This window comes from Camelus bactrianus, chromosome 1, assembly GCF_048773025.1.
Source record: "Camelus bactrianus isolate YW-2024 breed Bactrian camel chromosome 1, ASM4877302v1, whole genome shotgun sequence".
NCBI lineage: Eukaryota > Metazoa > Chordata > Mammalia > Artiodactyla > Camelidae > Camelus > Camelus bactrianus.
The window spans coordinates 44,229,893-44,374,071 of record NC_133539.1 but is presented as its reverse complement, the minus strand read 5'-3'; the positions used below and the strand labels follow the sequence as shown (position 1 = coordinate 44,374,071).

Genomic DNA, 144,179 nt, shown 5'->3' with positions numbered 1-144,179 from the left:
GTATTTTATATTGTCTCTTGGTCTGCCCCAGATAACCTAGTGCATGGGACCACATCTGTCCTTGACAGTTTCTACTTCTCTTTAGATTTCAGGCTAGTTGATTGCCCTGTGAACTCAGCTCTCTGATAGGTTCAGGAAAAGATATGGATTTGTAAATCACCAAGCTCTTTTCTCGTTGCTGAGATGGGAGCAGAACCATTTCCTATTTTCTACATCCTTTAAAAAAAAAAAAAACTGGAACTCTTAGTTACTGATTTTTAATTATCAACTATTTTACCTTTGTTCCTTGACTTAACAACTTTAAGCAGTAACTAGAAATATTGAGTAAATGAATCTATTTACATTATATTTTACCCCTTCTAACTGGAATAAATCTCTCTAGTTATTCTGATGATTGTCATTACCTTAAACAACCTTTAAGTTTCTATTTCTTAATTTATAAATTGTAGACAAATTCTACTTCTCAGTATGAATGTTGGAAATTGAGAGCACTTTTACTCTCCCATGAATTATAGGTTTATAATATTCTTTTTTTAGATTGAGGTATAATTGACATATAACATTGTGGTGGTTTTAGATGTACAGCATACTGATTTTTTAATGTGTAAATATTGCAAAATGATCACCATAATAATTTTAGTTAACATCCATACCCACACATAGTTATATTTTTTTCTTGTGATGAGAACTATATGATCTACTGCTAGTAATTTTCAAATATACAACAGAGTATTGTTTATTCACCATGCTTCACATTACATCCACAGGACTTTTTTTATCTTATAACTGGAAGTTTGTACCTTATGATCACTTCACCCATTTTGCCCACCCTTTACTCTCCACCTCTGGCAACCATCAGTCTGTGTTCTGTATCTGAGTCCCTCTTTTTTTTTTAGGTTCCGCATATAAATGAGGTCATATAGTATTTGCTTTTCTCTATCTGACTTCCTTCACTTAGCATAATGCCCTCAAAGTCCACCCATGTTACAGCAAATGGCAGGATTTCCTTCTTTTTATGGCTGAATAATATTCCCTTGTATATACATAGCACACTTCTTTATCTATTCATCCATTGATGGACCCTTATTTTTTTCATGTCTTGGCTATTGGAAATAATGCTGCAATGAACATGGGGAGGGAGTGCAATATCTTTTTGAGAGAGTGACTTTTTCTCCTTCAAAAAAATACCCAGAAGTAGAATTGCTGGATCATATGGTAGTTCTACTTGTAAACTTTTGAAGAATCTCCTTACTATTTTCCATATAATGGCTGCACCAATTTCCATGTACATCATTTTAATGTTCTAATTTTTGGTTTTCATGAGTAGTTATTTTTATATTTAAAAAAACTTAGCATGCATTGAATCTACAGAATTATGAAAGGTGAAAAATATTAGATTTATTCTTTATTTCTGCTTGCTCCTCCAAAATATTGATAGTTTATTTTAAATTTGCAAGCATTTCAATAGTTACACTCAATTTGTCCATATTTTTTTAAAGATAGTTCCTAAATATGTAACCCAGTGCATTGATCTTATGATACTAATTTGTTAATACCACTGAACCAAGAAATAATACTATACCCAATCTGTGCACACCTGATTTTGTGCACAACAATAAAGATGAGCGTAGAGGCCAGTTGCTTTTCAGACCACCGAGTGGAAGTTTCACCTGAGTGTCTATTTTCACACATCCGTGTCAGTCTGAATTGCAATTAAGGGGGAAAACTACCCATCTGTATATGAAACACTAAGCATTTGAAGAGTACTCAAGAAGTTGAAATGTACAACGCTTATGCCTTTTCCCTGCATAGCCAGCTAGTGCTGAAAATAGCTATTGATTGATGCAGCTCTTCTGCTCGTATTTTTTGGAAATATGTATAAATCAGACCATTCTAGTAGGAATGACACTGCATATACAACATTAGTTTCCTGTGTCACAAAGTATCTGATATTTGTACGCTAGTTTTATTTTGCTTTGGGTTGTAAGTTACTTTAATTCAGTTTTGTGATTTATATGAATCTAGCTTTAGTTCTTACAGCTATCTGAACATAATAAAGGCACACAATTCCCCAGACAGTGCCTCTACATTCACTCATTGTAGACTTGATTGGAAATCTTTTAGAAGAGATTCAATCCAAAGTGTTAAAATTCTTAAGACATAAATGGTATATTCTATACCTAAAATTCAAAGTCCAAAAGAAATTGCAATATCTAAACTGACACTGAAAATTGAGCGGCCTTGGTGAAACAGGGATTGCTACCAGCTTCATAACTAGTGAGTGGATACACATTCTGGGGGTTTAGTTCACCATCCCAAAATGATGATCCAGGAAGTCATCCTCACACATTGACATACCACTGAAGGTAGTGTGCAAGGATATAAGATACACTTGAACGGATGGTCTTGAGAATCCGATGTCCCTTTAGGTTTGCGTTGCTGCTGTGAAGAGTATTTTCTAAAATTCTAACAATGAATATAGATTGCTTTTGGAATTATGTTAAATAAGTGAATAGAAAAGTACATAAATTAGTTACATTTATAATATTGAATCTGATTTTAAATATTTTCTCCATAGGTCACTTTTAGTCCTGCTGTCCTTTTTTTTCCTTCTATTTTGAACCATCTCCCAATTCATATGTCTTATAAAGGTACACCAAAATTGCCTCTTCTAAGAAATGTTAACTTCGATTTGAGGTAAGATATAGATTGGGAAAGCAAATTAATTATAATAGTTTTGACCATGCCCTTTCTCATAGGTTCACATAAGGGGATCAATTACATTAAAGAAACAATTGTAAAATACCATATTCCCTCCGCTTATGCTTGTGTTTTCCTTTATTAACCGTTGTGAAGAATTCCATTAGTTCCTTCTTTCATAGTATTTTCTTTCCATATGATTTTTCCTTGTACTGACATTGTATTTTTTTTTTTTCTTCTTTCCTCAGAGAACTATTTTTGTGCCTTTCTGGTTATGCGGCTTGGGTTACACAATCCCACTTCAAGAACTGCTTGACCCCTCACTGTATGAGTTGGTGTGGTTTTTTCTGGCTCTTCTTTTGTACCTTCGGCTCTCCAAAGCGGCTATTTTCTGTTACTTGATTTATGAGTTAAGTTTCTCAGCCTGTATCAGAAACTCAGCTTCAATCTCTAGTTGACTTCCACTGCTTTTTCTTTCGGCTCTTCCCCCTTTGCTTATATTAATGTCTTCCTTTTCCATTCCCTTTTTTCCCCTCATAGTGAGACTTCACACAAAGACATGTGCTCAAAAATAAACACGCTTGGTCTCACTTGCTCTGTGAGAGCTGTCTTCCTCCTGCTGTTTCTCGCTGTACCTCTTGTTTATTTCCAGCTACTTTACATTGTGCCTCTCATCTCTCCTCATCACAGCAGAAAATCCATTTTCTTTATTTTTTACTTGTACTCTTAAGACCTCTCTTGTTTCCTTTGTCTTTTAGAGCCTCCAAAGATTCCCCTGCAGGTGATACGAACTGAGAAATTAATTTTGTTTTTATTTACCCCTTGAGGCAACGGAACAGGTCACACTTTGCTCAGCTTTATTAAGGAATGTTCTGGGGAAGCTTGAATAGCTATATTCTTTTCATCACAAAGGTTATACCCATTTTCAATTTTGGAAGAAGAACTGAGAGTTAGCTTAAATAAGTGTTAAGAACACTGACTTTAGGCCCAGACCTCATTTGGACTCCTAATTCTACCACTCAGAAATTTTGGTTCCTAGGGAAATTTATCTTTTCTCAGCCTGCATTTTTTTTTTTCATTTATAACAATATTAGTACATATGATAACTTGTAGTGTGTGTGTGTGTGTGTGTGTGTGTGTGTGTGTGTGAATTAAATGGTATTTATCAACTTTCCTGAATGCTTGGTACATTAACAATAACTAAATGTTCTAATTAGTAATTATTACTTTTGATACGTAATTGCTCTTGTATCATAGACTCTTCCAGGCTAAGCATCACATTAAGATGATGTCCTAGGCCTCATATTGAGAATTATTTGGGAAAATTTTGTAAGTGTTAGTCTCTTTCCTCATTCTGTGCAAAGTTACCCATAAAGTAGATACTTACCTTTCCCTTGCCATAGCTCTATTTTATAATTCTCTTACCTAGACCAAGTCTGCAAACTGTGTGATAATTTAACCATATCTATTCATTTATCCCAGTTTAACTAGTTCACAATCTCTCCTGTGTCCACTGTGTTATTTTTAAAAAGAAACCACAATTTCTGATTTTGACCTATTAAGTTGAATCTTATCAATACTGAGCTGGTTCTTTTCTCACTGATAAAATTTTTTATTTGACTTTTGTTGTTTTTTAATTTAAATCTTTCATTAAGCCCCTATGCAATTGAATTATTTGAATAGCAACTTCAGATTTATTTAAACTGAATATTTATGACCCAAGACATTGTTTCTTTCTGAGAGGATGTGCTAATATTTATAAAAACAACCCTGGTAACTTCTTTTACAAGAGTCTTTGGGCACCTTTTCTCCCCTCAACAGGGGTTGATATTGTTCACTTTATTCTGTTCCTATTTGCAGACCTCTGCCCCTATGGCTTTTTTTTTTTTTTTTTTTTTTTTTTGCTATCTTTTTAAAAAAATTTTTTTTAATTGAAATGTAGTCAGTTACAATGTGTCAGTTTCTGGTGTACAGCACAATGTTTCAGCCATGCATATACATAACATATAGTCTTTTACATATTCTTTTTCATTAAAAGTTATTACAAGATATTGAATATAGTTCCCTGTGCTATACAGAAGAAATTTGTTTTTTAATCTATTTTTTACATAGTGGCTAATATTTGCAAATCTCAAACTCCCGAATTTATTCCTTCCCACACCTTTTCCCCTGGTTACCATAAGAGTGTTTACTGTGTCTGCTAATCTGTTTCTGTTTTGTAGATGAATTCATTAGTGTTCTCTTTTTTCTTTTTTTAGATTTCACATATAAGTGATATCATACAGTAGTTTTCCTTCTCTTTCTGGCTTATTTCACTTAGAATGATGATCTCTAGGTCCATCCATGTTACTGCTAATGGTGTTATTTTATTCTTTTTTATGGCTGAGTAGTATTCCATTGTATAAATGTACCACAACTTCTTTATCCAGTCATCTGTGGATGGACATTTAGGTTGTTTCCATGTCTTGGCTATTGTAAATAATGCTGCTACGAACATTGGGATGCATATATCTTTTTGAGTTAAGGTTTGCTCTGGATATATGCCCAGAAGTGGGATTGCTGGATCATATGATAAGTCTATTTTTAGTCTTTTGAGGAATCTCCAGACTGTTTTCCATAACAGCTGCACCAAACTACATTCCCACCTGGAGTATAGGAGGGTTCCCTTTTCACCACACCCTCTCCAGCATTTATTGTTTGTGGCCTTTTGAATGATGGCCATTCTGACTAGTGTGAGGTGACACTTCATGATAATTTTGATTTATATTTCTCTGATAACCAGGCAGAAACAACCTTTGCTTCGCAGTTCCCTGTGGCCTTTTAAGAGAAACCTGGCAAAAGGAGCATCTTTTTCTTTTCTTTTTCTTTCTTCTTACTCTGTAATTTTTTTTTCCTCTACTTCCCATTTTTTTCCCATTCTCCATTATTTTGACTTTTTTCCTTTTTCAATTATAGATAAAGAGTGATCTTTTCCCTACCCTTTATTCAGATGAGCAGGGAAATTTTGGACTCCACCTATCTTGTATACCATTGCTCTCCTCCTGATGTTCTTCTGGAAGCTTTCTTTCTATCAGGTTTTATCATGACTTACGCCTCCATCATGATTTAACTGTGATGCCTTGCACTGCTGTCCCCCACTTCCCTCCTCATCACCACTTGTCCTTCTTGGCTTTTCTCAGGATCTGCCCCCTCTGACAGAGGATGCTGCTTAGGATGCAGTTTTTTTTTTTTTTTTTAAGATACTTTGTGTGAAAGGTTATCCCACTCCCCAAAGTGACATTCATGAAAGCTCTCTTACAGAGATTTTATAACTTGATTTTAACTTTTATATAGTTATACTTTCCAGCCTTGTGCTTTAATTAACTTTAAAAAAAATAGAGAGCATATTCCACCTGACCTGGACATTTCAGATCATTGTTTACTACTTTTCTTTAAGGTAAAGTAAAACATTGAGATCCTTTTCTGGTATGAGCAGGTTTAATGCTTCTAGAACTTGGATTATGCTTCCACCAAGGGTAGTTCAAAGACACAGTAATAATTCAAATAGTTTATTTTTATTTATATATATTATGCTATGTTTAATATTAGGAACAGAATAGCTGGCTTCTTGTCTTGACTCGAGTGTAAGAATATTTTAAAAAAGGATAGTCTTAGATTTTCATGACTTAAAAATCTTATTTAAAAACACCTTTATAAGAGTTACAGGTTTAAGCAACACCAGCAAAGCTTTTCAACTCAGTAGCCCAGGTTTCCTAGAACACTTGTGCCTATTAGTTTCACGCAGAGCCAGCATTGTACTGGAGACACTCTCCATAGTCTTTCTTCTCTTTGATTTAAAGGCTGATCATATTCTTTGGTAAGGTTTTCTCAAAACACTGTGCACAGAGTCCCTAAGGATGTGGCTTATAACAAAGTTTTCTGGTTTGACGTCCCCCCCACACACACAGGGCTGATAGTTGAGAATCCATTCACAGGACAGCATGGGAAAGCACAAGCCTTTCAAAAAGTCACAAAGTACTTTTGCAATGTGGCAAATTGCAATCCACAGGAGAGGATGGCAACCAAAGGAGAATCTCTCCTTTGCAAGATTTAGGAGGGAAGCCAAGGGCTTTAAGATGCAGAATCATTTTTTTTTTCCTTCCTTCACAGTAAAGAAACTATAATGAGTGTTTCCACAGTCATTGCTGAGACATGGTTGAAAGAACCAGATTGGCAGATTTAAAGGGTAGTTTACCTCCAAAAATCCTGGTAAGATATTTTCCCTGGGTTTTTCACCTCACTGCTTTTACTAAGTGCCAGATGTGGAGTCTCTATGGTAACAACCAGATGATACAGTCTGGCTGTGAGAGAAAGGGTGTGCATTTCTCTGCATGCAAGTGAGCATTAAACTGTTTAACGATAAGCTCCTGGAAGACCCCAAGCAAATAAGGTGAAGCCAAGCAAGTGCTTTAGTGGAACAAAGTTGGGGTTTCCTGATTACTGAAGGAGGAAGCAACTATAAAAGGAAGAGAGGATGAAAAAGATAGATGACTGTTGCAAGTAACATTTAGCATCTAAGATGATATGTTCCCAATAAATTTTTGATGATATTGAAGAATGAAGGAGATGAATAAAACCATTCCCACCACAGCTAAAGAAGGCAGTTTGCAGAGAACACTTTGGGGAATGCATCCCACTGAAAAGAGCTTCTGAAAAGACATTAACAGATTTTCTTTCCCTACGTTTCCTATTTCACAAGTATAAGAAATAGGAATTGTAATAGAGCTAGAAGAATAGAAATGATTGATGAAATCTGTTTAATCAACTGTTTCTCCTGCTTTAAAGACTGATCATTAAGCAGTTTCAGACAGAAAGAAAGATAATTTTCTTTAATTAATATTTTGGCTCTGAATAAAGAAAGTGAGCAGTCTGCTATTGTCTAGCATGAATCGATGTATATAAAAGCAGATAAAACACAATCATGACAATAAAAGGAGAATAAACATCTTGGTAGGGTAAGAATTGAGATTTTTCTCAGTCATGACTAATGGTTTTCACTGAAGCCCAAGGAAGAGTGATTTGTAGTTAATAAGAATTACACTATAGTGATGTGTATATTTTTTATATTTTTTTACATATTTAGGCTTATCTTCAATGGTTATAAAACACTGCTCATTTCTGAGTGTGTTTAATTATTTAGAACTAAACTTAAAATTATTTTTATAAAATTGTGATTTGAAAGTGAGTAATGATTACACAATAAGATGAGAGTTACCTGAACAAAAAGAATCTAACTGACAATTTTATTCAACATATTTTGGGGGAAGATAATCTCAATTCCACTTCTTGGTGTCTGAAAAAATCTAATTTCCATTTTGACAGGCCAACCAACATGCATTATATTTCCAGAGATTTTGTGTTCGAGAGTTGGGCTAATTTATTACTGGATTATGTTTACATTTGAGGAAAAATATACCACTAGCCACAATTGCATGGGGTCCAGTTTGTAACCTGGACAATCTTGTGCCTTCCTGTTACTTTTTTTTCCTGCAAATCAACATTGAGTTATTTTCTGTTAAATATTTTTCAAATGTTTCTGTTTTAGATTTTGTTAGCCAGTAGTTGGGATCATAGCACATTTTTAAAGTCTTTTCCTGTCAATAAAGCATCTCCAACAATTCTTTAATTTTTATTCCTTTCCAGCTGTGCCTACAGACAGACTGTACTTGCAATGGTGCTTTGTGTAGAGGTGGGGCTCCATTAAATAGTTCTGGCCTTTAGTATGTGAGCAGAAGTCATGTGTGTCATTTCCAAGCCTGGTCCCCAGAACCTCTGGCACAATCCTCCACGGCCCTTCATTTCCCTTGTCTGCCAGCTGGAGGTAGAGATCTAGTCGAGAGCACCAAGTCTCTATATCTGTGGTCGGCATTTTGTTTTTTTGAAGAGGCTGGACAGTCAATTATTTCCATGTCATATTATTTTTTATAGTTGTTAAAAATACAGAAACCACTCTTTGCCCACATGCCATATGGACACAGGTTTGAGTCCAATACTGTTCCACAGGTCCTAGCCTCCTGACTCCTTCTCAGGAAGATGGTGGAGGAACTACATGACTCCATGGAGAAGCACCCTTCTCATTTCTTTCTTCAGCCCACAGGGGGCTAGGATGCAAGCATTAAGCTTCTGAGATTTGAACGTTGTTTGTTGTATCTGTTTCTCTGGCCTAATATATTCTCTTTGATCTAGTGCTTAATCCTGCTATGTTCTAACTGAAAACTGAGCTGTGGTATTTTTCCCAGTTACCTTTTGAATTTGCTGTTCAATAGACTTCAGATTTTTTTTTTAACATTTTTATTGACTTATGGTCATTTTACAATGTCGTGTCAAATAATAGCCTTCAGATATTTATCGTGCACTTTTTTTTACATTTTTTTATTGAGTTGTAGTCATTTTACAATGTTGTGTATCATGCACTTTGAATCCCATTTCCTATTGTAGTTGATCACTCTGTTTACATTTAACACTTTTAATCTTACCTTGTATCCATCCAGATTCTTAATCATTGAATACTTCCTGGTTATCCTCCTATTTGACAGCATCTTTCCAGGACTCGGGAACCGGAACTGTCCATAGCAGTAGAGAGCTGGTAGAAGGTTGTTATCAAGTAACGTGATCCTGCCATTTGTGATCACCAAGCACTTCAGTGCTTCCCCTAAGTAGCTGTATCACTCTAACCTGCAAAACGTTTGTTGGTTTCCTCTTTCAAAATGAACAACGAAGCTCTGCCAACCCAGGACCTTGCACTGAGTAAGCTAAAAGTAAACAGGCGGCTGTCATGTTAGAGGCTGGCCTCTTCAGGTACTTTAGAGAATTCAGGTGTTTGGATTAGTAAGATAGACAAGACTTTCAGTGTATTTCATGAGTGATGGCATATGACTCACAGATATAAAAAAAACTGCACTCTAAACAATACAAAAAATTTAAGATCGAAAAAGAAGTTTGGCATGAAAATCATACGGTTTTTGTTGCTGCTGTAACGAATTACCACAAATTTTGTGACTTTTAACAAGACAAATTTATTATCTCACAGTTTCCATGGGTCAGGAGTCTGGGTGTTAATTAGTTGGTTCCTCTGGTCACATCTCACAGGCTGAAATCAAACTGCTGGCTGGGGCTGCCATCCTCCTGTGAGGCCTGGGGGCCTTTTTCAAGCCCGTTGGTTGTTGGTAGGATTCAGTCCTTGTGGTTGTCGGGCTAAAGGTCCCTGTTTTCTTGCTGGCTGCCAACTCAGGATCACGGTCAGCTTCTAGAGGCCGCCCCCATCAGCAGTTCACAAAGGAGCTGCCTGGGTTTTCCTCCAGAGTTAGCAGGTGTGAGGGTTCCTGACTTCTGCTGCTGTGTCTGCTCTGCCTCTAGCTGGAGAAACTTTGCTGCTTTTAAAAAAGTGCTCGTGTCATAGAGGGGGCCCACTTGGATAATCTCAGCTAATCTCCCTATTTTAAAGTCTGTAATCTCAGTCACATCTGCAAGGTCACTCCTTTTTCTTATCAGGTAAGATAACATATTCATTGGTTCCAGGAATTAGGACGAGGAGTTTTTTTGGTGGGGAGGGGGTTGGGGGGTGGCAGGGGTGCGACACAGTATACCTACCGGAGTAGAGCTTCAGGAAAAACACGTAATTCTAAATACATTTTAAGGGCATAATTTTTGTCATTCATAAAACACTTAGGAAACTTTCTAAAACAAGATAAAAAGTACAACTGTGGCATGACATATTACAAATCAGAGATCATGATTTAGATAACAGTTCCCATCAATTGCCCTTATGTTGAAAAAATAATTTAAGACTGTTTTATTTCTTAATTTTTCATCCTGTCAGGAAAATTTTTGAAAGAGTCTGAAATGGGGAAAAAAAAAATTAATGTGTGTCCTGTCTGGTTCACCTGTATCTTTGACTCTGAGTTTGTAGATTGTGGGACACTGATCATCATGCAAATCATTCTCGTATATAGAAATGTAAATTGGTTGTGTCCAGTGAAACGCAAGTGATTATTGCCCTGTGGATAGACCCATTTTGCATCTACTTGCAATTTCATTTCAGAATTCATTATTCTCTCTTTTTAATGTGTGGTTCTTAGAATTCTCCTCTGAATTGCTTGCAACATATTACTGTTCCCACATTAATTGATGAGTTGGATAAAATCTTTGACACGTGTTTTTTCTGCATTTGTATAATGGTCAAGATTTTATTCTTAAAAAAAAAAATTAACCCTTAACAACTTTCAGAATGGAGACAACCATTCTTCCTTCGTTTCTTACCATCTACATCAAGGCTATTCTTCAGTTGGATGTTATTCACAAAGAATCTCCCATTGGGAGATTTCCCTGTTTGGTGTCAGATAGACCCCAGCTCACACCAGAAGGCTGAAATCTCTAGGTCAATGCTCTCCAGTGGAAAGATAATGGAAGTCACAAGTGTGAGCTACTTACGCAATTTTAGGTTTTCTAGTACCAACATGTAAACAAGTAAAAAGAAACAGGTGACATTAATTTTAATAACCTGCTTTCTTTAACCCAATATATACAAAATATCTTCATTTCAACAGTTAATCAGTATAATAGTTATTAATGGGTTACTTTACATTTTTATACTAATTCTTCAAAATCAAGTGTGTATTTTACACTTACAATACATCCCAGTTCAAACTACCCACATTTAATTGTTCAATAGCCACATATGGCTATTAGCCTGCATATTGGACTGTTGAACCTCTAGAGATACCTTGAATTCTATTTATTTTCAAGACAGTTCTCCTAGACCCTAAAGAATTTTTGAGGTCTCAACATACTTCTCATAAATTCCTTTTTAAAAAACTGTGATAGCCCTAATATTTTTGTTACTTACAAAAACATCTGATTGGTATTCTATTAACATAATATGAATTATTTTTATTTACACAGTGGTTTTAACTTATAAAGTGCCTTCCTACCTATTAGTTGACTAAATCTTAACCACATTAGGAATAGATTATTTTATCCTCAATTCTTACAGAGAAATTAAAGATGTCAGAGACCTCAAAGATAGTATTAGAGCTAACACCCAGAACCTAGACATTGTTATTGTTGTATATATTTGTGAAGATAAGTTACCTCCAGTGCCTAGGTAATAACCTCATAAGCTATGCTTCAGTAATAAACAAACTCCCAAATCCCAATGAATTATCACATTCAATTTTTATTTTTCATCCATTTCACAGATTAGTGTGAGGAGGGTACCTCTCATCAGGGCTCTCCTCCAAAGTTTGTGTTAGTGATCCAAACCTCTTCCATCCTGAAACAGTGCCATCAAGATATCCTTGTTTCCCATGGGAATAAGAGAACAAGGACAGGGATCACCTGCTCTGAACTGCTTCATTCTTACTGACGTCCATTGGTTTAAGAGTTAGTCACATAGTCCAACCAGGGTTCATGCCACTGGAGAATTTAGAACAAGACAGCGTATTTGGTCTGTAATAATAGCCTCAGGCACATTGAGCAATGGCCAACACAGTGATTCAGGATAACTTATCTCATTTTTGAAAAAACAAAAGATTGTGTCTCCTTTCAAATATAAAGTGTCCAAAATAAAATTTGCCGCCTTCTATTTCCTGTTTTCCGGCTCGTCCATTTTGTCTAGTGGCATAACGATTTTCTCTGATCCTTTTTCATTCTTTGTATTTTGTTGGTTTTCATATCCATTGTATTGCCACATGCTACATAATCTGACAATGTAATTTTTCACCTAACATTCTTTTTTGTTTCACTCATACAATTAGTATCCTATTTCAAATCTCATAATTCATCTGAATCATTCAATAGACTCTGACTAATATTTTCTGAATTTAGTGTCTCCCCATTCTTTACTTGAATCCTGGCTTTGCCAATGATGAATTATATAATCTTGGGCAAGTTGCTCAACTTATTTGTGCTGCAGTTTTCTTACATGTAAAACTTCAAAAATTATAGAAATATTTTAATAGAATTAATAGGAGGATTACATGAGTTAAATAAAGTACTTAGAAGAATGTTATGCTACATACTGAAATATTAACTCATTATTCCTAGTCCATCAGTGCTTCTTATATTGAAGTCTTCATTATAACCCAGCATTGTGTTATAATATAAATCTTATAAAACTCTTAGATTGGCATTTGAGGCCTTCCACAATAATATCACAAACCATTGTTAAAGGATTGATATACCAGTATCTCCATCCAAACTGAACCATTCATTATTTTTCAAACACTACTTCTGAATATCTTCTCTTATAATCATGATCTTCTACTTGGAGCAGGTTTCTCCTGAATTTCTCTCAAAAAAGTGCATCTGTTTATTCTACTCTAACAATGAAGGGTTTCCTGATCCTGCAAAGGGAGGAGGAAAGGGGTAGAGAGGTGGCAAAAGAAGAGAACATAAAAATAAATGAACAACCTTCGTCATTTTAGGGGGAAGTGTTTCATCTTCCTACACAATCCCTGCGGCTAACCTCTTGCATTAGTCAGGGTTTTCCAGAGAAACAGAGCCAATAGGATTAACTGATTGATTTAAAGGAATTGGCTCACATGATATGGAGGCTGATAAGTCACAAGATCTGTTGTTAGCAAGCTGGAGACCTAGGAGAGCCGATGTATATAATAACCCAAGTCTGAAGACCTAAACATGGGGAGAACTGATAGTGTAAGTTCCTGTTTCAAAATCATCAGGCTCAAACCCAAGAGCTGATGTTTTAGTCTAAAGTCTTAAGGGCCAGAAAAAATCAATATCCCACATCAACTTTTCAGTCAGGAGGAGTTCTTTTACTTAGACTTTTTGTTCTATTCAGGTTTACAATTTACTGGATGAGGACCCCCAAATAGGGAGAGCAAGCTACTCTACTTGTTCTGCTGATTCAAAAGTTCAACACACTCAGAAATGCCCTCATGACACACCCAGAATAATATTTCACCAGATGTCTGGGTATCCTACGGTCCTTTCAAATTGACACATAAAATAAGCTCTCATACTTCTCCACTTATTATTGCTTCCAAAGTTTTTAAAGTCATATAATTATGTCTCTAAATATTAGTGCTATATTATCATCCTGTCTGCAAATTGTTGAAGAGAAAGATCACATCTCATTTTAATTTTCTTCCCTTCAAGAACTTGTACAATGATGTGTAGCCTAGAGTTTCTCAGTAAGTACCTGACCAACAGACCTTGAACTTGATCATACGACACAGAGGGAGGTAGAACCTAACACCAATTACCAAGTGACAAAGCTTCCTAGCAGCAGCTAATTTTAATCTCATAAATAGCACCCAGTGACCCAAATCAAATAGTCAATGAGACAGCACACGTTAACCAATCCTGCTGTGGCACACAGACCAAGATTCCATACAGTCAATCAAATGCTGCAAATTTAATGTCAGGAAACAAATAGATAGCCAATGTTTACATAAAACCTATATTTTCAATAAAATTTAGGAGTTGTGGAAAGCCTGCAACAAATTCTACCCCATGTGCAGATCATCAAAAAAAAAAAAATTTTTACTCCCTACTTTCTGAAATATTTTAAAAGTAGAATTTTGTTTATATTTTAATTTTCTTGCCACAAATTTGTTAATACTCCTAATCTTCTATTACTTCTTGCAAATTAAAATCAGTAGAAATGTTTAAATGATGTCCTTTTATAACTGATAAATGTGTGGGTTTTTTCCTCATTTTATGATGTTTACAGAGATGATTTACATTTGCTTTAATTATTGATTAAATAATTATTCATTTTAACTTCTTGGAATTGCTGAAGTTTTTCCAGTTATGATACTTCCTTAAACACACACACATCTATATACACATATACAAAAAACTCTTCGTATTTTTAATTTTTAAAATAATATTTGGTAAGTATTTTAATTATTATTTTGTTAGTTATGGTTAATATTAAGCAAACAGAATATTCCTCAGAAATTATGTTGCTATCTATGACAAATTATGTATCAATCTGTAAATACTATAGCATATATATGTGTATATACACACACATATGTATCTTAGAGAGTTTGATAAACAAGTGATAAATCAATTAAGAATCTCTTCATATTAGTAGATTAAGAATTATAGTCTCTTCATAACGAACAACATAGTTCTGCCGAAAGATCGGCCTCTGTCCCTGATGAGCCGAATTGAAACTCATAGATGGGGCCTTAGGACTGAAGAAAGAGAGACATCTTTATTACTTTGCCGGGCAAAGGTGACTCATAGCAGGCTGGTGCCCTCAGAACTGCACCCATCTTGGGGATTGGGTAGGGTAATTATATAGCCATAGCTTAAACATTAAGCATCGATAATAATGAACAAAATTATTACAAAATAATTCTTCTCGTAAGTCTCAGAGAGGTGTCATGGCATCTCCAGGTACCAGTTCTATAGAAGCTAATGGTTGTCACTCTTTCGATCTCTTTATCTTGTAAGCGCCCAAAGTGTGGTCTTCTTCGTAATTCAGGCTATTTTGTAAGGTTACAGTCCGTGACCTTCTCCCTGGAGAACGACTCAGAGACCAAGTCTGATTATTGCTTTCGATTACTGGAATAAAGCAGAGACAGTAAAATTAATAGCTTTATTTTAACAATGGGCCTGGAGCTGTGAACAGCAACCGGTCAGTCAGGTTAGTTGGCCAGTTTAAGAGCAAGCATAAGAATAAGCAATCTGTTAGGCTAAATGCAGCCTTTTTATTAATTCTCCTTCAATAGTATACATTGTGAAGTTGGTGTGGAGTTTTCTTTTTTTATAGGAGTCAAGCTAAATACATGCTTGACCTTAACCAGCTTTAAAAGTCTGTCCCCCTGAGAATTAAAATACAATTAGCCAGAAAAAAATGTTAAAACAAAACAAAACAAAAAAACTACGTCATGGTCAGCTAATGTTTCTCCAGGAAACTCAGCTTGTTGTAATGATTAATATGTTTAGACTATATAAAATACACATATGCAAATGTTTAAATTATCTATATGACTTTAATTTTTCCATTTTAGAATGATTAGTACATTTTCTAACATAGGCCTGAAGATGCAAAACAAAGAAAACAAAATATGGCATTAATTTCTGTTTCAAGCTATGGTTTTATTTTCCACCAGGATTCTGCAATTTTTTTCCTTAATATCCTACTATCCAAACCAGTTTGCCATTTAGATGCTGTTATTGGATTAGAAAATACATATTTACATATCCATATATTTTAATCATCTAGTCTGAGGCTGACAATATAACCAGGAGAAGTCTTTGTGTATAGTTGTAACTCTATTATGATATGGCTTTGATTTTATAATTTCATGCTCTGATTTAGACTATTGTCTAAAATATATTTTATTTGCATTCTCAGTTTTAACTCTACTGAAGTTTTTCATAATACCAGCAGAATTCTGCACTGAAACTTCTAATGCAATTAGTATACAGAGGCTGTGAATTATTTATACAGATGACTTTTAAGTGGAGGCCAACATTAATTTGACTAGGTCACTGGCTTTGGAGAGCTGAGAGCCATGTAAATAGCTGGGAAGCCAATGGCTTTTAATTAGCAGACTGAAGCCTACAGTTTCTGAATAATATATATTTACTTCAAAAAAATAAGTTATTTATTGCTAATGAAAATGATTTTGTTTTATATCTTCATTAGTCAGTTTACATCATGTTTCATAACATGTATTTCATATAATTTTCTGATCAGTTATTGCTGAATGCCAAAACTCTGTATGTGCTGAATTATGCTAAATATGTACACACTGCTGGTTCATCTGCTGTCTTATAGATGAAAGTGAGCCTCTGCGAGAATTATCAATCAATTCAGCCTTCTTACCCCTCATCACCACATACAGTTAACAAATCTGAGCTAATTTCATAAACTCTGGATGGACTTTTCATTGACTTTTCAAGCTCCATATCCTCAAAGTAAGACTCCTTGTGTTTAACTGAGTTACGGATTCAAGTTTTAGACTATCTGAGGTCTCTGCACAGGAAGTACTTTCCGTTATAGACAATTTAGGTTGCTTCTCTGATTTCACTTCACCTTGCAAGATGGATTTAACTGTGGAATTAGATGTAATGCTTTTTGTTAAATAACACACTGATCTCTTTGTTAAAACAGCTCACCTGCTTTGGTTATTTAAATTCTCTTCTTTTTCCTGCATGTAAATGTACTCATTTGTAAGTCTCTTTTTATTTACTTTTTTGCGCATGCTGGCATTTTTATACTCTGAGTACTGTGCTCTCTCTAAACTACAAGGTGTTTTTTTTTTCCCCTGTAATTAATTGAACATATGCATTATGTAGGAGTCCCAGTTTTCATCTGGCCCAGGAAACAGTTTAGGCAACAACATGATTTGTTTCAACTTTATTAGTGGACAAAAGCCAACTCATTTCTCACACTTCATAGACTTGCTTGGCATTTTACGCAGCATTCAGTTTAAGCAAATAGAACTCTGGGTACACTTTAAAAACATCAAATCTGGTTCACTTAAGAGCCATAGTGCAGGACTTAAACGCTCTGGGAAGCTGCTCAATTTCCTACTCTTTCCCTCTGAATGGTTTCAAAACAAGTGTCCCGAAAATGTGCCACTTGGGCATGTGGGCGATTTTTAATTGAAAGTAATTAAGACCCAGCAGACTCATGAAAATCTTTTACCTCTTCTTAACCTGCCTAAAAGAATTTAGACAGAAGGCTTGGTCTAGGAAGAGAACTAGCATCAGAGATAACTACAAAGACTCCAGGCTGTGTGGTAAACTGGGGGGAGCTCGGCTGGGCCCAGAGGTCAGATTCCTCTCTGTGCCCCATTGTCTTTGCCTGGCATGGTAAACATTCATTTCTCAAATGTTTGTTCTTCCCATCTTCTTGTGAACTGTCTGTCTCCCTGTTGGTGAAGTCTCAGACCCTTATCACTTCTCCTTAGCTCAGGATGGCATATAAGCCTCAGTTGTCCGATTGCGTGTGGGTCTCATAGTCTTATGAATCCTCCATATGTACAAAATTTAATTAGTTTTTCCCCTGTTAATTCTTCCTGTGTTATTTTGATTACTAGACCAGCCAAGTAGAGTAAATAGTTTTTTTCCTCGATATTTTAGAAAAGCAGAGTGTTGATTCCCGATAACAGGCAATTAATTAATTATGGCAATTTATTTCTTTCACATTTTCTTTGCTTAACCACACTAAAACATAACTCTAAATTTGACCCTATCTTCAGGGTCTTTATATAATATATATATATCTCATTTATTTTTCCATACATCTATTTTACTGGCCAAAGGAGAGCCCTAGGTTTGGAATCTCTTTTTAACTCCCAAGTAACTCTGGGAAGCTGATCAAGCTGTATCTGATGAACTGTCCCACTGTGCCATCAGTTAAAGTCTGTGCCTGTCTGACAAGTCAGAGCAGCCTTCAGTAAACTTTCCAATATTTGTGACCACAAAGGTTAGAGAAAACCAAGTGCCTGACAAATTTAAGACATTCTTCTCACTGCATACTTTTGTAGCATAGGAATTATTAAACTTCTTTATAAATAAAGTTGTCCACCTAGTTTTAATTTTTTTCTTTCTCAAACTATAAATAGGTGCAACCCAATTCAGGTCTGTCTCATGGTGAGTTCTGCTGTTGGGTGAACACAGTTTTAATGAAATTACATTGGATTATTATGCAGATGCACGCATATCTTGATGTGTTTTGTCTTTCATTTTTAGACTGAAGTCAATTCTACTTTAGTGTCAGTACATTCTGGGGAGAAGGGGATACCCTACTGTGATTTCAGCATAATAAAGTCTGATTGAAGTGTCAATGATTCAGCTGTGTTTTGTATTACAGAGTTAAACATGGGCTTTCATTTAAACAAAAGGGTTCAGAATAGATGGGGGTGTTAGGACAATAGGGCACTGCGGAACAATTTAACTACGTGGCATACGCCATTGAAAAATAAAAAAGAATTTATTAACTTGACCCTGACCATGACTGGCGCTGTGCCTCACCCTCTCTCGCACTTCAGGAACAAGATCTTTACAAGCAGCACAACTTTTGGAACACACATTACTTTTTATTTTCTTGGATATTATTTCTAATGATGTGATATTGTTTAACCGAATTGTTTCAAACTTTTAGGAAAGGGAATACTAAATATAAAAAAAGCCTAGAGATTTTATTATTCAAGCATTTAAAATCATTTTCTTTTTGGGAGGTTAGAGGCAGGTGTGGGAAAATAGCTTCTAAATACAATGATAGCAGTCTTGATAGTGAAGTGGGATATCTTCGCAGAATATAGATAGTTTCATTCAAATTCTTATTATCACGGCTGTGGATTTAAAAATTACAATAATAAAATAATTTTGAGATTATAATAGGAATTTAGATCACATCTTTCTTTTAAAATATTGTACATATAAATATAAATTGGCAGTCAATATAGTTCATAATTAAGAGTCAAAAAGCAAGAGTATAATCTTACCTTTGCAGGTAACTAATGGGCCAAACTTAGTCAAACTCTGGCATTCTGAACCTACATCTGTTAAAATAAAGAGTTGGGCCAGGTCTCTAGTCCTCTACTTCAATGCTTCTACCCTCTTCTGATTCAAAAATCAGCACTCTAGACTTGAGTTTTCTCACTTGCAAAATCAGTAGCTGTACATTGTTGATAAGGTGATGTACATAAAACCCTAAGCAGAGTGCCAACATAGTGTCAGTGCACAGTGTATGCTAGTTGCTGCCATCATTATTATCAGAGTTGCCATTGTGGTTGTCATTGTCAGTCATCATCATCATCGTCCTCATCACCATGGTCATCATCTTCAAGTGTAAATATTATGGGTGATTGGTATTTTCTTTTTTATATTTTTGTATATATTTCAGAATTCTGTATACTTATTCTTTATTAATGTTATAATTGAGACTGAGGGAAGGGGGCAGGGCACAACCACTGAAGGAATGACACAGCCATCGAGGACAGGACAAACTGGTTACAACCAAGCTGGCGGAATATTCGACTTCCAGTAGACCTTGAGCCTCATGGTGCACCCACAGGCACCATGACAGTTCCTAGCTGACCATAAAAGTTCCAAAAGTGGGCAAAGGGCCAATTCCTGGAAATCCCTGCCCCTTCCCCAAAGTAGCTAGAATAATCCTTCTACTTATTAGCATATGAAATTACTGAGCCTATAAAAACTAACAACTCAGCACCTCGTGATCGCTTTCTCTCTTGCATTCTGAGACATCATGTACTCTGTCTATGGCATGTGTATCTATTTTTACTTTAAACTAAACACCTCCACACCTCTCAGTCTCCCTCTTGCATTCTGAGATGGCTCAAATTCTGCCATGGAGTAGATATCACTTAAGCCGCTCTCCCTTCTGAGTGAGATGGCCCCCACTCTGTCTAGGAAGTGTGTAGATGTCTCTAAATAAACTTGCTTTCACTTTGCTATGCCTTCCTCTTGAATTCTTTCCTATGCAAGGCAAGAACCTCTTCTCCAGCAACATCTTGTCACATACTTATTATAGGTTCATAGAAGAGGTATTGACTTTTGTCATCTGATTCGAAACACATAACAAAGTTGGCAGAATTCGCTAGAATGGATCAGGTTATACTCCACTTCTTTCCTTTAAAAATGTTACTCATTAGATTGTAAGTAGAGACAAGTTGTCACTAAAATTCAAGCACAACAATTTGTCTCACTTATGAAATATATCCACTAGAAAAGGGATAAGGAAGTATAGTGCATTTTTATCTTTTCTCTGCAAATTTTGACAAAATCTACTGGTACCTCTCCACGTGGCTACTTCTGTCTGTGTCAGCAAGGGCACTGCCAAGGAGGAAAACACTTTCCTCTGCCCTCTTAGGTTCAATATTTGGAGTCCTGAAAATTAAACTGACAAAAGACAGATAAATAAAAGAAAAGCCAAATTTTCATCAAGTCCTTTTATTAACATACATAGGGAAGGTCACAGACAAATGTGATTCCAGGAACTGATTAGACACTGGGGCTTATATACCTTCTTAATAGGGGAAGTAAAGGGGGAAAAAGACACTTCTGGGAAAGTGAAAGATGTTTTAACATGGGAAGAGGTGAGGAAGCAGAGAAACTTAGGGGAAAGCAACTAACTTTCAGGAAAGATAAATGGGCCTTTAAGATAATAGAAAGAGAACTTGAGAGTTTGGGGGCAATGTCTGTTTACGTGTGGGGCTGACATCTTCCTGCCAGTAGTAAGAATCAATCTCCCCTGGCTGCCAAACCCCAGGAAAGGGGGTTTATGACAATTGAGTTTTTTGGGGATAGAGGCTCTGCTTTTAAGGAAGATAAGGGAGTTCAGAAAAAAAAAAAAATCTATTCTCAAATGCCTTTAGCACAAAATAATTTTTATACCACAGTGGACTATCCCTGACCCCTGCAGCACTGTTCATTTCATGATGTGTGAGGAAAGTTTTGAAATATATTGGATGCTCCCTCTGAATAAACAACTTACTCAGATCAGTATATATATATATATTTTTTTTTTTTTTTCATTTTACTAGGTGGCATTGCTTTAAAAATATACCCAATGGATATTGTGGTTGTACCAATGGGTATTGTGGTTGTACAGAGTCTGGAAAGTTGCTGTTGGCTCATAAAGAGTGACAGAGAGAACCTGCCTATTAGTGGATCTTCAGTCCTTATCCTCTCTGGAACCTCCTTGTGTAAGTGGAATCACTCCCCAAATGTTTCATAGAGATAACAGTTGTGTGATCCTGGTGTTTGCAGATGGAAACAGTAATTTTATCTATTTCACATTTGAAGAAATTAAGATTTTTAACACTGTTCCTCACTTGATTTACACTTTTAGATCAACTTGGCGCATATCTAATAGATCTGCATTCGGTTGACGCATCAACATTTTTACATCTGTAACTCAATTTAAATCTTAAATGACCTAGTGCCACATTGAGGCATTTTCTTCCCAGCAGCTGTGCTATCAGGAAGAGATTTAAGAATTCTCTTATGTAATCAACCCATGTTCACTGCAAAAAGTAAATAGAAAATTCATATAAGCAAAAAGAAAGATGGAAAACTTTAGATAAATATATGAACAAGAGATAACACTGTTAAAAATTTTATGTTCTTCTAGACATGCAACACAAATGTATATAAATTATTTTATGAAACGAGGAGGGGACTAGTCTTCATACTGTTTTGTAATTTGCTTTTCTCCCTGAGAATTGTGTCCTGAATATTCTTCTTTTTCAAATATTGCCTTTGTCCCCTTATAAAATTGAAACATACTTTAAAAAACTGTACCCTATCCTCGGATATTCAGATTGTGTCACTATTTCAGTAATAAAAGCATTTTACTTTGACCATCCTTTTCATGTATATTTATACACATATCATGTTAGATATATATCCTATTCAGAATACATCCTTAGAAATATGTTTCAAGGTTTACAAATATTTTTAAGTAACCGCAATTTTGCAAATTATAATCTTTACTTTTAATAAGTGAGGCTTTTCTATTTGCTGTTAATGAATGTATAACTGCCCTCTGCCCTCTGTCTTTGCCCCCATGATAGTCCCATGTTCCTGCTTCCCTGATTTAAATTTCTTTGGTGTTTTTCTTTTTCCTTTATTTAGTGCTTTTAATTTATGTTTCTGACTGTCTGTTGAATTGGCAAACAATAGATCAAAGATGAAAAATAATGTAAGTGACAGTGTGATGTTGCTTAAATGCAAACGAATAATAATGCCTTTTAATTTAAAACTATAAAACTCACATAAATGATGAATGGAAAGTAACTTGGGAATAAAAATATAGGCCTATGAAACTGTGGAGAAACACAAATGTTTAAGATGATAAAGAATTCTTCTATTTTTTAGTACTCCTCTTTCTTAATCTCACATCAACTTACGAAAACCACTCAGCCTCAGTCCCACATTGGACTGCCTGTGAAGTGTACTGTATTAATATCTCCTGTTGCCTAAGGATTTATATAGGAAATACTTTCAAAATTTTATGAACAGTGAATAGAGTAAGAATGTTATTCACCATTTAGAAAAGTAACTGTACAAAAGTAACTTGTCAACCTATTTGAAATTAGTTCACTTTATGCTGATAGTTTATACAATGAAAGTTATTACTAAGAATAAAGAAAGTAGAGGTACAAGTTTGTGGAATCTCAGCTAGATTATATAAAATAATCCATGTTTCAGAGTTCAGGTGGGTGGTTGTCACAAAATGATCTGACGTATGTCACTCTTTAATAGAGCTGTTGAGAAGATTACAGAAAGATTATGTAATCAAAAGCATAGTTCTCTTGAAATGAATAACACTGTTTGATACAGAGATCATTAAACTTCTTTAATCTATTATTGGAAAAGCCTTCTTTTGTATTCCCAGGTCCACACATCTATTAATTAAAACTGGAATGGACCTGAGGCTTCTCTGATAGCACCAGGGTTCTTTGTTTCCATTGCACTTAGTACATTCCTCAGGTAAAGCCCTTTGCCACACCGGAATGTTATTGATCATTTTAAATAGCTTTCTTCTCTTCTAACTTTTGAGCAGCGTAACTCTCATTCATTCTTCTGTCCCTAGCAGCTAGCTCAGTGATTTGTACATTGAAAAATGTCCAGATCAGGTACTGCTTTGTCACCCAAAAGCTCACCTAGGTATCACCCGTTGGCCCCAGCTCAGTGATTTAGACACTTTACATATCACCCAGGTGAAGCCAATAGAGACATTGACAAACAAGCTGTTAGGCAGAGTGGGGAAGGTTTTTTCTTTGTAGATTCATTTATGTAGTATAGGAGTCATCCTGACAATTTAAAAATTGTATTTTTCCTTTTGCAGTACGTACATTCTTATAAAAACAAGGTTTCATTAAAAAAAATTTGTTTGTGAAATGAAATAACTTATAAAAACCAGAATTAGTTATGGATTCCTCAGTGTCACATGTGCATCTCGCCTTTCACAGGTTACATTTGTTTTTGTTGATGTTGATAGTGGAGTAACTCCTGATAGGCTTTGGTGGGAATACTTTTTTGAGCGTTTATGTATGAATAATATTATTATTTGTTAGCAATCATTGTTAAGTAGTAGTGAGTAAGTACGTGGCACTGACATTTTGATGGCCTCTGTTGCATTACCTCCCGTGTTTTAACAGTTCCCTGAGTAGCTGCAGTGGCTGATGAGATTACTGTCCTGCTGTGGGTATCTGCGCCTAGACAGGGGGAATGGCTGGCTCTAGCCTTCCCGTGGCATTTCTCATTCCCACTGCTCACTCTTGTTGGAAGGAATGTAGAGGAAATAAAAGATAATAAACATTGAGTAACTTAATTCTTATATTTCTAAAGATTCAAAAGTATTATTTTTACTTGAGGGTTTTATCTTTTCTATCAATAAAAATTAAAACATATTATTTTCTTTCCTTTTAACTTTAAATATGTTTTTTTAAAACCATGAATCATTATTACTATACTCGTAACTCTTCCTGGGGGTCACACCGATTGCTGAAATTACATTCTAAAAAAGATATTTTTGATATTTTAAATGATTGTTGTTGAAGTTAATTTAGCTTGAAAAGGATAAATCTGGTGACAATCTAATATACTCACAGCTTTTGTTCTTCTGTCATTCTCTCTGCATGTGCCCTGCTCTTGATTATAATTTAGAGGTAAGTTTTTGCTGTCACATAGGCTGAACTAGAATGACATTTCGTTTTCTTAAGATGTGCACACCCTGGAGATGGCTGGTTAATTATAATGTGAAAGCTGAAGCAAGAGGTGAGATCATGTGACATGAAAATCAAACACTATTATGTGCCCACAATCTCAAAGTCTCACTTGTGATTCTGGAAAGCCATGGGGACGTCTGAGAGAGACAAGAACATAGAAGTCTGCTCTACAGGGCAGGTCACCTGGCCCAGAGAAACTGTGTACTGTTAACTTCCCAAGAGTATCTTTCTATAAAAACAATTTTAACAAAGTGGTTTTTTTTTGGAATAAGAGTTGAGGAGAATAGGTCTTAGGAGGGATACAAAGAGATATAAACTGACTCTTTACTGTTTTACTCCTTAAAAAATGAATATGAAAATTTTAAGATTTAAAAGATAGTAATGTTGGATAAATATTATGGATGTTGGTCTCTATGCTTCTGAATGTATTTGAATTCATCAAATATAAATTACATTAAAATAATGTGTTAAATGGAGAAGTGCAAAGGCAATTTCTCATTCTACCATCCTAAAATTTCAAGAAGACAAAACTCTTTCAGATAACTAAAGTAATTGGGAAATGTGACCTGAAAATAAGGGTGAATAAAATTAGTGTCGATTTACTGCAGTAGGCTAGATAATAGTCTTCACAAAATTTTGAGCGTTTATATAAGTAGCAGATCTCTTTTTGTGTGAGGAAGTAGAGAAAATGAGGAAATAATTTGTATTGTGATTATCAACTCAAGCTATCACTTAAAATCTCAGTCTTAAAGATAAAGGCTTAAAATCTGACTTGATCAAGAATACAACTAAAATATCAAACATTAGCATATGTCATATTAAAAAGAACATATAAGATATTATCTCAAACTTTGAAACTATTTTGATGCTTTGCCATCTGGAAAAATGTTTACAGCTTTAATTGTCACAGCGTGAGATAGCTAAAATTGAAACAGAAAAAGTCTAAGAAAGGTTGCAAAAACAATGCAGAAAAAGAGAATAGGGTGAGATGTTGCGTGAGGATTTTTCAGTCGTGCAGGGCAAACTCTGGGAGAAGGTGTGCGGTTACTATCCAAAAAAGTGTGGCCACTTATCCAAGCCTAGCATAATTTACAAGTGGACACCCTTTGTTGCTTGTGAGAGGTTAACTTGTCCCTCACAAAACAGATAACATTTTCTAAGAGTAGGGTGACATAAAACTACAGATGGATTGAAAGAAGTTTAGAAAAAATCATTAGTCATTTATCCATGATGGCTAACTGGGAGAAATGTGGCTGTTGAGGGGAAGAAAATCATTATTTCTCTCCTATCCTACCTCCCCTCTCTTTGACCAAACTTTAGTCAGGCTCCTCTGAACTCTCTTTTCAACCGGGTTTCATCCTTGGGCCCGGCCTTTGGCCTGCCTAGTGTAGTTATAACAGAAAGCCTGCTAAGTCAGTTTAGCGAGCATCCCGCCCACCCACTGACATCTGATGACCCTGGCCTGCCTTCAGCAACAATCCTGTTAGGTCAGTTTAGCAAGAAACTCTCTACCCTTGATGTCTCTCTCCTCTTAGAATTTTCCATCCCCTGACCCCCTTGCTCTTCTGGCTGACGGAAAATCCCCAGCTGTCTGCTGTACTTGGAGTGGGGCCTGACCTGATCTCCCTTCCCTATTGTGATAATCTTGACACCTATTGTGACAGTCCTGATAAAGTTTTTCTTACTGTTTTAACAAGTGTCAGAATACATTTTTTTCTTTAATACCTGTCTATTCTTTCTTCTGCTAAAGACAGAATGCTGGGGTCAAATCCAGCATAGGAATTCTCATGATCTTTTAAACATGGTGTAGATAGGAATAAGATTAAATTTACACTTGTGTCTTGAGTGGCTCACATATGAAAGGCCCTATTTGTACTAATCACTTAGGAATATATATAATATATATATTTTATATATATATAATATATATATAAAACTTTAAAAGCTTATGGGCAAAATAAGAAAATAATGTACACACAAAACAAGAATAAAAGCACAAGGGAGCAGTCACATTGAATCACTAGTGGTAGATTTCATGAAGAACTGGAGGAATTAATAGGGTAATAAAAGGGACAGATGGAGTGGATTTCACAAAGAATAACTTTACAATGATTCAAAACGCAGAGGTTTAGGTAGTAAATTTAATTAAGGTGGTGCTGATAATATATACAAGAGAGGCCCTCCCAGCAGAAGACACTGAATGAGAAAAGTTCCTCTGTCTCAAAGAAGAGTGAATTTGAGTACAGTAGATATGGTGTAAATCTCTGCCACTTACCATATAAGCTTATTTAAAATATCTACCTCTCTGCATCTCAGTTTCCTCATTCATAATAAAAACTAGAATATTTTACAAGCCTATTTCTGTGACTAAAAAAATATGATAATGAATGCAAAGTGCTTTGTTAATTGTAAAACATTATTATGCAACTGTAAAGGATTATTACTTAATTCTCAATGCATTGGGGAGCACTGAAGAATTTTGAGATGCTAAAAAATATAATCATAATCTCATTTTAGAAATATTTACTGGGCAAAGTTACAGGGAGATAACATGAAAGCAACAAGTCTATTGCAGTGGTTCCAGGGAGAGACAAGGAGAATTAAAACACAGCGATAGGCAGTTAAGAGACAACTTGTGTTGAATTTTAGCAACTGGTTAGAAATGGGGGAAAAAAAAAAGGAGAAAACAAAGATGACTCCAGAGTTCCAACTTTGATGAGAATGGTATCATTAACAGAAGGAAAAAATCATGAGAGAAGAGTTCAGAAGAAAGACAATGAGCTTGACTTTGAAAAGATAGGTTTAAGGATTCCAGTGAGATATTCAGGCAAAAATGCCCAGCAGGAATTGAAAATAAAGCATAGCTGAGGGATCTGGGAAAGAGATAAAGATCTGGAAATCAGTTATTAGTCATTTACTAATCACTGGTTAGTATCAGTTGATACAATAGAAATGAATATAGATGGTGGTGAAAAATAATGGTGAATGAATCACACTATGGTGATGTTGATAAAATTCTAATTGGTAACATCTACTTTTGAGATTAGAAATGTCATCTATTGAGAGTGAGAGTTTATGGATTATATTGAGACCTTACAGATTATCTACTGAGAATGCCAGATCATATCGGTTAATTAAAGACCAGTTGTAATATTAGAAGACAGCTGTATGAGGCCATCTGAGTTTCTTCTGGAAATCCGTGTTCTTTTAGGAAAGTGTCCCATCCTGTCAGTTCAGACTGCTATAATAAATAGATGTGGCTTGCACAGCAGAAATTATTTCTCACAGGTCTGGAGAATGGAAAGTCCAAGATCAGCATAGTCAAGTCCTGGTGATAATTCACTTCCTGGTTAGCAGGTGGCTGTCTTCTTGCCGTGTCCTCACATGGCAGAGAACAGAGAGCTCTAGTCCCTCTTCTTATGAAGACAATAATCCCATCGTAGGGGCTCCACCATTATGACTTCATCTAACCCTAATTACCTCTCAAAGGCCATGTTTTAATCCTTTTCATCTGGGGTTAGAGTTTCAATGAGTACATTTTAGGGAGACACAAACATATCCTCATTTGTAGGGTTACCATTCAAAGAGCATAGTTCTATCGCTTCTCGGCCTTTTGGCTAAGATCATGTGCAAAGAGCATAGTTCTACAACCATAAGGGGAAAGGTCTTTCCAGGCTTGCCAACGGTGGTAGGCAGGAAAACGTTCCCTAAAAAATACCCATGTTCTTATCCCTGGAGACTAAAAATATGTTGCATTACATAATAAAAAAGATATCCATTGCACGTGTGATTAAGTTAATGATCTTGAGATGGGGAGATTATCTTGGACTAAAGGGGTTGACCCAGTGAAGTCATAAGACTCTTTATAAGAGGGAGGCAATAGAGGCAGCCAGAGAAGGAGATGATGGATGCTATGATTTTGGCTTCGAAGTAAAAGAAGGGGCCAGGAGCCAAAGAAAGCAAGCAGGCATTGGAAAAGGGACGGAAATAGATTCTCCTTTATAGCCTCTAAGAGAAATGCTGGACTCTTTAACATGTTGATTTGAGTCCAGTAGTACGATTTCAGGCTTCTGTTCTCCAGAACTTAGGAGAATAATTTTATATTATTTTAAACTCTTAAGAGAGTGGTATTTGAGGTAGTAACTATGAAACGAATATACTTATCAACATACTTGGCCCTCCTTTTCAGAGAAATTATTTCAGGCCAGCTAACCATAAATTATTTCTCTTCTTGGTGATTCAAACAAGAACAATAGTCCCACTGGTTGATATGAATACTGGAAGACATAATTGACATGTGATAGATCTCTATTTGGGTATCTACTAAAAAGGACCCATAAAACTCAAATCAAAAGAGATCATCTCTGTCATCATACAGAGAGTGTGTGCCTAAAAATAGCACAGAGCTAAACATAATCAAGAAATTGGGAAAAACAAAGCAAACAATAGATTCCTGATGTCTTTGGCTGATCAAGGATTCCACTATAACAACTTCAAAAATCCATGAGCCAATATTTTCTTTAAATAAAATTTGAGTTGAATTTATTAAGTTGACTGAAAAACCCTAGACCAATACACAGGATAAAAGACATACTATGACTCAAAATGGAAAGAGTGGAGCTGGAATTAATTGGCACAAAGCATATTAAGAAATTGTAAAATTTGCTGGCATATTGAAGCTCCTGAAATTGATATTACAGAATAGGAGAAAGAAAAATGCAGAAAACAAGTGTTAAATGGTTGAATTAAGTAGGAATGAGCTTAAAAATTGGTAGGTAGAGAAAAGTATAAGAGAGTATTAGAAATAATTGGTATGACTTCTAAAGGGAGTTGTATGATAAAGAATTATGAGAGACATCTAGAAACAGTATTATGGGCAGGCATGTGTGTGACCCCCTTGACTAACAGAACATAGGAGGAAGCTAATGAGAATAGCTCTGCATTGGAAGAATCAGTGTTGTTCAATGAAGAGAACTGGGGGAAAATGGAATTATGAAATTTAAGCAACCCATATACTTCAGAAATTTTATTTTATTTTATTATTTTTTGGGTTTGAATTTTTTACTATTTTTAAATTTTATTTTTATACAATTTTGAAAAGTTACTTTCCACTTATAGTTATTTCAAAATATTGGCTATTTTCCTTGTATTGTATAATACATCCTTGAGCCTATCTTACACCCAATAGTTTGTACCTCCCAAACCCCCTTCTCCCAACTGGTAACCACTAGTTTATTCTCTGTATCTGTGAGTCTGCTTCTTTTTTGTTATGGTCACCAGTTGTATTTTTTAGATTCTGTATATAAGTGATGCCATACAGTATCTGTCTTTTTCTGTCTGACTTATTTCACTTAGCATACTGCCCTCCAAGTCCACCCATGTTGCTGCAAATGGCAAAATTTTGTTCCTTTTTATGGCTGAGAAGTAAAGTATTCCATTTTGTGTGTGTGTGTGTGTGTGTATCACATCTTCTTTATCCATTCATCTGTTGATGGACACTAAAAGAAACCATCAACAAAAAGAAAAGACAACCTACTGAATGGGAGAAAATATTTGCAAATTATATGACTGATAAGGGATTGCTATCCAACATATATAAACAGCTCACACACGTCAACATCAATAAAACAACCCAATAAAACAATGGACAGAAGAGCTGAATAGACATTTTTCCAAAGAGAAAATGCAGATGGCCAACAGGCACATATAAAGATGCTCACTGTGATGCTCAACTTTGTTAATCATCAAAGAAATGCAAATCAAAACCACAGTGAGATATTTCCTCACACCTATCAGAATGGCTGTCATCAAAAAGAACACAAATAACAAATTTTGGCAGGAATGTGGAGAAAAGAAAACCCTTGCACACTGTTGGTGGGAATGTAAATTGGTGCAGCCATTATGAAAAGCAGTAGGAGGTTTCTCAAAAAACTAAAAACAGAACTACCACATGACCTAGCAATTCCACTCTTGGGTATATATCCAAAAAAAACCCCACAAAAACTAATTTGAAAAGATACATGAACCCCAATGTTCATAGCAACATTATTTACAACTGCCAAGACATGGAGACAACCTAAGTGCCCATGAACAGAAATTTTAGATTTGTGATTTTTAAAAATGTTTTAGTTCTCTAACCAAAATTTAAAGTGTAACTGGTAAGAGAAAATTTCACCTGAATGGAAGGATCCCATGGTACTCAACTGAGCCAGAGTTTTCTAATGCATAGGAAATTGATTCTTTTCCGAACTGGTAGTCGGTGATAGAAGAGAAGAAGTAAGAGGTAGAGGAAGGGAAGGGAAGTGGGGGGAAGAGAAGAAGGAATGGCTTTAGGAAAAGGATCAAAAGCACAGTTAGCAATAGAAGTGTAGTAAGCCAGAAAGAGAAAGAAAAGTATCATATATCACTCATATGTGGAATCAAGAAAAGACATAAATGAACTTATGTTCAAAGCAGAATCAGACTCACAGATATAGAAAACAAGCTTACAGTTACAGGAGGCAGAGAGGATAGGGAGGAATACATTGGGAATTTAGGATTTGCAGACACTAACTAGTATATATATAAAACAAATAAATGACAAGTTCATACTGTATAGCACAGGGAACTATATTCAATATCTTGTAATTGCCTATAGTTAAAAAGAATATGAAAATAAATACATATATGTATATGTATGACTGAAACATTATGCTGTACACCAGAAATTGACACAACACTGTAAACTGACTATACTTCAATTTAAAAAAGCAAAAACAAAAACAAGAAAACTCAATAGTGGTCGATTGTCTCCTGTTACTACTGCCTTCACTTTATTCCCAACCACTCTGCTCTTTTTCCAGCAGAAGCAATTTAATTTTCACAGAACATAGATTCCCTACAACAATGCTTTCGGATAATGGCATTTACTCACAGAGCACTCAGAGAACATTTGTTGAAGAAAATGATGTTTGTCTTTCAATTATTACCATTCTAATGAGCAGTGAGACGGATTAAAGGTGAGAAAAGAGGCATTCTGGATTACTCATGTGGGGATAACTAGGAGCTGAATCAAAAGTAGAGCAAAAAGTTGCTTTACTGTCTCTCTTTCTTACTCTGTAGTGGGCTCAGATGCCAGAGGATGCGGTGAATTGTGTTAGTCAAGCATAAACCCTATTCCTTCTCAAGTTTAATTCCAAAGTATAAAGTAACACTTCTCTGAATATGACTTCTCTTAAGAAGCAGAAATGTTCAACTGTGTAAGAGCAGAACTTCATCCAAGATAATCAATCCTGTATAAAGCTTTAAAAATGGCTATGAAAAGCAGTGGTACCCATGCTACTTGTGTGTAAAATATTTAAATAAGTTTGCGTGTTGTTGGGGCTGCAGATCTGAAATTTGGCAGTCCCCTGTGTTTCATGCTGAACTATTCTGAGGTTTCCTGCAACTTGAGCAGAGCAAGGAGAATGTCACCACTATCATCTGGGTTAAAGTTAAGGAAATATGCTTATAGACTGCAGCTCTGGTTGTTTTGTAAAGCCTTTAAAAAATATTACCTGCAGAAAATTGTTTTCTTATTGTAAAAAAAAAATAAAGCCCTCACCTTTCCTCCTAATGTTTTCCATTTTTCTGTCTAATGAGGATCTTAAGTTTCTAACAGCAATCTCATCTAAACGCTTCTCGCTGACTTTGCCTTTTATTAAACAGAATGCTTAGTTAGTCAGCAATGGAAGAAAAGGGCTAAGATTTCACAAGTTTGTTGACCTAAGTTTACAGAGAAATGCATGTAGAAATTTTAAAAGTAAGGAAAAAGCAGGAAAGTTGTTTGCATTTTAATACACGTACAACTAAACATTTGTCATGCTTCCTTACAAAACCTCCAACCCATCACAGCTAAAGCCCACTTCCCCCATCTTTCTGTTACCTTTTTTTTCCTCACACAAAGTTTTTGGACAAAAGTCAACCTTATTGTAATTATTCTTTCAGGTGGGCAAAATAATTGTGAAGCATTAGATGAATCACAAGTTAGGGAAAATTGTGTCAATTTTTCCAGTGGAAAAATTTTTTTTTCTCTCCCCATCCACACATATATACTACCCTACCCTCAACATCCATCATCAGTGAGGCATATTTGGTACAATCGAGGAATCAACATGGACACATTATTATCAACTGAAGTCCATAGTTTACATTAGGGTTCACTCTTGATGTTGTAAATTCTGTGGGCTTTGACAAATCCATAATGACATGTAGCCACTATAGTATCATACAGAATAATTTCATTGCCCTAAAAGTCCCTTGTGCTCCATCTATTCATTCCCCCCTCTCTCCCTCCCTCTCCCAAACCCCTGGAAACCATGATCTTTGTATTGTTTCTGTAGCTGTGCCTTTTCCAGAATGTCATTTGGTTGGAATCATACAGTTTATAGCCTTTTTACACTGGCTTCTTTCATTTAGTAATATGTCTTTAAAGTTTCTTCCATGTCTTTCATGGTTTGATAGATCATTTTTTTTACTGCACATGTATTTTTTAATTTACATATACGTACTGTTCATTGTTTCCAAGAATGTTTAGAGCTTTAGCTTTTTAAACTTACATAGTTATCAAAGGAATAAAGCCAACCACAAAATAAGAATTAATTCAAAAAAGATACATACACCCTGCTATTAACAGCAACATTATTTATAATTGCCAAGCTATGGAAGCATCCTAAGTGCACTTCAACAGTTGAATAGATAATAAAGATGCAGCATATACATATATATATATATGTAATGGAATACAACTCAGCCATAAAAAAGAAATGAGAATTATCATGTTGTCCAGTGATAAAGGACAAGCCTCAGAAGGTCATGCTTGTCTGATCTGCTCCCAGGCTAGCTGGGGCTCACAGTGTCCTCCTGGGCCATCAGTATGCAGAAATAGGAGCCCCTCCACTTCATTCACAGGCTTTTTTTTGTTTCCTCCACATGGCTGCATGTTAATGAAGAAGGTTTGCAGTGTCATCTGCTGGTGGCAAATCCTATGATATATCTACCAGCATTCAGAATGGGAGGGTTAACTTGTACTGAGTTAGGGGCCCTCTAATTAGGAGAACACAACTAAAAGCTTATCAAAATGTATTTCTTTGAGTTAAATTGTGATGTCTTGAAATGTATATATAATGGGTAACTTGCTGGGGTAAATTACCAGTCTTTTGCATTTGAGCATTAGTCATTTATTACTGTATAAAAAGATCAGTAATATTATCACAGAATCATGTATACTAATAGCTCAATTAAAAGAATAATAATTATATGTAAATTCAGGGGTGATGCATTATCAAATATATATTTATTAAAAGATTTTCCATAATTATTTTAAATTGAGAAAGAATGATATTTCTTTGTGATTCTAACAGAAATTTGCTTCAAGTAAAATATGCTTTTGATGTGACAAAGTTTATAGGAAACTTTTTTTAAAATTTAGGTATAATTGACACATAACATTAGATTAGTTTCAGGTGTACAATGTAATGTTTTGATATTTGTGTATATTATGAAATCATCACCACAATAAATCTAGTTAACATCCATTACCATACAGTTAGAATTTTTTTTCATTATCATAAGAACTTTTAAGATCAACTCTCTTAGCAGCTTTCAAATATACAGTACAGTAGTATTAACTATTGTCATCATGTTGTACACTACATCCCCATGACTTATTTATCTTATCACTGGGAGTTTATGCATTTTGACCCCCTACACTCAGTTTTGCCCAACCCCACCCCACTGCCTCTGGCAATCACTAAACTGTCCACCATAACTATGATGTAGGACACATTTTCAGCAACTTTTAAGATTACAGGCTTTCTTGTTCAAGGTATTATATCCACATATTTTATATGCAGATTTATTGCCCGTCCTCATAAGCAGCTATGTGGTCTGGAAATTCTTGGCAGTGGAAATTAAAAATAAAATAAAATATGGTTTTTTTTCCACTTCCGTATCTGATATTTTTTATACTTGCTCTCTTCTACTTTTGATTGTTTCTTTGATAGCAGATTTCAGTATAACTTTCATGTGGGTATTTTAGTTTTAGCTTTAGCTAAGACAGAGTAAAATGAATAAATAATGATCTAGCTTAGATATGGAGCATGGCTTCAACAACAGTAAGATCTATGGCTTCTTTGTCCAAATTTTGCAGTATATATTTTTAATGTAATTTTCACAAAGGCAATGTAACCTGTAAAATACTAGATATTTATTGAGTGTCTAATATATGTTAGGCAATGTGTAGACAATGAATGTATAGTTATAATAAGATGCAACCGAAAGTAGAACTTGTTCCTTTTCAGCAAAACATTCTTTCCAACATTTGAGACATTTGAGAAGCACAATATGTTTATTAGGATAAAGGATATTATTCTAAAAAGAAATGCCCTGAATAAGGAAGATCATAATGTACCAGCAATAGACTGGTACACCGGAAGTTATTGATGGAGCAGCCGCTAACAAAAGAGATAATAAAAACCATTGGAAAAGATTAGTTCAGTTGCCAAAATCAAATTGACTAGGGCTGAGAAGAAGGAAAAACCTAATAATATGTTCCATTATGGTTTAAATTCCCCTCAAAACATACCGCATGTGATTTGCAGATAAACCAAAGGAAGGAATAAAATAATTATGTGTCATTACATAAAAGAATGAAAAAGAGACTAGATTGGAAAGCCTGTTCTGCCCTAGCATCAGACCTGGTGTACACAGGAGTCTATTTAGATGGGGGATTCAGGAAATTCAAGAGAGATTTAGACCTTGATTTTATAATTTAAAACCAAAATCAAGACCAATCTGAAACTATCTCAGAATATGAGCAGAAAGTTGTTGCACATTTTTTTCTATCAGTTTGTTAGTTGGTGAACTTTTTACTACTTTCAGATGTTCAAACTTTAGATCCCATGTCTGTGCTCACAAAATATTCCTATGCCCATAAAAAAGGTAATTTCATGCCTAAATGGAAATATCTGCCTGCATTTTGCATATAGAATATTCATTTACATAAGCAAATTCATGTTTTGAGGAAACACACTTTGTGAGTTCAACTTAGGTATCAATGGATAAAAAATTTCCAGAGTATCAGGTCTGGTTGAATGACTTCAGCCAAACCTATTGTTAGTTAGCCACTCACCCTCTGTAAATAAGTTCGTTTGTCCTTTTTTTTTTTTTTTTTTGGATTCCACATATAGGTGATGTCATACAGTATTTTTCTTTCTCTTTCTGGCTTACTTCACTTAGAATGATCATCTCCAGGTCCATCCATGTGGCTGCAAATGGCATTATTTTATTCTTTTTTTATGGCTAAGTAACATTCCATTGTATAAATATACCACAGCTTCTTTATCAAGTTATCTGTCAATGGATGTTTAGGTTGTTTCCATGTCTTGGCTATTGCAAAGTACTGCTATGAATACTGGGATGCATGTATCTTTTCAAATTAGAGCTTCCTCTGGATATATGCCCAGGAGTAGGATTCCTGGATCATATGGTAAGCCTATTTTTAGTCTTTTGAGGAATCTCCATACTGTTTTCCATAATGGCTGCACCAAACTATATTCCCATCAACAGTGTAGGAGGGCTCCCTTTTCTCTGCACCTTCTTCAGCATTTATCGTTTGTGGACTTTTGAATGATGGACATTTGGACTGGTGTGAGGTGATACCTCATTGTAGTTTTGATTTTCATTTCTCAGATAATTAGTGATATAGAGCATTTATCATGTGCCTACTGAACATTTATATGTCTTCATCGTAGAATTGTTTGTTTAGGTCTTCTGCCCATTTTTGGATTGGGTTGCTTGTTTTTTTTCTTATTAAGTTGTATGAGCTGTTTATATATTCTGGAAATTAAGCCTTTGTCAGTTTAGTCTTTTGCAAATATTTTCTCCCATTCCATAGGTTGTCTTTTTGTTTTGCTTATGGTTTCCTCTGCTGTGCAAAAGCTTATAAGTTTAGTGAGGTACCATTTGTTTATCTTTGCTTTTATTTCTATTGCCTGGGTAGACTGCTCTAGGAGAACATTGCTAAGATTTATGTTAGATAATGTTTTGCCTATGTTTTCCTCTAATAGGTTTATAGTGTCTTGTCTTATGTTTAAGTCTTTAAGCCATTTTGAGTTTATTTTTGTGTATGATGTGAGGGTGTATTCTAACTTCATTGATTTACAAGCAGCTGTCCAGTTATCCCAACACCATTTGCTGAAGAGACTGTCTTTACTCCATTGTATGTTCTTGTCTGCTTTGTCAAAGATTAATTGACCAAAAATATGTGATTTTATTTCTGGGCTCTCTATTCTGTTCCATTGATCCATATGTCTGTTTTTGTACCAATATCATGCTGTTTTGTTTACTGTAGCTCTGTAGTATTGTCTGAAATCTGGGAGGGTTAATCCTCCAGCTTCATTCTTTTTCTTCAGTAATGCTTTGACAATTCTGGGTCTTTTGTGATTCCATATAAATTTTAGGATTATTTGTTCTAGTTCTGTGAAAAATGTCCTGGGTAATTTGATAGGGATTGCATTAAATCTTTAGATTGCTTTGGGTTGTCTGGCCATTTTAACAATATTAATTCTTTCAATCCAAGAACATGGGATATCTTTCCATTTATTTAAGTCATCTTTAATTTCCTTAGTCAATGTTTTGTAGTTCTCCACATATAAGTCTTTTACTTCCTTGGTCAGATTTATTCCTAAGTATTTTATTGTTTTGGATGCAATTTTAAAAGAAATTGTTTCTTTACTCTCCTTTTCTGATATTTCATTGTTAGCATAAAGAAATACAACTGATTTCTGTGTGTTAATCTTGTATCCTGCTAACTTACTGAATTCTTTTATCAGCTCCAGTAGTTTTGGTTGGAGCCTTTAGGGTTTTCTATATATAGTATCAGGTCATCCACAAATAATGAGAGTTACCTCTTCTCTTCCAATTTGGATCCTTTTTATTTCTTTTTCTTATCTAATTGTTATAGCTAAGAATTCCAATACTATATTGAATAGAAGTGATAAGAGTAGGCATCCTTGTCTTGTTCCAGATTTTAGTGGGAAGGCTTTCAACTTTTCACCATTGAGTATTATGCTGGCTGTAGGTTTGTCATAAATAGCTTTTATTATGTTGAGATATATTCCCTCCATACCCACTTTGGTTGGAGTTTTTATCATAAATGGGTGTTGAATTTTATCAACAGCTTTTTTGCACCTGTTGAGACAATCATGTGATTTTTGTCCTTTCTCTTGTTGATGTGGTCTATCATGTTGATTGATTTGCATATGTTGTGTCATCCTCGTGTCCCTGGGATGAACCTAACTTGATCATGGTGTATAGTCAACCAATATCATTAATGAACATAGATGCAAAAATCCTCAACAAAATATTAGCGAATAGAATCAACAACACATAAAAAAGATCATACACCTGTTGTGATATTGTAAACTGAAGAACATGACCTTTAGGCAAAAAACTTTCCCCAAAGGATGAGAATTCCCATTTTAGAGAGATGTGTTTACTAAACTGTTAAATACAAAGTTAAGAAAATGAGTCAGAATATTAAATCTATAAGAAATATTGGCCTTTACTTTGTCTAATCCTTTTGCTTTGCACAGACTAACTGATGCTTAGAGAACAACATTTTCCTGTATATTTCCCTTTATCATATTCTCTTTGGAAGATAAAATCTATAGGAAAGGAAGAATCTTCCCTCAACCCTCTTAAGGTCCCTGCCTGGTTCTGAAAATTAAACTGACAAAGATTAACAGGGAAAAAGCACACTGATTTATTTAATCTAAGTTTTAAGTGACACGGAGCCGTCATAGGGAAATGAAGAGAAACAGCTAGACCTCAGGGTTTTATGTGAGGTTTGATGGAGAGTACACAGTTATGGAGAAATATGGTAGATTAAGAAGTATGAGGTAATTATGGTAAAGTAGGGGAAACTCAACAAGGCCTGTTTGTTAGGAGTCTTCTCAGCATCACTTTGTCTTCAGAGATAAGGACGTTCCTTTCCTCTGAGTATAGGGAGGGTACCTCTTCCTTGAGTTTTATGGCCTGTTTCAGGGAAGAAGGGTGGGGATAGGGGAAGTCTGAGTGACTTCCTGCTTCTGTCATTTTCTCTAATTCCTTTAGCTTAAGATATTCAATATGCCTAGATGCCTTATTTTGTGGTAGCATGTCCTGAACCCTATAACATCAAAGTGAAGACTCTGTTATAATGGAAAAAGCCGTTTATCACATTACCAAGTGTTTGTTTCTGTGTGTGTGTGTGGGGGGGGGGCAAAGTACCTGAGACAAGTGAGTGATCTAAGAGATCGGAAGTTGACCACATCTCAGAATCAAGAGCTTTGAAATTATTGTTTCCTTCTTATGGAACCACAGTTTGGTCAGTTTCTGGGACAAGATCCAATTCCATCTTGATTTTGTACAAGTAAGTTCAATAATTTCAATAACAAGAACTTTGATTTTCTAATAGCCCCACCCCCCTTTTTAAGGTTTATGGTGACTAGGAAGATTATATTGGAAAGTCTCAGACAATGAACCTAAGATGAGATTTTAGCTGTGTGTGTGTGTGTGCGCGCGCGCATGCATTGTCTGTATATAATCCTATTGTAGAAATATCATTTCCTTAGACTGTAGAATATTTCTGAGTATTTCTGAAATATTATTCTGGATGGAAATTCAGATTTAGTTGGCTAGATGGTGATATATTCTTAGGTATTTCTGCTAGTTTTTGTACTTTTTTATAGAGGCCATCTTAGACTCTGTGAATATTGTTTGCTTTAAAATTTTATTTGTCTTTTCAACCATGTCCTTAATGTTGGTTTGACCATTCTTTTTGTAGTTTGCCCAATTTCAGACTTGGAAAAAATATAATAACCTATACTTTAATTCAAAAAAGTTGTGAAAATGTTCACATACTCCTACTGCCTAAGAAAATCCCTGAAATCCATTAACTAAATTATGACCTATTTACACTTACCTTCATCAGGTTACCTTGGTATTCTTGGCTAAAACTGCTTAGCTACCTAATGATTGCATCCTGTCAGTAACAAACAGATCCTTCCCTAAGAGGAGCCATCTTTGCATGCTTATTCCCCAGCAAACACCTGTCCACCTGTCCTCCATGTGACATCCAAGGGCTCATCTCAGGTGCCCTTAACAGTCACATGTAGTGAGTGAATTAATTGTTATTTTCATATCAATACTAGTTTTTCATACGTTTATAGATAAAAGTTTTATTATCCATATTACCAGCTCAAGGGACCTCAAGACATATTAGTTCCCTCCTCATTCCTAAAATAGATGTACAGAAAATTTAAAAATTTTTTTCTTGGGCGTTCTAAGAAAGTGCTGCAAAGAGTGTATCTAAATGGGCTAAGTTAGCTGGGAACCAGGCGCTCCAGCCATTCCCTTTGCAAAATGACAAACTGAAAGAATCTGGCTGTTGATCAGGTAAAGCTAGTCTGCTATGGTCCAGGCAGTGGGTGGGACTCAAGAGATCAGCTAGCCTGTGGGGATGGGCTCAGCCACCTGCGAGTTCCAAAGCACGTCAGCAATGAACCTCAGCAATAGGTCCATCCACTGCTACTTTAATGCAAAGCTTGGTTGTGTGACTTGAGGCACAGTGAGCCTTTTTTTCCCTCCATGAGTACTGGTTTCGGGAAGTAGGACACCTTTCCCAGTTCCTCTCCTCTCCTTTTGATCCACACACACGGGTTGATGCCTAGCTCAGAACATTTTCTAGTGCACTTCCCTTCATTGTGTCTTCTCCATGGAAGCCCGAGGCATCAAAGAGAAGATTGTTATAATGAAAAAAGTTGTTTAAAGGGATAAAAGCACCTGAGACCAGTGAGTGATTAAAGAGTTGGGAAGGAGGGCACTTCTCAGGACCAAGAACCCTGAAATAATTGCTCCATGTTATGGACCCACAGTATAATAAGTTTTTGTGTTAACACTGAATTTTATTTTGAAGACCTTGCAGTAGCAAGAACTATGGTTTTCCAATATAACCACCTTCTTTCTCTTTTCTTTTTAAAAAATTTATGGTGTTTAGGAAGAATACATTGATAAGTTGCAGATAATCTATTTCCTTTGTTCCCCTCTACTCTACTCTCATCTTGTCTTCTTTCTTCTTTCTTCACATTCTTGCTATATCTTTATGGTCAAGGGGAATGACCTCCTTTCTGAGCGCTTAAGTTTTCTAACCCCATATATACCCTTCCTTTTGTGGCCGATGATTAGGTTCTTATCTTGTCGAAGAAAGAATTCAGAGATGAGACACAGAGGTAAAGAAGGTAAAGTAAGGGTTTATTAAGTGATAGTACACTCTCAAGGGGAGAGCAGGCAGGCTCAGGTGAACAGCTGTGTTGAATTTCTTTGGTAAGTTGGTTACAAATGGTGTAAAATGAATGGGTGGAATATTCATTGGGGAAGGAAGGGTTTGGGGTCGTGTTCCCTGATTTTCATCCCACCTCCACCTTCTGAAAGGGAGGAGGGATTTTTGCCCTTATTTAGTCTGGATCAGAAGTGTCATGGTGTTGGTGCATGATGGGTACTTCTAATCTGCAAGGCTAATTTTATTGTAATGAAGGCATAATGAGTAAGAGGTTACATTCAGACACTGGAGATTGCTATCTTTTCCCACCTTTTTTTTGTCAGCCTCCAGGACAGTTGTCACTCCAAAATGTGTGATTTCTTAGCCCAGACCTTCCTCCTTTTCTTCCTCTGCTTAGGGACCCCTGGTGTTTCCATGATGTATAGATTCCTGCATTTGGCCCATGCCCCTCTCCTTCTTCTCCCAGTTCCTGCCATTTGGCCTGAGTCCCCCTTTCTCTGCTCATATCAAGCTATCTGCCTGCTCTAACACTTTTACCTCCTCTGTAAAATGCTCTACACTCTCTTCTTTCATGAAATACTTGATGGCTCATTAGATCCAGGCTCTAAACAACCAAATAATCTTATTCCTTTAGAAATTTCATAACTCTTCCCTAGATGACGAGAAGAACTTCCAACCTGAATACTTGTAATACAGCAAAAACAAACGAACAAACAAACAAAAACAGAAAGGAAGGGGGAAAAATTCTCATTTAAGAAATTTGACGGTTTTTCATCTTTCTACACTCAGAGACCAGATCTCTTGCTCTCTGAATTTAAATGTATGCTATCTCTTTAGGAATTTTCTTCTATTTAAAGGCTAGAATGCTGCTCTGATCTCTCACTAGTTAGTGGTACATTACTTTTCTGGCCTCTACTCTGTTCAGGCCTATTTATGAAGTTCTCTTATCTGAAGGGATCTTAGTGGTACTCTCCTTGTTACTACTCCTTTTACAATAAAAAATAATCTTTTCTTTTTTTTTTAGAAGACAGTGATCCAGTCTTTACACCAGCGGTCCTAGTTAAGACATTGCCATTGTGATGCAGAAACCTGTTACCTCTTTCACTAGTGACCAAGGACAGACAGCTTGTTAAGGGCATCTTCCTGTTGCCCTATTACTGTTTGATTAGGAAAACTTTGCACTTGTTTTGTGTTAACCTTACCTATTGCACTGTATTATTTTTAAGTGCAATTCATCAAAATAGTATGCTGTTCTCACTTCCAAATAAACTCCTCTCCCTCTTCCCCAGCCCCCCACTTGCAAAAGCAGACTCAGAAACACACATCTGTTCTGTCTGTGCTGACCTCAATGCCGTAACCACAGGGACTTCCTTCATCTGGTGACAAAAAGAAAGAAAAAGCTTCTTGAGGCCTGAATTTGCAAGCCTACACTTAAAAGGTGACATTAATGCCATCAAAAGAAAGATACTTTCTTATAGAAGGATCAGAGTGCAAGATATATCATCAGATGAAATTGGGCCCTCGAGGGCTCTTCGTAGCTCATAATTATCGATTGGAATGGCAAATGGAGTAATTTGTAGGCAGCTAGCCTGTGACACATTGTAATGAAGGAACCATATGTAGAAGTATGTGGAATTAACAGGAGCAGTGTTACTCCTCCAGTGTTTTAGATGAAAAACCCACGCAGTTTTGAAACTTCAGAGTTGCTATTTCAAAGACTCTAAGAGCATCTGTTAGGTATCGCATGATCTAATCTCTAACACAGCGCACGCAGTCAGCTTTTCAGCATGTCACACCAGTACTAAGGAGCCAGAAAATGAGCAGGCAGGTCACTTTTCACCTCATTAGCGCAGCAGGAGGGGGCTCTGGAAAACAAGATGCCAGCAGAAGCCAGGGGCTTGCTGACATCTTTTTTGAATAACAGAAAAAGGACCCAGCTGTGTACTCCTTCTAACTCTGTACTTCTGTTCTTTCCCATGTAACCCCTTCCCTTTTTTCTGACCTTTCATTGGTTTGACCTCTGGAGTGTTCATAAACCACCCCAAATTGTCTGTGGAATATATAATTTATTCCTGTTCTTCCTGATGGTAGATCTTGGTTTTAATACAATTCTATTCAATATAATATGGATACACAGTCTTTAATGTCCTTGACAAGACTGAAATTCAGGATCCTTTGGACACAAACATAGAAGATAATAGGAAAGCAGGTATCATTTCTTTCTCCGAGCTGCTTCTTGCATAGATAAAATTATTGAAGTTCACTTTCTGTTCTGAAATTTGTTTTCTATTTCTTCATCTTTCCTTTCCTTTATCAATCTTATACTCATGATAAGATCAATCTTATCCTTCATCAACCTCAATTCCTGGGTGACTACAGCCATCAGGTCCCTTCTGCCAACCCACAATGGACAAAATATATATAATTTCTTTTTTTTAAGCCATTCAAATTTGTGACTATTTGTTACACAGCATAATGTAGCTGATTCTGAATAATCAAAGAGCTAAGATGTACTGGGCAAGGGCATTATACCAGGCAGTGTGACAAGTACTTTACAATCACTATCTTGATTTCATAACAATGGTGCGTGGAAGGCCCTATTCTCATCCCCATTTCAGTGTGAGGAAACTAGGACTTACAGGTATTTAATATTTTCACACCTTGCTTGCATCATTCCAAAATCCTTTTGTATCAGTTCCTCTTCTAGCCACTGTGGCAGAAACCAATTCCAAGTGTACGTCTCACATCTTGCCTCCAGGCTTCTCCTGCTCCACTGTATGGGGCAAACCCAGCTCTGCTCTGTGCAAGCACTACCCAGACCCACGTAACCAGGGCGTGGACCAATGAAGTCTGGTGGTATTAGTGCCGGTGCATCTATTCCTGACCCACAGGCCAGGAGACAATGGGAAGTATGCCCCTGATCCCAACTTTTTCCCTGTTGCAGGTAGTTCTGAGGCGCATTTTGTAAGATTCCTCATAAGATCCTAAAGTCAGCATTCAATTTAAGAAGACATTTTTGAACTGGCTTTTTTCCATTCCCTTTTCCTCCCACTGTCCTGCATGCCTTTTCCCTCAGATCTGACAACTAGGCAAAGTAACCCGTGGCCTCAGACTCTACTCTGAGTAGAACCAAGACACTAAGTAACTAGTCCAAGGACACAAGGCTTCTGTGCAAATCTAGAATCAGTGAAGGCTAAAGGCAGAAACCACGCCCCTCATCACCATTAGGCACTGCCTTCCTATATGTTGTTACAATTTTCGGGTTTTTTTTTTTTTTTTGGTGCCATGACAAGTCCATTAAGCAACTGGCTCCTCTTTGGCACTTGGTATTTTCTCATATAATGACTTTTTTCTGTGTTCTATTAACATGTATCATTCTTCCTTTCTTTTTTTTCCGTTGAATGAACATTTATTTACTTTTTACAAAAAGTTTTCCATATTTTAACCTTTGAAGAAACAAATGTTTGTCTATATTTTAGGCTTCAAATTTCCATTTTTTATGTTCCCGATACAGCAGTATATTACGCTCTTCTAAAGGTTTCCTATCGGGACTTTTACATACGAATTTTTATAGCACTCTATCTGTAGAGATGAACATATGATAGTATAGAAAAACAAGAGTGAGAATTTGCACCATCCCCATATTTTAGAGCATGAAAGCCCGTATACGTAATTTAGAATTTTTTGATGATCATGTTAAAAGAAGTAAATTGTAATAGTCATAATTTTATATTGTTTGATCTATTATATATAATAGATCAAAAATATTATTTCAACAAATAATCAAGATAAATGATTATTATTGATTTTGACTTTTTTTATACTAAGTCTGGGAAATCAGTTGTGGCCTTTACACTTAACTACACACAGCTATTTGGTCTGGCCACATCTCAGATCCCTTGGAGCCACCCGTAGGCAGTGACCACCATGTGGGCCAGGGCAGCCAGCTCTAGAGCTTCCTATATTTGCTTGTAACTTAATAATCTTCCAGTCACAGATATTTTACCTGTTATATAGGGGGATTTTTTTTCTACCTTCCTAAATATGTTTGATCATTTGGAGAAACATTTTTCAGGTCACTTTTTCAGAACTTGATTTTCTCTGCTTCATTTATTATAATAAAAACCTGTAGTGGACTTTTTATCAAATGTATATTCAATTGTTGAACAACTTAAGGGCCAAGTCACAAGACAAATACATCAGACGATGCATATTCAGGGTTTAATCTTAGGATAGTCTGATTTGAAACATATTCCAGAAATATACTATGCTCATAAGCTGAAATCATTTATATTACTTAATGCCCTGAGCATTAACTTACTAAGACAGTCTAATATCTTGGAAGGGGTAATAATATGGCCAATAAAGTATTTATAGAACAGCTCAATTTGAGGAATTACTTTATCAATTTTTTAAATCTTTTCTGCATCATAGAGTATTTACCTATTACATGGAGATAATGTAGTACCTGCTTCATAGCAACATTGCAATAATTAATTAGCTAATACCTAGAGCCCCTTAGAACTATGCCTGGTACCTAAATAAGCCTTCAGTAAATGTTAGCTACCGTTATTATTACAATTATTGTTTTATCAGAATTTTTTTTCCTAAAGGGAAAATGACTGTGGAAATCCAACTATTTTGAGTCATACTGTAGCTGTTATTAATAGTATTACCATTTTGAATATTGAGTATTGCAGGCATAATTTGTGTAAAAAAAGACTGTATAGAAGCATATATATAAGTTCATATATACTAAAGTATAAATCATACCTTTTTTCTCTATCAGAAAAATATAAGGTGAAATGATAAGGTAGCAAAAAGTAAATAATTCACAGTTTTCGATCTTTTTCCAGTTCCCTGTAAAGGAAAACATTTTCAACATTCTGATCCCAGTTTAATTTTTATTTTAATACACTATAACTCCCCTGTCAAACTTGAATATATTTGGGTAATTTCAACTACTTACCTACCCTGGGCAGGTCTGTCAGAGAATGCTTATATTCTGGCAACTTTTCAGAAAAAAAATTCATGGCTGATCATTGAGTTGATGTTATAATGGAATTTATCTAGTTAGGTTCATAGATCACGTGTGATTTTATGTGTTCATAAATATCAGTGTGTCTTGTAAGGCAGTGGTGAATAGAGGGCAGAGGGAGTGGTATAACTGCCAAGTGTATGAACTGTAGATTATCAGCACTCACCAGAAAAGTAGTAACTTTTCTTAAAAGGCGGTAAAGACCTAGACCTTGACACATCGTTTGATAGAATAGTTCAGCGATTTGTTGGCCTCACATTTTTTTACTATTTCTGATTGCATAGTTAGTGGATAGGATAAAAGTTGGCAAGCTGGGAAAATGGAGCTTTTATGGTGTGCAGGAGACAGGATTTAATGCCACTGCAAGTAAATGGATAGTTGCTCTTGTGCAGTTTACGTACCACAAAGAAAGCAATCATTCTGACACTGGGTGGAAGATAGCTTAAACTGGGAAGTTACTCAGAGCATCCATTATTCAATATTTTGGAGGATGCATTCTTTTGTCCAAACCCATCACTCTTCTTGTAATTATTCCAAATGCTGTACAAACGTCTCCTAGAATCAACCCACTGTGAAGCATTGCGTTGAACAGATAAGAAGAGCAGAATTCCCTGGAGTTTGGAGGATTCTCCAAGGGTGCCCACTGGCTCCTCACCAAGAGTTTTAAGCTAAAAGGTTCTGAAGTAGGATTTTCTCCTTGTCAAGATTTCTCTTGTGGTAATACTTTGAGCACTTTTTCATTCCCTTCACCTCACTTTTCCCCCTAGTCCACACTGCAGGACAGTATTCACTTTTTTCTGGCTCTAAATGGGAAAGTGTTAGGTTGCAGTAAACACACCTGAGGCTGAAATAGGAAGGAGGATCTGACACTTAAAAAAGATCAAATCAAACAAACCTTACTTCCTGTAAGTCAGCTGTCAAGATTGTAAACATCATGTATGAATAAAGGTAGTATAGAGACTGTCCAAATGTGGGGTTTTCCCCCTAATTTAACAAGGATACTGAATGGCTAATATATGATTTAGTAATTTGAGCTAATAGGTCACAACAGTTTGTTGAAAGACATACTTCCTCTTTTGCCTACTCACCCCACAGTCAAGAGTAATGGTTCACTGTATATTTTTATTGTTAAGAAGAGACCTAATTATTGCTATTGACTGACAGACTGTCTTATGAGAGAATCTACACCACTTAAAAATTAATCATGTAGCCTGCATATCAGCATGTTTACTAGTTTATAATCAATTTGATTTTGCAGCAGTGCCAAGTAATAATATAAAATGTTTTTCTACAGAGGATCCAGATGTACAGAGGGCACCAAAAATGTATTGTCAGCTTGAACCAGATGTACTAAAGAAAGTCATTTGCAGAACTGGGAGTAGACTGATACCCAGGGGGTCTGACACCAACTCATATTTCTCCCCAAGAACCTTTGTTTCATTTCACAGAGTCACCCCACATTTTTTGTAAGTTAAAATAAATCAAATAAAGCATCAAATTATGTTACAGAGTAGAGTTTGAGTAGACCTCCTACCAAAAAGATAAAAAGGAAAGGAAAGGAAGGCAAAGGAAAGCAAAGCAAAGAAAAAAGAAACTAAGCAAATAGAAATAAAACATTTGGCAACTGCCCAAGCTAAATCATCTTACACCATGCACCAGAGACAGTGAACTGCTAGAGGAAGATAGGAGGGTATGAAGTTTTAATAGTCAAGAGATTTAAATACGTTATTCTCTCCATTATCTGAGATGATGGCATGTGGGAAAGAGAAGTTTATGTAATGGGTCTCACAAATGATTAAAATCTCCTTTGGCAAAATACAGTGTGACACAGGCTATGGATCTGATTACCTTTTGGTTTCTGTTTATTGTTTGTTTGGCTGATTTTGCTTCAGGACAGGATTTCACCTTGCTTTTGTTACTGGTTTCTAAATGATGGGTTGAGGATCTCAAAAATCCTATGAATAATTCCCCACATTAAATGGGTCTCTGAGGGAACCAGGGAAGACTTTTGAATATCTGAGAACAAATAAGAGCCCATTATAAAGAAGAACCGCTGTTCTTAGCCAATGAACTGAGTTCCAGGATTCTGGAAATACAGTGGAAGTTCCTCTGTTTCTGTAGCTTTGAACTACTCTAAAAAAAGGTGTGAGGCATTGGATTCTGACCCTCAAAACAATGGCATAATAATCTTCCTAGAATGAGTGTGGTGAGCTCTTTCTAATCATATGTAAAGATAAGTCTGAATTCTTTATTAATGCATTGAAACCACCAGTGAAAAAATAATTTATCTGTATTTCCCCATATGTAAAATTTTAGGAAGGAAAATTCATTTCAAACTAATTGACATTTACCTGTAACTGTTGTATCCCTGTGTGGTCAAATCCTTACATTCCTCCATTTTACTTTGGGACCTCTTAAATTAGATGACTTCTGGAAAATATTATTGTTCAATACTTGTTTTTAGCTAAAAGCTAAGAGTCTTATTTTTTAAAAGCTGATACGTCATGTACTGTATTCATAGAAAGTCAAATGTTCTGTGTAGTAGGGAAAGTGAGTAAATATACTCTAAATATGCAGAATATAATCCTGAGCTTGAGACTGTCTAGGACAAGCTACTGTAGGTTAAAAGTCAGTTCAGGGCTGGGAGCATATCATTTTTATATTGTCTCTTAAAACCATCTCAGTAGCTAGCATGTCATCGGGAATCTATATAAGGTTGCTTACTTGCAATAATAAGATCAACAATAAAACACTTCTTGTGGTGTTGGAACGTCAGACCAAGGAGCAAAGAGCAGTATTGAGTGATGTGGAGCAGACAACAGTTTAAAATATAGTCAGTGAGAATTGGAATCTGCGTCTGTGAAGTCTCGAGGCTGCTAGTGGATCTCTGCCTCTGGGTTAAGATTCAGGAGGTGAAATCCAGTCCAGAGTAGAGATGGATTTGCTAATAAGAGAAAAACAATTTTTGTCCTAAAAGTTTGAGGCTGGTTAACAAAATGGAGAGATGAAGAAGATGCCTCGTTATCACCTTCAGAGACCAAAACTCAACCTGAATTCCCGGCAAGGCTGCTGGAGGTGGAGATCACAGAGTTGAGCCAGGGAGCTCTTTATTGCTCCTTGCCATGGTTTACCCTCCGCAAGGGGGGTGTAGGGCACAAACACAGAACTGGGAGAAGAAGCCTCGCAGTACTTCTTTCTCTGTTGTCTTCAATGATGTGGAACTCTCTCCTACAGTTTAAATAATTCTTCCAAACATACAGACAATGCTTATGTCTCTGTTACAGAGTGTGATGTCAAAAGCATTTCACAATTGTGTCTGATAGAACGTAAGCCATTCTCATAAATGTCCAATATCTCAGAATTAAAAAGTATGAAAGTTTATGCTGTAAAACCAACCTTCTAACAGCTTTCAAATATGCAATACAGTGTTACGAACTATGAGTGGTGACGGACATTTAAGGATACTTATTGTGAAGATCATTTCTCAAATACAGATGACTTCTGGCTTCCAATGGTTCGACTTAAAATTTTTTGACTTTAAGATGGTAAAGAAAGCAATACACATGCAGTAGCAACCACACAATGAATTTGGAATTTTGATCTTTTCTCAGGCTAGTGAGCGAGCTGCAGCCCCCGGTAGTCACATGATTAATCATGAGAGTAAACAACCAATGTACTTATAACCGTTCTGTACCCAGACAACCGTTCAGTGTTTCACTTTCAGTACAGTAGTCAATAAATTACATGGGGTGCTCAATACTTTATTATAAAATAGGCTTTGTGTTAGATGAGTTTGCCCAACTGTAGGCTAGTGTAGGTGTGCTAAGCATGTTTAAGTTAGGCTAGGGTAAGCTGTGGTGTTTGGTAGGTTAAGTATATTATTAAATGTATTTTCAACTTATATTTTCAATTTGCAATGGGTTTTTCACGACATAACCCCATCACAAGTCAAGGAAGATCTATATATACAAATATTGAATCATTATAGTGTACACCTGAAACGAATATCATGTTCTACATCAATTATATCTCAATTAAAAAGGAAACCCAAAAGAAAACACACTACACAAACTTCTAAATGATATGGAAATCAGGTATCAATTTTCAAAGACATTTTGATGCCTATCTATGTCTGGTCTTGCTCAATGAATGAATTTAGGGTTTTTTATCTGTAAGATGGAGAACATAACTGCACTTCACAGTGTGGCTGTGAGAATTCAATGTAAATAAAGCACACCTCCCGAGCATCTGTTATAAAACAAGCACTCGATAAATACTCACTGTGAATAATCTCAAGGTACTATACATTTTATATTACCTGTAATATTCTGTTTTACAATTCACAATATATTGGTAACGACATTAAAATGAGAGTTGTGATTTATTTGGAGATCATTCTTATTTTACTAAATGATCTTTCATTGAAGACCTGAAAGGAAGCAGGCCAAATTAATAGAAAATAAGTTCATTACAAGACTAGCTTGTTGAACTGTAAAGAGCCTTTCTGAAGATTTAATTTAAGGGTTTAGCTGCCTTGCAGATGTTTAAGGCAGCTCCTTTGCAGAACAGCTGGATTTAACATCTCAAGGCTCTCGTGCACCTGGAATTCCCATCTACTCATCAATGGTGGGCTTTTCCTGCAAGGCATCTCCTGTCTTCATTTTTGTGAAACTGTTTCTGTCCCGCCAGTTTCCTCTCCCTTGTCTCTGCCAGTACTATCTCTACCCTTGTCTTGCGTCTCTCTCTCTCTCTCTAAACTCCTGCTCCTTCCTTTTCAGCCCACCCTTCCCCAGCCCCTGTCTGCCTGGGCTTCTGATGGTCATTCAGCTGCAGCAGATTTTCATAAGCTGACCATTCTGCACATCTAGCTTTTGGTGAACTGACTTTCGTAAAGTGGCAAATTGAGAAATACTTTGAAAATTTCCATGCTAAAGAGTCACAGTAGTCCTTTTTTTATTGAAGAGTGTATTTACCTGACTCAGGTAAATTTTCAACAACTTTTCTATTCACCACAGGTCTCTAATTACTATCAATCTTTTCTTATGTATACAATTCTGGAAGGTTTTTTTCCCTTTTCTTTTTAGTTCCTTGAGAAATAATTTTCTTGGGACAAGTAACAAACATGATTAGAGAGTCTGTATGCTTTCTTACAGTCTTGTGTGCGTGCGTGCATGCGTGTGCATGCGTGTGTGTGTGTTTTAACATGTATTGGGGCATTGATTCTCTCTTGGCAAAGTTAGTTTCTGCCCTTAAAAAAATCTAAAGATCACTTTTCTGACAGTAAACTACAATAAGGGGTTCTTATTCTCCACTTTTCTCTTCTTCCTTTTCTTCTCCTTCTCTGTCTCTTCTTCCTCCTCTCCCTTCCTGCTCTGAACAGAAGAACATAACCCCTCTCACTGTTCTTATTTTGTATTAGTCTAAGCTCGTGATGACCTTGATTCTCTGACACTGCCCTTAACACTGAATGATATGGAAATCAGGTATCAATTTTCAAAGACATTCTAATGCATATCTATGTCTGGTCTCACTCGATTAATGAATTTAGGGTTTTTATCTGTAGTTTATGTTAAGTAAAAGAATGTCCTTGTTCTTAGACATATGCTGAAATATTTAGAATTGAAAATGCTAAAGATTTCAGTATGTGTATATGTGTGTATGTATGTGTGTTGAGAGGCACAGCAAGACAGAAAGATGGAGAATAAATGTAGCAAGTGTTTAAAGTTGAAGAGTCATTACGTGTTGAAAAGTACCTAGAGATACTTTTGAAAATATTCCTTTATTTCATTGAATAAAATCTTTAAAATCTGAGTTATTTTTAGAGCTGCCTTTGTAGCCATCTCAATCTTTTTTTATAAACTTCTCTTTTATAAACTTTTCTCATATTTTTCAAACAGATAATATGCATTTGTTTTTTGAGAAAAAATATGGTACCATATGAAAAAAATACCTCAATCTCACCAAAGATAGCGACACAATACATTAGCAAATTTTCTTCCATCTGTTTATACACATATGTTATATGCATCATATGTATATATTATACACAGGTTTTCTTTTTAAAATAGAAAGGAGCTTGTACTGATTTGTAACCTTTTTAATTCTTCTTTTATATTGCAACATTTTTCACACATTAAATATAATTACACTACATATATTTTAATGGCCACATGATATTTTCCTGGAGGCACCATAATTCCATTAACCAAGTCTTTACTTTTGCCACTTAGGCTATTCTTAACTTGTCATAATTATAAACAATGCTACCATGAATTTCTTTGTGCTTGCCTCTTAAGGTATTCGTAATTCCTTGCAATTAATTCTTTAGATGGAACTTCCACGCTCATGTGTAAACTGAAAAAAAGGTGCAGTACTAAAACCTTATACAAGGATTTGCCATGTTTTCTTCCAGAAAGATTTTATGGGTATAACAATTTCACTGAATCTCTTTAATAGTGGGTATTATAATGGCATTAACTGCTGCTTTGTTTTTTATTACTGGTGAAATTGAATTTTTCTATATTAAATGAGAAATAATATTGATTTTCAAATTAAATTTCTATTCATTTCCATAGGCTAGTTTTCTTTCCGGATGTTTATCTTTTCAGATTGATTAGTAAGGGCTTTAAATATCTTTAAGTTGTCTTTGGTATGCCCTTTGTTTTTCTTTTCTTTTTTTTTTTTTTAATTTTATGTGTGATGATTTAAATTTTAGTGTAGTAAAATATATCAATATTTTCTCTTTGATTACATATTTTCTTTCTTCTACCAGTTTCATAAATCAGTTTTCCAAACACTTCTGAATATTTTATAGAAAAACTGAAAAAACAGTACAAGGAACACTTAAACATCTTTCACCTAGACTCTTCAATTTTAAACATTTGCTACATTTATTCTCCATCTTTCCGTCTTCCCGTGCCTCTCAACACACATACACACACACATATACACATACTGGAGTTTTTAGTATTTTCAATTCTAAATATTTCAGTATATAACTAAGAACAAGGATATTCTTTTACATATAATACCATTATTGTAGCCAAGAGTTGAACAATGATAAAGCAATATAAACGATATTTAGTTTATATTCCAATTACTTTATTTATCCCACAAATTTTCTTTATGCTTAAAATTTTTTTTTTTTTTAATTTTCTATCCATGAGATAATCAAGGGTCATATGTTACATTGGGTTGTGATATCTTTTCACTCCTTTTTGTTCTTAGACTGTAACCCCTAAGTGTGCAGTTTGGATTCAGTTCTCACTAGTTTCTGTTTACTTTTTCTCTTCGTATGTGCATTTTTCCCACTTTAAATTCTATTTTATTTGTAACGTATATAAAATATTTACATGTTTTTAAAAGTCAAAACTCTAAGTGTTTTCTTAGTGCCCTCATTCCCAGACCTATTCGTTCTCCCCTTTTTCCACTTTCCCCATTGATGGAACATTTTCAGCAGTTTCTGGTTTATCCTTCATGAATTTCTTTTTGCAAACCGGAGGGTGCAGGTGACCACACACACACACACACACTCACCTGAGCCTCACCCAAGACTAGCTAAATTGGAACTTCTGGAGAAGGGGTCCATGAATCCTCTTTTTTTTTTTTTTTAATTGTCTCAGATTATTCTCATTGGCAGCTAAGGCAGAAAAAAATTATTTTAAAGATTTTCAGATCTGCCCTTTACTATAAAGCCTGGTACCCACTGCTCCCTTCTTCGTAAGCTTCCCACAGCTTCCACTTCAGCAAATGTTCTCCCTTCTTGGCAGAATTCCATCCAGGGCAGCAGTTTTCTCATCTCTTCCGAGCCTCACAATGATGAAACTGTCAAGAAAAGTCAAGAATGTATTCAAGTCAGAACTTTCAGTTGACTGAGACAGCCATCTGCGTTGGTTGTGGGTTTCATCAGTGTGCATTTATTAAAGGAAAGAATGTTTGAATAAATGTATGAATGGGTGCAAACTGAATTAATCAACGAATAAGCAGTTTTCTTTTATGCTTTGTGAATCAATCATGCATTTTCTCCAACTCTCTAAGTAACTTTCTGTAAATGGCTGCAGTGATGTCACTTCTGCTCATTGAGTCTAATTCCCTCTCCCATAAGATCTTACAAGACATTCTGCTATTAACTGTATGACATTGGACAGTATCACTGAACGCCAAGCTTCATCTTCTAAGTGGAACATAATGATGATACCATCACAGGACTCTTCTGATTATGTATATAAAATGTATATAAAGTCCTTTACAAATCTTAAGGTGATACAAACATAAATTAGCTACTGTGATACCATTGAGCAACAAAGGTTGAAGCTGAAATGCTGCATTTACTTCTTTGTATAAAACCATAGCTGCCCGCCTTCTTTTCCTAATGCTCTGTGAATTGGTAGGTAGAGATCTAAGACCATTGATATTATTTTTTGGTTATCATTAGAATTTTCTTACTTTACATCATAATGTTCTGATTTGCAGCATTTCAATTGATTTTCTTGGAAATGATTATAATGTTTCAAGCAGAGAATTATAACTTGAAATGATGAACAGCTAATGATGTTATCTTTTTAACATCTGTTTTTATGTAAAAGTCCCCCAGTAGAAATAAAGGAGTAGAAAAAATAGCAGAAAATTAAGGATATGCACAAAAATATATTTTGATCTTTCTGTCATCAGAATCAAAATTAGTAAATGAGGTTAGGTAATAAAAGCATTAGATCAATCAACAAAAATGTTACTATGATATAAACAGTGGCTAAACAAGAGGAGAATCTGTAGGTCCTCAGACACATCACTTTTTCTTTCTTTTTTTTTTTTTTTTTTTTGCTGCTAATTCTCTTTCTCTCAACCAGCCAACCAGTAGTTCCTTTTCAGAGACGAGATCAAGGACTGAAGTTTAAGTATGAAGTCTATGCTCCCTTTTTTTGCATTTTGTTTTTCTAAACTATTCAGGGAAGCTCCTGAAAAGTCAGAGAAATTCACAGCTTATAAAAAATAAGAATTTGAAGTTTATGAAAATACCTGTAAGTAACAGCCTATGTTCACAAGCCAGAAAAAAAATAATTTTCATTAGTATGACCCTAATGTAAGTTCTACAGATGACCATGATTAGTTCAGATTCTGAGTTGAAAAAAAAAAACAAAAACAAAAACCTCAAGTCAAGGCTGACTTCATAGCCATGTGATCTGGCCTTGCAGTCAGAAGAAACTATACTTGGTTTAATTCTCTGCTGTCACTGTACTAAAATTCTTAACGTTTTTAACAAGGGACCCACAAATTATGTAGCTGGTCTTGTCCAAAATCAATTATTCAGACACCTTTTTAAGCAAGGCAAAGTGAAGATTAAGGAATCAATGCAATGCAAATGCCAGCATCAGTGAGGGATGAAAAATCTACAGAGCACCAGTAGATGCAAAACAGCCAAAAAACTCATTAGTAAGCACATAGGACCATCCCCACTCACAGATGTTTCCTCACTCCACAAATTCACAAGGTGCTGTAAAGGAGTTGCTCCCTCTTCATGACGCCTGCCGAGACGAAGGCAGCTGGCCAAAGGGACTCCAAACTTGAGAATTCCATGTTCACTTAGTTGAGATTTAAATGAGAAAGGGAGAGACAAAGAGAGAGAGAGAGTAAGAATGGCCTCACTTCCCCATAAATATTCAACAGTGATCATGGAAAAATGACATAGTTGTGTCATCACAAAAAAGCTCACTTTAAGATAAAGTAACTCTCAGGATAACAATTGGTTTCGTTGCATGAGAGTGCAGTAATAGCTAATGTGGGGAGGTCTTCCTCCCTGCGCCAGGCGTTAAGTGCTGTGTATGTATTAACTCATTTAATCCTCACAAAATCGTCTCATGTAGACACTAGTTATTATTCCCTAGTTTAGAGAAAAAGGAGGTAAGGCACAGAAAGGTGAAAGAACCTGGCAAAACCACGGTCAGTGTCAGAAGCAGGTTTCTACCCTGAGGACTGATGACAGCCAGGCTTTGAGCAGAGCCCTCTTTATCTCCTCTCTAGCAAAAGCAAGCTTTGGCTGGAAAATCATGAAACTTTTGTCTTGAGATCCAGGGAGCTAATTCAACATTTTCAAGTAATAAATATCAAACCCTTGATTTCTGGGTATTGTGTCTTTAAAAAGACTTTTTTGGGAGAAAATATCTTGTCTTGGAACAAACATGGATTTTGATTTGTTTTATTAGGCCCAGCCCAGGAAACATACTTTTCGAGATGGGGACAGTCGTCGCCTAATGGTTTTCACAGATTCCTTTTTTTCAGCTCACTAGTCTCCAGATTGAGGAAAAACATGCATGGCAAAGGTGATAATATTAGCTTAGACTTTTAGGCTGCCTTGGCCTCTCTCCTCTGCCAATAAACAGACTTTCGTCTCTGGGGCTGTCAGACGAGCAGCTTCACAGATGCTAAACTTCCTGCAAATTAAGCACACGTAGGAAAAAAAATTACAGTAACAGCAAATGCCACCCTGCTAATGGTTTCAGTAGGGACATTAGTGAATTAAATGGGTGTGGGAAACTAAATCTCTGAATTTTGCTTTTATCCACGTTTATCATTTATTTAGCTTTCATATGCACCACGGTGGACTTTTCCTTTAAATCAGCTGAGAAGATGGTTCTTTGTTTTCTTCTTGAGAATGACAGACCGTGTGGGTGTCTGGTTGGCAACTCAGAGCTGACCTCTGCCCCAGCCAACTTCTGCAATTAGGTGATGGATAATTCAGCATATTTTTATACCTGTCAAGCTGGCTTTATACCAACATCTGCCTTGACAATTCAGAGAGAGATCAGTGCATGTTTTCTCGGGTGCATGTGCAAATGGGAAATTTAAGTGGTACAGGTTAATTGTGCAACTTAGCGGCCAGGTGTAACTGGCTTCTCTATGCACCCATCACCGCCACTTCCTCTGGCTGGTGGGCTTGTTTTATTCTTTCTTTGTTCCTTGTCAGTTGATGTACAGCACCGTCTCTAATTGTAGAAATTGATTCATCTGTAGCAGGTGAGTGAGAACACCTAATAATGGGCAAAATAATTAAAATGGGGTATCTGAGGTGAAAACTGTGGCTCTGTCAGCTGTGTCTGGTAAAGCGTCTAATCGGAAATTTCTTGTTTCTTTGAAGCCTTACACTCCCTAAAAAAAAAAAAAAAAATACTGTGTTCATCTCATGTGTTTCCAATATTTGAAATAAGTCTGAAAACACCCTTGTAAGCAAAACAGTGTGATATTGAAAATCAATATATTTCTCTTTGTCCAAAATTCTTCTAGAAAGTTGCTTGAAACTAGTAGGTTCACCATTGTAAGTTGTGTCATTGAATTTTTGGTATGATATATGCTGTTTTGAGTTTTTAATGGAGGTGAAATGAAATATTAACACAGCTTGATGTGAGGTATCTGGAAGCCCAAGTGACAACATTTTAGTTCTCCTGTACCTCATTAATAATGCGTGCTCACCATTTTTATTTTGTTTTTTGTGGGAGGTTCAGTTAGATAATACTTTAGGGTTTTTTCCAGTTGTAGAATTCCATGACAAACTGGTCAGTCAATGAAGCAATGGGTAATGCGAATCACATAAAAATGCTTGTTAAAAATGTAGACTTCACGCTGCTCCTCCAGATAGTCTATTTTAAAAGGTTTATGGAATAGCCACGATATCTGCATTTTCATATGTATCCAGGAACTACTAATTCAGGTCCTCTGCAAATCTCATTTTGAGAAACATTGCCACAAAGTTATTTAAGATGCCTATGACTTTTCCTTAGTCTTTTATTGCTCCTTAGTATTGTCATAAGCAACTAAGTCTTGTGAAGCATCAAGAAATTTGAGAGCCCAGCAGTTGGCACTGGATCTAGAAACATGCCTAATAGCTGGAGGACGCTACTGAGAGGTTACAACTAGGTCTGAGTGGGCGGATGTTCACAGACAAAACTGTGTAAATGGAAGCAGCAGAAATAAAGTGCTAGGTGGGTGGGGCTAGCTCAGGGGTAGAGCGCATGCTTAGCATGCACAAGGTCCTGGGTTCAATCCCCAGTACTGCCATTTAAAAAAGTAAATAAATACAGTGCTAAAAGAATGGTACATATGGAAGTGTCACAAGAGTTTAGTGGGAGATTGGCCACTTAGGGTTTCAGATGTTGGGGAAGGCTTCCCAGAATAAGTGATACTTCATCTTTGAATGAATAGCTGGACAGAAGGGAAAATGAAACCTCAGACCAAGAAAAGGCACTAACAGATGAATAGAGTTGAGGATGCATATTGAGTATTTGTGGGGGAATGAAAGAACAATCTTGTTAGAGGTCTATGGATGCAAGGAGTAAAGACCAATTAAAAATAGAAAAAGAAAAGGAAAACTGACGTCTGCAGGTCTTCAGCACCCAAGATGCCAGCTTTCTCTATCTCTGGGATCATGTAGACAGAAGAGGTCTCCTCTGCTTTCAGTGGATTTTTATCAAACTGCTCTTTCTTTCTTTCTGTTCTTCCCTGTCACTATGATGAGGGCCAGCTCAGTCCCCACCTTACAGTACCTCATGCATACCTGTGTGGGGTGAAATGAAACACCCCATCCAGACGGCAGATTCTTGATGAATAATATAGGCATAATTCTTCATGCTCAAGTAAATTCAGAATTTCTATGTGCGTGTATGTGTGTGATGTATAATTTAACTAAGAAAGAGGACACAAATTTTGTTAGAATAACAACAGTAAAGTTCTTAAGGATTATAATGAAGAATTCCACGTTCCTGTTCTGCATATAAGGTGCATAGAAGTTGCCACTCGGTTCTAACAACAAGTTAAATGTTGAAGCATTTCATCTTGGATCCATAAAGGGAGAGGAGGATACAGGGCATACCTTTGTCCGCAAGATTTTAGAGACAGACACGCAGATACAGGGAGTAGCAGTTTATCAGACCAGAGACTCAGGAACGGAAACCACTGTGGGAACAGTACGTGGGTGGAATACCTGAACGTTAATTGATAAATTGCTGGAGACTCAGTGTGGACAACTCTTGAAGGTTAAAAACTCCAGAGACACCCAGTCATAGGGAGATCCCCACAATATTGTGAGATTTACCTCCAGGAACTCGACCAGATTCCCACGGTAAATACCGGAGAACAATCCCCATGTGCTTCCAGCAGGGGGATGGGAAAAGGCCTCTTTTTGAAATTACCCAGAGCATTCTGTTATTCTTAACAAGGTTCAACAATAAGAAAACTAATAAGAAAAAAATGGGTCAAAGACACCTCACCAAAGAAGATATTGTATGAAATTAATAAACTGAAGCCTCAGTTAGAGTCAGAAGACCAGAGGGGGAGGCTCTTAAGCCTTGCAGTGATAGCAGAGCAGAGAAGGAGGAAGAGTTCTCGTCTTTCCTGACAATGACTCAGCCAATGAAAAGCCATGGACTCTGTTCACTATAGTCCTCCCAACTTCCTGCCTATAACAGCGTTCTCTTTTTCTTGCTGTGAAGGGACTTGCGTGTGGCTTGCCACGGCTGCAGACCCTGAATTTCAATTCGCTGCTAATCTCAAGTAAATTGATCTCTGCTGGAGGGGTATCTAGCAGTCTATTTAATAGTTTCAGGTCAACAATAAACAAATGGCAAATGGGCACATGAAAAAATGTTCCCCGTCATATGTCATCAAAGAAATGCAAATTAAAAGAACAGTGAGATACAATGCACACCTAATAGAACAGCCAACATTTGGAACTCTGATAACACCAAATGCTGGCGAGCATGTGGAGTAACAGGACCTCTCATACGTTGCTGGTAGGAAAGCAAAACAGTCTAGCTACTTTGGAAGACAGTTTGACAGTTTCCTACAAAACTAAGCATACTGTTACCATATGATCCAGAAATTGTGCTCCTTTGTATTTATCCAAAGGAATTGAAAACTCATGTCCACATAAAAACCTGCACATGGGTGTTTATAGCAGCTTTTTTCATAATTGCTGAATCCTAGAAATAACCAAGATGTAGGCGAATGAATAAATAAACTGTGGTAAATCCAGATAATGGAATATTATTCAGTACTAAAAATAAATGAACTATCAAGCCATGAAAAATCATGGAGGAAATTTATATGCATATTATTAAGTAAAAGAATCCAAGAGGGCTACATACTATATGATCCCAGCGACACGATTTTCTGGAAAAGACAAAACTGTGGAGACAATAGAAAAATCTTTGTGAAAACAGAGGAGGAGTTGGGGTACGTGGGCAGAAGACAAAGGATGTTTAGGGCAGTGAAAATACTCTGTATGATATTATAATGATGGATGTACATTATACAGTTGTCTAAACCCACAGAACATACACCAAGAGAGCTGTATGTGAACTAGGCACGTTGTGTGATTGTGAAGTCAGTGAAGGTTCATCCTTTTAAAAAATGTACCCATTCTTGTGATTAATGTTGATATTGGGCGAGGCTATGCAGGTCTGGGGACATGAGATCCATGGGAAATCTCTGTACATTACTCTTTATTTTGTTATAAACCTAAAAATGCTTTAAAAATAGTAAAAAGGAAAAAAAGAACTCTGATCAAAGTTAGGCCAATAAGAGGATATACAATTTCTTATATTTAGAGTTATATGAATGATTTTTTAGAAGGAAATTAATCTATCTCAGTAACAGATGCGTTTGATATGATTTTAAAGATCCTACAAAGAGTCAGCCACTGCCTGCAGTACTCTTGTTTCATCTTCTTTCTCCCTTAAGTCAACTGTCACTGTTCTCCCCTATTCTTATCCCTTCCTTTCAGCCTCTTTTTTTTTTTTTTCTTTTTTTTTTTTTTTTTTTTTTTTTTTTTTAGAGGATCAGTGGCTAGGCTTCCAAGAAAAGTATACAGAGGCCCCTCCGGATAAAATTTCCACAGATGGTTTCACAGCTGGAGTGGTGGGTGGGGTTGAGGAACAACAGTGCAGAGTATGCCTGTTTCACAGCAAAGGCTATGTGTAAGAAAAGTACCCTGAAATGTATGTAGCTGAAGAATATTTATGCAGGAAGAAATAAGGATGCTCAATTAAATTTAATTAGCAAACATTTTATCAAATATATACTACTCACAAGGCACTGAGGCAATCACTTTGAAACCTTCCAATGGTTTTATATTTTCTTGCACTCATTCTTCTCTTCAAAATTAGTTGAAATTTTCTTCTTTACAGCATATAAAAGGAAGATAATATCTCCACTGAGAAGGGTTTTGGATCATTAACTAATTTGTGTTTATCCTGTAGGCAAAGGTGAGCCATTGAAGGATTTTGAACACAGAGGACACTGAGGCAAAAAACAAAAACAAAAACAAAAACAAGACAAAACAAAACCCACTGTGCTGAATATGTGATCTTATTGACAGGCATCCAGACTGGAAGCTCCAACCCATTGGACTGGAATTGTGAGGCTTGAGGGTTGACTGGGATTTTTAAAATGGAAAACAAGCATAGACTTGATTGGAACTAGGTGCTGAAATGATTTGTTCTTGGTGTTTGGCCACATGTCAGGCAGAAAGATATCAGACAGAATCAAGACCTGAGTGCGCAAGCAATAGGTCATTCTTTTAAAAGTATTTCCACATTATATTGGGCTCTCTGTTTTTTCTTTATCAGCTGTTATCAGAACATCTATATGCTTTCCTTTATCTCTAAAGGCCATGGTCAATATTTTCCTGTGAATATCTTTCTCCAAGTCTTTTCTACTAAACTGAAAATTCATTTCTCTTCAAGGGACTTCTTGCCCTCACAGAAGAACTTTTTTTAAAAAGGTATTTAAAATGTAAATTTTAAAATTTAAATTCTCCTTTACTTAGGATCTCTCCATCACTTGAAGTTACCCAAATTCTTTCTATCTTGTAGTCCAGGTGTCTTTAATAAGACAAGGTATTTAAACCAGTTAAATCATTCTCCAACCATGTTTATGTGAAAAATATCTTCAACTCATGTTATTATTCATCTGACAATTTTTAAGGCTCTTTCCACCAAAACTTTGCTCTTTTCTGAAACTGTGAGGATACACGAGAAATAAACATCCCCTTTAAACCAAAAATAGGACAAGAAAATTGTCACTGTGCTGGTACAGAGTTGCCCACCTTCTAGTCTCCTGTGCCTTGAAATAACAACCATTCACCCATGGGCCATAAAGCGTTGACTGATTTCTTTCCATTAGACAGTGTGACCCTGGAAGTGTTTATTTAAACAAGGGAGGAACTTAAAAAAGCAAAAAGAATGTTTAATGACTTGTTTGAAGAAGCCAAAAAAGGCACTACTCATGGGTCAAAGATAGAAAGTGCAAGATTCTTGTGCGGTGTAGGGTCAGTTAAAGAGGAGGCAACTCATATTTAAGAGTCTGTCCCACGCCAGGGTTCACTTGGTGGTTCACTTATTGGGCTGTCTCATCTAACTCTCAGGGACACCTTCAAAATACTGGTTTTTATCATGGCTTAACAGATTACCTGTTTTTCTCTGGTTTAGTGTTAGGATAAAGAAAAGAGCTAGTATTCCCCATATGTATTCTGTTCCAATACTTAAATATTTACTGTGTTCCCATATCCCCATGAATCATACACAGCCAAAATATACTTCTCTATACAGTTTTCTTATATTCTTCCTAAAAACTTCTTAAAGACTAAAGATTCTATTTTTAAAGTTATTTTGGTTAAAAGAGAAAGCAAGGCAGATGGCAACAGACAGGTGCATCTCAGACATTTATTTGTGTTCTGCGGATGCTATGTAGAAAAAGAGGTTCTATGAGAAATCTTCAATTAAAGTCTGTATTAAATAGTATTAAACAAGTGAGACTTGGAGCTATTGATGCGATAACGTGTGTTGTGAATCTTCAAGGAGACAGGGTGGAGAATTTAACAAAGTTACATAAGAGATGTCCCATATCACCCACGAAGAATCCACTGGTATACGGCACAGAGAATACTCCCATCATCGACTTTGGTGAGCGAATGTTTTCTCACGTACAAATGTACAGTAATGTATTTAGCTAATCTTTTATTGCGGGATATTTAGCTTATTTCCAAGGTTTTGGTATTTTGCATATCTCTACATGTACATTAGACATTTTAACGTGAATGTATGTGTGTTTGTGTGTGCTGTGTCTGTATGTATCTTTCCTTACTTTTCTGTAATTTCATTAATATAAATTCCTAAAAGTGATATTTCTGGGACAAAGGGCATGTATTGTTTTAATATATTGCAAAACTGCCTTCAGGAAATACTATTGCAATTTTTACTTCAACTAGGAGTATGTGATCAGCCCCTCAAATACCCATCACCTCTTCCTATTCTCTTTCTCTACAGTTTTCATAACTTTATGTAATTTGCTAATTTAAGCAATACATATTTATTAATTTATAATGTAATATATTTTATATATCACTTTATATTTAATTATACATACTTTATATATTATAATATATTATTTAATATGTACTTTATAAGAACATGTACAAGTTATTACCCCCAAAAGAAATCTGAATAGCAAATAGGTATGGAAAAGATTTCCATCTCAACAACTCTCATAGGTAAAAAAATTAAAATAATATATATTTAACAATAATATAACAATTATATATAGTGATATAGAACCTAGATTTATTATTATTGATATATCATATCTTATTATATGTTATATACATAAAGCATAATATACTCTAACTTTGATATATACTTTAAAATATAAAATATATATGCAATATATTTAATATATAAAGTATATAATTATATTTTATAATAAATATGTTATAAATTAATTTTTATATGTTCTTTTAATTTTCTTATCTATGAAAATTGGTGAGATGGAAATCTTTTCTATACTTATCTGCCACTCAGATTTCTTCCTAGGATAATAACCTATACATATTCTTATTTTTTTTATAAGAAACTCTGCCTTTGAAAAAAATGACTTGTAAGTATCTTTGTAAATTAAGGATATTTAAATTTTAAATTTTTTTTGTTGGAGTATAGTCAGTTACAGTGTGTCAATTTCTGGTATGCAGCATAGTGCCCCAGTCATGCATATATAGACATACATTTATTTTCATATTATTTTTCATTAAAGGTTATTATAAGATATTGAATAGAGTTCCCTGAGCTATATAGAAGAAACTTCTTTTTTAAAATCTATTTATACATATAATGGCTAACATTTGCAAATCTCAAACTCCCAAATGTATCCCTTCCCACCCCTTTTCCCCCGGTAACCATAAGATTGTTTACTATGTCTGCAAGTCTGATATTAGTCATATAGTCATTGTTATTGTTGCATATACTTTTCAGAGTTTATTTTTTCCCTTCTCATGCCTATCAAACATAATGTACCAACTCAGGTCAGAGCATCATTTATGTAATTCTTCAATGGGCAAAGTCTACTTTTTCATGTGACCATGAAATTTGGTTTGAGTTTACCAAAGACATATCACAGTGAACAGTATCCCAATCTACAGGCTCAAAAGGTAATCAATTCCAAATTAATTTCTGTGTTCTTATATTGCAGTCTTATTGTTGCTGGAGTGAAGCTAAACATCCTGGGTCAACACTGTAAAAACACCAAACGTTTATATAGAACTGTATGTTTTCAACACTTAGACAAACATTATCTCAGGCATCATAGCAATGATGCACATACACAGTGAATGGCCATTGATAATCCAGCTCTCATTCTCCTCTTCCATCCTTTTTTAACATGCTCATAATTTTCCATTTCTTGAAAACATATGCCCTTTCCAGTCTTTAAATCAATGTTCCCTCTGTTAGGAGTGCATGATATCTCAAACCATATAAATATGAATAGTTAATTCCTATTCTGTTTCAAATGTCACCTCGATCTAGCTCTGCCCTGATTTTCTTAAGTGATTACCCTACTTTAAATTTGTAGCACAATGTACCTCTCCATTATAATATTAGAATATTGTGACTGTTTACTCCCTTACTCCATTGTAAATTCCTTGAGTACTGAGAAATTGACCATTTGTGCCTATCATTGTATCCCAGGGACTACACACTGAGCCTAACACAGGGTAAACATTCAAAAATATTTATGGAAGAATGGATATGTGCCTTATTATTATACTAATTTTACAGATAGACATTAAGACTCATCAAAGCAAATGTCTTTCTAATTAATGATTATACAACCAGTAACTAGGGCACCTGAGATTTAAATACCTGCACAGTGGTTCTAAGTTCTATGTCTTTCTCACTTTATAGACCTCCTGATATTTTCCATTACCTGCTATTTTTTTCCAATCTTTCTTTTCTCTTTGTCAAACTTCAATATGGTCAGTTATGGAATGTAGTGAAAGGTGTCATTACTGAGAGTCCAAGGTCAAACATGAGGGAAAAATGTTGGATTAAGCCATCAATCCTTCCAAAAAGAAGCAACAAACTATTTTTTAGAATGTTTTCTATCAAACCCCCAAATCCTCAAGTTTGTTTTTTATTTGTTTATTTATTTAGCCAAGGTGTAAGAGTTGGATTAAATTTTATTAGAAATACATTTGCTTCAGTTTTTCATAATTCTCTGGAGCCAACTCTCTATGGCATAGTGGTCTCTTCCTCCCAACTTCCCTCCCTTCCTTCCTCCCTCCCTCTCTTCCTTCCTTTTTCTTTCTTTCTTTCTTGCTTTATCTCTCTCTCTCTCTCTCTCCTCTTCTTCACATCTAATAATTATTTTATGCATTACATAAACTTACTTTCTGTATCTTTCCATTTGGAAATATAGAGCCTAGCATATCATAGTTTATACTTTATTAATGCTAGAAATGTCATACTTGCAACAAACTTGACAATGTCCTATTAGGAAAATGCATATATAAAATAAACAACAAGTTTATATCGTATGGCACAGGGAACTATATTCATTATCTTTTAGTAATCTATAATGAAAAAGAATATAAAAAGGAATAAATATACGTATGTATATACATGACTGATACATTATGCTGTACACCAGAAATGGATACAACACTATAAACTGACTATACGTCAATAAAAAAATAATAAATTCAGTAGGGCTGAGAGAGATGGTAAAATAAGGACAGAAAAAAGTAGTTTACTAAGATGAAAAACAATTGGGGTAACCTGATTTAGGTATAGTATCTGACCCCAAAGTTCACGTGCCCAGCTGTACTATGGAGGCTGATATTAAAGTCTCTGACCTGGGATATGACTTTAATCAGTGGTGGCTTCATGTTGGAGGAGTTCATGATAATAGAAGCCATTTATGTGGCATCTGTCTTTTTATATCAAGCTATGGGAGCAGCAAACATGCAGGTAAGGGGAAGTAGCAAGAAATAAGAAGGATTCCATACATACAGGCTTTATTTTGGCCATTAACTTAGGAATTAGATGTTGGAAGGAATGAACTTATAACAAAGGAGACATTAGTGCATTACTTTTGGCTAACTGAGCAATAAGGGCTTGTCCTCAACAGCAAGAGAGCAGCAGACAGAGCTGGGATCCCTGAATCCAGAATGAAGGATTTCACTCATTTCTTCCCCCTTCAGTCAAACACTGAAGGAAAGGGAAAGCCCTAGGGCATTGTAAACATCCCACTGAATGTTTCATTCTTTAAAAGCTGATATTTCCTCTCATTGGAAAGCCCTGAGAAATGTCATCAGAAGCTAAGAGAAGAAAGAAGAAAGCCAATGATTTCAAAAGTTTAATAAACAGAATCCAAATAGAACCAATGCAGGGAAACTTTATTTAAATATTTATTTAGTTGTTTGTTTTACTTACTCATTTTTTAAAGAATTGAGACCAGACTGGAAATTGGAAACTTCCAAGGATCGGTGTATTGTAGATGCTACAGAAGCCTCGCTTCATTGGTCTCCACACACCCAAAGATCTGTGCTCTGGGTGGATGAAAATTATAGTAACTTTAGAGAAGTATGTTTTTCATTTTAGAAATCCATTATTAAACTACACTATCAAGAATAGCAAACAGTACTCATCATTCCAGACTTATTTTTGTCTCCTTTACTGACCTCTGTAACATTTGCCTCACTTCTGAGTGCATTTTTGTGTTCATATCAGATGTAACTATCTTTAATTTTTCCATTCGGTTTTGCTGCACAGAGAGATATAAGATACAGGACATTGTCTTGATACTGCTTCCTAACACGTACTGTCCTGGCATGACACGGCAGCTAAATCCTGTCACCCAAGATTCTTCTACCCATTTACTGTACGGTTAGTGGCATTCATATAGAAAAAGAAGATTATTAAGTGTTTATAACTTTCAGAATATGAACACACTCAAGATTTCAAGATTCAGAAAGATGAGCTGTGCTCCCAGACTCTTGAGAATACGGCGTATCTGACCATCAGAATTATGAAGTTAGTCTCTATGTTTCAACTTCATTCTATAAAGTGAGAGCAGTAAGTAAAATTTTGGTAAGTGTTACAGCTTACTATCAATGGGGTTATTGGAAATTCTCGGTAGTGTTGTGACCCACACTTCGACAAGAGAGATTAGGGGAGCACAGCGCCATTCATGGCTGTGGAGGATCTGCGTTTACATGTATTCACAGGATTATTCAGTCTCCTTAGAATGCTCCCAGCCTGCTCTCTGACACTTACCTCTCACTTTCCTTTCCCGATCGTCCTTGCTCAGGATTCTGATGATGCTGGGTTCCCTGCCACCAACATGGGACTAGAAGAGAGAAATATGTGACACTAAAGTGTCAATGACCCCGAGTGTTTGCCAGTGAGGGACTGTTTCATTTGAAGGAGTATGACAAGAGAGGGCACTGCTCTATGCTACAAGATTAGCCTAGAGTGGTAGACTTGCAGTCACACTGGCACCAGGTGGGAAAGGTCCTTCTCAGCAAGGAATTTTCTCTGCTCTGCACTAAAAGTACTACATAGTATTGATTACTATGGCTGACAGTAAGGCGGGTGCTGATACAAAGCCAGCTGCCTTATTAAGAATAAGTGTGTTTGTGTTTCAGAAATTGATTTGGCACATTGTAGATAGCAAATAAACTGATCCACTACATGTTGAAAATATGATGTCATTGAAAACACAATTTGATACACTCTTTAAAAATAATTTTTCTTCTGAGGTTTTCACTTCTGACTTCAGGTATTATGTGAATCACTAAATTTTGAAGTCAGAAGTCAGCTATAACTTCTAGAGTTCCCTTAGACCAACATGATAGTAAGCAATTTTATTTTGGCATTGCTGCGATTGATCAAGTCAACAACATAGTCTTGTTGCAAATGGGATTTACCCCTGGGTAATTAATCCCCCCAGAGCTGTTAGTCTTCATTATTGGCCAAAATAATTGCTAAACAAAGATGAGCAACCTAGGGCCTGTTGTGCCATCGAACTTTTGAGTGTTCTAAGTATACCAATGCCCCTCTCTACTTTTCATTTACTGCCTGGGAGAGGCACATTAGGGTTATATGTTGCCCAAAGTGGAATATTTAATAGTCTGCCCACCAGGCATAAGAAAAAATATTTGAAATAAATAACTCCATCAGGGGAAAGGCTGGTAAGCGGATATAGTGTATGTGGATTTATGCCTGTGGCAGCAGGAACTAAACACAATTTTTGGTATTTTTAGAGGAGCATGGCCCATTAAATGAGCTCAGCTGGTCAAAACTTCATGCCTTACCAAACTGGTGGGATTTGAATCATGTCTTAGACTCTGATTACTTTTCAATACTTAGAACTGAATACTATTCAGAGGTACTTTGCCATGAGCAACCCATAAATATGCATGCTCCCAGATGAAACTTACAGAGAAGGAATAACATCAGACAGATGATTGTGCATAAACTTCAGGGCAGACCAAGTGGGCATGAATATCTGGCTTAAACAGAACATTATCACTGTTCGACAGCTACCTAGTCAGCTGGTAAAGAGGATGCAATTGATCAGTGTCTTGCGTCCCCATTTATCCTGCTCCCCATTGATCAGGTGGAGTAGTCTTCTATATTTCATGAACCTAGGGATATAAATTATGTACCTTAAGAAACTTGGGAGTAGCAGGCAGTCTAAGGGAACAATCAGATTGAGGACATCAGTTATTCAACATAAGCAAACCTATTCCCATGACGACAGACAGTTGATTTGTTCCTCATACTGAAGACAGAGTATCCGGTGAAAGGGAAAACCAACCAGTTGTGTCAAGTATTCAGTTATCTCTGTATTCTACTGGCTCCAAACATCATTTATACTCTCATCGCATGAAAACCCCACCTCCTCGCTCAGACCTGGGAAGCAGTGTTCCTTTATGGTAGGTATCACATTGTAGGGGGGCCCACACTGTCCCACCTCTGGTCAGCCCCTCCCATGTAATGTGGACTTTGTGGAGCTGAGAGAACGCCTTCACTCAAAGCCTGAGCCTTCAAACTACGCTCCAGGTTTCGTCTGACATTTTTGCTCAAAGAGCTCTGAGTAAATTTCTAGAACATATGCATTCCCTTCACCAGCTGTGTTTTCCCAAAAATATTATGTTAGTGATGGAGAAAAACAAAGGTGAATTATTCAAGTTAATGGGGATTATAGGAAAAGGATGCAAAAATAAAAATATTTACGGAAAGGAGGGGGCAGTTTCACAGATGCAGGGAATTCGATTTATGTACTAAGAATCAGAAATGAAAGAATGCAAATAAAGCATATGCAATCATTTTAAGAAATGTTCTAAATGTCTAGGAGAACCAGTCATTTACACACAAACTCACGGAATCACCTTTATTATCATCAACAACAACTTAACTGCAAATACCCCCAAATCTGACTAGATTCAGTCATCTCCTCTATGCAAATAGGTATGAAATGAAAGATACTGTTGTGGAATTATGAAGAGAAGATATTGTAAGTAAATAAATTACAAGTAATTATTTTTGGAAACAAACAAACAAAAAATAGTGGCCCAAGACGTCTATATTTTAAACCCTGTAGTCTATGAATATGTTACTTTACATGAAAAAAAGAACTTTACAGATGTGATTAAGATTATGGATTTAAGATGGGGAGATTATTGTGGCCCAGTATAATCACATGGGTTTTCAACAGCAGAGAACTTTTCTAGGCTATGGTCAGAGATGTTAAACAGAAGGAGGGCCACGGCTAACATTAATGATGGGGAAAAGGGCTCCAAAACATGGAATGCAGCAACCTCTAGAAATGGGAGAATGCAAAAAAAGTATTCTTTCTTACAGACTCCAGAAACAAACGTGGTAAACACTTCGATGTTAGCCTCCTGAGACCTGCATCAGACTTCTAACCTACAGAAATGTAAGTCAATAAATGTGAATTGTTCGAAACCCTTAAATCTGTGACAATTTACGATGCAGCAATAGAAAATCAGTAACTTTATCAAGAAGTTATCACTCATCAGCAAAGGGGACAGTGAAAACATTTTTGGACATTCTTTGTCTTAGAAACTACTGCAAAAACCACAGGACAAAGTGCTTAATCCAATCACAGAAAGATGAATATAAATAGAGAGTAATTATAATAGCTGCCATTTGTTAAGTGTTATTTATGATGTGCCAGGCATATGATGAATGTTTCAGATACATTAGTTTATATAATATAAAAACATCCCTAAGAGGCAGTTGTTTTTAATCTCATTTTATACATAAAGGAATTTAATCTCAGAGACTGAAGGTCACACAACTAGTAATTAGAGAACATACAATGTCAATCTGTATCTGTCTGACAGACATCCTTACTCATAGTGTATGTCTCTCTCAAGATTGGGGAAGAAACTAGGAGGACTCGTGATGAGCCATGAAACTAATTAAACACAGAGGTAACAACACAAATCAAAAATATTGAGGCAGATGTATAAATTTGAAATTATAATAATGATAAGCATTTGGTTTAATTTTCTAAATTAAATTCTTTATTATTATAGCAGTATGAAAAAGATGGAAGAAAGTAAATTACAACATTTTCTTATACTGAAATATATAACTATAACTAATTATATTTCATATATAATGGTAAAGGCAATCAATTTCATTTTAATTTTGGTAATTAGAGCAAAATAATATTAATTAGTTATCAATTAAATTAATATTAATTATAATAAATATAATTATTATATTTCATTTCAAAATATCATCTGGGTATCAAATTCTGATATAGACTTTCCCAATTTATCACTTAATGCAACATGTTTACCATAATCAGCAAAAGAAATGACAGGGACCTATACAGAGCAGAAATCAGAACACTGTAACAAACACATGCTCAAACATCTCCATTATAACGACGGATATAATTCGTTCCTTCTGTGGGACAGAACGAAATGAACTCCATGGACACATCAGAATTTCTACTTAAACCCCAAAGAGAATCAACTCAACTGGAGAATAAAAATCTCATAGCTAAAGTCGCTACTTAGTCAACATTCAAAAATATATTTTCTCCCATACCAAAAGCATGCTTCAACTCTAAGCAAAAATGTGCAAAGAAGATCTAAAATAAAATGACCTTCAGAGATCTTGGATAAATTATTTAAGTTGTAGTCTGAATAGGAGAAACACGACAAGCTACCCTGCCCTCAGCCAGGCTGCCCCTCTGTGCCAGAGACCGAGAGGGGCTGGCTGTGTCCACAGGTGGATAGAGTGCGTATCTCCCGCTTTTGTACAAAACTGACAAAATTTACTCAACGTCTGGACTCTTGTTTCATATTTCCCTAAATGCCTGTGACCGTGTATCAGACAAAGTCACTTAAACTTCGTATTCAAATAAAAATAATCAAACAAGCAAAACCAAAAACAACCTGCACGGGACTCGGATTTGCGTTGTTGCAAACATGGTTCAAAACAAAGACCTGAATTTATAAAAAATTTTGTGCTGAACAGCATGGCACCGAGATACATAAACAGGTATTTGAGATTTTACTGAAATGCTCTTAGCCTTACCAGATCAGAAATTCAAACATCAAAATAAAGGACAAAATGGATGTTAAAATAACTGAAAATATTCATTTGTTTTACAATGAAGCCATTACAATAATGATTATATAGTAGGAATAGAGAAAATGTAATTAATTTCTGGGAGAAAAAAGGTAAAAGAAAAGGAACATAGCTAGAAGTTGAAAAATATAAAAAAGGGAACATAAAATTATTTCTGTATATATTTCAGAAAAGGTGGCTTGAAAATAAAATACTGATTTTTAAGGTCATCTTTTATTCACAGAATAAATTCTTTTACAGACTGGAATCTGTTTCTTGATATTACATGATCATCTTTTGACATATTTTCTATTCTTTTTGGAATAATGTAGTTTAACTGTTATACCTGTATAATAAGTTTTACTTCCAGTTCTCAATTACTCTTCTTCATTTCAGAATTTTCTTTGCAATTATTAACCTTCTTATATCCCCAGAGGTATTTTGGAATGATTCTGTCAAATTAAGACAAAACAAACAAATGAAACACTGAGATTATGTAAATAATATCAATTAGTTTGAAGACAAATGACACTTGGTATTTTTAGTCTTCTCATTTATTCAAAATTTCACTTTTAGTAAAATTTGGTTATATCGTAATAGATATTATATATATTATACCTACCATAAGTTATATATTAACTATATTGGACAGGTATATACCACAAACACACAATAAATGTTATATTTACTATAGATTATAAGTTACATTTAGCTATATTCATTCTTATTAGGTGTAGATATAAATAGTCTATGTTTTGGTTACTATTATGAATAGAATAGGGTTTTTTATCTTTTCTTTTTTAAGTAGTTCAAATAACATAACATAAATGAATAATTAGCATATTTCTATTTAGCTTTGCTGCTCTCACCAGAGCATACATACCCTTTATAAACCCAAGAATAATTGGTACACGATGACAAAAGACTAAAAATATTTTAAAAATCTCAGAGAATTCTGGAAAACAAAATTTTGCAGGCATATTTCTTCAGAAGAATGAAGTAAAATTTTAGAATATCCACAGAAGTATAAAAAATAAATAGTCCAGACTTCTAGACTATTTATTTAAATGAATATGCCAATATTTTGAAGATGTTTAAATTTAAATAGCTGTTTAGGTAAAAAATTTAAAAAATTAAAAAATAGCTGTTTTATGGATAAATTCTCCTTTATTTGTTTATACTTTTGTTTATACAAATTTTTATAGTAAACATGGATTCCTTTTTCTGTACAAAGATAATACTTTCATAATTGAATTTATGTGGTAAATGTTTTACTGAGACATTAACAATAGTACAAATGGTTTCTTTGTGGTAACCATGTACAGGTTTCTTTGACATATTCAATTCAAATAAAAATTGTTCATAAAAAATATAATTTTAAGTGATTTGACTGGCATTACAAAATGTACTTTCAAGTTCTTTTCTTTAAATTTCTGAATTTCAGTAAAATTAGTTACTGTTACCTGAGTCACATTATTTTCTTAATGTTTACTATGCACAAAACATTGGCCTTGCCACTGTGCAAGAGATTAAAACGCTATAACTCATAGTCCTTATTCTTCAGGATTACACAATAATGTATGAACTTCAAAAAATATAAATTAAACATCTCTTTTTAGTTATTGGCTACAAATGACAAAGTTAGCAGAATACAATTGTTTGTTACCCATTAAAAATTCAACACTCAACTAGCTTTTAGAATGAGGTGGAATAAATAACAAAGAATTTATAACATTTAAGAGAAAATCTATAGTATACTTAGGGAAAAATATTAGTTAAGGAAAGGTTAGAATCATCAACACAGCCCAGTTGGTGCAGGAGTTTGGTGCATGTCTTAATGGTTAAGGGTATTGATTAGAATCTTATGGATTCTGCAGAAATTAAACCCTGGCCATGCCACTTACTAGCTGTGGTGAGCAAGTTACTTCATCTGTCTTTGCTTCACCGTCATCATCTGTATAATGGGAATGATGAGACTAATAGTATTTATCATAAGATTGTTTTGAGTCTTATGAGTTAATATTTTTAAAATAATTAGAATAGTGATTGGCAAAATGTGTATTGTATTACTATTATTTTTTACTGATATAATTGTGATGGTAGAGTATACCAAGAAGTAACTTTGAGTTCTCCGGTAAGATTCTGGGAGCATCCTGAACGCACACGCTGTACAGCGTTAGCTCCCACAGCTATGATGTATGTTGAGTGGGAGTCTGGGTTAGGGCAATTGTTTGGTAGGTGTAGACCCTTTAAGACAAACGTGTGTCTTGTATTTTTTAGAAGTAGGTTTTTTGAAACAAACAAAAAAAACTGGATTGTATGCACTGTTGTAGAAAATAGAACAATACAATAAATCTGAAACCAAATGAATCTCAAATGTTATTCCAGATTCAGCTAGAGCAGATGCTGAAACATTGAGAAAAGCCCCCTTGGGAGTCAGTTTTGCACTTAGAAACAAAGAAAAGTATCAAGCAAACTCAGCATTAGAGGGAATATGTAGACTGGTTTTACTGTAATGATTTTATAAATAATAGTTCTAAATATAAATGGAGATTTTACAGATCATTTTAGAAAATATAGTCTGCAGTGAACAATAGATAATGACCTTTGATTCGATTGGTTTTTTTAAGTGAACAGTTCCTAAAGAAACTGTCTCAGTAAATTAGAATGTATAAAAGAAGCACAATGGGAAAATAAAAATACTTTTCCAAGGGAAGGAAACTTGAAAAAAAATTTTGAAATAAATATCCCAAGGATTTGTAACCCTCACCCCCAGCACAGAGATTCTGATGGGATAAATCCAGGGTGGGGCCAGGGTGGGGCCAGGGTTTCCTCTATTTCAGCAAGCATCTGGGTATGCTGATCAGATGGTGCATAGACCGCATTTTGAGAAACACTGTCCAAGTAATCATGTGTGCTCTGTGTTCTAGAAGTGAGAAGCCTTTGTTGGAATCAGCTTGGCCCATGATCAAGTAGAGAGAAGCAGGAAAAGGACCAAAAAGATAGAAAAGAAAAGTATGAAATACAGAAAATATTTATTTCAAGCAGTTACTTTGCAATACTACCCACAGGAAATTCTTTTGATTTGCTTATGATATAATAATTGAGATGAACCAGAAAAACACACAAAAAAAGCACCCAAAGTGGAAATTACTTAAATGTCTAATGAAAAAGGCATGACTTAGTGAACTAATGAAAACCATGTCATCATGGAAATTACGAAGGAACATGAGTAATGTTTATTGATATGTTATTTGAATAATATTTGAAAAGAATTGAATTTATCAATAAGTATGCAAGTACACACAGATTAAACATAAAGTGAAAAAATTGTTGTGGAAGTGGAGTTATAGAGAATATTTTTATTTTTAGAAAATTATTTTAATGATATGTAATTTTTTCAACAATACATCGTTTTGATTAATAATCTATCTTAAATAGGCATGTGTCATTTGCCACATCTATTGTCACCTGTTTTCAAACACAAAGAATTGAAGTGTAATCAGTTTATAGTGTTGTGTCAATTTCTGGTGTACAGCACAGTGCTTCAGTCATACCTGAATATACATATATCTGTTTTCATATTCTTTTTCACCACAAGCTACTACAAGATACCGAATATAGTTCCCTGTGCTATACAGTATAAACTTGTTTATCTATTTTATATATACCAGTCAGTATCTGCAAATCTCAAACTCCCAATTTATCCCTTCTTACCCCCTTTCCCGCTGGTAACCGTAAGTTTGTTTTCTATGTCTGTGAGTCTGTTTCTGTTTTGTAAATAAGTTTGCTTGTTTGTTTGCTTGTTTTAGATTCCACATATGAGTGATATCATATGGTATACCATTCATCCCAGGGACGCAAAGAATTTTTAAAATATACATAGTCTGAAAAAATTTAAGTGTTTTAACCCATAATTGGTTGCCTACATATTTCTGAGTGAATGCTTTTCAGATATTTATGTGAATATACAATTGTGATTTAGAGAATGTGATAACTACAATATACACACACACATACACACACACAAACACACAATTTTGTGTTTATGTGTGCTGCATATATTTCTATTAAACAACCTGAAATGCTGAATACTAGAAGTTCTGTGTTGTTCCTTTGAGCATAAGTTAGATGAATGATTTATAAAGTAGAAGAGATAAATTCTGTGTTTTATGTCTTCTCCAAGAAATTTTTTCTAAGTAGTAGATTGAAGTGCTTGAAGAATGTTTGAAAACATGTTTTTAAAGACCATTCAGCCGACTTTCTCTTTTAAAAATAAGAGTTTATATTGTCATATTTATCCCTTTTAAAAGTTTTTTTTCTAGGAGTGTGAAGACCACATTTGGAAAGGTCAAGGCATAGGGACTGGGCTGAGAATTAATGAGTTCAGTTGCAAAAGCATCTAAGTTTCAGTCAAGAACTATAATTACAGGGTGAAAAAAGCCCATCTTGAGCACAAAACATTACTATATTGATCTCCTAAACCCATTAAATACGTAAGTTTCAGTTCATGTACCCAAGCAACATATTAGAAATCTTGGTAATTTAAAAGGATTATGCATCTAAATGTGGAAGACATGGAGGAAGGAGTCATTGATCTTAGTAATGTTTCCAGGGAAGAGGCCATAAGACGTTTCAGTGTCAGACAACCATGATTACATCTTCCTTCTTCATATCTGGAGAAAGCAACTGTTGGATGGATAGCCTCCAGATTCTACTACCATGATTGAAGTCCTTTTTTAGGGGGAAGGGGACGGGGTAGGGAAGAATAAATCAGTACTGTTTGGCCATTGTGCTTTGTACTTTTGGAATGCAATTTTATAGCTGTGTTAAGCCGACATTTTTAAATGTTCCTCCAAAGATATCCAGCTCTAATCCCTAGAACCTAAAATATGACATCATGTTCATGATTGTTGTTAAATGGCATGATGTACCTTAATGTAAGGAGACTGTCCTGGATTATCTATGTGAGCCCTATGTAGTCACATCAGCCTTTGAAAACAGAGAACTTTCTTGGCTGGGAGCAGAAGGAAATGTCAGAGAGAGACGATGTCTGAGGACTCAACATACCTGTGCTTGTTAGAGGTGGGGATCATAGGAGAAGTGCAAGTGGCCTTGAGGAGGAGAGAGAGGCCCCTGACAACCAGCCAGGGTCAGTGATCTCAGGCCAACACTGCAAGGAACTTGAGTCTGTCAAATACTTGAATTGACTTGGAAACAGATTCTTTCCAGAACTTCTAAATAAGAGCCCTGCCTGGCCCAGCTGAACTCACTTAAAATGACGTACAGGCTTGTGAGGCAATGAATAGGTGGTGTTGTAAGTTTGTGGTAATTTACAACACCACAATTGAAAATCAAAACATAGCTTGAAAGATTTATTTTCATTGTGATTAATTTTCATGTCATACATATATGTTATATATCAAAGACAAGAGAGTAGTAAAATTGGGTAATTAGCGCTGTTCAAGTGGACTGAGGTTCCGTATTTATGACCGAGTCTACCAAACCCCAGCACCTTTTAACTCCTTTCCCCCTGGCCTGTGCCTATAGTCTATGCACACTCTTTCCTGTCTGCGCTGTAGGTGTGAATCCAGCATATTCCGTTACCATTGCTAGAATATTTACTTCTACACAGGATATTAAAACATGCTTTAAGTAAATCAGTTATTGTATATTTATCCCTATGTTTACAGGTTAAGATATGCTTTTCTTTATGAAAGGGATTAGTGGTGTATTTTTGATACGCATATATGTGGTAACTAGTCAAAAAAAAAAGCTTAGTGTATCAGAGCAATAACCAGAAATCCGCATCCCCGAGCTTGAGTGCTTTTCTCTATTTCTCTGTCTTCACTTACTCGTGTACCCTGTCACCAACACCACTACCGAAAAACAGAAACCAAAACCAAGGGGACTGAGAGAGAAAGAGAGAGAGAGAGAGGACCTGGCACAAAATAGATGTTTAATAAGTATTGTTTTTCATTTGCTGTCTTTAAATTTCTCGCAGCACTTAGGGCTGTGATCTGTGTATAACTTATGCAAGTACGTACGCTAAGAACATACTTAGGAATCACGTACTTGGTCTATAAATTCAAATGGTCCTCATTTAGGTTTTCATTGATTTGGTTTCAATATAATTTCAAAAAAATGGGATAGACTGTTAGCAGATAAAGGAATAATAACAAATCAGACTTCTACAACAAATTCAGGGCATGTAAAACGTGAGTCTACTTCGACCACACCATCTTGTCTGTTCTAGGAAAGGCCACATTCACTTCTTTGTCCAAAAGCCCTACGAAAGCGATCATTTCCTAGTCCTTGTTGTTTTTCTTTTCTCAGCCACCGTCTGCAGCATGCCGGCTGTTCTGTTTCTGTGGGACCCCCTCAGCGTGGACGGCTCCAGCACATAATTGCTGTTATTAATTACTCCAAGTATGGTTAAGGTTTTAGGGTTCACTGAGGCATCACAGAGGGTGGCAGTGACTTATCTGTGACCTCAGATGCCTTCAGACACTGTTGATCTTGATTGCTGTGCTTTATTATCTTCTGCTGAACTCTGGAACTCCCATTTTTCTCAAAGTAAGTAGGGTGTCTGTGTGTGGGATTGGGGAAGGGGTTATAGGAAATGCTAAATATGAGTGAAATTAAATGGATCTGTGTCCTGAACCTAGAAAAATAACCACCTTTGACCCAAGACACTCCCTTTCAATTCTAGCTTACCCTGTCAGATTCAGTTTTCACTTCATAAAGGATTTTTTTCAAATATACTTTATGCATTTTTTTAACAATCTATATTTCCATGGAGTATGCAGATATGTTGGTACATTAGTAAATGACTAAATGCTAATCATGGCCATGAGATTTCAGGGCTTATGGTTAAAGGTATACGCATTTAGTTATTTCGTATATTTTAAAGTAGTTAAGGACAATTTATTTTGGTGAAAACAGAGAAATTTCATATAATGACTAGTTCTTAGTCAATCATGACACTAACATATACATCTGAAATGTTCATAAAAATGTTCTAAGATAACTCTTAAGACTAACTAGGGGTACACCCCTTTAAATAAAATTTTATGGACTAAACATGTGTTAGTATTTAAACAAGTAAAAATTTTTTTTCAGAGCAAAGTGTCTGCTATATTAAAATTTAAGTTCTCCTCAGTACAAGTTTTTGGTTTCTCAAATAGCATCTTTATAACTATGTGAAAAGTTTTCTGGTTTTTGTTTTCTATTCTGTTTTTTAACAGAGATCTGGAAATATAGTTCATTTCTGTTTTTCCATCCCCCTGGTACCCTCACATGCAACTTTTTACTGTAGCATGCTTAACTTGCCAAACACTATTTTAATGCATCACACAATAAATTACTATCACACTGTGCACCTTAGAACACTTGCCACATTCCAATTAAAGCATACATCTCTGTTCCTCTGGCCACCCAAGAAGGTGTGATACATTTTGATTTTTTCATTCATTCTGTATCATGAAACATTTTCATCCAGAAAGCCTTCATTATGAAGAAACTTTTTTTCCTTACCAAATATGAGGAAATACCTTTCAATTCCAAATTTCCTATAATTCAGCTGAATAAAAAGATTTGGACACTTAAATAACTTTTAAAAATTGTAGACTATCTTTCTATTCAGCATTTTAAAACAAACCTCAGCTTTTCAATAAAAATGAGGAAGAATCCCATCTTTCTTTTTTTTCTGGCCAGTTTCCAAAGTTGGCTCTTATTTCTTTATTGAATATGTTGGTATCTATAGCCTGTTAAATACTAGTAACAACCCCAGGTCTGTGATGGGACTATGGGCCTTTTTCACAGCATGTATACTGAACACTAATATGCATAAATTAGTACCCAGTATGCATATACTATTAGATGAAATTGAATTCATCCACAGGGATTCAATACAAAATTACTGTCCAATTTTGAAGTCAACCAAATCCTATGTCATGAGGACAAATCCTCCTTCCAAAACCTTGTATAAAATGACCTTTAATCATATAACTTTTAACATTTGCTCTCAATTTCCTCTTCCTTTAACTGAGGCAGACACAAAAGCTGCTCTGAAATCTGGCTATTGGGAGAGACAGTAGCTGTCATTGTCCCTGTGTGAGTTGGGTATCTGAAAAGGGTAATGCCTGTATTTGAAACTTTAATGTTTCTTTTTGAATTTTGGTCCCTTGGGTACTACTCATTTCACAGTAAAATGATCTGTCAATGCAGTTTGAGTATATTGTATATATTTCTAGCTTATTTTAGAATTGGTAAAATGGAATCAAATTATTTTGGTGAATTTCTTTTTTGTTTGTTTTAATGATAACGATCCTCCATCACCCTATTTTATAAGGTGAAAAGATACTTGGAGCATTTACAGCACAGACCATAGCTCCTGATTTTCCAGTCTATTACTTGGTCTTGGACACTTACAGCTAGTGGTACACGGTAAATTGACTGCTTCATGCCATTGGCTTCTGAATCTGGACAGCTAAGGTATAATCCCCCCTTCCACCTGATGGGACAAGAGCGCCCTTAAAGGATGATGAGGACTGGGAGAGCACTAGTCTATCATATATTGACCCCTGTTGAAAATGTTAATTGGTGAATAGAAAGTAAAATTTTGGTTTGGTTAATGAAACTTGTCAGGTCCTGGAAGTAATTGTCCTTGGTCCTTGGGTATTGTTGAGACTAATACATAGAAAAATAAAATTCTGAAAAATAAAATGGCTGAATTCAAGAACTCGTGGTTTTCAACCAGTACCATCCCACATAGAGAAGCTCATCTTCACACATAATATGTATACATCCTGTTTCACCTCCTAATGTATATATTCTTTGGGGGGGGGGAGCATGTAATTAGGCTTATTTATTTATTTATTTATTTTAGAAGAGGTCCTGGGGATTGAACCCAAGATCTCCTGCATGCTAAGCATGTGCTTTACCACTTGATCTATACCCTTCCCCCTTTCATGTCCTAGTAAATGTATCTTTTAAGACTCCTGCCCCAACCAACCCCCAGTGTCCCCCAATGCTTGGATGACTCTTCTAAGTGGAATTTTCTCACACATACACACATCTCCTTATTCATCCAACATTCATTTCTGTACTCCCTCACAACACAGCCTAGTAATTGATTATGCCTGTTTCCCTCACATATATGATTTCGTGCTCTCCCATTCTATAAATTTTCGTAATTTTATTAATCTTCTTGATTTCAAGACTTCAGTTATAAACATGTTTGCCAACTCTATCAGTTTACTGGGGCTGATGTGACAGATTACCACAAACTGGATAACTTAAAACAGAACTGTATTCTCTGCCAGTTCCTGAGGCCAGGAACCTGACCTCGAGGTGTCTGCCCGCAGGGCCCTGCTCCCTCCAGAGCCTCTAGTCTGGATTCTGTCCTTCCAGCTTTTGTTGTCTGTCGGCAGCAGGACTCCAACCTCTGCTTTCCTAGTCACACAGTCTCCTTCTCTTCTGTCTGCCAGACCTCCCCTGTGTCTCTTGTAAAGACACTTGTCCTTAAATTTAAGCCCATCTTGGTAACCCAGGATGACCTCATCTCTAAAACCCTTAACTTAATTCCATCTAAAAAGACCCTTTTTTTTTCCCCAATTAAGGTAACTAGTCCTAGGGATTTGACTTGTATATCCTTTTTTTGGGGGGAGGGCACGTTTTTGCCTACAACACCAACATGGTCCTTATACCAGATTACTGAGTGTTTCTCCCCCAATTCCTACCAAAAAAAAAAAAAAAAGTAACTGGAAACTGCCTTTGTCTTTTTTGAAAGGGAACACACTAAACTTCAAATCTTTTCACAGGGAGGGCTCGCCTATCTAATGAAAATAGGAAATAGTCTTCATACAGTTCAGAAGCAAAGACTGGAAATCTGGGTCAATACCTACAGAACTAGCTATCAGTGATGTCCTCTCCAGGTATGTATGTAAATCGTTTGAAATAAACTAGGACTTCTATAACAAAGTTCAACTATTGCTCTGAACTCAAAGTGATTTTTCTATTTCACATATCTGAATCCTTAGTGATAGGTAATGCCAGATTAACGAGTGAAAAAGATAACATGTAAACAGAAACTAGAACAGTTTCCAATAAGCAGAGAATGCCAGAGTTGCTTGGGAGTCTCAAATACCTCCCCCAAATAAAGGTATAAGTCCGCCGTATGGGTAGTCGATGCTCATATGTTGCTGACCAACAGCACATTTCCTGATGCTGTATCAGGTTTTATATCTGAATTTAAAATATATGATTGTTTTACACTTTAGTTTAATAACTCTCAGAAGGAGTATGGTGTTCATTAATAGCTGTAATTTGGAGATACCATTTTTGCTTAGGTTAATGTAATATTTCATCCCATCTTAAGCTTCCAAGCTCTTAATTATAATAAGCAATATAGTGAAGATAAAATGAGCCTCCGTCCTGGAAACAATGTGCATTGGTAATTTTTTTGAAGAGAAAGAACATAAATAATGGCTTAAATATTACATATGTGTTCTCCCAAGGAAAAAATTGTCAAAAATCTTTTTGCCTTATAATTTTTTTCCCCAGAGACTATTATTCTACTCTGATACCATGACTTTTTGTTTTTCCACTTTGAATACACATTTGTCTCTGTGTGTGTGTGTGTGTGTGTGTGTGTGTGTGTGTGTGTGTGTGTGTTTGTGAGAGAGAGATATACATATATATCAACTGGACTTCTTTAAACATATGTATTAATAGCACTTATCTATTGAATAACATAATGGATACAATCTTGTTTTCTTTTTTTAGGATAACACATTCCCTTTTATTTAACAACCTTCCCATAGTCAAAGATTAATAATGGTGACTGATTACTCTCCCTGGTCACTGGAATGCTACCAAAGTGTATCTTGCTGTAAGACATGTCTCTCCGAGTACTGATGGAATGAGAGCAATATGAGTTTTAAAAAGTAATAATAATAACTTGGTTGAATGGGGGAAATAGACAGTTAACAACTATAAATTTCTTTCTGAGTCATTCTTACATATTTCAGAAGCATAGGAGACACTCAGACGACTGCCGTGTGAACAAATAATAATTCTATCATTGTCCATCGCTTGCTTTTATAAAGGTCTTCTGAGAAAATTGAGACTATATGTGAACTTCTCAGCAAAGTGTTGCTTTGGCTTTTTAACCAAATATTCTCAATTAAATATTAGATGATAGTGAGACTAGCACTCCAGTGTTCAAATTATTCATCAAATCACTCTTTTAATATATAAAGTTTTCATCTGCAAGAAATTGTTTTGCATCTTTGGAGTGATGCACATGTTAATTTTAATGACTGATTTAGGAAACAATCTTCTTGAGGTCACTGTGGAGATAATCTCATCAGGCATCATATTAATTCTTATTTGATAAAGACTATTCTTGTCCCTCTGAAAATGACCAATTAAATCAAAGAAATGGTGTCCAATCTCATGTTTATTTTAAGGAATAACAATGAGGTGAGAAGTGGACTTGAGTATTTACGTTTAAATTTTAAATATGTATTATTCCATTGAGTCCCCCAAATCAGAGGCTGTCTCTGCTTAAGGACACTTGCTTCCGACATTACTGATCTGGTGCAGATTATTCTTTCTGGAGAGCTGAATGATCCGAGTTTCATGCCACTTGAGTAATCATTCCAACTCACGAGCTAATAGTGTTAACAGCATCACACCCACGGTCAACTTAATACTCATACTCTGCCTGGTTCAATGGGTTAATGCTCTTATGGCTATATCATATTCAGGTTTACAATCCTTTATAATCTTTAACCTGAGAAAAACTATTAACTATGTTTAGGAAGACACAGAATATTGAAAGTAACTGAGTAAATCCTCACAGCTGGATGAAACAATATTTGCATATGTGTAAGTATGTCTCTTCGAACCATCAATTTTTGCATAAAAGCTATTAGAAACTCTCCAGCTCTGATGAGGCTCTGATTGAGTTTGGCTTCTTCTGCAGTTCTCACAGGTTTCTTGGAGGCATTTTGCATATCACCACATTTTCTCAGTATTTGCTGAGACTCATACATGCTTTTGCTATCATTACTCCAGAAAGATCACTTCTGTTCTTGCTGTTAGGCTTCTTCTATTTCTGCCATTAAAATCTTTGTATTTTTGAAGCTGTATGGCTTGAGCGCCTTCCTGTTCTCTCTTGTACTCTAACAGAGGTAAGTTTAGTGTAAAGAACATGAGATTCAGTGGGGAAGGGATAGCTCTAGTGGTTGGCATGCTTCTCATGCATGAGGTCCTGGGTTCAATCCCCAGTACCTCCTCCAAAAATAAGCAATAAACCTAATTACCTTCCTCCATCCCCCCCAAAAGAGAACATGAGATTCAGAACCTACTGACTGTGTCAAGCTGGTTGCTGTTTTTCCTCTGAGACTTGGACTAACTCTACTGAGCCTCGGTTTCCTAATCTCTGGACTGTATCTCGTAATATCCACCGTGCAGCTTCCCCAGTATGACCAGGATTAGAGATAATATATCCGAAAACCTACAACTTACTGAAGCCATTGTTATTCATGTGACAGGTTATAAATGGATAACCTATTTTAACAGGAAAACAACTATTCAGATCCCCTTTGTGTTCTAAGGTGTGCTTGAAAGATGAAACATAAATACTTCATTTTATCACCTGGGAACACTTGACTAATTTCCTCTGTGCTCTTGTTTTACTGGGCTGTCATGTTTAATTTGAAAATGAAAAAGAGAACTACTGTTTGAAGAAAATAAGATACAGGGTATTTGTTGGACATTGAGGAAGAGTGAGCTATGAAAAAATAACAAATTTTTGTGAGAGCAACTACAGGGAGACTCAGGCAGAGGAGAACAAACAAAGGTGCTTTAGAGGTCTGGGAACTCATTTTATTTCCCAGCAAGGGTTGGGTGTTTTGACCTAGAGAAGGAGCGCTGTGAGAGAACTTACTTGAATGTCCTGGAATGTCCTCCATGGGAGTGGAGTCTCCCAGCTTCACTCAGGCATGAACCTCTCACCCCTATGTCGTGGCTCAGCTCAGTGGATCCTCAGGTGGATGCTGAGAGCCCCCGGATACCCAGGCTCCATGTTACCTCTAGCTGAGCAGTACAAACAGCAGATGCCCTTGTAACTAGGGTGTTTCTGTGAGTCTGTCCGGTGTCAACTATTGAGGAAGGGTGAGCTGTGCAAACAACTCTCCCTTAGCTGTCTAAAAGGGAGCTGAACGCCTAGCAGGGTTGTAATAGGTGAAGTCTTGCACCGTTTAATTGAACAATCTCGAAGTCCCTAAGTGGAAGTAAAATGATTGATTAGCAACACTCTAAGGACACTTGTAATAGTCACAACCGACATTTCCACTTACAATGCTATTTTCTCTTAATTTTCCAAGGATAGAATTTTCCAAGGCCCCTCTCTCGTTGTGTGGGCACAGGCTTAGACTGCTGGAATTCCTATTTTATTCCTTTATTCCCCACTATTTTATTCTTTAGGTTACTCTCGTGGTTACACAGCAAAGAATTGCTGGCCTCATTGTTTCAACATGTTGACTTTGTTGACATTTGAAATTTGTTGGAAATTAATCACAAGGCAGTCATAACTTATGCAGGGCACCAAGCATAGATCAGGATACATAATGGATAATTAATAAAAATGTGCCTGCACCCTAGTGACCAATTCTGATCTCATCTTGATTTTGTAATTTGGGGTTCTAAATGATGCAATAATTTCCAATTAGCATAGCAGGCTGAGTTCAACCTCAGGGTAAGGACATAAAACTCATACTTATATTTTTTTTTCAGCCTGTGATCATTAAATAAAAGCATTTTAATTTTTTTTCTGCTAACTTCTTGTGAGTGACAGGAATTTCCTATTAAATCAGGCTTTGGTCTTCCCCCAGTGGGTTTACTGCAATGCTAAGATACTTGCAGTCTCTTCATACCTGTGTTGATAGCATCAGGATGCTGTAACTGAAGAGAACCTGGGAAATGACTTCCACTTCTTATGCAAGATGTGGCAACATCTATTCAATTTTGTAATTGTTCCTTTATGTAGCGCTCATGCTGTCAGACTTAGCCCCCATGCTGTTACGTGTTTCTACATTCATGTTTTTTTTTTTTTTCAAACAAGCTGCTAAACAGTTGTCCTTCTTAGGAAAAATAAAGCCTCCGCTAAGAGAAAGTATTTGTGTGTTTGGAGTTTCAACATCTGCATTCAAACACAGACCATGCTTCTTACTTTAAAACTGAAATTGATGTTGACAGCTCATTTTTTTCTACTGGTAGTGGGTAAAGTGCGAGTTTTGTGGCACTAATTTTAGAGAACTAAATTTGTTTGAAATTAGTTAAACTAAAGAACATAAATGTCAATGAGAGAAAACATATTGTTTGGTCCTCAGAGTTGGATACATTTTGCACTAGTGACAGAGGCCCCCGTTCTAAGGTACTTCTGGGAGAGTTAACATCTTGAGAAACAAAATGTCCAAATATAAATTAAAAGTAGTAACTCTTCTTATGTTTGTAGTTGTTTTTTATTAGGAGAATTTTGCCAAAGACAAAAATACTTTCATCTCTAAATGCTACCTCATTTTATTTTAACCCACATTGACTTTTTTCCTTTGCAATTTACTTAAATTTTTAACCTCTTTGAAAATAGTAGACAAATAGGAAAGAGATCACCGGATGTGATCATGAGTGTTATCAGTGATAATATTTGTCACCTGTATCCAAACCTGACCGAGAGAGATTTTCAGATTTCTAAGAGTTGTTCATCTTTGTCCCTGTACACACTGCTCCTAGTTCATTTGAGTTCAAGTTTAATTTCTAATATTTTAATGAAGTTTGTGCCAAAATGCTGAGTGGGACACAAATACACTATTTGATTTAATATAATTTTAACCAGCATTCACTGAGTGTCTACTGGGAGACAATAATGGTCTCTTCTCTCATGGAACTTAAACTCTTATTGGGTAATAAATATTTTATGATAAAATTATTTCCAAAAATTGTATGAGAAAGTGCCAAAATGTATGGGAAAAATGTATAGGAAATCACAGTAAGCATATCAGCTTTTAAGACTTAGGGAAATTTTTTTGTAGGAATTGGAAACGTAGTTGTATTTTGAAAACAAATATAATTTAATAGAGTAGAGGAAAAAGAGGGCATTCCAAGAAAAGTTATTGGTGTGAATAAAGGGGCAACGAAGCAAAATATATTCACAGGACAATAAAAGATAGCATCCAGATGTGCACAGTTGAAAGACTGAACGATAAATTAGGCGGGATTGTGAGTACAGAGTGGCTGCTCTTAATTCACAGTGTCAAAGAAGTATCGCTTCAAACCTGATTCTGTCTTTCCAAAAGTAATTTTATTTACATAATATAAATGTAATAATTAATAAAAATTGCATGTATATTTATACATACATTCATATAGACGCATATACATGTACACTTACATATACACACGCTCTAAACAACACCTCTCTGACTATCACCTCCTCACCATACAGACCTGCTCCCTACAGGCAGCCACTCTGAATTATTTTGACTGTTTCTTTTGATATTTATATATGCTTTTCTGATGAACATGTAATTTTTAAAAATTTATCTGGTTTAAAAATCAGCCATGGGCTTTCTATTCACAGGCACAAATTTATGACTATATTCATGTTAGTCATTGCTGATCCCAGTGATAGACTGATTCTTTCCTCTTCTGTATGTTTTTCCTTAAGTTAATATTTCCTCATTAAAAGAAAAGAATTCTGAATTTTCTTCCCATTCTCTCCAACAACCTTTCAAAACAAATTTCCACGTAAACCTGTCATTAACTGCTTCCCCTCCAGAGACCTCCCCTCCTGGATTGTTTAGGTGGATTGTTTGCTTTTTTGGCCTTTTGAGCTACTTTCATTCTTGGACTTCCCTCCACCTCTCCCAGGTGTAGGATCGTGTTGTCTGAAACCTAATGTGTATCAACCAGGATATGCTAATTACTAAAATAAACCACTCAATGTTTTTTCAGTAGCTTCACATAGTAAAATGTCTGTTTCACACTCACTTCTTGTGTGACTTGGGCAGGTGTAAGGGCTCAGCTCCAGAGTCCTGCTGAAACCCTTCACTCCATTGTGTGGCTCTGCAGACATCTAGATTCCTCCACAGTATCTTCTGCCTGATAATCCAAAAGAGAGAGTAAGTGTGGAGAAACCGCAAGAGGAGAGAGGGCTAGACCTGGAGTGGCACGTACCACTTCTGCCTACACCCATGGGCCAGGACGTGGTCCCATGGCCTCAGCAAACTGTACCCCAGAGGCTCAAAAATGCCCTTCTGTACGTTCAGAACAAAAATGAGTCTGTTTCGGGGTACACCTTCTATTGTCTCTGCCAAACCATCTCTTTATTTGTTTTCATTTTGATGGAATACTTTCCTCAGCTGATACCAAGGAAAGAGTGTATTTAGTGACACATTTATTGGGACCTTGTTAGTTGGAAGTATCGTTTTCTTACTTGATTGACAATTTGGCTGGGTATCGATATTCATACTTTGTTTTAAATGTCTAATGACATTTAGCAGCTGGTATTGCTCTTTACAGCCCCAAGCCTTTTTGGATAGTTAATCCTTTCAACAGGGCTGCACTCTTTGTTTTGCTTTTTCCATAAATCTCCCAAAGCCCATGCTTCTTATTTTTATCACTGGTGTTAAGGATTTTGCAACAATGGGCTTTGGTGTGAGCTTTTGTCATTCATTGTAACAGAAAATCAGAAAGCCCTTTCTGTTTAGAGCTTCAACCCTTTAGTTCAAGGAAATATTTAGGAATGTATTTTTAAAATTTCTTTCTACTTCATTTTTTTATGGAACTCTTATTAAAAAGATAGAATGATCCTATAAGTTTCTTGCTCTTTCCATACTATTGTTCATATTTTCAGTTCAACTACTTGATTTTCTTGACTTTATCTTTTAATTACTCTAATAATATTTCATTTTGACTATCTTATTCTACATTGTCTTTGATTTCCTTTTTGAAATTTAAATAATTTTGACCATATATTGCATTTGCCTTATTCAGAAGTCTAAACTCCTCAGGAAGTGAAATGATACACACCGATAGTTCTTTCCTCCATCCTGCCTTTTCCACCCTGTTCTCCTCCGCCCACCCCATATGCAGTCAACATTTTCATTCCACTGTTACTTCTTGGGGAAAAAATATGTTTGTGTTTCTGTATGTGTAGATATTTCAAGAAAGGATTCTTATTATCCCACATTCTACTTAACAGTTTTTATATGTAATGTTCTATACCTTAATTTTTCTTTTTACTGTAATCTGTAGATCTCACAATATTAATACAAGGAGATCACTTTTCATTCTTTATTATGGATGCACAGTACTCCATGTATGTCAGAATTTCCATCTTCAGCATTATTGTTATTTTGTAAAACATCATTACTTATTATGAGGGGATTGCTGTGCAATGTAAGAGTTTAGCAGCCTGGCCTGTACTGACTAGAGGCCAGCAGCAACACTTCACCCTGTGTTGTGACATCCAAAAAAAGTCCCCTAACATTGCAAAATATCCCCTAAGGGGTAAAATCACCCCTTGTTAAGAAGCACTCATGTAGATTACCATGCTTTTGTTGTTGTGGCCATTGTTAATTTCAACAGTACCCCTGTTATTGGACAATTGTTATTCTCTTAACTTTTGCTGTTACAAATAATACCATCATGAATAATCTTGAAAAATAGATGCTTTTATACCTGAACAGGTAAAATAAGTTCTTGGAAGTGAGTTGTAAGCCAGCTATTAAGTTTTTTTAGTTGGAAGACCTATCCATATCTGTGCTGGGAGTCAGTTGGTACTCCTTGAGTTCCTACTGACATCCAATTCAAATTTAGAATTCCTGAACTTCTACTTAATTTAAAAGCAATTTTTCTTCTTTGTATCTCTGTTCTCTTAAACTGAAAATTTTGGCTCCTATCAACATTAACTCCTATATACTATATTTATTCAATCATATACATATATAAATTCAGTGATATATATTCAATCATATATTCATATTTAAATTATATATAAATATACATTCATATATAGCTAAATTCCTATATAAGTATTCATATATAAAAATCACATATAAATTTATATACACACACATATATCTCTGTGTTGTTATGCCACCAATTTGCTACTCAGTGTTTTTATTTCATTTTGTTTTAAGGATTTTTTTTAATTTAATGCTTTTTATATTTATATAAAATATGTGATTCCAAAGTCAACCCTACAAATTAGGTACATATATCAAGAATTTAACTTATTTGTCCATTCTGTTTTCTCCATCCTTTCTGCTAGTCATTTTTGTTAGTTTTGTTTTATTTTTCTATTTTTTAAATAAAATAAATGTGTATGCACTTTTAGTCCCTCCTATCTTGTGTCATACTATTCACATTTCTTTTTCCTCTGCTTTTTAATCACTAATTTTATATACGAGAAATTATTCCATAGTAGTTTATAAAAAATAGCCTTCTTCCTTTTTGAAAGATGTTTAGCACTCCATCGTGTAGTTATACCAGAAGTCACTCCTACAGTTCAGAAGGGAGTAAAGATAGAAATGTGTGCTCAGTCTGCCCTCTTTATCTGAATATGTCATATTGGCTTCAGGTTAGGTTGTAATTCTTTGCTTTAGTAGCTGCCAAAGTGTATTGGATATCCTTGGAGACAAGTTTGGACATATAGTTTTATTCCTAAGTAAAGATCATTTTAAACAGTACTAACATAATTTAAAATGGCAATAAACCTAATCTGAATTAAAGAGTGGAGTAAAAAATAAATGATTTAACTCAGGGATTTTTCTGACCTAGGAGTATAAGAACAGGGAGAATTGTATCAGTCTGTCTGTGCTTAAATTGTGCCTAACTGACATGTGTGAAGGAGCAGAGGCTCTCCACACACGGTGGGAGTAATGAGAAGAATGACATGTATTTACTAATGTGTTTACTATATTTAAAGGAAAGAGTTGATCAGTTTGGTTAATTACTAATACATTCCATTAATGAAGTTCAATTCGAGAACCAAATTGGTTAATTAGAACTCTAATTGTAAGAATAAATAGTATCCTTCAACAATGTCTAGTTTAATTGAGTCAGTATTTGTAACAAATATGATAGACAAATTGGTGGTATTGAAAATCTCCCTTTAAACTGAAAAAGCATTAGATTTATTCTGGCCATTCCATATTCATTACTGAATCAAAAAGAAATTCAGATCTCACACTAAAATCTTTACTAAATAATGTAGACTTGCTACTATAAGTTTTATTTTGAGTGACAATAATGACGGCATTATCACTGCTCTTTCTTCTCCTCTCTTTCTAACATTTCATATCACATGGCACTTGTACAAACCACTCTTCTCTCTCTTTCCATAAATTCCTCACCTTCAGGCTATTCTGCCTTCTAAGTGCAAAATTCTCTAACCCTCTCTGCTTAAAAGGGGCCTTGAAAAGTGCTGAATGCTTCCAGTTCTAAATGTGCTTTTTGTTTGTTTTGTTGTAGTTACAAGAAACAGTATCATTGGAATGCTAGTGGGGTTCAGTGAGAAAAAAATGTATCTATGTTAAGTAAAGAAAAGAAGACTTATTTACTTAAAGTGCAAATGAGAAATCTTGTATCAGTATTAATGCTGCATAAAATACAAGGATGTATAATATTTTAATATAAATTATTTTCAATCAATAAGCAGTGATCCAATAGGAAAATATATAAAGAATATAAGCAATTCACAATGGAAGAAACTTAAAGGTCTGATAAACCTTTAAATCAAAAAGCACTAAGTTTCACAAGTTATCAGAGGTGAAAATTAAAACATGAGATCTTGTTTTTTAACAAAATATTTAAGTAACGAAAACTATGATAGTAAGTGTGTGAGACTTTGAGAACATGGGGCTTTTTTTCTCATATATTGCTAATGGGATTGTATTATAGCAAAATAATTCTGCTGTGATATTTGGAAGAATGTTTCAAAGTCTTAAAATTTGTACTCCTTTTCAGCAAATGATCCTCCTTGTTAGAATCTATCAAAAAGAAATAATAATGGATGCCTAAGTAGATAGATAAACAGAAAAATATAATTTTATTACGCCCAAGCATTAAAACAGCCCTAATGATCCCCACCTGTTTGTATTCACTCCCCTCTGAACCATTCCGCTTGAGTGTGGGCTGGATATAGTGACTTGCTTCTAATGAGTAGAATATTGCAAAAGTGATGGCATGAAATCAGGTGCTGGAAAACTGTGACCTCTATCTTGCTCACACTTTCTCTGACTCTTCTCACTGTATGGCTTGGATGACAAGCTAGCAGGCTTTGAGCTGCCCTAGGAAGAGACCCACATGCTAAGGAACTGAAGGTGGCTTTCAATCAATCGGCAGCAAGAAACTGAAGCCTTAAGTACGGCAACTCATAAGGAATGGAGTCCTGCCAACAACCACTGAAAGAGCTTGAAATTGAATCCTACTCTGATTGAACCTTGATATGACTATGGCCCTTGATCAGCCTTGAATGGGATTCAGCTAGCCCTACCCGGATTTCTGATCCACAGACACCATGAGATAATAAATGTGGGTTGTCTAAAGCTGCTAAATTCTGGAGTAATTCCATATGCAGCAGTAGACAACTAATAAATGTGCAAAAATGGATCTCGCTATATAGGTGAGTGAAGAAACATGATTTAAGTAATAACAAGATAAAGCATAATCCACGTTTAGGCATAAATACAACCATGCCCACACATAAACGTGTGTGTTAAAAAAACTGGGAGAATATCAATCAAATGATAAATATTATTTCTAAGCTATGAGATAATAGATTATTTAAAAATGATTTCCCTAGGTGTTACTATATATTTCAAATATTTTAATAATAAATTATTTTAAATTCTGATATCTAAGGGAGAAAAGAAACAAATCAAAGTTGTAAGCAGAACAAAACACGTTTCGAGTCCACCTTAGTGCTTTGCACATAGTTGGAAATCAGTAAGTCTTAGATAGAATTTTTGCAAATTCCCAGAAGTTTCTCAAGACCAAAGAAACTTTACATATTTTCTTATAATACAGATAGTCAAAACCCTGTTTTGGGTTTGTTTTTTTTCTTTTTTGGTATTTGTTCTTTAAATTTTGTCAACATGTATTAATGCACTAAAGAAACAATTGTGTTTAAATCCAGGCAACAGTAAGAGTCACTAGATAACCCAGAGAGTACCTTACTATGATTTACAAAACTGTAGAGCACATTATTCTAAGAAGGAAATGATCCCTGCAAAAGCTGAAGATAAAACTACGTGATGGAAGTCCGGCAGAGAGCGAAGGCGTCAGGAGGGCACCTGCAGAAAGGGCATTTACCGAAGCTGAAGAGTTTAATATGCCAAAACTAATTTCATGTTTTAGTTGCATTCAGCTTCTCTAAAGGTCTATATTATGAATCACTGGTGCACCGTAGACATGCTAGCTTGAGACTGAACAAGAGACAACATACCCTGGAGCAGACACTTAACTTGGACTATCCATCTTTTTAATATGCCTAATAATGGGGTAGTCAGACATAATGAATTACACAGTTTTATGTATTTGAGGAACCATAGACTGGTTTGACTGTGCACAACTTTCTCTTCCTTAGATTATTATTATTTTTTCATTCCTTAACCCTGGTAAATCTGAATGTGAGATGCCTGGAAGATATGCTTATAAAAACAAAGAAAAATTGTCTGCATACGCTATTAAAATAGAAATAGCAAGCATTCTTTCCTTTGATACTCCTAACTCAAAACCATGAATTTGAAATTGTTTACCTAAATATTGAGAATAAAGGAAGTCAGTACAGTTTAGGTATTAAATCTTTGGTTGTCAGAGTTAAAAGACCTGGCCTAGAGTTGCTTTTCAGTTTTAACACACCCTATCTGGGGAAATTTTGGCAAGTTACTTATTTTCTTGGAAACTTCATTTCTTCAGCTGTAAAATTAGTTTAATAATTAGTACTTGCCTAATGGATTTTCAATGAGATAGTGCATTAAAACCTTTTACACAGTAATGAGCACTCAAGACACATGTGGACATCTACCTAGTTTCCTATTTTTCTATCTACATAGATTCTCATTGTTGCAGCAAATTCATTTAGTTTAACAAATGTTTACTGAGCACCCACTCAGTAAACCTCAGCTCAGCACCAAGTCACAAGTTAAAAATACCTCTTTATGCCTAATTTTACCTACTTCCTAAGTATATAGCATAACCTGTCTCTATAGATTATTATTTTTTTGTTTCCATTTCAAAGGTTTTTTTTATAAGATGCATTTCTGAGTTGATTTGTTGGTGGGGGGTCCTTGGCTTTCGTTTTGCATTCCAGCTCTGCTCTCAGGGCATCAATTAAGTTAAATTGCCAAATTTCTTCCCTCAGGAAGAACATAGAGCATTTAAAATATATATTTTCTATAATGTTTATGTGTTTCTGTGCTACCAAAGCACACTGATTAAGTGATTGCCAACGGCAATTTCTGTGGCACCTCAGTTTTTCTTTTAGATCTTCTCATGAAAAATACTAAGTAAATTGGGGGAAAATTCACAAAAATACCTGCAATTCCTCACTGTCTACCAAGAAAGGCACTATTCACTTTGCGACTGGGAAAACCCCTGAAATTCCACACAGCTGCCAAATCCAGAGCGTTTGTTTCAGAACAGGAAGAAAATACACCTCCCTGAAGCACACACTCAGAGACGCTCCACCTGATCAGTCAGTGAGCAGAAGTGATCGTTTTTCGGACAAGCACTACCTCTTGTGAAGAGGTTTTGTAAGAACTTTATTCTTTTGATCTCAGCCATGAATAAAACAGAGATCTGAGTTTGATATCATCTCACATATGTGAGAATAATGGCTATTTTGCACATCAATGCAAACCTTTTCTACTTTTACAAAAAAAAAAAAGAAAGAAAGAAAAAGAAAAGAAGGCCAAAGTACACCCTGTACTATCTCTAAAGCTAAATATAAGACCAGGATATGGGAGAAATTCCTAAAAGTCTTTGCCTTCTTGAAATAGCAGGATGTTAGGGTCGTGTGGTAGGACCAGCACTGGATTAGGACTCAGATCAGGCTTCCAATCTGAGCTCTGCTGTTAACTTGCTTTAAAAATTTTGCTGTCTACTTAATCTATTCTTTATTTTCCTTATCTGTAAAATAATAAGATGGGGCAGGAAGATCTATGTTCCCCTCTGAGCCTGTCCTCTGATTCCCGCCACCACTGTGTTTATCTGTAACTGTAATGTATGTCTCAGTTTTTGTTTTGGAAGAGAGTGATGATTACTGTGAGGCCACCAGAATGACCAACATTCTATTTTATTAGGCATCCTGAGTTCAGAAATGGCCCTTTTGTTAACAATCAAATTTACAAAATTTGCAGCTACAGGAAATATCTTTGCATGCAGTGGAAGGACCCAAGGCATCGCAAAATAATGGGAATAATAACAATAATAATAATTGACTTACCAACTGCCAAACTGTGTAAGGGCCTTAGACTAATTGATTCCACAGCTTAATGTGGACAAAGGAGAAATTACTTAATTTGTCACTAGAGCTTGTTTATTTCATCAGCTAGTCAATCAGAAAAACACTTTCTATAGTATTTTAAAAGTTATTTTTGTATTTCCTATTCTTACTAATATTGTATTTGCTGATTTGTGTCATACAAATCAAGAGATGCTAGTGCGCTTTCAAGCCACATCTTTCATCACCACATGCAATCCCCCTTCCAAGCCATTCGTAGCTCTTAAGCCCCTTTTATGGAGAAATTCTGGAGCCATGACAGATTCCATGGTATTTATATTTCAAGGCTGAAATAGAGCTTATGACAGTTGGCAAACAACAGCCATGGGTAATAGGAGGTATTGTGGGCCCTGGAGCTCTTTTGCAGACCTTTCCACACTTAGCATGATGCTAACACAAACAATCTTTCTGCCCTGTAAATGTCTTTTTCCAGTGAGTTAGTTTTGCATAATTGCAAATGATTTGAATCTCAGAAGCAAAGTTCCAGAGCTATAGTTTTGGTGATTATTTGAAAGAACATTTGGGCACAGCATATTCTGGTAAATTCATGCTCATATGGTTCTCTGATTTTTTTTTTCCCCAACGTCATTACCTCATTGCTAATTATAACTACTGCCCTTTAAACTCTTATCACTCTAAGTACTGTTCTCCGTGTACCATTTCTTGCTATGGCTGTAAATCCCAAGCAGATTCTGAAAAACAAACAAACAAACAAACAAAACCCTCCAAACTAAAACAAAAAACAAACAAACCAAAAAAAAAAAAAAAAAAGAGAGAAAAAACCCACAGCAACCCAAAAAACAAAAGCTCAGTTGAGCAGAAGATATCAGAGTGCAAAGCTGGATAAGGTAATTAAATAAGATAAGGACTTCCAGTGTTACTACAGAGCCTTACACACAGACCTAAGCATTTCCGTATGTGGTCACTGGAGTATAATAATAAAAGACAGATTCTGGATTTGTGCAGTGGCCTGGTGCCTAACACTTCCTGGATCATACACGACTTCTGCCATCAATTTATTATTTATCTGAGTCTGTCATTTATTCTTTTTCTGTGCTCTTTAGGCAGGTGCAACACCACAATCTTATTAAGGCTTGAGAAATAACTTGAGATTCTGAGAAGAAAAATAAGCAGCAAGTTCTAAGCACCTTAACTTCCCCACAATTGTGCACTTTATTCTCATATGCTTTGCAGGGTAAACACCTGGGAAAGTGCCTTTTGCTCGTAAAATGATTTCTCATCTGGCTCAGACACTTCATGTGTGGTCAGATAAAAGGAGTGAACTAATTCTTTGAAGTCAGAGGACGTAACCTAGTATCAGACTCGAGAGAGTTCAAATGCAGTATATGTTTTCCATTATCTTTTGAGTGAAGAGGCCAGGCAGATTTTCTTGATGATATAAGCTCCCACCAGGAATTAGGCATTCACTCCAACTGCATCTCTCTCACTTGCTTCCCTCTTTCGCTTTTAGGATATTTTGCAATAAAGCTATGATAGCTGAAAGTAAACTGGGCATTATTAGGGCAGAAAAGGGGACTCAAATAAACACTTGCCGTTCCAAAGAAATAGAACTTTAGATTCTTTTTTCGAGAACTCCCCCTCCAATAAATTTTCCATCAGCAAGCCACTAAATATTTCATGCTATCCTAGCTGAATGCCCCTTTTCCTTAAAGAGCTGTGACTTGGCCACAGAGAGGAGTGGAGTGGGATGTGTTTGTGAGTGTGTGTTTGGCAGGAGATGGGGGAGCATGGACTACATAGGTCATTCAATTATCATTCTAGAAAATTAGAATTTTCAGAAAATTACTAATCCATGATAATAAGTGGTGTCTCATGGGTCTATCACATAAATCAATAATGTATCAGAGGGTAGCTAGTTTCCAAATACAGCTGACTCAAAATGGAAAACAAATTGAAACAGAAAATCTCTTGTTGGAATGTGAAAGAAGGAAAAAAACTCAGATATCCAGGAAATACCATCACTAACATAAAACATGAATCTTTCTTTCTCTTTAAAGAATCACAATTCTCTTGTTGCCTGTAGCTCCTTACAATACTGTTAGTCATTGCAGGAAGTTTTTATAAACCTAGTCTTAATGGATCTTGTCTGTCACTCTGTATCTGCCTGCCTCAGTGTTTTTCTCTCCTTTCTTCACATTCCAATAAACTTGCCGTTTCCATTTTTTACATATTTGAATGGAACATTACTTTCAGTGGAATCTTAAGCAGGGGTTTCTAGTTTTCAGTCCTGGCATTTCTCCCACGAGGAATATTTCCCTGAGGGCTTGTGCTTTTGCTGAATGGGGGTGGGGACAGTTCTTTCTCTAAGCCATCTTGTTCTCTGGGCAGTTCTACCAGGGCACTTTGCCCATCCCTTTCGTCTACAGAGCAGTGAGCTTGGGTAGCTGCCACTTCGGGTTTCTCCCAAAGAACCATTTTCCCAGAGGAGGCAGAGCCTGGGAAAGAAGCAAGGGCAGGATTCCCTTTAGTTCCTAAGTCATGAGCTTTTCTCCTTTTTTTTTTAGTAGAAGAAGAAACCCTGCCAACCTGCCACCTTCTTCCTTCTTTCTACCCTTATTTTCAAACACTTCTAAATATAGCAAAGATCCCATTCCCTGGCAGAGAAAAATAAGGGACCTTTTTCAATTCCACAAAGAATGAGGCAATGTTGGTGTGACAATTTTACTGTGACTGTGAAATAATAGCCGTTTCTTCTCCAAAACGCTACCTGGCATAGGTTTGCAACTCCAGGCAACAAACAGAGGTGAGGGAAGATGGACGTGGCAAGCATTACTAATTCCATGCACTAAATACTTCCTTATCTTTGTCTCTTCATTTTCTGTGACTCTATATAACTAGACATTTTTATGTAATTTTAAGTAATACGCATACATTGCCACATGTTTAACCAAACAAGAAAACATAGAAAATACCTATTTAAAGCTCTGTCCTCACATCTTTTCTTTCACAGTCCCATTCCTTCCAGGCACGTGTTGATAAATGTTTACGATATTTTTTTCTAGACTTTTTCAATACATACGAACACACATGTACAAAAATGTAGAAAAATGGAAAGTTATCGATATTATACCATAAACATTATTTATTTGAGTTTTCTTTTTTCTTTTTTTTAAACCTAATAATACATCTAGGAGATTTTCAAAAGTACTCATATACCTATATGTTCTTAATTTTTTTTAATGTGTATGGGTAAGGAGTATACTGAACCCCCCATTCCCTTGCTTTATTTATATTATAGCAATTTCTATTACCTTTCCCCATGAATTAAATTACCCACATATTTTTATAAATTTAATCGTTCCTATAATTTGCACAAGTTTCCAGAAATTCTTGTTAAATGCTATTATTTGCTGTTAAGCTAACTCTGAAGCTACAGAGGAGTCTACATCTGGTTTGTTTAAAAAGAGAAAACATAAACTATAAATTTTCTGAATAATTTTAGAGATTTCTGTAGGGTATGTTAGTAATGTGAGAAATGTTTAGGGAAGACCAAGTACTTGAAGTGGGTATGGATCTGCCTTCTTCGTGTAAAGATATTCTTGTTGTAGAACAGTCTTAAGAAATGTCAATTAATAACCTATAAATACTGTTTCCTTAATTTATTCTTTTTCACTTTTAGCAACATTTTCCCATATAAACATGGATAAATTATGCATTCAAAAATATTTATTAAATTCCTAAAGAGGCCTAAGCATAATGCTAGATGTAGGCCATGCAAAATAATTAAATTTCACTTCTGAGTTTCACAGTCTAGTGGGGAGACAAATATTTGAAAATTACTTTTGAAAGTTATAAATATAAAACAATAAAGATATCCTAGGAAATTCTAGTTCAGTAAACATTATAATATAAACCTGGAGATGCCATGAATTTTGGTGAATTTTAAAGCCGTAATTAGTAACACCTAAAATTTGTGAGAAACTCATGTGGAGACACAGGGTGGCCAGATGTGTCATGGTGAGAAATTTGTGGACTGAGAGATATACCTAGATGCCTAGAGCAGAAAATGCCCAGGGCCCAACACAGGGGATGGACAAAGGGAGGTCTTTTGTAATTAAAAAAAAAAAAAATCCCCATTGATCTTGCAGAGATCATTATCAGCTCTTTTCCTGATTATCAAGATAAGAGCAGTACCAATCTAAGGTGGCCTCGGGATAAAGTCATACCCAGGTGGCCCTGGAAGCTGTTCTAAGTGAAGAGCAATGGCAACAGTAGGTAAAGTTACAGTCCTACTCCTTAGTCCCGGAACCACTCCCACTTCATACGCTGAGCAAATACCACAGAGAGAATGTCCTCCTGTTAGTATCTGCAAGCTGAGAGAGCCAGCAGGGGGCACTTGATGGAGTGCAGGGAACAGGAATAAAACTAGCAGCACTAAACCTTTCCTCATCCGTAAGGACACAAACTAAGATCTAGACTTCCATCAACATCCTTTATCATAGACATTAATAAACAAGTAATCTAACAGCACAAATGTGTATGATGATCTAATAAGGTAACTCTACCCATCTTGGAGCATAGGTTAAAAAAGAGAAAAAAAAAAAAAAGGGAAGAGAAAAAAATGAAATGAGGAAGGAAGGAATCTACAAATACAACTGAAAATGAAAGAAAAAGATTGCTATTTTATAAAATGCATTTTACTAAAAAATATTAGAAAGATAAAGGACATTGGAAACATAAAGTATGAACAAGAAATAATGAAGAGGAATAAAATGAAAATAGCAACACCAAGATGTAACTGTTGAAATAACTCACTGGATGAACTGAATAACAAATATAAACAAAATATAACAAAAACAAAAATAAATAAACAAAAATAAAGAACATAGAAAAGAATGAACTACAAATTGGGTTAAGAAATATTAGGAAGGGAAATAAGACAGAATATTGAAATTGTTAAGGAATATGGAAAATAAGAGTAGAATTTTCAATATCAACCATCATGAATCTCAAGAGGAAAGAAAAGAAAAATCAGGGAAAAGAATGTATTTGAAAAAATAAAATATATCAAACAAGATTTTTGTCAGAAAAAAGTATACAAGATCTTAGATTCAAAGGATACACAGAATTCTGTACAGGACATATAAGAAAATGACTCATACCTAGACCCAATGTAGCAATAACTTAAAGATGTCAAAATTAGAGAAATATTTAAAAACTTCAAGATAGAAAAAAAAAATCAAATCTGTTACAAAAGAGCAACAATCGTACTGCTACTGGTCTTATAAATAGTATTGTTGCATGTGGGAAAACAATGGCATAGTATTTCCAAAATACTTAAGAAAATAACTATAAAGCTAGAACTTTATATCCAAATAACTTATTAAAACTGAAGGATGAGATGAAATATTTCCAAGCATATCAGGTTTCAGAGAGTATCCCAGGTAGATTTTCTTTGATAAAGATACAGAGGATACACTCTAGCAAGAAGCCAGATGAAACCAGGAGGGAGAAATAAGACATGCAAGGTAAGCGTGAAGTGGAGTGATGATTGTTAGATGAGCAGTCACTAATAATTCAGAATTAAAACCCAAAATAAATCGACACAAAGGTCTATTAGAAAAGGGATGACCAGAAGGATGTAAGAGTGCAATTAGCTTTTCAAATATTTATAAGCTTTAGATATTCTTAAGGCAAAATAAGCTCTGAGTAGTCAATAATAAATTAAGGATAAGTATGAACTTTAATGTATATTAAAATCAAAAGAGGTAAAATTATCCAAAAGAAAGTTTCAGAGAAGGAAACAAAACAAAAAGAAATAAAATGATAGAAATAAACCTTAATTTAACAGTTTATACTGTAAATATAATGGGTTAAGCTCACTCAGCAAAAATACAGAACAAAATGCTACATAATGATATATTTAATAGATATATTCAAAACAGAAAACAACTGAAAGATAGACAACAAATGGATGTTTAACACATAAATATGAACCAAGAGAAAGCTTGGATAGCTCTTTCAAAGAATTTAAAGTAAAGAATATAATGAGACAAAGGGTCATTAAATATTGGTTAATAAATAAGAGATTTAAAATACAAAACACTGTTAACACATACTTCTCAGCACTGTCTTATAAAGCTGCAATTCTCAAAACTATGGGGAAACTGGATTTTTAAATTTTAATATATACTACTGATAAAATGGTCAAAAATAGAGGTCTCTATAGAAGTTCTGAATTACATAAATAGTACATTTAAATAGCTATATATAGAATTTTACATTTAATAACATTTTTTGTATTATCAAAAATCAACCATATACTAGTCTTAAAATGAAGCTTCTATCAATTCTGAAGCAAAAAAAAATTATAAAGAGTATTTTTGACCACAAAACAATGAGATTAGAAATCAACAACAAAATGAAAGCTGAAAATGTCCTGCGTGTCTAGATGTTGGACCAAATGATGATTTCAGGAGACTTCTGCCTCCAAGTCAGATGGAGTAATTTGGAACAGTCTGGCTTCCAAATGAAAATAACTAGGAAAAACCTAAATAAAATAAAAAGAATAAAATACAAAGAATAATTTTAAGCATCAAAGAAATGCTGCAGCAACCAGGGCTAAGGGGTGGAAGTGTAAGAGAGAAAGGAAACACCAAATGAGAGCAACTCCATGAGCCATTTTCCCTTCAAGTCATTGGCAAACTCGCAAAAGGCTCTGAAGCTAAAGAAGATAAACAGAAAGAAAACTATGTGTTGATATGTTATAAAAGTAATGAAAAAAGAAAAATCTTAAAACCATATGAACAAAAAGACTGCAAAATATGAAATCAATACTGGATACTATTACTGTTATTATATATATCATAAACAGTTACAAAATATAATAAAAGATTAGACTTGGATGGGTGGGTATAGTTTGGTGGTAGAGCACATGCTTAGCATGCACAAGGTCCTGGGTTAAATCCCCAGGATAGATAGATAGATAGATAGATAGATAGATAGATAAATGATAAGCCGTCATTAAAGTAACAGTAAAAAAGAAAAAATGTCTGAATATAAACTTAGCAAGAAATTAGCAAGACTGTAAGAGTAAAACTTTTAAAAACCATAGAAAAACACAAAATTGCAAAATGAAAAGAGCTGTTAGTGGCTTGGAACACCGATTGTAAAGATATCTATCTGTTCTTTCTAAGTTATTATACCAATTAAAGAAATCCAGAAGTTAAGTTTGATTTAAAATCCATGTGAAAAAATAAACAGGAGTAGCCAAGAAACCCCTGAAAAATACACAAATAATGCAGGATTTGTACTACCAGTTATTAAAAATTATCATAAAGTCTCTATATGGGGTGTTTTGGCACATAATGAACAGAAGGCCAATGGAACAAAATAGAAAATCCACAAATCAACCCCAAGTGAATATAACAGTTCTATTGTTTTTCTGTTTTCTCTATCATTGGCTCCTGCACTATTTATACATTTCTTTCTTCTCCTTATTTTATTTGATCTTCTATTTTTTGTTTCTCAAGGTGGAAGCTGAAATCACTGATTGGATACATGTCTTCTTTTCCACTACAGGCATTTGATGGCATAAATTCCCCTCTACATACTGCTTTATCGGTACCCTCCAATTCTGATATGGTTTGTTATTTTCATTCAGTTCAAAATAATTTCTAATTTCCATTCTGATTTCTTCTTTGACTCATGGGTGATTTAGAACTACATTTGTTTTCAGATTATTTGGGGATTTTCCAAATTTTTTTTCTATTATTAAATTTAAATTTAATTTGGGGTCAGAGAACATACTTTGTATAACTTGAATAACTTGAATCCTTTTTAAATTATCAAGATTTATTTTAGGCCCTGAATATGGTTTGTCTGCATGAGTGATCCCTGTACAGTTTGAAAATAGTGTATATTCTGTTTAGTGGAGTATTCCTACAACTGTCAGTTAATAGGTTGATAGTATGAGTATCAGTTTTCTAGAGCTGCCATAAGAAAGTAGCACAGATAGGGGCTTAAACAACTAAAAATTTGTTTTCTTACTATTCCGGACAAGATGTCAGCAGGGTTGGCTTCTTCTGGCTTATAAATGGTTGTCTCCTTCCTGTTGCTTCACATGATCATCTGTGCATGTCTGTGTCCTAGTCTCTTCTTACAAAAGCATCAGTCATATTAGATTAGGACCCACTCTAATTCCTCATTTTAATTGAATAACCTCCTTAATGACCCTATCTCCAAATACAATCACATTCTGAGGATCGGGCGGGGGAGAGTTCAAACTTTAACATGTGAATTTGGGGGGGATACAATGCAGTCTATAACAATATGGTACAAGTATTCTATATTTTTTCTTATTTTTGCCTACCTATTCAGCTAATCACTGCAGGAGGGGTGTTGAAGTCACCCGCTATAATTATGGTTTTGTCCATTTCTTACTAAAGTTCTTTTAGTTTTTGCTTCATATATTTTGAGTCTTTGTTATGAAGTATATAGTTATAATTTTTGTCTTCTTGATGAATCTACCCCTTTATCATTATGAAATGACCCTTTTCATTATTGATAAAATTTTTTGCGTAAAAATTTTGTGCTTGATTTGAATATAGCTACTTCAGATTTTGGGTTTTTTTTTTTTTCAATCAGTATGGATTTCTTATAGGAAGCATAACAATTTCCCATACTTTTTGTAGATAATGTATTATCTTTAAGAATCTTTTAAATTCTAACACTTTATCAGAATTTCTTTGAAACATATAATTTATTTTGCATTTCAAATCTTATACACATACACATATGTATATAGATACGTATACATTTAAAATAAACATTATATAGTCAAATATTAAATCTGTATTATATACAAAATCAGCTCACTAGCATTTTCTCTGACACTTTTAAGCCAGCTGTGAACCACCCAAGTTCCAATTATGACACTTTTAAGAAACAGTGAATTTTGCCAGGGTTACAATGGACATTTTGGCTGTGACATTTTCAATTTCAGCCTTTAGTTAAGAAAGTCCTCCTAATGATACTTTCAGAGTTCAAATGAAGAATTATCCTGGTAATACACTACAATACCTTAGAGCTAACACATTGTTGCTGAATATGAGCAATCATTAGGAAATTTTTCAGAATATGGAATTTGATTCTTCTATACTCATTCAAATCAGATTTGTAAGCAGTAAGGTTTGAAATTTTTAACAATATCAATAATTACTTTAAGATATGTATTTTAATGAATATTAACAATTATTTGGTTATAACTCTACTTATCTAATTTAATTATTCATCACTCTTATTAAAAACTAGTATTTTCTAGAGTCTCTTTTCAAGTAATCTTTTATATTAAAGTATACTAAAGATACAGAAAATTGCACCCATTGATTGTGTGAATGGTAATTAATTTTCCAAAGTGAACATACATGTGTAATCACCAAGGAGGGAGCATTACCAGCACCCAGAATCTTCTTATAACTCATCTCAACCACTACATTCTTCTGAATTACTTCTCTATGTATTAGTCATGTTAGTTTTATTCTTCTGCAGAAATGCACACAAGTGAGGTCAAATAGTATGTTTATTTAGTATCTGGTTTCCTTTGCTCAAAATTTTGGTCTGAGATTCACCCATATTGTTAAATATAGTTGTAGTTTATTAATTTTCATTGCTGCATAGCATTTTCATGAATATATAATAATTCATTTATTCATAATACTATTGGTGGGCATTTAATTCCAGATTTTGGGTATTACGTACTATGCAGCTATTAACATCCTTGTACCTATTTTCTTGGAGCACATACGTATGTATTTCTAGAGGTAGAATTACTGGATCACAGAGAATGTGTACGTTTAATTAGTAGATAATGTTTCTGTGAAATTATACCCTATGAGTAGTATATGAGAGATGCAGTTGCTGCAAATATTGACCAAAACCATATTTTTATTCCTTTTCATTTAAATCATTTTGGTTACTACGCATTGATATCTCTCTTTTTTTTTTTTATTTTTTAAATTTCTGTGATGATTCAATGAGCTGGAACACTTTTAAAAACATTTCTTGATCATTTGGAAACCCTTTTTTTTTTTTTTGAGGTACTTACTTAAATCTCTTTTAGTTTAGTTTAAACTTCTTTATTTTTCCATTATGCTGTTTATCTGTTTCTAACTGATTTCTGTCTTTATATACTCCTTTTCATTTTTATGTATTATAAATATCTTCCTCCTCACTGTAGCCTGGCATTTCTCTTAACTATTACAGAAAATTCTTAATATTAATATTATTTAATTTATCAGTCTTTTCCTTTGTGGCTTGTGATATCTGTGCTCTGTTTAAGAGTTTTTTCTCTAAAACAAAAGTCATGATTTTCTTCTGTTATCTTTTATTAGATATCATAGACTTTACTAGTCTGTTTTATATTTAGATTTTATGTTAATTAAATCACTTAAACACAGAAATTTATTTTCTCAGTGTTCTGGGGGCTAGAAGTTTGAGCTCAAGAGGTGGACAGGGTTGGTTCCTTTTGAGGACAGTGAGGAGGAATCTGTTCAATGCCTTGCTAGAGCTTCTGGTGGTTTTCTGGCAATTTTTGGCATTCCTGGGCATGTAGAACCATGTCTCTGATCTCTGCCTTCATCTTCACATGGTGTTTCCTCTGTGTGCAGGTCAGCATCTAAACTTCTTTTCAAAATGACCTCCATCATATTAGATTAGGGCCTACCCTACTCCCCCATGACCTCCTCTTAACTAATTACATCTGCAATGACTCTATGTCCAAATAAGGTCAAAATGTGAGGTATTGCAAGTTAGACTTCAGCACATTAAGTTTGAGGGGATATAGTTCAACCTACTGATTTAAGGTCATCTGTAATTGCTTTTGGTGAATGGTGTAAGGTATCACTTTTCTTCCCGATGGATAAACCAACACCATTTATTGATAAGCATTTTTTAAACCACTTTGCTGTCAGTGCTGGCTTATTCATAAATTAAGTCTATATATGCCTGGGTTTGTTCCTGGAGACATGTTCAAGGATCACTGGAGGACTCAGTATTTTTAAGATAACCTCCAAATTGATCAATCACAATAAAAAATTCAATAGCTGTTATTTTTTTTTTTTTTGGTGGAAATTGATGAGCTGAATCTAAAATACATCCACACACACATCCACAGGGATACAGATATCTAGGAGAATCCTGAAAAGGAAAAAAGTGGGAGGATTTACCAAGGTAGAAGTTTAAACTAACTGTATTAAGATGGGCTAAGATTAGCACGATGATAGACAAAGGGACTCTTGCACCCCTTCCTAGGTGGCTTGTTTTTTTATGCTCTGAGAAAGAATTTTATGTTAAAATTTTTATTTGCTAATTTGTTGCTTTTATATGGAGTTGCAGGTGTTGACCTGGCATACAGCTGCTATTCAAATTCACTTATGAACCCTAGTAATTTTTCTGTAAGTTATTTTAGATATTCTACAAGCACTATTATGTCATCTGCAAAAATGACAGTTTAATTCCTTCTTTCCATGCCTTGTACATCTCAATTGCTTTTCTTGCCTATTACCCTGGACAGGACTCCAGGGCAATGTTGAAGAGCAGCGGCAACATCATCCTTGTCTCATTTCTAATTTCAGGGCAAACACTTGATTAATCATCATTAAGGATGATGTTGGCAGTGGATTTGTTATAGATACCATTTACCTATTTCTGGATATTTGTGTTAGTTTCCTCTTGATACATAACAAATTTGCAGAAACGTAATAGCTTAAAATAACACCTATTTATTAACTCACAGTTCTGTAGGTCAGGAGTTATTGGGTTTTCTGCTCAGGTTATCACAAGGTTGAAATCAAGGTGTCAGCCAAGCGAACTTTCATCTGGAGGCTCTAGAAGGAAAAAAAAAATCTGCTCTGAAACTTATTCTTGTGTTGTCAGAATCTAGTCCTTCCTGGCTGTTAGCTGGGGGCAGCTCTCAGCTCCTGGAGGCCACCTGCATTCCTTGCCATATTGTCCCCTCCATCTTTCAGCCAGCATCCGGATAGCATGCCAAATCTTTGTACTTTGAATTTCTACCTTTCCTAGTTGCTGACCTCTCAATCCAGATTTAAGGGTTCATGTGATTTGGTAAGGCTAACACAGATAACTTCCGCATTTTAGGCTCAACTGATTTGTGGCATTGATTGCATCTGCAAAATCCCTTTTCCCACCTAAAGTTCCAAAATCATGGGAGTGACTTATATTCACAGGTTCAGTTCACATTCTGGAGGAAGAGATTATAGAAGAGTGAGAATCATTTTAGCATTCTGCTTCAATATCCTCAAGTGCGTAATATTTCCCTAATGACATAATCATACTACATTTCCTCTTTTTTTTTAAACATTGTGTGGTGAATTATATAGACTTTTTTTTTACTAGTAAGCCAAATTGACATTCCTAGAATAGACACACCTCATTTGAGATTTATTATTCTCTTTGTATCCTGATGGATTTAATTTGATAAGATACTTGGAATTTTTTTCATCTTCAAAACATAGTAATAATCTTTCCTGAGTATAATTTGTTAAGTTTGGGTATTAATGTGTGCTGGCTTCATAGAATGTGTTGGGAAGCTGTTTCTTCCTTTTCTATTCCTAGAATATTTTGTACAGATTAGTGATATTCTTTTATGATTTTTAAAAGACTAACCAATAAGTTCTTTTTAATAAGTATAATTTGTTTAATAGGTATATAATTGTTCAGATTTTCTACTTTTTCTTGTGCTTTTTCAAAAAAATTCATTTTATCTAATTTTTGAAATTTATTATCAAGTTTTTTATAATATCCTTATGTTATCTATGCAATGCTCATACAATCTATAGAAATGTCCATTTTTCACTCTTGATCTTAGAATCTTGTTCCTTTTTATCTTGATCAGATAAAAAATAAATTTGTTTTTTATATTCTCTATTATATTTGTTTTACATTTTATGAATTTCTCCTTTTGTTTTTTTTTTTTGTTCTACTTTCATTTTAATTTTCTGTTCTTTAACTTACTGATTTGTATGCTAAGATGATCATTTTTAGGCACAAACAAAATGTTTTAAAATGAGAATCACAATCATAATCAAGTTTTAGAAGAATGACATAAATCTAAAGCCTGAATTCCTTTTGACAGATGCTTCAGTTTTACTGTGTATCCCACTCTGTGCTCTGGCCTTGCACTTGTGGACTGCTCTCCTAGGTCCAGACCCACAGGCTTCCTTGAGAAAAAGTTTAACAGGATCTCTGATTCATATGTATTCTTGATACTTCTCATCAAGTTTATTTTCATATTCTATAGATTTGTTTCCTTCAAATTAAATTTCATTCCCATTACCATAACTCCAACTTTGAATTTTTCATTCTACACAAATTCCTTCTGATTCAGCAAATTTTATTCCTTCTCTTGATCATATAATTAACTAATCTTCCTCAAACACCACTTTTATGTTACATATTTGACTAAAACAATAAAATTAATCTATGCTTATTCTTGTTTCAATTAGTTTTTGCTTTTTTTCATTCCTAATATAAATTTTCCTTATTAAGCTACTGATGTCTATTTCTTTAGTAGGATCATTTCTAACTACTCCATCCCTGTGCTCCATCTTACTTGCTTTTCTTTGTGAACAGAGAGTGTTTATTTTAGTTTCCTTTTAGAGTCAAGTAAAAACTAAACACATAATTTGTTTGACAACAAAATATATTTATTGATTACATTTTAAAAATCACTGCATTCGTTAGTTAAGCTGTCATGAGAACAATCGGGATAATATAATTTCTAATTTAAAAGTCAAAACTTGCAGATATGGTTTGGCTTTGGAAGAAAACCTTAGAGAAACTGCAAACTTTTTAGGACTTCAGAAAGTTCTGGAGCTTCACTATAAGCAAATCATTTTAGGTTTAGAGTCATCTTATGGTGATGGAGTGGAAAAATATGTATAAAAAGTTAGGTTTTCATGCCTTCTCCATTTTACCTTCTTATAGAATCAGACACTCCAAGGAAGGAGCAATTAGTTATCACAAAAATTCAAACTGACAATTGACTACACTCTTTCCAGAGACAAGATTAAAAGGCATCGAGAGAGTCTCTCCCTTATTTTAGATGAAAAGGAAAATATGACTTTGGTCCTTATTCAGAATTATACCACTTTCTATAAGAACAGTATGAATACCCTGCGCTATGGGCTTTCTTTCTTCTCTTTTGAAGCCAAAAGAAGAAAATAAATGTCTTCCCATTTAGGAATAATCTAAATATGGAAGACTCAAATATTACCTTGATTTAAGTATCTGTGTTATATTTACTGACAACTGGATTGTTAATTTAATTTTTAAAAGATTAAAAAAAAATAGATGAAAAAAATCTAAAGTTGTTTAGTGGTATTATGTTTGGACTGTTTGGTAATCTTAATATTAATTTTAAAAGGTGTCTTTTTTTCCATGAGAAAAAAGAGTGGCTGTTTTTAACACTAGCAAATATTCACATATTTTTATTGGCAGATAGTTGAATGTTTTCCCACTTCAATATGCCTAATGAATGCATTGTATATAAAATAGATTTTGAAGTGAAGTGTGAGGAATAATTGATTATTAAATGCCTAAGGATGAAGAGGCAAAAAACGGTATATTCCTAAAACGTGAGGGAAGCTTGCATATGAAATGTGAAAAACTGGGGGCTGTGAGTTAGGATATCTGGATTAAAGAGGCAATGTAACATTATACAATGAGCAATGATTTTGAAAGCACACACACCATATACAGGCTAATTGAGGTTAGGAAAGTCAATTAAAAACCGGATCTCAGTTTTTTCATCTGGAAAATGGTGATACTATTATTCAACCCATAGTGTAGATGTTATTTTAATAATCAGGGTTTATTTTATTTTTTTCCTCAGTTCCACAGCTTGATCAATAGATTATAGAGGTTTCAGTGTATAGACATACTAAATGGAACCATAGAAAGTTAAGGAAGTCCTTTGGCTTGAAAATGACCAAAAGTAAATAAAGTAGTCAGGGAGTAAATACCAAGCAGAGACTGAGGCAGACTGGACAAAGAAAGTTTAAGTGAGGCAACTGCGCTAAGAGAAATAATAGAGCAGGAGTCCGAATAGACCGGAATGCAGGGGAAATAGATGTTAGGCAAAATTTTTACCAAGGAAGAGAATAAACGATTAAATGAATGCGTGAATGATGGAAAGCAGACGGCACCCAAGGAAACAAGGTAATAGTTAGTGAAAAATAATTCTATTAATTCCTACTACTATTTGAATTTGATGAGGCAAATTAGGATTTTCATGGGCCACTCCCATTAGAATTACTCTCTGTCTCCTTCTCAAGTCAATGTTGTTATATCGGGTATTTGATTAGTCCATCTGCATACTCTTCACTTATTTTATGTGTTCATTTACTCTGTAAATATTTTAAATATCTATTTTATGTTGTGTATTGTAGCCTTAAAAGAGATAATAATCTTGACCTCATTAAGGGGTGTCAGTCAATAAACATAATCAATATATGAAGCTTTTATGCATGTTGGAAAGTGATTTGATTTGGTCTTTGGAGAAGAATAAACCAAGGATGTATCAAAGGAGCTTAAGCTATAAATAGTTTAGTCAAGGACCACCTCACTAAGGGGGTAAACAATTATTTAAGTACTTGTAGGAGTTAGTCATGCAGATATATAGAAAAGGATTCCAGAAAGAGAGATTAAGAAAATAGGTAGAGGACCCCAGGACTGGGCTCTAAAATCAAAAACCATAAAAACTACTAGAAGAAAACACAGACAGTACACTTTTTAACATTGGTCTTAGCAACATTTTTGGGGGTATGGCTCTTTAAACAAAGGAAACAGAAGCAAAAATAAAATAAATGAACTACATTGAACTAAAAATCTTTTTCACAGCAAAAGAAACCATCAACAAAACAAAAACCAGTCTACTGAGTGGGAGAAAATATTTGCAAATGATATATCCAATAAAGGGTTTATATTCAAAATACACACAAAGCTCATAGAATTAACATTAAAAAAAGAAACCTATTAAAAAATGAGCAGAGGCTGTGCATACACATTTTCCAAAGAAGACATACGGATGACCAACAGGCCCATGAAAAGATGCTCAGCATTACTAATCATCAAGGAAATGGAAATCAAAACCACAATGAGATACCACCTCACATCTATCAGAATGGCTATCATCAAAAGACAACAAGTAACAGTGTTGTCTAGAATGTGGAGAATAGGAAACACTTGTGCACTGCTGGTGAGATTATAAATTGATGCAGCTACTATGGAAAACAGTATGGAGTTTTTTCAAAAAATTAAAAGTAGGACTGCCATATGATCCTGGAATTTTACTTCTGGTTTTTACCTGAAGAGAACAAAAACACTTATTTGAAAAAATACATGTGCTTTAATGTTCGTTGTAATATTATTTACAATAGCAAAGTTATGGAAGCAATGTAAGTGTCCATTGACAGACAAACAGCTAATAAAGATATGGTATACATATTCAATGGACTATTACTCAGCCATAAAAAATCTTGCCATTTTTGACAACATGGATGGATCTAGAGGGTATTATGTTAAGTGAAATAAATCAGACAGAGAAGACAAATACAGCATGACTTCTCTTATGTCTGGAATCTAAAAAACAAAACAACATATACAACAAAACAAAAACAAACTCATAGATACAGGGAACAAATGGGTGGTTGCCAGAAGGAGGACAGCATCAGAGTGGGCAAAATAAATGTAGAGCATTAAAAGGTACAAACCTGTAGTTATAAAATAAATAAACTATGAGGATGTAATATACAGCATAAGGAATATGGTCAATAATCTTGTAATGACTTTGTATGAGAACAGATGGTTGCTAGACTTATTGAGGTGATCATTTCATAATGTATGCAAATGTCAAATCATTATGTAGTACACCTGAAACTAACATAATGTTATATGTCAACTATATTTCAATTTAAAAAAAGAAATTAGGTAGAATGAGATAAGGTCAGAAAAATACTAAGAGAGTAAATAGTGTAGAATCTTATAGGCCATTGTAAGGACTTTGCCATTTATTTTCAGTGAGATAAAACATTGTAGGATTATGAGCAGAGGAGAGCATGATATAATAAATGTTTTAAAAAGATTAGTTTCATTGCTGGGTTAAAAATAGATTCCAGATGGAGGAAAGGACAGAAACAGAGAAACAATTTAAAAGACTATTGCAATAATCCAGGGAAGAGATAATGTGGTTTGGTCCAAAGTTACAGCAGTGAAGTACTGACAAGGGATCAGAATATATTCTGAATATGAAACCCACAAGATTTCTTGACAGATTTGATGTCATATGTGAGAATAAGTTGAATCAGTGATGACTCTTAGGTGTTTTTTGTTTTGTTTTGTTTTGTTTTGCCTAAGGAGCAGGAAGACTAGAGTTGATAAGGGTTTAGTTTTGGAGATACTAAATCTGAGATTCAATTTGAGATGTAAATTAAATACCCAATGATGATATTGAGTTAGCAGTGGAATAAACAAGCCTGGGGTTTTGGGTAGTGATCTGGGATACAGATATGAATTAGGGCATTATAAGTTTTAAATAATATCATCAAAGGAGTGAGTATAAATAGAGAAGAGATCTGAGGACTGAGCCATGGGGCATGTTAGTGTTAAGAGGTTGAAAGGAAAGTAAAAACCAGCAAACGAGACAGGAAGGCTTATCAGTGAGGTTAACGTAAGAGGGAAACCAAGCAGTTGTGGTTTCCTGGAATTCAAATGAAAAATGAGTTTCCAGGAGTAGAAAGTGATCAATTCTGCCACTGCAGTTGGGGTATGTAACATGAGAACTGAGAATTGACCAGTAGATTTAGAAAACTGGAGTCATAAGTGATCTCAACAAAGCAGCTTCAATGGAGTTTTGTAGGCAAGAGTCTGATTGCAGTAGGGTTGCACTTTTAAAAGTTTGGCCTGCCTTCCTATCTTTAGAGTTTTAGATAAATTTTAAGTAAGGTAAGGGAGAGGCTACAGTGAGAAATATTTGTTTATTTCCTTTCAAAGCTATTATGATAAAGGGATGATATCTTGCTGTCATTTCGTGTCCCCGAATGCAGTTTTCAAATAGTTATCTATTACTACCGCAGGTTTTTGAGGGAAATATGTAAATGTGATACTTTAGGAAAAATAAAATCTGTTTATTATGATAAGAATGCTACTTCATTTCTGTTTATTTGTTTGTTTGTTTTTTGACTCCATCTTCAATAGAATCTCTTGATGATCTAGGGAGGAAGCTTGGAGGTATAAGCAAAATACTTGCCTTGTGCTAAGTAAACTATTTTTCAAATGTAAGGAAAGCAGCCTCTTTGACATTCTGTAATTGGTTTAATGTAAATGGTGACAGTAGGTAATACTAGGAAAAGCATACAAAGGAAAAACTGATGCAAATTGAGTTTCTTCCTAAGGCAATAGAAGTCCATGTAAATGTATTTATCCTGTTGCCCACCCAGATTCTTATCAAGTTATGTTAGGGTTTCATGGGAAGTGGGACGGAGGAAGATTTTTTTGTTGAAATGATAAAGATCCAAGACCCCATCTGATTGCATCAAACCACTAAGGAGCTAGAACTTCTAGAATATTGACCCTAAAGTCCAAAATTTCAAAAGACTGGATCCCATGAAAAAATGTCAGAGCACATCTCTGTGGAAGCATGAGGTTTTAACTGACACTTAAGCTTCAGTTTAATTCAGTAAATGTCCTTGATGATGATTCTCCATATCAGTCTCACTAACTCTCGGGGCCTGAAACGGGGATTCAGGATGATGGCTAGTCTAGAGGTGACTAACTTCTCCAGTGTCCAACAAATGTGTATGAATCAAGGAAAACTTATTAATACTGTTTACCTATAGTTCAGGGTTAGCCCTGTTCCCTTCTTTCACTTTCTATCATTTGAAGTCCCTCCACACCCCTTCCCTGGTCCAGATCTGGTGTTCTCTCAGGGTTCACTCAGCCTCAGATTGCTTCATTTCTCAGTACTTTTCTCCGTCCTGAAGGCCCAACAGACTCACAGCCACCCCCCTCTGTTCCCCCACTTCCCCAAATGCTAACCTCATATAGCTTCTTTATAATTCTCTAATAGGTACAAATACACTTAGAATTCTGGTTCCTCTTCTTAAAGGACCAATTAGGGAGTAGATGTCCTTAGTTTTTGTTTGCGGATTTTCTAACTTGTACTAAGAGGTTGACAGACTAAGTTAGCCATAAGAATAACCACAGACGTAGTCAGCTTTATGCTACAGTCGTTACTAAAAACCGGGCACAGGCAATCTTCTGATAAATTGAAAAACATTTTCTATGAATACATATTGTCAAGTTTTGATCTGATTAGAATGACTGTGCTATTTTGGCAAAATTTGCCAGTAAAATATTAACAGAGGCATTCAATTCACTGAATTACAGAACCTTAGTGATGTAAGGTTCTTTATGTGTCATCACCGTTGAGGAAAAATACGGGTCAGAGATGTAAATGACTTGAGGAAGTTTCCTTAACCAGTTCTGACATCTTTCAATAGTTGGTTCAGTATTCTTTCGCGTGGCTCAGGTATGCAGGCTCTTGCCCAGGCTTATAGAAATAGAAGTACTTTACCTCACTGGAGGAATGCTTAACATTTTAAAACATTTAATTCATTTCATTAGAATCAGTTTTAATCATTTTTCTTCCAGGTCAAATACCTTTCCTGGGCATCTTTTTATGTATTGTCAGTATAAGTGATGACCTTACTGTAGAAACGTAGTGCCAGGCAGTTGCAAGAACTTAAGGATGTGCTATTTCTTTCATACTGTAAGACGGAAGCTAAGTTGACCTAGCAAAACTTCTCTAGTTTTAGCAAATAAGAGCTTTCATTTTCTCCTCTGTGCCTGCTTGAATTACAAATGGTTCCTTGAAGCATCTGTTTTCACTAAATTTGACAGCCAGGAAGGAAGGTTCACAATTTCAGCAGCTGTTATTTGTTTTCTTCCTTTACTGAGATGAGCAGCAAGACCACAGTGTCTAGAGATTTGTTTGATTACTCAGCAGGACAGTAGAAGCTAAAGCAGAAAGATGATAGAAAGTATGAGAAGGGAGGGGGAGGCACAACATGAGCGAACATCAGAAAAGGATGGTTTGATAAGCAGGATCCCAAAATAAAGTTTACTGTAATGACATGGTGACCAGAGAGATTACTGATGCACAGAGCTAAAATCAAGGACTGATTCAAGCATGTATATTACCGTATATAGTATACAAACTGAGTTCTAGAAACCATTCTTTCCAAAGCAGATTTTTACCTTATTGGACCTGAGGTTGACAAACATTCTGAACTTGTTGTACCTTTTTTTTTTAAACAACTATTAATAAATTCCAAGCAGGACAGTGTTTTTTTTTTTTTTTCCAAATGGCTTCAAAACAGCATATTTACTTGGCTTAACAAGTGATTGAGAGACAAGTTTGGAATCCAGGATGTGAAGAACCAGTCCAGAGGCAGAGAAAAGCGTATGGAGCTGAGTTGAGCAGAAGACTTAGAAAAGATGCAGAGAAAAGCAGGGTACCAAAGTCAGCATCAAGAAAATGAAAGCAGGTAAGTCTGCTAGAAAAAATAGAAACCCAAACTGCTCAGCGTTCTCAGAGGAAAACACATGGATAACATTCAGTAAAGTGTGAGGGACTAATGGCCTTCTCCTCAGGAGCAGAGCGCCTGAGCATGGAATCACAGAATTTGTTTCTAGGCAGCAACCCAACTCGTGAGACAGGGATAAGCAGTCTATCTCTGTGCGGATTAGAAGAGAAATTTAAAGAGTGCAAGACAGGGAAAGAAGGTCCAATAATCCAAATGGAAAAATTGTGAGAAAGACAGTCTCTCCTGAAGATGTAACAGAGAATGTTGAGACATTTTCATAAGCAACAACATTATTAAAATTATAGTTAATATAAAGAACCCTATTTTCAAACAACTATAAAAAAAACAACTGATGATTGTCTGCCAATTGCAGAAGTAGAAAATGTTGAACCAGAGTTTAAAGGAAATGGAAAGGTAACTTTTTCTCATCAACTAACATTGTGAAGATGCTAAAACAAAGCATATTCTGCGTGATCCTTTTAAGTGGAAATTTAATTTTAGCTAAGTGGATTTTTTTCAACTATCTTTTTATTCAACCTTTAAAACAAAGTATTTTCTTTTAAAAAAAGAAATCTCTATTTTATCTTCAGTGCGGGTCACAGTGACCTTAAATGATTTATTCTTTGGAGAACAAAAGAGTGCTTAATGCCATGTATGGATATTTGTAGAAGTTTGCTAATGTTTTATAGGAGGCTTGATAACAGAATTCTTAAGATTGGAAGCAGTTTTAAAATTGAGTTTTTGCTAATGAGAACAGTGCTGTGCACATTTTGATGGGCAGAGAAACATGGCCTGAGCTTTATCAGACTTTTCAATGTTTGCTTGACATAATTCAATTTATTGGTAAATTAGATTGATAAGCTTAGAGAAACACTTTCCTTTCCCCTTTAAATTTTGATTATTTTGATTAAATATATTGTTCAAAGACCATCCTGATTTTATAGGAGTACAAATAAAATAGAGGTGATGTTTTTAATTAGTGAAAAAGTAAGAGAAGTGTAATGCTGACAAAATAAATAGGTGAACAGAAATTCTAATAGAGTTTATGTTGTGGGGACAGTTATGTTTCAATTCAGAGAGATTTGTTTCAAGACAGAACGATGGATGTTGGTTTACTAATATAACACGTCAAAATCTATGTAGGGTTACTTGGTACCTAGGAAATACTTGACGTCAAGTTTTGGGAAAGGTATGTCCTACCCAGTGGCAGATATAAATTTTTTTTTTAATAAATTTTGTAAAATTTCAGCTGATGGAGCAACTTCCAGGAAAGAGAAATTCAATGAGTTTATGGTCATTTCAAAATAAATTTTCAGATATACTTGTATTTGAAGGATATACAAGAACAACTTGAGTGGTTATTTCTGATAATAAGATTATAGGTGATTCTTTTCTTTGTGTTACTCTTTATTTCTATTTTTTCTATACTGTTCTTGCATTGTTTTTGTATTAAAAGTGTAACATTACATTTTTTCCTAAACTGATCACCTATTTGGTCCATCTAAACCTGAAAAACTAGAGTCGCTATTGAATCACAGTAACTCAAAATTCACTGGTTAAACTTTCAGTATGGTGTTAGTTATATTAGTTTAGTTTACACTAAGATAACAAATAATCTTAAAATTTCAGTGGCTTAAAACAGGAAATGTTTATTTCCCAAGGATAAGGCCTTATTCACTATTGTACCTAAAATGATGGCACACAGTAGCATCTCAATAAACTTGTGTTGAATAAATAAAACACATACATGTGTTCCTCCATTCCCTGTCCCACCCCCAGATTGCCCTCCTCCAGTTGATTGGCTCAGGCTTCCAGGATGCTTAGATATTACTCCACATAAACACACCACTCTGTTCCCTGTGACCTGGGAGAACCATGGAGAATTGTGTACTGGTTCTGTAACTTTTCCTCCTAGAAGTAGCACATATGACCTCTGCTTACATATCATTGCTCAAAATTAGTGGCAGGATATAACTCAAAGAGCAAGTGCCTGGAAGGAGACGAGAACAAGAATTCCTGTGGGGACATTAGTCATTTTCACCACAATTAACCTTTGTAAATTAAAAAAAAAATATGATCAAAGGAGCATCAGTGCTAAAGTTTAGTGGCTCAATGAGAAATTAAAAATTAATGTAACTTGGCCACTTGTAGCAATAGGGCATATATAACCAGCCAATAATTGTATAAATAACAAAGGTGATTCATTCATCAAGAAAGTTCAATGTTATATTGAAGAATTATAAATAAAAACCAATTAGTTAGGAATTCCTGTGTAAATAAGAGGAATGGTTGCTTCAGAACTTTCTAAGATTAACTCAAGTTCATTTATAATGTGGACAATGGCAATTCTATTTTACCTCTGAATTTACAGAAAAGTGCTCCTTTAAAAGGTATCAGTTGTCCTGGGCCTGACGAAGTCATGCCTCCAGGTGAGGAAAAAACTGCAGGATGCTACGCTGACTGTTCCTTCAGTCTGTAATAGTAGGTCCCTGCAGTGGAAGTGACAGAAGATTGGAGTAAACAGGTGTACATCAAGTATCCTGACAGACCTCACCAAGCCTTTGCCTGTCGGGGAAGATCTGCTAAATTTATATGTCTTAGTTTGCCAGTGAATATATGACTAGATATTTTTCTGAAACCACAGTGGAAGTCTGAGATTTGTGGAATATTGGAGAATATTCTAAACTTGAAGAAGAGATAAATTTCCCCTACATTTCAACTTGTTTTCAATGTGATCCTGCTGTGATTTCCACTTTACTACCATATTGTTAGATATTTACTAACATGCCTATATATAATATATTCTGCAATCACATAATCATTATGTCTTATACAAATGGAAATGGAAAATAAAGCAGCAGGATACCTTAATATAGGAGCAAGAATTAGTGTTTGTAAAGAACAGTAGAGAGTTCTAGAAACTCTCTCCAGCTGAAACTGCTTAAAATCACTTAGAAACATGCACATACCCCCACACCACCACCACTTCTATATGCGTCACAAAATTCTATAAGTCTTCATCAAGAAAAGAAATCTAGGTATCCTATATGGAATATAATTAATCAATACTAAAAACATTTTTATTTTTTGTGTTATAATAGTTCAGAGAATTTGTATTATATGTGTGCCTCTCCTATGAATTTAAATTGTAAGAAAATTTGTTACTTGTTTTATATTTCATTTTTGGGTGGCCACTGTATTTGTCATAAATCTTAAGGCCGTAGAATATTGGTGCTAGAAAAATCCACTGTCTACATGTTGAAAAACAGAAGATTAATATCAAGAGAATTGAATGGATCCCTTTAAAAGAAAGACAAGTAATTCTACATATAAAATAGATAAACAACAAGTTTCTTATGTATAGCACAGGGAACTATATTCAATATCTTATAGTAACCTATAATAAAAAAGAATATGAAAAAGAATATATGTATGTATACGTATGACTGGAACATTATGCTGTACACCAGAAACTGACACAACATTGTAAACTGACTATATTCTATTAAAAAAGTATTCTATCTGAATAGTGTAATGACCTATACAATATATTCTTAATTTTGATTGATTATTAACTGGTGACTTATGGCTTGTAATATGTAAAGATATAAGTCATTTACTTAAAGTTTGGGATTTTAAAATACCCAACTGGGAGTAAGGAAGTTTTATATATTTATTTTTTTAAGAAAATTTAAAGTTGGTAACTAAGCACTTAGAAGATGAGTAATGTGGGGCTGAGAACATATAAACCAATGTGCTTCTTTTTCTTTATCTCTAAGTCTATTTTGTTGTATATTAAAATATCCACACACAATAAATAAATAAATAAATAAATAAATAAATAAATAAATAAGCCACACAAGCATATTCAAGTTTGGTGTTTTTATAATATTTGCATTGCCTTTTACTATTTACCTGTCTTATGTTTAAAGACATATAGTTATTATGCTCTTAGAAACACCATATAGTTATATTTTGTTTTTTATCAGCTGTCCATTAACTAGTGGTTTAGAGCATTTACTTTTTTTTTCCCGAAAGATGACACATTTAATCAAGGTAATTATATTGGTGACCATTTGAAAATACATTTAAAAAAATGGCTTGGCCAACCAGATGGTATTTCCATACAAATAGCTGGATCTTTAAGAAATACCCTTTACAAAGTAAACTTGAGGTTGGATCCCAGCAGGAGTAGATCATCTTCCTTATTATTTTTTTTTTTTTGACTATTTACATTTAATGTAACTATTGATATACTGGATTGTTTTTCATTGTCCAATCTATCCTTTACTCCTTTGTTTATCCTTTTCTGCTCCTTTTAAAAATTTGCAATTGAAGAATTATTTTATCACTTCTATTATCTTTTTATTTGTGCCTCCTTCTGATAGTTTCTCTAGAGATTACAGAATACATTTTAATTTATGACAATCTGCTTCAAAAATTGTCCAAATCTAACAAAGAATGACAGAATGTTAAAAATATATCTATCTATCTCTGATTACTGTCATGTATTATGCTTCTACATGTTCAATAAACCCACAGTATGCTATTATTATTTTTATTAATTTTATTTTAAATAGTCAATAAACTTTAAAACAGCTTAAGTAAAATAATATCCAATAAATAACTTAAAATATGAATATATTTAAAAGTATTCCATATGTTTTCTAACCTTTGTTGTTTATGAAAAGTCAGCCATTATTCTTAGTGCTACAGACTCATATGTTATTAATTCACCTCAGTCCCATCATCAGCTTTTAGATTGTTTCTTTATGCTTGATTTTCAGCACGTTAACAATGGTATGCATAGATGTGATTTTCTTTCTATTCTTAAATGCAATTTTATTCTGCATAGGGTTCACTAAAGTTCTTAGAAGTGTGGGTTGATGTCTTCCACCAATTTTAGAAAATTATCTCTTCAAGTTTTTCCTGTTTTATTCTCTTTCCTCTCTCCTTTTATGACTAAAATTACACATATGTTCTATCGTTTGATATTGTCCCACAGATCTTGAATACTCTATTTCGTTTTTTTCACACTTTTTTGTTTTATATTTTTCAGTTTGGATCATTTCTGTTGGGCCATCCTCAGTTCACACATTAGTTTGTCATCCATGTCTAGTCAGCTAATCCATAAAATAAATTCTTAATTTCTTATATTGCATTTTTAATTTATAGCATGCTATAATTTGAGTCTTTTTAATAGATTTGTTCTTGCCATTGAAAATTCCTATCTATTCTCAGATATTTTCCATTTTTCCTCCACTGTCATCACAGTTATTTTCTTTTTTTAAATTGAAGTATAGTTGCTGTACAATATTATATGTTACAATATTACATAAGTTCACAATTTTTAAAGATTATACTCTATTTATAGTTATTATAAAATATTGGCTATATTCCATGTGTTTTCCAATATATCCTTGTAGCTTATTTTATACTTAATAGTTTGTATTTCTCACTCCCCACTTCCCTGTCCCCACAGGTAACCACTAGTTTGTTCTCTGTATCTGTGAATCTACTTTTTTGTTATATTCACTAATTTGTTGTATATTTTAGATTCCACATGTAAGTGACATTGTACGGTACTTATCTTTCTCTGTCCAACTTATTTCACTTAGCAAAGTGCCCTCCAAGTCCTTCATCATAGTCATTTTCCAAGTCCCTTCTGGCTCTTTGTACATCTGGCCCATCTCCTAGTTTAGTTTTTTTGATGGTTTGCTTTCTTGAGTCACATTTCTTTTCCATGTGTCCTATAACATTTGATTGTATTTTAAATATTAAGTGTAAAAAGACAAATAGATTGAAATAAGTTATATTTTCTCCTAGAAAAGGGTACATCTTTCTCTCTTTCTCTCAGGCCTCTAGGGTGAGGAAGAGAATCTTATTCTGTAATTAGCCAGGTCTGGCTTTTGTTATTTATTTAACACGAATCACTCACTACTGTATTCAAGTCATTTTACCATTGGATTAAGATCTTAGGACTTGGGAGTTGAGTCTGGGAAGACATATAAAAATCTCTTTATGCTTTATACTTTATAGCCCAGCTACAAGCATTCAGGATCGTGGGAGTTCCTACTCTGCCTTCCAGTCTGGCTGCCAGTTTTGGGGGCTGGAGGCCGGTGAGGAGTTCTCTGTGCTCTCTGGATCCGCCACGATGGTCCGTCTCTCGGAAGATCTCTTCACCTCTGCTGCCCTTTCCTCAGACTTGGAGTGGAGATAGGCTAAAGCAAGGGCCTCGGATGCCTCAGAGAGCTTTTTCTATGGTCTCTTGCTCTGCACACAGATCTCTTCAAGTTCGATACACTGATGCCTCAAGGGGCTCTCTCTAAGTGATCTATCCACTAGTACTCAGTGAGAGCCTAGAAAGCTTCAGATGGTTAAAATCAGATCCTTGCCCCACCCTTAGTCCTTAACATCCCAGCCTCCGTTCACAGCATCTCTCTGTCCTGCTCTGCTGTCACGCTGCTGCAAGAAAACTTAGTAATAGCTCACGGGAAAGAGTTGGAATGGTGGGTGTAGACTGTCTTTGCTGATGAAGTTTCTTAGAATTTTAAAACATCACATGGCCTTTAGAAATTCTCATTTTTTTCTTACCCTCATTTATGATAATTTTCTCTTCCTCTCATTGCTTCACCACGGATGAAGGTGAGCAGGTCTTTTCTAGCGGGGGAATTATAACATTTTGAATTTTAGTTCATTCAGGTTTCTTTTTCCTCAACTTCCCGTTGGATTTTAATAAAATTATATGTTTCTATTTTATCTGACTTTGTTAAGTTGGAATTAACACTCTTGGCAACGATTTCTATATCCTAAACTGAAAGTGAAATTTAATCTAACTCTTTAAAATCTGTGTTTATCATTATTGTCTCTCTTTATTGTACTAATTTATTAGGTTGTGAAGTTAATCTCACAATGAGGTGACTGCATATTTCTGTGTCCTATTTTTTTTTTAATTTTAAAAAATGTCAAAAAAGTTGCTGCATGATATATGCCTAGAAATGGACACACGTGTACACCTAATATTTTAATAAGTATTGAACACATAAAGCACTCTCCATCATTTAGTTATAACAGACTCTATTGGCAAAAAAAAAAAAAAAGAAATGAAAGAACTAAGTGATTAAATTTAGAAGGCTATTTAAATGGTCTTACACTGAATTTCTATCTAAATTTCTCCTACTTTGGTATAAAATCCACGAATACTTACCTTAATTAATTATTGATTTATGATGATTTCTTCTCACTTGGTCTTCAAACATCTATTATTATAACACAATTCTCAATTAGAAAATGCCATGTACTTTTTTCTTTTCCAGAGCATTTATTATCTTGTTCTAAGTGAAAATTACTATTTGATCTGACACAGATGAACCCTTGTAGCTAGCAATCCTTCACCTAATATTTTCTAAGACAGACATGAGTCTTAACCCCTCCAGAGATTTTTCTATTTCTTTTGCTTTCTGCTAAGTGACCCAAACAATCAATTCTTTCCTTATTTCACAATATTTTTTATTTACTGAGGATCTCTCTTTTTGTCCTGGCATTTCTCCATATACTGTCATCTCACTAGCTAACAATCTGTCAAGAACAGCATTTTTCCAGTTTGTTGAAGTTACTACCTCATGAAACGAGTTCCGAAGAGTAACTGATTTTATTTCACAGTAATACAACGTGGAGGGAGGGTTGTTTTTGGATTCTCTTGGTGGCCTAGAAGTAAAACTTATCTACTTAATTAATTTTTAAAACTGATGGAATTGAACCATGACTCTAATTATAATTCATATTCAAAAACTGTTTCACCTTTATTACGTATAACTTCTTATGTTAAAAGAATAACGTGAAAATTAGTGTCAAAGAAACATTTATTTTTGAATTCTACACCATTCTTACAAAAAGAGAGTACTAGGATGGAAGGACTCTCTGTTTCTGTCTCTCTCTCTCTTCTAAGCTAGAGACATCAATAAACTTCCTTCAGGATATTAACTATTACTCTTATTTCAAAGTCACAAATCTTGAAGCTTCTATCTCAATTTAAAACTAGATATTTTGTGATAGCAATCTAATTGTACCCAACTTTGTTTCCAGAGTCTTGGGAGCCATGTTGTTTTGGGGAGATAAAATTAACCATCAAGCTTTTCAAAATCATACCCATTGGCTCATAAACTATTTTACTGAACAAATAGCCCTGAAATCCTCACAAACATAAACAACTGTATCTGCACTTTACATTCTATTCTGAACATTTCAAATCTCCAAGCTTGTAAGCCTTTAGGTTTTTGTTCCAAAGGGATCATAAAATTGCATATTGTAGGGAGAGAGGAAAGGCGTAGGTAATTTCTGCAGCAGGACAGTTGATAGCATTATTTTCATGACATTACTTTAGAGAGAGGGAAGAGGGCTGGCCATTGCATATTGAATGATTTGAAAATGCAGAACTAAGAGATGAATAGAAAGCAAAGGCTGCCTGCAAATTCTCTGAAGTAGCTCACAGCAACAGAACATAATGATGTCTATGCCAACTTAGTTGTACCCCCAAGCAAGAAAGGTTTATTAATACTACTGTATGAGTTTCCTCAGGTATCTGCATATGCAATGTATTTTAACAATAAAAAAGCGCCTCAGCCCTGGTGTATTTGGTTCACACCTTCCATACGAGTACTAATGTGCTCTCTTCTTTAAGCATAGTTTGTTTCAAATAGAGATCTTGTATTTGGTAAATGCCCAGAAGTGGATGTCATTGTTCAAAGTGTTTAAAAATATGTGGCTGGATAATATTTTAAAATATAAACTTGCATGCTTTTATTCTCTCTATATTTTGACATTTTCCCCCTCAGGAAAGATATGTGACAGGGTCTTGAGAATACAAGAAGCAAGTCCAAAAGTATTGGTTAAAACCCTGAAATTGTTACTACTCTCCTATACATAAAACACATGCCATCCTCAAAATCTAAGCTCTTAGTAAAAATTTTATGGCTGATTGAGAAGACAGAAGTGACATAGGATGTGTGGAAGAATTTAGCATGAACACTCAGAGAGCCCCAACCCCACCTTTGACCTATGCCTTTTCTCTGCCTTGGTACTGCTTAGGATTCTAAATCTCTGGTAAGTCCCAAGAAAGGGAAAGAAAGATCAAGAATGACTATGATTGCAGTCCTATGGATTGTGTGGTCAGATGTAAAATGGGTTACTGAAAAGAAATAATTGTTTCTCATATACCTGACTTTATTGAATAAGATTCAAAAATTCTGTGCATAATTGGGTGCATGATACACCAAATGAGTTGCTCAAAGAATTAATTTCTGATCACAGTGCTTTTGTTGTTTCAGTGAAATAAGTCCTTACTGTGCTTCAGGCAATTAAGTGGTCATTACCTTCAGATGCTGACTTGGGCTTCAGTATTGAGCCAGCTTCCCTTTCAATAATCCAATCTTCTCAAAGTAGAAAGAACATTGAGAAATAAATGCTTTCAAACTGAGTCATGCTTCAAAGTGTCCTATTGTCTATGTGCAACTATAACTGCATAAGTTTCATATGAGTGACAGACCAAATCAATCTATTAATTGTTTGACCAGTCTTGGAAATAGCTATATATGGCACTTTAAATTTTGAATAGGCTTTCCCTATATATTCATGAGTTTGTGAAGGTAAAAAGATTGGGAGAAGGGGAGGAGGTCCACATTCAAAGAAGTGTCAGTCAAGGACAATGCTAAAGAGGTGAAGCATCTCTTAAATTTAATATACTCGTTTCCCTAATCAGTTTCCCGAAGCTCCTTTTATATCCCTGAGAAGGGAAAAATTGGATTTCATTGTCATGTGTACGCTGGTGGTTTTGATATTTAATCTTTTCCTTATACAACTATCAATCCCATAATTCTCTCATTATACTTTATGGGTAGCTTTTCAAATTTTGTAACTTAGAAGTATATTTATGTGTAAAATTTTTATACGTAAAAACAACTTTCTTCATATATAAGGGACTTTATATATGTAAATAACTCTCTCTTTATATACGTATATATAGATATAGGAATTTCATCTACTTTGGTACAAATTGACCACAAATATTATCTTTATGTATCAGGGTGTTTAAAAAGCACAATTTTATATTTCAGTAATGGTGAAATCTTAAATGAGTCACCTTAGACTTAGAAATCTGAATCTCAGACTTATCTCTGTATGATTAGCTAATACAGATATAGCACTTGAAAAGTAACTTTAAGACCTGTTAAATGTTATCTAAATGTTTACTATGATCATTTTATTATTTTTTACCTTTGTATTTTGAAATAAGTTTAGGTTCACAAAAGACTTGCAAAAGTAGTTCACAGGATTTTCATGCACCATTTACCAAACTCCCCCTAATGTTTACATCTTAAAAACTGGGATAGAAGTATTGAAACCAAGAGCGATACTATCACCAGTGGAAAAGCAATGACATTTGGTGCTAAAGCAAAGCGCAAGTCATCTCATCCCTGCTCACTGACTATGTAACTGTACAAATATCTTTGCTCTATTGTAGGTCCAAGTCCCTCATCTTCAGATTAGAAACTGGAGTGCCACTTCTTTATTTTCCTGGGCCTAAAATAGATAATAGGGACAAAGCAATAAGCTCTTCAGAGAACCATCATCATGAATGACCCTGTTTTCTAAAAGTTAGGTAAAGGACGGTAGGAGAAGCCAGACATAATTGAATAGCTCCTATTTAGCTTTTTGTAACTACATATTAGGCTATTTTAGATAATTGTGAACTGGCTGTATTTACTAACGTATGAATTGAGTACCAGTTATGGGGCAGACTGGGGATACAAAAAAGAAAACACAGACTCTTCCATCTTAATGGGACTATAGCTAGCGAACTATCAAAGGATTTCTCAAGATTGATTTGTGTGCAGAGTCAACTGTGATCTTCTAGAAGGATGATAGGTAGAGAAGGAAGTAAACCCATGTGCATTTTGCAGACATGGAAACAGTATGCAAAAAGGTAAGTGCTTTCCAATATTCACATTTTGAATGGGAAGTCTAGCTTCTTCAACAAGCATCCTACCTGGAAATTTGTTAACTTAGGCTTCTGATAAAGTTATTTTATGTACATCTAATAGCTTTGGGCTATATTTTACATCAGCAATCCTTTTAGACATTATTGAAAATAATAATCCAAGGCTTGCTTAATGTGGACTAAGGTAATAAATCAAGATGACAACAATTGAAGTGTATACTGAAATTTATTAAAATAGTACTATATACAAGATTATAGAGAAAATTTCATTAAAAGGAAATAGTAAAATTTGTTGCGAAAAATGGTGAGTGACCAACCACCATTGAATGATAGCCAACTAAGCCTGGATTGTTAAATGCATACTTAGATCTGAAAGCATTTTATGTCACATTTTAATCTCTCTGTCCTCTATGCATCTATATGTGTGTGTATGTATCTGTCTATCTACTTATCATCTAATTGGGATGGTGGATGTAAGGGAGAAGCAAATTAAGAGAGAAATTCATGTATCATTTCCTTGCAAGTTTTCTTTTTCATTGTTTGAATAATCCTCCTGAGGGTAATGCTTTTCATATTAGTCAGCTTGGGCTGCTGTAACAATACCATAGACTGAGTGGCTTAAACAACAGAAACTTACTTTTCCATAGTTCTGGAGGCCGAAAGTTCAAGTTCAGGATGTCAGCATGATTGGGTTCTGGTACGATTTCTCTTCCTGGTTTGCAAAGGACTGCCTTCTCCTTGTGTCCTCATGTGGCAGAGAGAGAAAGAGAGAGACAGAGAGATTGAGAGAGACAGAGATTGTGTGAGCAGGTGAGCCGTCTGGTGTCTCCTCTTATAAGGGCTCTAATCCCATAGTAAAGGCCCATTCTCATGACCTAATCTAAACTTAACTATCTCCAAACACCATGACACTGAGGTGTATGGCTTCAACAAATAAATTTTGGAGGGACACAATTCAACCCATGGGACTTTTCTACCTGGGCTGGATTATAAATTGTAAAACAGGTAAAGGTAAATGGTGAGACTTGAGGCTGCTATCTGTATGAGTATGATTAGGATGGGTGTATGGCAAGTTGTTATTACGAGCAGGCTATGATATTCAATACTATGTGTTATATAAGAAAAGCTTGCTTCTATAGCATGTCAAAGCAAAACAAGTTAAAGCCATGATAGGACTGAAGAAAGACCTGGCCCTTGGGTGCAATCAATTGCTGATACAACGAATCATTTAAAACATCTTAGGCAAGGGGAAATGTGATTTTAATTTGTAACTACTATCAGAATAAAAAAATAAAATTAATATTGGAATTTTAGAATTTAAGGCATAGAACACTAATGACATATTAACACAGATTAAAAAATAGCACATTGATCATCCTGCTTTCAAAAAATAAATACAAAGCTAAATTACATCTGGAAGATAGTTATAAATGGGACTCCGACAACTAAAATGAAACACAGCGATCACAGAAAGGAGACAATAAACCACAAACAACCTTGGTAACAATCAAATTTTTATAGTTATGTTATCAATTAGTGAAAGTCAACTAGTTATATTTTCAGGGTGTTTTGATAGCTTTTAACCTTATCTCCCATTTTTGAAGGTTGGAAGGAATTGGTCAAATACAATGGCAATAGTTGCTAATTTGAGTAAAACAGCACACAGTTCGCTGAAGGAGAATACTCTATCCGCTGCAAGGAATCTTAGAAACTTTGTTATGTAAAAGAGTTGAAAAGGCAGCGTTACAGAATTTTCATTTTTTTGCTTTTTTTTCCTATTTCAATTAATTATCTAGGAGCACAATCGACTTAGCAGGCTTCCTTTAGAAATTTCTTCTCAACTGCACTTCACTACAAAGCAGACAGTTTAACTAGATGGTTTTATTAGGACGCAATTAACACATGGAGCCCAAAAAAGCATCTACCCCATCTTTTTATTTAGCTCAAGTGAAGAAGCATCACATAAGGCTTCCACAGCAAGGTTCTGATAGTCAGCAGAGTGATGACAGCCCATGTCCTTTGATGACAAGAAGTTGTAGTATAAAGAGACATATTTAAAATCCTTATGTCTGAATATGAATAAATTTGGTAATAGAAAAATCCCTAATCCATCCCTTTCAAAAACAGATCTAAAAAAACTTTGAGCCTTTTATCCAAAGTTTTAGGGGTAAAAATAAGGGCAAAGGACTTTGTGAGTTTTCACAAAATAATTCTCCAAATAGATTTGCATTACTAAGAATCACATTTTAGGTCCAAATGAGAATATGTTTGTGGGATACTTACTCTAATTTTGCTTTGTCTGAGGTTTGAATTTATCATTCTGAAAAATCCAGAATTTGGTATAACCAGAGATTTAAAATTAATTTGATGAGGATAAACAGGGTGGCTGTCTATGCAATTTTGTTAATGCACATATAACGCTTAGATAGTACATTCTTTATCATCTTTTTAAAAAAGCTTTCTTTGGTAAAATAAGTTCTTTGTTTATTAAAGTCATATTATTGTATTCATTCTCCATGGAGTAGCAAAAGGGAATGGAAATAAATTCAGTGGGTATCATTGATAAATTTTGGTGGAGACCACAAAAATGTGGTAGACTAAACAATGTTCACTATCCACTGATTTATGTGGAAAATTCTGACTCCCAGTTACATTATCTATTAGAAGCACTATAAAGACAGCCTCATTTGAATATTTTCCAAAACAGTTTATTCTTGAATATACAATCATTGGGTAAAATTTGTGAATTATTTGGAGCCTCTTGTCTTGTTTTTAACATTATTCTAATTTTGAGAACAGTAACTATTGAATGCTTACAATTTCCATGCTTCGTGTTATGCTGTTTATGTGGATCATTTCACTTGATCAAGCAAACCTACAGACTAGGGAATGCCATTATACCTCAGTCCAAAAATGATAAATGGGTTTAGAAAGAGTGTAACTGATGTGAGCCCAATGTTGTGTCTGATGCAGATTTCACACGCACACGCACACGCACACACACACACACACACAGTGTATGTTCCGAAACATCAACTGGGCAGAAGAGAGTAACTGGTCTTCAGTGATAATCATGTGGCAGGTTATTCATCTATTATCCTCCCCCATTTTCTCCTTCAGTACTTCTCAGCTCTTCCTTCTTCACCATACCTTCCAAAGATATAAATAATCCCTCCTAAGGTATAAAGGTTACTGTAAAGGTTACTGTCAGTGCTGTCCAGTATGTGTCAATATGATAATAAATTCACAGCTATAAGGACCACGTGTTTCTTTCTTCCTGACAATGAAAAGCAAAAAGCCACAAATACTAGCCTAGTGAACATGAACCAGCGCTATGCCAACATCAGTTATTCAGTTATTCAGTCAAAAATATTAATTTGGGCTATGGATAATGGTAGACTCTAGAAATAATGCAAAGAACAGGACAAACACGCTCCCTACACTCACAGAGCCCACTACTTTTATAAAACTGGAATGAACACCTGTAATTACATGTGTAGTGTAACAAAAAGGGAAGGAAGCGATGCTCTGGGAGAGAAGAAACACGAGGCATCTAAGATTCTTGGGGAAGACACAGAGTATTTCCCTGAAAAATATGGGACTGAAATTGAAAATTTAACAATAAGAAAGTCCTTTGAGAGGAAAATTTTGAAGGGAGAGTGCTCCAAGCAGGAAAAACAGCTTGTGCGGTCAATGGAGGAGGTGCTAAAAGAACACAGGGGAGCTGCAGCCTAGGCAGCCACAGGAGAACGCAGCTTCAGAGGAAGGGAGGAACCAAGCAATGCCTTTTCTTTATAACTATGGCAAATACTTTGAGAATGGGAGTCCACTGAAAGATTTGAAGTGGTGATGGCCACAGAAGAGTTAGGAGGTTATTGCCATAGTCCAAGAAGGAAAGGTGGTGGTTTGAACTATGGTAGCACAATATTGATGGAAGCAGTAGAAGGCAGAAGAGATATGAATAGATTATTGAAGATGAAAAGAGGGAGCCAGTGAGGGCCACTCCTAGGATTCTGGCTGAAGTGGGAGGGTGGACATGGACTGTGGTGGCACTTTTTTAGTGTAGAGATGTTGGCGGAGGAGCAGTTTTGAGGGAGAGGCAATAGGTTCACTTTATGAAATGGGTTTGAGGTGTTTACATGACATAGAAGTAAAGATAGAAGTAGGAAGTTGGCTATAGTAGTCTGGAGATCAACCAATGTGTAATTTCTGTATGGATTTAGCGATTATCAGTATTTTGATGAAAATTGAAAAAATTACAAAATGGTCAGTTTCTCTGGGTTTACAGTGAAAAGAGCAGAATGCCTTGCTTAGTGCATAGAGGAGGTTTAGTGTTTAAGTGTTGTTTGGAGGAGTAGTTTTCTTTAAAGGAGGTCAAGAAGAAGTGAAAAAAGATAAACAAGAAAGCCAGGAGTATGTGGTTCTATGAAGCTAAAGTCAGAGAGTGTTTAAGCAATTTTCAGTGTCTAATGATGCACTGAAAGGCCAAATAATACAAGGACTGGTCACTACTCAATGGAGTTAGTAATGGGGAGTCATTCACTTCGTTCAATGATAATCTCTCATCATTTCCTAAGTGCATGACATAGTTTTAGTTGAATTAATATGATTACTTTCAGCTTCAATTTCAATTACAATTTTATCTAAATTTGTTAGAATGAGATTCCGCAGCTTTCAGGCATATAGCCATGGCAACAAGCAATTGGTTAAACACTTGAAGCCTACCAGTTCATGCAGTTTCCTTATATTGTCTGTGAAACAAGATAGATGATACAGCTAAACAAAACCTATTACTTTATGTGTATCTGCTAATCTATAACATGTCCTTTGGTAAATCTCATGTGATTTCCACACTACATTTAGGCATCTTCTGTTTGGTATTTCTTGAGTTTAAAAGAGTTATATTATGTACATGCTGACCTTCTAAGAAGATATCCCTACAGCCCAAATAATCTCCAGCATTCAAAAAATATTCTAATGATAATGTAGATGTGATAGGCAGTTGACCAGGCATTTTATTTATTGTGGCTAGTGTCTGCTTGTGTGGTGAAGGTACTTTTCTGGAACTTCTCAAATTTCCCCTTCCTAAGAGTAGCCCTAACTGACTTAGCATAGGAAACAGAAGACTGTTCTGACTGGATTCTTCCCAGAATGAGATGAAATCTGAAATCAGCACTGGGTTAGAATAACCCCAAGGAATGACTCTAGGGCAGATCTCCTGGAAGGTCTGACAGGACCATTGCCATCAGTTTCAGATGCAGACTTTGATGGTTTGGATCAATGTTATAAAAAGTGTCTATTTTTGCTTATTTTTGAGGCACACAGGCATTATTTATAAGCTGATAAACAACCATTGTTTAGACATTGACTTTTTAAAATTGGATGTTAAGAAGAAAACTGCTTTCTTCTCCATTAGCAGTGGCTCTCCATGCTGGCTGTGCTCAGGAGTCACTGGGGGCCGGTGTAAAATAGACAGCTATCCAGAGGCCGTCTCTGGCAAGTGTAGCCACTAGAGTAAGGCCCAGGACTCTGCATTTTTAAATGTTTCACATAAATTTCAAATGCATGTTTCTGGCTGGGAGTCACAGGAATGCTATCAAAGCACTTGACTAATATCACTGATGGCCTGTTGGTGGCTGTATCAGTGGCAGAAGTGCTTAGCAATAATGATCTTTTTACACATTGCAAGTCTGCAGAGAAATACTTCCAGTGCTGAAAATACAAGTAACTTTTGGCTGTAAAAATGGCTCAGTCCTATCCCTTGGAGGCAAGATAATAAATCTCTATGAATTTGTCCCTGAGGAAAAATTTTCATTTTCAGAACACTTTGCCATTTTTATAATGGGAGAAAGAGCTGTAAAATGCTTGTGGCAAAACAGCAGTTCAGAGCTCCACTTACTTCTTTTGAACCAAAGTGGATGGTGTCAGTGAAAACTGTCCTTTTCCTTCAGTAACCAAAGAAGATATGATATTTTCATACTTTTCTCCATTAAGTTCAGTGAAGACATTTTTATCAGCTTCGGGAAAGAGAAGCATACACAGTCTTAATATACCTGTGTATCCATTAATCATCTTAATAGGAGAATAACAAAAGTTTACATTTAGTGAGAAAGTTCATGGTCTTTTTGACTTTTCATAAGGCTGTTGGATACAAATCCTTTCTTGTGCACATGCCCAGGTAACCTCAATTAATTTCATTCTAAGAGATAACGTCTACACCATTAATAGGTGTGCTTGTAACTGAGAACAAGTCATTTAAACGTCAACTCGGCTTATTCCTTTGGAAAACAAAGATATTTGGTGGTATTTTCAAATTGTGTGTGATGTTTAGCACATTCACGATTCAACAAACTAAAGCTCCCAGGCCAGATATGCTGGCCTCGTACTTTTTGGAAATGAAGTTTCATTGAAGCGGTGCCATGCTCATCCATTTGCGTGCTGTCTGCAGCTGCATCTGTGTTACAACACTACAGTGCAGCACTTGTGACAGGGACTCAGTGGCCCACAAATCCTAAAATACTTCCTGTATGGCCATTCATAGAAAACAGCTTCTGACGCTTGTCTTAGACTGTTGTATCACTACATCGAGTAGAAATTTAACTTTAACCATAATGGATTGAATATTTCACATATCCAGAGATAGGTGAGTCCTTAAATGAATATTTTGTGTGTCATAGTGATATGATCCAGGATCAAGGAAGTGGTTTTTAATATCTCTGCACGTGGTTGCAAGATGACTTTGACTACTCAAGGCAGTTTATTCAGAACTTATAATATACAGTTACAAAGAAAACTATTTTATTTTTGATGAGGATGGGGTGAGGGTCTTTCTACTAGGGAGAAAACCTTTTCCTAGAAGCCTCTAGCAGACTTAGTTTTGGTTCCACTGGCTGTGATTTAGTCACATGAACATTCCCACATAAAACACAAGGGGAAAACAGAATTACTGAAACTGGCTTAGGGGCTGGGAGAGAATCATCTGTATACAATTGGCCTCGGTCAGCAAGAAGTTAGGGATAGAGGTGGGTCAGGCATCCATCGGTGTCTACCAGTGGGCCTGAAAGCCCTTAGAGAGATCAGTGTTTGGACCTCTGCTCTCATATTTCCTATCTATATAACAAGCCACAGTAAATTTATGTGCCAAATGGTGACAGCGTCAACATCCTTAGCCTGTCTGTGTGAAGTGGAAATGTGATAATGTGTTATGTTCCTAGCAGATGGCCTCAACTTCCCAACTTCCCCTTTGGATGAATGGCGTGAGCATGAAGGCACTATCCAATTTTTTCACCTAGTCCTCAAATTATCCCTGTGACTTTAGGAGCTGCCTTCAGTTGAGTTTCTATGAGTGATGTACAGATTCAGTCACACGGGATGGTGAGTTATTAAGAGGTTGGACTGCCTCTGTACTCTTGCATACACAGGACCACGCTTGCATTCATTTCACAGACTGCTCTCTGAGAGATTGCAAGTCATATGCCTTCTACACCGCATATAAAGTAAAACTTCTCTGGAGTCACCTAACCTTCAAACTATGAGCCTACCTCAGCCAAAGGATTTTATTTTAGTAATGAAAAGGTAGGCAAGTGAGTCATATGCATAGATATATACACATAGATATATATACACACATATATATTTCTTATAAAATGAATGGTCTAAATATTTACAGCTTCTAATTCTTTTTGTAAATAAATCATAAACCATGATTTTATTCAAGAATGAATTTCAGACCATCCAGGATACTATCCTGGTTTCTTCTTTGTCAAGATATATTTTATTTATTTTTATATTTACATTGTATTCACTGAGGGAAGAAAGGGAATCTTACTAACAAATGAATTTAAGATTATGAGGATTTTTTCTTTGACTCTGACATAATTTTGTGGATCAATTTTCATGAATGGTTTGTGTTACAATTAAAGTCTGACCAAAATCATCATTAGCAGAAAGTACGTTGTAACCAAAACAATGATTTTATATATGGCTGATATCTGATGATATTAAGATCATTCCAAACATTTTGTCTAAGAATCCAGAAACTTTCACAGATGCACAAATATTTTCAGCAGGAGTGTAATGCAAACTATGTTTCTAAATCTGGTATCTATCTGATGTTTACATATAATTTTAGAAAGTGACTTAGATAGAAATGCCATGTAATTGGACCTTGGTGTTTGGTGTACACAATGTTTCCTCTAGATCTAGACTACTCAAAGTCTAAGGGGTGGAATACAATGTTTTCATGATATGTCATATAATAATTTCTGTACACAGAAATATAACTTTATATTTATATAATATCCTTTAGATGCACACACACACACAAACAGAGTGCTTTTATCTGGTTTGGCTAAATGTTTTTTGATTAATGGACCAATCATTAAAGCCATGATAGGTCTATTAAATTAAATCTGCCTATATGCATTTATTAAGAGAGACTATAGCATGCTAATTAAGAGTAAAGATTTTGAACTTTGAAGATAAATTCACATCTGCTTATTAGTTGTGCAGTCTCCTTAACTTCAGTTCATTTATCTGTAAAGTTGGATATAGAAGCCACCACATAGAGCTGTAAAGGTTGAATGTACATAGAAAGCACCTAGAATGATACCTAGCATAGAGTAGGTGCTCAATAAAAATAAGTAGGTACCACTCTTGTTAATATTATCATTATCATTATTCTTATAACTCCAATGATGGAGAAGCAAAGAATGAAACAAGCACCAATGGGAATTCAAGGAGCTAGAGATAATAAAATGTTTGTTTAAAATCCATAAAAGCATAAAAATAAATCAAAACCATTAAAATATAAAAAAGATAGGCAAAGAAAAAAGTAAAAAAAAGCATTTCATTAAATATAGATATATATAAATGTATAATGAAGTACTGATATCATATATATAAAACCAGTACATTATTATACAAGTACATATATATATATATATATGCTGAAAACACAAAGATGGGTCGAAAGGCAAAATAGATACAGCTGTGGAGAGAATTACCCCGAACACAGCACAGAGGGACAATGATAAGTAAAGAGGTGAGGTTGAGAGGCATGAAGAATAAAAGAGGATGGTCTAACAGATCTCCAGTAAGCTTTCCACAATAAGGGAACAGAGAGAGTGGAAGTAATGTAGTGAAGAGAAATAATTAGAAATAAAGACTGGGAAGATGAATAAATGAAAGACTGAAATAATAAAATAGAGTGAATTTTCATATTCAATAACTGTACCAAGTAGTATATAAATAAAAGTTAATTTGGGGTTAAATAGATACACATTATTATATATGAAATAGATAAACAACAAGGATCTACTGTATAGGACAGGGAACTACATTCAATTTTTTGTAATAACATATAATGGAAAAGAATCTGAGAAAAAAAAAGTACATAAATGTATAACTGAATCACTTTGCTGTACACCGGAAACTAACATTGTATATCAACTACATTTAAATAAAAAATAAAGTTAAAAAATACAAATTGATAATTTTATAGTGTCATGAAATATTATTTAATATAATGTTCACTTTCTGACATAATGGCTGATAGACTAAATATAAGATAATCTCACTATATACTAAAAAATAGTTAATACAAATGGAATAGTTTATAGGACATAAATAACATAGTAAGTATCAATATAAACACATTTTAAAAACATACTGTTGAATTTTTTCAAAGTATCAAAAGGGTTCATCCAGTGTTGACTCCATTCACATAAATTTAAAACTGTGCAAAATAATTGTTTATAAATAGAAACAAAAAATAAAAGAGAAACCTCACTTCATTTTTATTCGTACAGTTTAGGGAAATATGAGGCAAAGTTTAAAACCATATTTGGAAATGATATGCACTGGATTCAGTAGGGCTAAAGGGATATGAGATTTAAGCTATATCTCAAATATTGTATGCCTTTGAAAAATAATAAAAAAGGGAACTGAAGCCAATACAGCAAAACATTAACATCAGTTTATTGGTAGTGGTTGGTGCATAAAGATATCCTACTGTCTTTTCTGTGCATTTAAAATATTTCAAAAAAAGATTTTTAATCACTGAGCCCTAATGAGATTTAGATTTTAGAAAAGACAATTCTTAAGAAAAAAATCTTATTTGGAATTCTTCATTAAGTAGATGGTTGTTAACACAGACCTTTGGGAACAGAAAAAAAAAAATTTTTCCCCCAAAATCCAAATAAGCTGAACTACAAGGAATGTACCTTATCGCTCAGAAAATTAGGGAGCTGTATCAGTCTTGCCAGGAACTGAAACTATGGTTCCAGAAAGTCTAAGAATTTCAGTGCTGATACATATTCTATCAAGGGTCATTTCAAGAGACATTTATAAACCAGATGCTCCAAATTCAACCGTTAGCAGCACAGTTACAAAAATGATTTAATGTAGAGGATCTATAAATAGTTTTTCCTAAAAATTAAAAATGTTTTCACTGAGAATATAAATGTTAAAGCTGAAACAATGAAAACCAATTCACACAAACTGAGTAAACCCAAATCACAAATGTTCTTTCTCTATGCTTGAAGGCAGGCATGTGTTTCTTTAAGAAAAGGAAAGATTATTCGAGCTACTGTAGTGTATGCAACGATTTCACTATATTTTCTGTTTGCAATGTAGTTAAGGTTCAATGATAAAAGCAATTTTATAGGGGTAAGGGTTGTGTAGAATATGAGATCTTACCAGTGAATCAGGTCCCCTATGTTTTCAGTCCTCTGTGCCACTCTTATGCTGACACAGCAGAAGCTTCCTAAAAGCAGGAGGAGTGAGCACTGCACTTGCAACGGTGTCATCTTTCAGTCATGATGTTAGGCTATAGTCCCTTCTGCTTGATTCTGGTGACTGATGGAAGGAGCTAATCAAATTTTAAAAATCATTACAGTGAATGACGTCCTTCAGCATTACACTGAAGACAGTCTGTTTCTTAGTGACATGATAAGGCTAGAAAACGGGAATTAGCTCTCTGTCTTTACAGTGGTTTCCTTTCTTTAATTTCTGTTTTAAAATTATGCACACACATATATACGCATTTTAGAAAAACTGTGATATGCTTATGAATATCTCTGTCTATACCTGAATCTATTTCCAAAAGCTACAATCTCACTATTCAGAAATAACCATTATTAACATGTTACTCATATACATATTCATACATATTATTCCTAAAACATAAAAGCTCATATTCTCCAAACAGTTTTGTGCTTTGTTTTTATTTTTGGTCTAACAACACAGGGCAAATGTCTTTCCAAGCAAATGCAGATGTATCCATTTCTGATAGGTTAATTACTACCAGTTAAAGTTATTTCCATTGTATTTTAAGGTCTGGGGGCTCTGAGCATTCTTGTACAAATACTCCTGAAAGGGAAACAAATGTGGAATTGCAGATCCTACAAAAGGAGCCTATAAAGAAACAAAGCCTGGTACTCCGAATTAGAACTTCTTTCCCTGGCTTTGAAGAGCTGATCTTGAAACTGAGCAGGACACTGTGGAGGCCTTCCCTGGGCAGAACCCTCCCCCCACCAACTACTCCCTGCCCCATGGCCTTCTCTTCTTTGTTTAAAAACAAACAAACAGACAGACAAACAGCCTCCTAGGCCTTTCCAGAGTTCCAAAGAGCAAATTTAATCAGAGACGTAAGAAAATGCAGAAATAAGGGGAAATAGTCAAGCAAGACAAAATAATAGTAGTTAAGTCATCAAACAAAGTCAAGGACCTTTAGTTCTTCCTCAAGGGCTAGAGACAGTATCCTGAGCCATATCCTTGTGTTGTTTTGCAGATGCCAAACCACACCCCACCCCAGGCAGATGAAGCTAACTGCATGATGACCATAAACACGCAGCCCAGAGGTCGGCTGGAGCCTGAGGACTGATAATGCTCACTCCTGTGACTCATGTGATTACCTCACTACCAGTCAGAGAATTGTGCATGAGCTGATCACATACCCTGCGACCCTCTCCCTCCCTCACTTTGTTTTTAAAAACCCTTCCCTGAAAGTCATCAGAGTTCAGATCTTTTAAATAGAAGCCGCCCATTCTCCTTGCTTGGCCCCACATTTTGTTTCTTACCAAAAAAGCTGTATTCTCCTTCACAACAACCTGGTGTCAGTAGATTGGCTTTACTGTGCGTGGGTGAGCAGACTCCAGTTTGGTTCGGTAACAATCGGAAAGCCAAATGTCATTCATCTTTTTTAAAAAATGTTACTCCAAGCCCTTATTCCTGGACAAATTTCAAGCAAAAGGGTACCAGTTCTGAATGAGTAAGGCAACACTGTACTGCTGTATTCTCAGTAGCCTACGACTGCATGCCAATTTGAAGAATTGGGGTCTTTAAATAAAAAGATGGTAATGATGATCATCGTCATTATGACATACTGATATGCAGTGTAAAACACTGAGCCTGGGTTAACAGACTGTGAATTTAGTGGATCTTAGTATTGAAATGGATTTCACTCAAATATATAAACTTACTGCCTCCTTTTGAGAGTCTTATTTGAGGTTAATAAATAATAAAATCAAAAGATCACACTTTAAATGTAGTTGGCTATTTATGGATATGAACATTTGTGAAAAATACACTAATTTTTAAAGCTATTCTTAAAAAAGCTACTTTTCCAGCATGTTACTAGAATAGGGTCATGTGAATAGTTGCAAAGCTGAGGAACTGCAGAATGGTATATTATAGGAATAAAAATTAGTGCTAAGCATTTTTCTACTAACTCTTGCCAATTTATAGATGATATCAATTCAGCCACCTATCTGTAATAGATATTTTATTTCCTGTATGTATCTTTTCATTGCAAAATAAAGACTCCCTGACATTATCAGATTGTTATAAAAGCTGGCATTTGCCAGTTGTCTTAAGCAAGATCTACTGAAGTGAGATGTAAATGTAGTTGAAGAGGGTTTCGTGTTTTAATGATTACTTTTTTAAAATAAATAGGTAAATTGGAGGCAGCTAATATTACAAGCTGCTTTTCCCCCTGTTACTGAAGCCATAGAAGAGTGATGTAAGGAACAGGGGCTGTTGGGAAAAGCTGAGAGAGAGAAAATATTCTTCACTTGAGTAGGAACCACTGCCCAGACCAACAGAGTGTTCTGCACAGTATTACACTTATGTACCATATTACCAATTACAACAGATGGTATAATTGGAAGGACAAAATAATCATTAATTACAAAGCACTCTTCCCCAGGCTTTCAGAAGTAAAATATACACGGTAGGAAGTATGCTTATGCAGTTCCATCCAGTATTCATGAAGATCAGCTACTCTCAACCTAAACTGAATGACATGATGGAGTATTAACCCTGTAGTTATAAAGCAGACCTACTACAAATCCCTTTCTCACCAAAGGATTGAAATAATTCTTATAAAACTAGGTGATCAGAATCAATAAATTTGCAAATGGTTGCTACTGGCTTAATGTTTATAGCCTTAAAATGAGACCTGTGTAACATTATGGCATTTAAACAAAATGCTAAGGTTTCCTTTTTATGCCAGAAATGTTTCCTAAGACCTGCTATGTGCTAGGTACAAATCTAAAGTGTTGGGGACACAATAGTAAGCAAGAAAGACACAGACCCTATTCTCTTGGGGCTAGCAGTGAAGAGAGGGGTAAAATAATAAAAAGAACAAAGAAATAAATACAAATACAATTAATGCTACAAAAAAGGAAGAATGAAGTAAGAAAAAATGAAGGAAGGAATGCTACATAATATGTGGTTAAAGAATCTTTTCCTGGATGGCAGGAATGATCTGAGTTAGATACAAATGGAAAGAAACTAGGCATATGGTTATCTGGGAACATATATTTCATGCAGATAACATGGGCTTGTACTATCCTTGAGGTGAGAGTGAGTGAGGCTAATCTGAGATTTAAAAAAAAAAAAAAAAAAAGCAGCTGGTATGACCAGAGATGAGATTGGAGTGGTCAGGAGGACCAGGACCTGTAAAGCCTATACACAACAGATGGGCTCAGATTTTATTTTCAGGGAAACAAGAAGCCATTTGAGGTTGTTAAGTAGAAGAGAGTAATATAATCTGATCCGTGTTTTGACCACATCACACTGGCTGTGAAGAGATGAAAAGGTGGCTCAGACGAGTGTGACAACGGTGGAAGCAGAGAAAGGAGCACAGATGATGGATACACTGAGAGGACTGGACCAATGTGAGTGAGAAGCAAAGAGCAACCAAAGATGACTCCCAGTGTCGTGTCTTGAGAAACCTGGGAGATGATGGTGCTGTTTTCTGAGACAGGGAAACCTAAGAGTAGAAGTAAATTAGAAAGATAGTACATCAAAACTGTTTTGGATATTTGGTTTGAAGATACCTATTATAGTTGCAGGAAAAAAAATACGAAGTATAGAGTCTGGAGCTCGGGGTGAAGCCATGACTGAGGATGTGACTGTGGGTGTCATGGACATAAAACAAAAAATGCATGTAAATACAGGGACTGGAACCAAAGAGATCGATATTGTTGGAACAGTGTGCACATATAACAGGAAACGAAATTCATGTGGGCCTTATAGTTCATGTTAAAAGCTTTACACTCACTCCAAATGAAATGTGGAGTGATTGAAAAGTCTTGAATGGAGGAATTATAGGTTTTGCATTTTTAAATAGTCCAGCTGTGTGGAGAAGTAGAGACAAGAGGATTGCTTGAGAGATTAGATGGAGGGCTTGAGACAAAATGCTGTCAGAATGGCTCCCAGGTTTTTTGACCTGGGCAACCGAAAGGATGCAATGATCAACAGAAGGTGGAAGGATGTGGGAGAAAGAATGTATGAGTCAGTGTTCTCCTGAGAAACAGAACCAATAAAAGATAAATATATATAATGTGAAAGCTTGAGAACCAGAGGAGCTGAGGGTATAAATTTTGGTCAAGAGAAGAAGATAAGATATAGTGAGACAAATCAGCTCAACTAGTGAGGCAGTAAAAAGGGGCAAATTCCTCCTTTCTCCACCTTTTGTCCTATTTGGTCCCCAACAGGTTGGATGACGCCCTCTCCCACTGGAAAGGGCAATCTTCTGAGTCCACCAATTTAAATGCCAGTCTCATCCAGAAATACCATCACAGACCCACCCAGAAACAATGTCTAATCTGGATACTCCATGGCCTGGCTAGGTGACACAAAAAATTAACCATCACCTGCAGGTTTGAGTAGAACATGAGGAGTTCAGTATTTTATGTGTTTAAGTATGTATTTAAATTACCAGGGGGATGGTATTTTGCTTACAAAATTGGCAGAGAGAGAACTGTAGTCCCACTGGGTTACTGTCCTAGGACCATATTAGTTTACAAGGTTTAGCAGGGTAAAACAGCGTATTTCACTTACATACAACTTAAGCAATTGGGGCTCTTCCATGAGAGTAGTCAGCTGCCTGAATAGCTATTCTATTTAGTTTTTCATTTTGGAAATGTGTATAGGTATGCTCTGACAGATTTAGAGAATTTATCTCTAAATTTCCTAAAGTTTGATAGCCACAGTCTGTGAAATAAGATTTGTGTAAACCACCATTATGTCTATGGTGACTCTAGTGAGGATAACCATTTATTCACTGTCAGTAGATATACCCAATCATGTTATCAATTTCTCTATGATGTCTGGTGAATGACCTTAATCTTGTAAAGGACTTCATCCTATGTCCTAGACTGACCTCCCATTGCATATGTTTCTATATTCAAACTACATATATAGTTTGGATGCAGATGGTGATTTGCATGGGATGGAAGGAATTTTCAAATATGAGTAGGTGCTCTCAAGGAATGACATTAAAATCACTACATTGATTTGTTTCCGAATCTCAGGTTGGGCTTCTCCCATTATTCTTGAAAGTAAACAAGTGTGATTTAGACTGTCACTCTTCTTTCCTCCACTCCACTGTACGATTCTTCACAAGCCTCCCTTGACTTCCTGTTTTATCAAAGTTTCCATCCTAATATATTAGCTCAGAATGAAGTAGCCATATGGGATACATTCTGCCTTGAGATAAATAATTCTGGTCAGCTTCTTAATTGATATTTTTCTTTCTATATTCTGTTTAAAGTTTGTCTACTAGATAAACAAACTACACGTAGGACATAGCAATCTACAGACTAGGTTAAGTTCAGTTCAGCCAAATAAAATGCTGAATAACCTAATTAAAGCTTATATTCAACAAAGCTGCCAAGTGAGAAAAACTGGGCCCCAGAGCTTCTCATAAAATAGACATTCTGGTGGGATTTCTGGTTCTTTTTCCCTAGTGACTTTTGGATATTCTAAGGACAGCTTTCTGTTTCTCTTCTGCAAAGAACAAGTGCATAGTGGTTTGATAAAAATAAAAGAAGACTAATGATGATTACTATTATGGCTCTCAATGGGTTTCATTCAGTATTTCAGCATATTTGGTTTATGCATTTTAGAATGAAGAACATTTAGTGGAAATAATCTGTGTGTTTCTATTTATGTTTTCCATGTTTATTGCTGTGTATTAAACCTAAGGAGATCTTTAAAGCCACAAACATTTCTATGATTTACATTACATCTGAGAAAGAGAAATTAAATTATTTTCACAAAGTGAAAAGCCTTAAATTCTATACTTTTCCTATTTGCTCTATTTATTATGTCCATGTTTATCTTTACAAGTTGATTTGAACTATTTCCACCAAAAGTGTGTAAACACTCAATTTATATCTTAACTACTTAGAAAGGTACAAAGGTTAAATATAAGAGCTCTGCATTTTTAGTGCTTTTACTTTTGATCAACAATGGCCTTATATAAACCATGTGTTTCCTATGATTTTCTGATGTTTCCTACTTTAATGCAGATAAACATTAGCCTCTTTATTAAGGGAAAGCATGAACTTCTCAGGAATTACTGAAAAAGATATTTAAGCTTAAAAGAGAATAATAGATACCATAAAGAATTTAATATGATACATTTAGACAGGAAGGATGATTTTCTATTTTGTATATAAAGGATATATGAGGGTATAATCAAGCAGGAATATCAAGCAGGGAATAAAAAAATAAGGTATGTCTCATCTTTTAAAAATATGTAAAAATATATTGATAATGCCTGTGTGTGTATTTACTGACTAGGTAAAGCCTGAACATTATTGATGTAGAAAGTTGCATAATACCATGAAAAAAACCAGGAACATAGTTATGTTTCTACTATCAGACTAAAGGTAATGCTTGTTTAAACATTTATTTTTTTACCTGCATCAATTTATAAACTTGTTTA

General features: G+C 35.2%; 1 long non-coding RNA gene across 2 annotated transcripts; it reads right to left on the bottom strand.

The window, feature by feature from the left end:
- Positions 1–70,706: 70,706 nt before the first annotated feature.
- LOC123615022 (uncharacterized) lies at positions 70,707–137,750 on the bottom strand. 2 transcript variants are annotated; one of them, XR_006722562.2, is made up of 7 exons: positions 137,639–137,750; positions 127,578–127,685; positions 123,152–123,203; positions 107,074–107,166; positions 87,802–87,912; positions 84,701–85,036; positions 70,707–72,194 (listed from the first exon to the last, which is right to left on the bottom strand). It is a non-coding gene; the product is annotated as an uncharacterized LOC123615022 (long non-coding RNA). The 2 variants fall into 2 exon arrangements; XR_012507174.1 differs by lacking the exon at positions 123,152–123,203.
- Positions 137,751–144,179: the final 6,429 nt, after the last annotated feature.